We start from the raw sequence: 138,329 nt of genomic DNA, 5'->3' as shown, positions 1-138,329 counted from the left end.
GATCACGAGGCATTAGGAGGAATTGGTAACACCGACGAAAGACATGACTTTGCCTAGCGCTTGACAGCCCTTCTCCTAGATGGGCTGGTTGTACCAATTGGGCTGACTGCAGTCAGGCCAGCGGAGCTTGCTGATAGATTGCGGCTGACTTACTTTCTCTATTGTCTGTTCTTGGCGTTGCACAAGGGAGTCCTATAGACGTGCTACTACCAAGTAGCGGTTAGTGACAGCTCGATCACATTGGCCGGGTTTTGTAGGCTGTTGATGCAGTCCCGATCCCAGCAGATGTAGCTGGTGGTGGCCGAGTCCAGCGGGGTGCCGGTGCGTGGGTATGAAGGGACTTCAATCCCACTCTCACGATATTAATCCTTGGTCTATTGGAAGGTGGCGGACCCTGCTAAAGTTCCATCTGACTTGTTCGTATACTTTGCGAATTATCTTTGGTGACCTAGAAGCACTCTATTCAGCCTTTGAGGAATGGTCCCTGGACGGCTGCACGGATCGCTGTTTCTTCCATCAATGTGCGACCACGTGGGCGCGCTTCTTGCAGGAGTTGCCTTTCTTGGAATCCCTCTGCACCATATTGATGGACGATCCAGGGACCCCTTGTGTAAGTGCACGCAGCCTCTTTCTCCGTACCGTCTGCTCGGTCTCACAAAGGCAGTTCCAAATTGTAGTCAGGTGGACCGAATCTTTGTCTTTCTGGATAGCATATCACACCAAGCGGGTATATTGATAGTGAGATTGCCCTTGATTGGCTATATTTCTCTGATAAGGAGACCAAATCTAAGGCAAAGAACCACTACGTTTTGTCGACAGTCATCCTGCCCATAATACTACAGAGTTTCTTCAATATCGTCTTGATAATGGCATCAAAGCATGGCCTTTCCTTCCAATATGATCCACTTATGCCAGCCTCTTGATCAGAATCCATATCTTGTATCTAAACAGGCTCTCAAGAGGTAGACCTCGAAATGGGGCGGATCCGGATCCAACTTTTGAATCCTGATCCTGATCCGCCGGATTTCCGGATCGAATTCTTTGATCCGGATCCGCACCGCGGTTCTACGCAAGGCGGATTAGGATCAATCCGTTTCGATCCTGATTTGCATAAACTCGCCAAGACTTTCCTGTTTTGGCGGATATAAATGATGACTTATCTAAATAAAATACTGTAATATACACTTGTTCTGGTCAATGCATTCATAACTCCTAAGATTTAGTGATTTTTTGGTTGAAATTTCATGTTTTGAAACCGTATGTAAATCATTTTACCTATGGAATTTGAATAATAGAAGTCGTAACATCATTTCCGACCTTGGTTGTTAGCCAATTATTAAAGTAAAGTTGAGGTGTTGTAATGACATGGGAAATATATATTCTCACCCAAGTATCATGTCACACTTTTTCGGAACTTTCTTGAACTATTTTAAAGCAAAGCCTTCTAAAATCATTATATCCTTATGATTAGTTAGCTGATAAACTAAGGTACTTCATTTCTTCCTTTGTTTTTAATAAGTGATTCCTACCGAAATACCTATCTCTGTAGCCTACATAGCATACTTTGGATTAAAGAGTCAGGCAAATTCAAACATACTAAAAGGTTTTAGGAGGGCGGGGCGGGGCGGATCAGTCAGGATTTTCCCAGGGCGGATCAGGATCAATCCGTTAAGATCCGTTCTATTGTGGGCTCGTTTTGCTCTTAAAGCCAATCATATAGTAGGGCTGTAGGTCGCCTAGCCCATATTAGAATTGATATATCTACAATGTCGTTCAGCTCGCGCTCCTGGTCGCGTCTTTTAATTTCCCTTCTTTCTCGCTTCTTTCCTCCCTGTAAGTCTCCTTCTTTCTCTTTACTAAAGTTAGTAGTGATACTTATTCACTATGTCACAAAGTCAAGCCTCTCAGTTCTCGGATACCTACCCTTCCTCTATCTTTGAGGATAATCCTCTAGATAACCTTTCAGATATTCCTTCTGACGGAGCAATATATTTTACCCCTAGTGCTCTATCTCAGCAGACATCCACCCTTACACCTGACGGCGATTCCGCTCGACCATTAATAGTACCTCCTGTTCCACCGACTCTAGAACGTGTTGGGCCTACGACAAACCAGAAGCACTTTATACTCTGGACTGAGGAGATGAATGATGAATTCTGTGGGTGGTGGTTGATGACAGAGTATGGAAGTCAGATGAAAAGGAATATCTTCGAGAAACGACGCCAAGCGGACTGTTGGAAACACTTCTATCAGGTTGCTATGATTCAAAATGGGTCACCTAAGGTCATGTGCAAAGTATGCAGCCAGGTTATCATCCACCCCGCGGTCGGAAATCGTGGGACATCCTCCCTAAATAAGCATGTCCGGGAGGGTGTTAATTGCCGGAGATCGAAACCCTCACAGGATATTCGAAAGCTTCTTCAATCAGGGGTATGTTAGAACTTATTTTTATTATGCCTACTCCTCCTTGAACCTACAATTAACTTGTTTATCTTAGGTACTTAATGGCCCTCAGCCAGAGAAATTTACCCTCGAGGAGTTTGATGAGTGTGTGATATCTCTAATTACTGAGTTACGACTACCATTTCAGTTTGTTGAACATCCTCGGTTTCATAAACTAGTCAAACTGGCTAGTCTCGCCTCATCTCCGCCTCGGGTTTTGTCTGCATATCTAGTACGACAGAAGATCCAGGCGAAAGTGATAGAACGCCAAAAAGGCCTTCTACAGATGCTTCCGTCAGGTGCGAAGCTTTCTATTGCATTAGACTGCTGGACCTCGCCCTTCCGCCAAGCCTTTATGGCCATTACCGGATATTTTATCGATATAGACTGGCATTACCGTGAGATCTTGCTTGGATTTGAGCCACTTCATGGAAGCCATAAAGGGGCCGACCTTAGTGTTGTCCTCTTGGATCTTTTAAAAAAACATCACATCGAAGATCGGGTTTTAACAATGACCACTGACAATGCATCAAATAACACGACGCTCCATGATAGTATCATGAAAGCTCTTGATTCACTCGTGTTACCAGATGGTACCCCTATTGTTCGAATCCCGTGTATGGCACATGTTATTCAACTCAGTTTAAACGAGCTTCTCGGCAGGATGGAAGCAGCCCCAAAGAATGACCGAGAAGAAATGGAATGGACAGATTCTGAGTCCCGGGGTAAAGCTCATGGAGAGAAGAAAGATATCGTGCTTACCCTTAATAAGGTAAGAAATCCCCCCCCCCTCCTTCTTTCTTAGCTAATATTATACTAATATCAACCTAGGTTCGGCGACTAGCAGTCTGGGTTAATAGAAGCCCTCAGCGTAGAGAGCAATTCCTCGAGCTCCAGTCCAAAGAACCAAAGCTTGTTCTGATGCAGGACGTTAAAACCCGGTGGAATTCTACATTTCTGATGCTCCAGCGTGCCAAAAGACTACAGACTATCTGCGACAAGTATTGCTCTGAGTGTGGCCTCTCTGACCTTGTGCTCACTAAGGACGAATGGAAGCAGATTGACTATCTTCTTTCTATCACACAACCCTTCTTCAACTTCACAAGTGTTCTCTCAAAGACTAAGGATGTCACTATCCATATAGTCTTTAGTATCTACAATCAGCTATTCGATCATCTCGAGAGGTCTAGGGACCAGCTTAGACGAAAGAAAGCAAGATGGCAGATAATAATGCGAACCGCTCTCGAATATGCAACACAGAAGCTAAGAGACTATTATGCCGAGACCGACAAGGCCTATGGTGATCTCTATGCGATTGCGACTATCATGGCACCCCAGAACAAGCTTGAATACTTCTCTGGGAAGGACTGGAATGGGCCTTATCGCAAACAATACCGCGAGAGTCTTGAAAAATACCTTGAGCCATACAAGAAGCGTTACTTTGAAACTCGGCCAGCGTTGCATGGAGTTTCTTCTATAGAGCAGTTCTCTATAGTTGATCAGATAGGTGACAGGCAGAAAGCCCAGGGGTGTGAGATCAACCAAGACGATGAGCTTACACAATATCTTGGAAGTAGTAAGTGAATCATTACTAAATACCTTTTATTATCTCTTACTAATCCTTTACTAGGTACTCGCAAGATTAATCCATGTGTCTTTTGGAAGTGTAATCAGTATGAGTTCCCAGTTCTTGCGAGCCTTGCACGCGATGTTCTTTCTATTCCTGCGACTGGTTCTGGTGTTGAACGACTCTTCAATACTGCTCGTGATATCTGTCATTACCGCCGAGGGTCTCTTAAACCGACAACTATCCAGGATCTTATGATGTATTTATGTACATCGAGGTTTGACATTGAAAGTGATCAGCATACTTTGATAGAGGAGTATCTTACAGCACAGGAGATACAAGCAGTGAAGGAGAAAAGGAAGAGCGAAAGGCTAGATGATGATATGTTTGATCTAATCAGTGATACTGAAGAAGATTTCTCAGCTAAGGCTCAACCATCGCAGGGCCCGAGCAGGGTTGCGCTTGGTAAAAGACCTCTTAGAGATATCAGAGATACACCTCTGATTGAACTCGGAGACGAGGATGAAGAAGTCCAAGAGGATGAGATCCCGCTACCTGATAATTCAAATCTGCAGGATGCAAGTGGTACTCAGAGGCGTACATCAGGGCGGGTTCCAAAGCGTTCAAAGCGGGATGATGGTGAATGGGAGTACTTAAAGCCCTAGATTTAATAGAATTAGAGAGTTCCAAATCAATTTCTATTTCATTAGTATACTTTTTTGATTAATCTGTAAGCCAAATACTTAAAAATACAGCCCAAATCTACATAAAATATGCATATCACAGGGTTTCTTATGTTTGTCCTTTTTGTTAATCCGGCGGATCAATCCGCCCCGTACAGGGCGGATCAAAGATTTATAGAACCGCCCCGCGGATCGAAGAACTAGATCCGGATCCGCCCCAAAGGCGGATCGGGGCGGATCCGGATACAGATCAGAACGGATCCTTTCGAGGTCTACGTGCGTGATTTTTAAGGGCAAAGTCTTTATCGAATCTTGGTTCGACGGCCTTCCGAATAATTGGAGACTCGAGATTAGTCCGAACGGGTGGACGTCCGATGAAATTAGCGTTCGGTGGCTCGAAAAGCTCTTTATTCTGTCTACTTCTTCGCGTACGAAGGGGAAGTATAGACTTTTAATACTCGACGGCCACGGAAGTCATTTAACTCCGAAATTCGACGAAATTTGCGAGAAAAACGATATTGTCGCAATTTGTATGCCTCCGCATTCGTCTCACCTTTTACAGCCTCTTGATATCGGCTGTTTTGCGGTGTTAAAGCGCTCGTATAGCCGGCTTATCGAAAGTAAAATGCGGCTCCGGATCAATCATATCGATAAAATTGATTTCCTCGCGGCCTACCCGTCCGCACGAATTACGGCATTTAAATCGGAGACTATTAAGAATAGCTTCGCCGCCGCCGGTTTAATGCCTTATAACCCCGATCGAGTGATCTCGAAGCTCGATATTCGCCTTCGAACCCCGACACCCCCTTGAGCCGGGAAAGCGAGTGGGAGCTAAAAACGCCTTCGAATTACGTGCAATTACAAAAACAAGCTTCTTCGATAAAAGCCTTACTAAAGCAGCGTTCTAAAAGCCCTCCGAGTCCACTTAATTGTGCGATAAATCAGGTTTTAAAAGCCTGTCAAATCACAATGCAATCGGCAGCTATTCTCGAGAAAGAAGTAAGCGATTTACGCGCTGAGAACGAGACGAAGAAGCGAAAAAGGACTAGATCTACACGGCAAATAGCTTCTAAAGAAGGTCTATCTGTTTTAGAGGCCTCTACCTTAGCAATGCAGCCAGAGCAGGCAATTTTAGCGCAAGTGTCCCGTGAGGCAAGACCGGCTCCCGCACCTTTACAGCCACGTACGAGGGCCTTGCCGAAGTGCAGTATATGTGGAATTCAGGGTCATAAATTGACTACATGTCCTAATAGAACTCGTTTTTAGCTTATTGAATTTAATGGCGTTTTGGTTAAAAAAATTGCATTTTAATTGAATAGATAGGTGGTAGGGTGGCCGCTCGGCCGGGGTGGCCGCTCGACCGGGAATTACGTTAGAGCTTGAACGGACAATTAATTCTCCTTGTGGTGGTAAATCGCTGCTTTGCTCCGTCTGGAGCTGTCAATCGATCCCTGTGTTGTCCCCCTCGATCACAGCCTAGAATGACTTGTCTGTTGGCTGTTGAGCGATGTATAGTGATAATATAGCCATGCCGGATAGCATGTTGACGAACAGAGATGAGCAACTCCTCGCGGCTGTTGAAGATGTCTTCTTTAGGGGGTTCCATGGTCTCCTAGGTTTCTACTGGGAAATTGAAATAAACCGGGAAATTTGTTTTGACCAAGGGAGATGGAATGTGTGGCATTTGCACGAGACAACGATTATATAAGCAGATGAGGGTGTCCGCAGTAAAAGTTGAGGTGTCCCTATCAGTTCCCGTCCGGAACAAAAGTGGGAGTGTCCCTATCAATTCCCCTACATTAAGTATTGATTATATTTGAGGATCACGTGGAATTTTGCTGCGGCAGAATAATGGCAGGAAATAGCGGTGACTGAGGGGGATAATGCCTATTTTGGTCTAGTGGCACTCTCAGCGTGAGTAAGAGATACGCTAACCACATTTTGACATTCCGGTTCTCCAGTTCATATAGTACTACGTCTGTGTGTTTCTCCACCATGACAGGATTCCACAAATTCTTTAACTGAGATGAGGCTGGGAGGTTGCGCTTCTTTCACTGTGTCCAACAAGAAAATGTATGAATGAATCGGTTTATTTATTATTTTCGACCATGCGGTACTCAGATTTCTGACAATCGTTCCCAGAGGACCTATAGGTCCTGGAGTGAAAACATATGCTCCGACGAACGAGAGGTGGTACAGTCATTCTCGAAATCGGCTTGATCGATACACACTGAGTATGTCTTCCCTGGACCCGCCGCCAAGGCTTTAGCGCAGTCGGTTTATTGGGCATGCCGTATCAAAGTGAGGGCCGCAGTTTTATGCCATCTGTATTATACCGCCTCATAGTACCATGACCGTGAAGCTTACAGATCAACGATCAAATAGTAGAATATGCCTACGCATAGCATAATACAGGGCTATAAGGAACCAATTTAACCTTGCCCATCAATTTTTTAAATGCGGCTTGCTCAATAATTTATCGGCACTAAAGTCTTGGCGGTGGGTCTAGGGAAGAGTTATTCAGTGTGTACAGTCAACTCTCGCTTATACCACAGCATACTATCCAAGCCAAATTACGTGGTATAATTGAGTTGTGTTTTGGTGAGAGGATGACATAATATTTGACAAGCTAACTCTAAGCCCTAATACCTATTTAGTCTTCCATCCCATCATCTGATCCAAAGTCACCTGACGTTTCTCATCAATCTGAATCCTGCCAAAGTCGCTGATTAAGCTCTCAATTTGTCTAATATGGTCCGAGGTACCCTTTTCTTTGCTACAAACCCATAGTAGGATATCCTGGAGGCTGTCCAATATAGCAGAATTAGACAGAAGCTCAGGTGGGGGCCCATCAATGTCAATATCCTGAATTTCTGAGGTTGTTGGGGCAATATATATATCTTGCTCATTGGTCTCATCTCGCCCTTCAGTCCCATCTTCTAACATGTCTTCGTCCGAAGGGTTCAAAAACTCGTCAAATGGCACAATATCTTTATCACCAAGCTTATCAATTGCTTGATTATATAGACTTTCAATCTCATCACTCAATCCGGGCTCGGAAAATAGTGCAGACTCAGGTGCGGACTCGGGCGCGGACTCAGGTATAGGTATAGACTTTGGACTAATCAAAGTACTTTGTTTAAAGCAATTGATAATCGTTTGGTCTGATACACTTGTTCTCCAAACTTGCGTTACCCAGGTAACAGTATAATAAATGCTCATTCTTTGTTTTGGGTCTATCCCACGATCAAGAAAAGCAATCATATAGCGCATCCATTTCTTCCGATAATGGTGCTTCAAGTTTTGGATAATACCTTGGTCCAAGGGTTGATAAATTGAAGTTGCGTTTGCTGGCAAAAAAACAACCGTAATCCGGGGTGGTGGTGGCGCTCGCTGGAGTCCAATAACATGTGGTGAAGCATTGTCTAAAAGGAGCAAAGCTTTCTTATCTAAGGGAATACGCCCATAGAAAGATCGCAACCAGTCCTCCATAATGTCATGACGCATCCATGCTGCCTTGTTGTGACGCCAAACACATCCCAGAGCTCGGAAATTAACCCCCGGAGTGCGCGAGGGGTTTTTGCTGTGCCAATCAACCATAAAGGGACTCGATCGGAACCATCCGCATTTGATGCAACAACAATAGTGATTCGTGTTTTATCAAGCTTTTTGCCAGCAATTTTTCCCTTTGAAAGACCACCATTTGGCATACGTCGCCAAAATAGGCCAGTTTCATCCATATTGTAGATTTCGGACGGTTTGAATTGATTGCAAATCGATTTGGTGCTTTTGATCTGATCATGTACCGAGGATGGGACTGAGGCAGCTTCTCCGTGGAAAGTATGATATTGAAGAGAGTGGCGTTGTTTGAAGCGAGTTAACCAACCCTCAGAGAATTGAGGTTTGGTCCGATCTTTGTATTCCGGTATTTGTCTCCAAAGCTCAGCTGCTTTAGTTTGGATCAAAGGGCCATTTATTGGTATTCCATTGCCAATATGGTTATCTGCCCAGTCATATAGCTTTTGGTCCAATAATGGCCAATGAGAGGATGAAGATCGTTTGTTTGCCCCTGCAGGGCCCGTATCAAGATAATTGTATTTGGATGAAAGGATCCTTGATATGGTTGACCGGTCAATCACTTGTTTGAATTGGTCCTCAAACCACTTAGCACATGCAGTCTGCGTGGGCTTTGGGCTAGTATTAGACCAAAATGCCCGTAGTGCCTGTTTCTGCGCGTCTGATATACCCAATTTGGTACGCTTTGGTCCCATTCTGACGCGCTTGGGTGGGGTCGGGAGGGTAGGAGAGCTTGTAGATTGAGGCATTCTGATTGGTTGATTGCGCTGACTAAGCAGATTTGAGAGGAAGAAAGTGTGGTAAAACAAAATGTGTTATATTCTGTCAATTTATATGGAAAAAACTGGAATGAAGGGGCCATCCAAGCAAGGGATGTGTTATTATCAAGAATGTGCAATATCCCACCGTGGTATAAGCGAGAGTTGACTGTATTGGTCAAGCCGATTTCGAGAATGACTGTACCATGGGGGTGACACCAGTTTCGGGAAGTACTGTATCCAGGGAAGCCACCCAGACAGGGACAGATCTTGAGAAAGAGAGAAGATTGCTGTGATATATAACTGTTGTGTGTACCGAGCGGGAACTAACCCCTGACCGATGACGGACCCACCCACGGGAGGGCCCGAGACACCTTCCACAAACACCCAAGGAACTACCACCAGCTTCATTGAGGAGGACCTCGAAACCAGGGCCACCATCGAGAGCCGGAAGCGAACCCGGAGTGGAGATGCCTTCGCCCCGTCGGATCCAGCCGGCCGAATCACGACCAAGGAAGTGTGGAAACTGATCAGCACGCTGAAGGACGTTATCCGCCACCAAACAACGACCATCGCAGCCACCCAAAATGAACTTCAGGAGATCAAACACAACCAGAATGTCCTCCAGGAACAGAACGAGAAACTCCACGAGGAGGTGAAAGCTTTGAGAGCACGGATTGAAAGTGCCCCGACAGTGTCTGCGACCAGGTCTTGGGCCGCAGTCGCAGCCAACGGTAGCAATGGCGCCTTCTCACTGGGAGCCCAACAACCCGAGAAAGAGCAAGACTGCGTCCGAATCAGCACCGAGAGAACACTTGTTGACCCAAGAGATCATAACAACGATGGAAACACGTTCGGGCGCTATCTTCCTACCGAGGCTGCCAACACACACATCCGCACAGCGTTACGGAACGACGCTGCGACGCAAGACGCCCAAGTAGCTGGCATCGGCACCACCAAAACTGGCTACGTCATTCGATTCAAGAACACAGAGTCGGCTGAGACAGCCCGCAACAACACCGAGTGGCTACACAAATTGGGCAACAACACGAAGCTGGTTAAACCACGGTTCGGTATTGTAGTACACCGCACTCCCACCGAGGAATTTGACCTGGAAACAGGAGCCACTCAGGCAGCGGAGAAAATCATCGAAGACAACGACCTAGCGGAACACGGCTTCCACATCGACGAACTGGCCTGGATGAAATCGAAGGACAAGATACTGGGGAAATTTGCTTCGTTGGGAATCTGGTTCGACTCCACAGAAGGAGCGGAACATATGCTGCGGAAAGGTTTCGTGGTCAGCCAGCACTTCATCCCTCACGTTGAACGACGCGAGATCAAGAAAAAGAGATGCTTCCGGTGCCAACGGTTTGGACATCTGGCATGGTCGTGCAAGGAAACGCCACGATGCGGACACTGCGCAGGCCAACACGAGCGGGAGCGATGCCCACCCGGCGTAAGGGCCCGGTGCCTTGATTGTAGCGGCGAACACCCGACCGGCGATCGACAGTGTCCAGGCCCAGCGACCTCCAACCCCGCCAGATGCTAGAGAGAAACCTTCGCATCCTACAGTTGAACATGATGAAATCGGGACCGAGAATGGAGGCACTGATCAATGACCCTCAGAGCCAAGATCTGGATGTTCTTCTGATCCAGGAGCCCTCAATCACCATGTATAAAACGCATGTCAACCACAGCGCCTGGCGACTTTATCGACCCACCACGCAGACCGATGCAGCTCGGTTTCGCAGCCTTATCTACGTCAACAGACGAATCTCCACCTCCTCACACCGTCAAATACCTTGCGACCACCCAGATGTCGCAGCCATTAAGATCTGGACAGCTAACTCTCAAATCCTTCTCTTTTCTATCTACATACCCCCGGTACCGCTTTTTACAGGCGATGATGCGTCAGCAGTGCCAGCGCTCACAGCAGTACGAAACACCATCATGGCCGCAATGCAAAACTAGCAGCGCTCTACAAGCATCATTATCACGGGCGACTTCAACCGACATCATCCGATGTGGGGCGGCAACCACATTCCACCCAGATTTATCGAAGACGCCAGCGATCTGATCAACTTTTTCTAAACCCACAACCTCCACAGCTGCCTCCCTCGAGGTACGGCGACTTTCTGGGCCTTGAACAACCCAGGACAAAACTCGACCATCGACCAGACAGTAACAGACAACCCAGATCTGCTCGTCAAGTGCCATCTGTATCACGAGAACTACGGATCCGACCACCGTGCCACCTACTCGGAATGGAATCTACAACCTCAGAGCAAGCCAAGCACAAAAGCGAGGAAGGCGTACGAGCGCGCGGACTGGGCCAGAATTGGCGAAGAAGTAGCCCGACAGATGAGCCCATGGAAGGAGATCAAGACCCGGCCAACACTCGACCGGGTTGTGGAGAACCTCACATCAGCGACGGCCCAGGCGGTCGACCGGTTCACGCCCGACACGCGCCCAACGCCATACTCCAAGCGATGGTTTACTCCGGACCTCAAGGTCCAACAAGCCGAAGTCAATCAACTACGCAGGCGGTGGCAGGCAAGCTGCGCGGAGCTGGGGCGAGACCATGCTAGCACCACTGCTGCCTTTCAGGCCATGCAACAAAAACGGCGAACGTGGACCCGGACCATCGAGAAAGCCAAAGCCTCACACTGGAGACAGTTCCTGGACGAGGCTGGTGAAGGAAAGCTCTGGAAAGCTGCGACGTACATGAAACCTCGAGAGACATGGGGCTGCGTCCCAGCACTACGAGTTGGCTCGGAAGAGTTCACTCAGAACAAAGACAAAGCGAAGGCTTTCCTCGAAGCATTCTTCCCTACAATGAACACACCTGAACTCAGCCCACCGGCCACGCCAGATACGGAACTTCCGTGGCACCCGATCACCGAGCTCGAAATTGAACGATCACTGAAGACAGCGAAAGGGACGACTGCGCCAGGAGAGGACAATCTGCCGAACGAGTGTGCTTCATCCGCGTATAAGGTGAATTTGAATATATTCTTGAGGAAATACAGGCGATCCAGCGGTGGGATGGTCCCATCCATACTAAACCCAAGGGAGATGGCGTTAGTGGTTACTCGAGACAGATTTGCACCGCAGGCGGGAAGGAAGGTAGCTCACCTGTAAAGACCCTCCACGACCACGATAATATCAGAGTGTTCCCCTTGAGTTGACTCCAGGATGGACTGTAGGTGCGCCATGTCATTATGCCGGAACCTCTTGCGGGCTCCAACTCGGGCCATGTACGACGCCGTGAAAATCGAGTTGTGGCATTTCTCATCCATCACGATGAGCGAATTGTCTCGAGCAATGGCCGGTATCCCGAGGACGTTCGATTGGTAACCGGTCGTCGTTGTGTAGCAACAGTCAGCGTTGAAGAACCTCGCCAGACCGTCGACCATCCTTTGATTGAGCAACGGGACAGCCTCAGCATCCGCGAAGGGCAGATGGCCCAGGCACTTCCGCTGCAGCTGTTCATCCTTTGGCGACAGTTCATACAACCCGGCGTAGTTGTGACTCCCGCCGTTCAACACCGAACGGTTCTCTCCCTGCATGCTCACTCGCCCGAGGGATTGCGAGGCCACGATCCGCTCGTTTCGCCCATGCCAACGGAATAAGGGATCCACGATGTAATGATTGAAACGGCCAACTTTAGTCAAGGGGTCGTAAGGATTCTTGCCCTCTTTGAGCCGCACCTGGAGGTAGCTGGAAGCAAACGCAACGGCTTCTTGCAGCATGGCCAAACTGTAGCCGTGAGAAGGGCTTGAGTGACTTCCCTGGGAGACTGAGGGAGAAGCTGCCTGCGGAAGACTGACGGCTGTGCTGTCTGCAACGTTCATTCTATCGGCTTCAGTCGTTTCTAGGCCATTCAGCAGCTCGGCCTCCTTCGAGACTCGGCAGATGGGTTGTGGGTGGCTCATCTTCAATATACGAGAGGATCCCTTCTCCTTCGGTCACCTGAGATGATGTGCTCTGGCTTCCTTTGTCCTTTCGAATTTGCTTTTCCTCCCACGCAAAATCTGTTCTTAATCAGAACGAGTTCCTTTTCTATCTGGACAGCTAGTCTTGTCGGGGTTGCAGTGGTAGAATCCAAGTGCCACGACAATTTATCACGCCTTCGCGACTGTGCCGTTATATAGACTTGATTTCCCTTCAGGGACAGACGCTAGCTCAATCCCATCTGGATGCGCGATTTCCTTACATCGTGGTCGACATGTCTCCAAGCCCCTATTGTGGTTACGTCGTCCACTGTGTTGCTGTACATCCTATAAGATCCGGGACTAAGGTCGGCTTCGGTTTCAGAATGTTTCCTTCCGTGATAACGGGGCCTCCCTACGGTCCCAGGCTACGGTAGCCTGAGGGATATTCAGGGCATCGTAGCCTGCCAGCCAATAGGTCCTTTGTGGGCGCATCTCGTCCAATTGATACGCAGTAGACATCCGGCGTCCCGCCGGGAGTTGGATGGACACATGTCGCTTAGTACTGGAGGAGGCCTAGTGCCCTCCTGGATACTAATAGCGCCAGTGGGAGGCTTCTATTCGGTTGGAAATCTGTGCTGAGCGTGTGCGGAATTGCAGGCAAGTGAGTGATATATAAAACCAATTAGAAGCATAGGCCTCTTTAGTCTGAGAAGCCAAGTTAGAGATGTGGATATCTTCAGATCAAGTCATTGGCTCGTCCATTGGCGCACGAACTTAGTTTTGTTAGTGCGTAGTTAAAATAACTCACCGGGATAACGGCACAGTATCAGGTAACTGTGTTCGTACTTGTCTACGCAAGCTGGAGTAATCTCCTGCATCAAAGAAAGCCGGCTCCTACGAAATCCCGAGAATTTCCAGGGGTCGGTTCGGGTTAAATCGCTTCGACCTTACGCGATGCGAAAGGAAGTAGTTTTATCCATCTGCCCATCCATTTCGAGGGTGCGACCCGACCCCTTGATGCACAAGTTCGCAGCTTGCGCAAATGCCTCAGTCTGTACGTCACTATGAATCCCTCAGTACGCGGATGCAGCGGAAAATGATTCTACTCCGTATTGTACAGTGACTACGCAAAAGTCTTAAACACCCCTCAAGACCCACTTATCAGATCGCCTATATGAATAATCCATTGCCTCCTTAAAACGCGTAGCGTAGCTAGATATTTGGGTTTTTCCTACTGGCAGAATATTATGTACTTATGGAGGAGTGGGCCCAGGGGGTGTTAAAACTTTTGCGTAGTGACTATCATCCTTGTCGAAAGTTCCGAAATAAAGCCTCACAGAATTATTATGCGACCCGATCTGAAACCAGCGATGCCTTTTAATTTCCCGAGCCGCTCTTCTTGTGGGAGTTATAGTTCTCTTCGCCCATTTTTCTATATAACTTGTTCAAAGTGTCAGAAACTATTGACCTGGTCTGCAGTAACTTTCTCTGCCAGACTGAGCTGTACTCTACAGCCCCAATCTTGTCAACCAGATCAAAAGGGAGAATATCAATTCATCTTTATTCTTTCTTTCTTTCCCCCACTCAATACCCGACAAAATGACCCAAGATTTGGCTCCTCATCTGACGCCTGGAAGGGCGGCTCTAGGCGTCTTGGGCGTACTAGTCCTTTATTATTGGATGCAAAAGTTCCTGATATCTAGAAGAATCGCTGCTCTGGGTTCCAGGGCACCCATGATTCGAACGTGTCTCCCGTTTGGTGAGTTGAACTTGTGCTATAATTGAATTTTACCCTCCCTATCAACCCATATGCCAACCCTACCACACCATCCACGGTGATCATAGAATAGTGCAAGAACGCGCTTTTCTCACACAATCCCACTCCGATACCAAACACAATAAAACACATGAGTACTGACTTGCAAACCAGCAATTGACTTCGTATACGGGTACATACAAACTATTCAAACAGGGCAAGATCTTGACTTCTGGGACACTGCTATGCGAACTGCCCGAGGAGCATCCAGATTCAAAACATCTCCCGCAACAGTGGAGCTCAACTCGGGCTTGTCTCGCAACCTCTTCACAGCGGACCCAGAAAACATCAAGGCTATTATAAGCAGCCAGTTCGCAGACTATGGCAAGGGCAAGCGATTCTACGAAGATTGGAAAGAATTGCTGGGCAATAGTGTTTTCAGCACGGATGGTCAACTATGGGCGCATTCACGACAGCGTCTCCGGCCAATGTTCACGAAAGAGCGCATCACAAACTTGGAGATATTTGAGACATATGCCCAAAAACTCATTACTCTCCTCCATGGAAGTGATTTGCCAAACAGGGTAGTCGATATTGTGCCACTTTTCTTCCGCTATACCTTGGATACCGCCACGCACTACCTACTTGGAAAAGCCGCAAACAGTCTGGAAGATCCAGGGACAAGAATCGTAGAGGCTATCGCGTATATCATGGCCCGCCAGGAAGAATTCTTTAAAATGGAGTAAGTATACTTGAACCCCCTGGAGACAGAGGCATTTAATTATACTGACCTCTCTGCAGTGACTTCGCCCGGCTTCTGTCACGCACAAAGTTCCGCCAAGAACTCAAGGTGATCGATAATTTCCTCCAGCCATATATTGATGAGGTCCTCTCTCGCTCAGCAGAAGAGTTGGATCCAGCCTACTCGAAAACAGATACATTCCTCGATGCTCTGGCACGGTCCACTCGAGACGGCCGTGACATCCGCGATCAATTGCTGGGTATTCTCATCGCTGGACGGGATACTACGGCCGTCACCCTCTCCTTTGCCCTCTTTGAATTATCCCGAAACCCAGACATACTAGCCAAGGTCCGTTCGGAGATAGCCGCTAAGTTTAGCGTTGGACCCAACAGCCGCAAGCCCACCTATAATGGTCTGAAGGACATGAAATGTCTCCGAGCCGTTCTGAACGAAACCATGCGTCTATATCCCGTCGTTCCTTTGAATTATCGCCATGCCCTCCGAGATACCACCCTTCCACGCGGTGGTGGTCCGGATGGACTCTCCCCGATTGGTGTTCTTGGAGACACCCGTATTATCTTCTCAATTGGTCTCATGATGCAGCGTGAGGAGCTGTACCCTCCTCCTGGGTCCGACAACTATTTTGACCCTAAAACATGGTTGCCGCAGCGCTGGTGGTCCGGCTGGCAGCCGAAGCCTTGGGAGTTCCTTCCATTCCATCGTGGTCAAAGGACCTGCATCGGGCAGGAATTTGCATTCGTTGAGATGCAGTACACAGTTATCAGAATTTTGCAGGTGTATAAGGAGATTGTGGCTTTCCCGGCATGCGGGAAGGAGAAGGTGGAAGACCCCACCATCAGATTCGAGGTCACACTTAGACCGGCGTGCGAATTTAATTGTTTATTTCTAAAGGAAGGGGAAGAAACAAGATCTGATCATATACGAATTCTGGCGTTCGACTCACTCGCGGGATAGAAAGCGGGATCTGGTATGGGTAATCAGGAGTTGGACTGCAGATTAAAACGCGGGCATAAGGGCAGAGAGAGGCATGATGTTGATAAATAATAAAATGCAACCAGCGGTTATTGATGATGATGATGATGTATTCATTTGCCCGATGTAGCTCGCTCTATATATATGCTGCTATGCGGGAGTGCTGTCAGGCCTGCCGACAGCTGGAAGGTGGTCGCCAGCCCACTGGGCGACCGTCAGGGAACTCGCCTTGCGAATTTCTGATCAATCGCCCTCGAATCGAAAGACGTAAACTAAACAAAAGAAATGCACGGATGCAAACATGATAAACACAAAGCCAAAATGAACGTCATTTACCCCTGGTCGCGGGTAGGACCAGGGTCCCGCTTCAACACACCATTCCCACGCCCTCTTCTCTCCAACTGTCCAGTCTTGTCGGCTGCCGCTTGCGCGCTCGCTTGGATCAAGGGAGTACAGTGGACCTGGCACTGCACTCCTAATGGGCGCCATCCTTCTTCTTCCGTCACACTGTCTAAGGGATCATTGTCTCCGCTCCTTTGTCGTCCCCTTCCTCGCCCAGAGCCGTAGGGTCGACTGTCTGAAATTGGCCTAGGAGGCCGGTCTTGACCATGAATTCGGCCACAACTGTGCGGGCCTCCGGTCGTGTGAGGAGTTCGTCCCGGTGGAGAGCGACTCCCTGGTATGAGAGAGCGCTTCTCATCCAGTCTCGCTCGTCCTGGTGCAAGGGGCATTCCAGTAGGACGTGTGTTACTGTTTGGCTGCCAAGATCGCAATCACACCGCGCTGTTTCGCGTCGGTTGATACGATTCAGGTAAGCCCCTAGGCCAATTCGCCCAGTTCTAAGCTGCATCAGAATCGATGTCGTCGCTTTGCGCAAGCCCGTCCAGTATTCCAGCGTCTTCTTTGTTGGTGCTTCAATCAAGCGTTTCGTCGGACGACTGGTCGCTTCCTTGGCCCACGTTCTGTCCCACTCCAGCTTCGCTTCTCTGCGAATTCGTCGTCTCGCTGCGGCTGCGAGACATATGTCTCGGTTGAGGGGGTTATGCAGCCCGTCCTGTTCCTGCGCCGCTTCTTTTGCGTGTTGGTCCACGATCTCGTTGCCAATGACTCCTTGGTGCGCAGGAATCCATCTGAGTTCTGTCCGAATGCTTCTGCCCGCAAGTTGTCGGATCAGGTTGAGGCATCCTGCTAGATAGACCTGTCCTGACGGCATCCGCGGTCGTCTCAGCGCCTTCAGCGCTGCTTGGCTGTCTACAAAGATGACTACCCCGTTTTTCGCCTGCTTAGCCCATGGCTCTGTGCTTTCCAGAACCATTTCAAGTGCCATCTCAATGGCTCGAAGCTCTGCCGCATATACGGTGGACGTATTATCATCTCCCATCTGGCTATGAGCATGTTGATCCTCAAGGTCCACGACCGCTGCCGCTCCTATCCTTCCATCAATTCCGCTCCCGTCGGTGTACAGAATCAAGGGTCTTTCTCTTGGGTCTTTCATCAGGATCTGGTTGTGATTGTTCACCGCAGCTTCTCTTTCCTCGATGATTACCTCTGGTGGCGCTTGCCATGGTGCCAGGACGAATGCCTTTCGACTCTCCCATTTCCTCGTCAAAGTATCCGGGGGAGCCATAAGACATCCGCCCGCCTTCCAAGCTTGCGCCTCCATCGGTGACCATCCAGCCCAGTCTCTCTCATCTGCCGGTCGTCGACGTAACATCGTTGGCGGGACAGCGAACTTTGGTCCTGTCCGTAGTCGAAGGGCCGTTTCTTTCACCAGTCGATTCATGTGAACAGAAATAGGCGGTAGGTGAAGCTCTGCATTCAGTGCCTCTGCTGCCGTAGTTCTGAAAGCTCCACTGATGAGACATGCTGCCTGCTTCTGGATTGCCACGAAAGGCCGACTGATTATGCGTGCCTTGGAATGACTGATGAGCATAGGTTGATACCACGCGGAAACCCCAAAGAGCATCTGCGGGATTATCACCGCTTGGTAGATCTTTCGCATTGCATAGAGTGAGGCTCCCCACGTTGATCCTGCCAGGCTTCGTAGTGCGTGGAGAGAGACACCGGCCTTGGCCACCGCTTTCTCGCGGTGATGGTGGAATTCCAGACCCGGATCCAGCCAATAGCCTAGGTACCGCTCAGCCGTCCTCGTCGCTGTCACCGTGTGTCCTCGTAGAGAAAGCGATGTGTGTTGTGGGTCGACTTCCCTGGTGTTTACAAAATGCACGAGTGCATACTTCTTCGGGTCAAAAACTGATGCATGTTTCTCGGCCCATTGGTCGGCTTTGCGGCATGCCGCTCTGAGTTTCTTGATGGTTTCGCGTTCGCTGTCTCCCTTTGTCATGAAGCAAACATCGTCGACCCACCCGTTGCTAGTCACACCGTTACCGCAGTTCTCAACGAGGTCTGCGTTGTAGATGAGATATAGAATGGGTGAGATCGGTGATCCTTGAGGGATGCCTGTAGGTGTCGGGATTCGATCAGATGTGCCCTCGGGCATGCGGATCCGTGTGCTTCGGTTGGTCAAGAAGGCCCTCACCCAGGGAACGAAGTGTCCCAGACGTCGTTTCTTGAGGTTGTGTAGTAGACGTTCATGGGAGACATTGTCGTACGCTCCGGACACGTCCAGCATCAGCAGAGATACCACTGGCTTGCCCTTTCCCCATGCAGTTTTGATTCGGTCGATGATAATGTGGATAGCATGATCGGTGGATATACCCTTTCGTCCGCCTAGATGGGTTCGTGGGAGTAAACCGTTGGTTTCTGCTGCGTAGCTGATCCGTCGCGCGACAACTGCCTCCAGAAACTTTCCGAGCGTGTTCAGCAACGCGACGGGTCTGTAGGATTTTGCGAGCTGGTAGTCACTTTTGCCTTGCTTCCGGAGCACCACCGTGATTGAGCGCTGGAAATGTGACGGGTTGTATCCCGTGTTTATGCATGCGTTGAATAACTGGACCATTGTTGCTAGAACCACCGGTATCTCGATAAGCTTGTGCCAGAGAGAGTTTGGTATACCGTCTTCTCCGGGTGCTTTCCCTGCTTTCGCTCCTCGCACCGCCTCCTGTATCTCTTGAGCGGTGACTGCTGGAAACTCGATTTGCTGTGGGTACTGGAATGAGTCCGTGTCGGATAGATCGGCTGGCGGCGGTTTGGGGAAGAAGGCAATCCGGAATGCCTCTGCCTTTTGATCAACTGTTTCTGCGAGAGTTCCAGGCATTTGGGGATCCTGTATTTTCAGCGAAGGGGTGATACCCTTCTCGTAGGCCCCATCTCGGTTTCTTGCCCATTTAGCCAATCGCCACATACCCTGTGGGCCATCTTCAATGACCTGCTGGACTCGGCGCCGGTGCGCCCTTGACAAGGTTCTCTTGACGAGTCGTGTTTTTCTGTTGCGTGCTTCAGAGTAGCACATCCAGTCGTAGGGGTCTTGAGTTCTCGTATGTTTGCGACGGAGGCGACGAACCTCTTTGACCGCAACTTTACACTCGTCGTCAAAGTCGGGGTTCGACCACGCGGATGGTTTTGCCCATGGGGTTGATTCCTCGATTGCTGTTTGGATCGCTCCCATCAGCTCCTGGCATTTGGCTTCTATCCTTTGCGGATTTGCCCGGTATAGGCCTCCTGTCCGTAGACCTCCTTCGATCTTCTGGATGAGTTTCTGATCATCGGTTGCGTTCCAGTTTCTTCTCTTCTGTTGTACTGCAATGGGTGTAATAATATCAAGCACAGTCCTGATCGGGAAATGGTCGGATGCGTGTTCGATGTCATCCGCCCTCTCGCAATTGATAAGCCTGTTGACAAGGTTGGATGTGATGAAGGTGAGGTCAATCACCGACGACTGATCGTTTCGAGACCAGGTAGGTCTGCCTTGTTGGGTCGTCAACTCGAGTCCCCATTCGTTGGCGATTTCTAGGAGTTGCTCGGCCTCCTGATCGAGCCTGGTCCCTGTTCCTCCCCATCTCGGGTGATGCGCGTTCATATCTCCAAGGATGATGTGTTCTCCATGAGGTCGTTTTGACAGCTCATTTCTCAGATGTCTAAGAGTATTGCTGCCCGGCCTATTGTATATGTTGTGTATGAAGAGATCTGTCCAGTCTCTGCCCTGATGAGCCTTTCTAAGTTTCAGTAACTGGTAGTCCTGTGAGACGAGTTGACACGACCAAGTGCTCGGGTCAAGCCTTTTAGACACAAACAGGCATACGCCCGGTTGGGAGAGATCCGAGGCTTGGACTTGATTGTCCTGGCCTTGGGTTGTTCCGTCGGCAGCTGCTTTTGGTGGGTAAATTAGCTGGAATGTTGCCGTCGCTGGTTGGTGTGTTGTGTGTTGCATTTTGTTCTTCCATGGCTCCTGCACCGCGACGACGTCCGCCGCGAGGACATTTCTGTCTCTGAGGAACGTTGCCATCACTGGCCACGATTTGTGTACGTTGTATTGAAGAATCTCAAACGATTTCATTGATGAGTTTGTTCGTCATCGCTTCGTTCGCTGGCCTCGTGCCATACTTCATCATTTGGGTCTTCGATTGTTGGTGCATCCGTCGTAAAAATCGGCGGAGAAGATCCGATTGGTATCGCTTGTCGCTGCTTGTATTTCAGAACCACCAATTTGCGGTATTCGGGGCTCTCCGGGTCCAGTTCGTCCTCGTCATCAGGCTCGGACGTGTTACCGGCCATGTTGACAGAGGTGAACTCGTTAATGAATTGGGTAAGTCGGTGTTCCCGGCTATCCTGCGGAGTGTCAGGTTGAGGGAGATCGGCCGGAGTGGGTTGAATGCTGAGCCATTCATTGTCGTCTGGTTGCTCGTCCATGGTGTCGTCCGGCTCGCCTGTGCGGCGCCTTTTCGAGGCCGCTTGGAGCCTTGTTGACCCTTGGCATGCTAGTGGTATCATTGCTGGTTTCGGATTCTTTGGCCTCGTTCTTGAGCCTTTTGGGCGACCAGGACCTCTTTTGAGCTGAGTAGGCTGAATAGGCTCAGTGTTTTCCTCTGGTGATGTTTCTACTTCTATTGCTGCAGCCTCCACGTCGATTACAGCATCCTGGGGGTTCCGCCGGGGCTCTTCCCCCGTTGCTCCTCTGGAGCGTGTATCGACGCTTCGAGTCCATTCGTGGCCATGGGGTCTGCCCTGGTCGAAGTTGCTTCTTTGCCAGTGCTTGCCGTCACTCGGAGGTGCAGAGGAACGCGGTGATATGCAGGGCAGTTGGCCAGCGCTTGCTTGGCTTCGTTCATCGCTGCAACCTTCACCGGACATTCCCGACTTGTAGGGCGATGCCCTTCACCACAGTTGGCGCACTTGACTGGTATCGCTTGCCCCTTCGTCGACGGACACTCCCAGGTCGGGTGTCCGTTGGCGCAGTGACCGCATTTGAATAAGTTGGAACAGTGTGACTGGATATGCCCCGGCTTTTGGCATTTTCTGCATAGCTTTATCCGCCCCTCACGACAGAATCGTGATGCATTGTGAATTTGCTTCCCCCACACGACTCCCGAGATGATCGCGCGATTAGCCACGACTGGGCTGGTGAACTCGATCAGGATGGAGCCCTCCGCCCTCTCACCCGGACGGGTCATCCATCCTAGATACTGAATCTTAGCGCCTTCGCCCCAGTTGTTCTGCCTGAGCAGCTCAGCCGCAACGTCAGCCATCGTCTCCGGAGTAACCTTCATGGACCTCACGGGAATATGGTACGCCACCACTCCCCATGACGGTTCTTGGACCACCGAGCCTGGTCCAAAGGCTCTCAGCCACGCAGCATGTTTGCGGAGGACCTCTGCCCCTGCCGCACTGTTGGCGATCATTGCCACATCCCCCGACGGCAATTTTCGAGCAGCGACAAAGAAAGCCTGTCCGGCCAGTACCCCTGAATTCTTCTGACGGGCATTTGATACCCTCTGTCGTTCAGCCCTCTCGACCAAATCTTTTGGTGTCAATCCACGGATTTGCTCGCGGTTCATTCCGACCTTGACGATGACCTCTCGGTCCTCGCGAAGTTCCATTTCCGGTACTCCTGGTGACGATGTGCCGCCGCTCCGGGTGATAGGAGCCGCAGCCGTAGCCAAGTCGCGCTGCCATTCTTTGGCCCGGAAGTTGCGCCACGCTGCCGCAGAGTTCGCCGCGGGGGTAGATAGTGCCGTCGATAATGTGCTCGTTGTCTTTTCAATGGTATCCATTCGCTGGTTCAGACGTTCGGTGTCGGCGTTGATCTTGGTCAGCGCCTCAAGCACCTTGGCCATCCCCTGGCCGTCTCCCCGTTGGGCGTTGAGTGCGTACTGGCGGACGGCGCGAATATACCCAGTGACATATCGGTCCTCCGTGCCATTGTTTTCGATGTGGTTGAGCACCCTGCGGGCCCCTTCCGCGATGTCGTCCATGGATCGGGGCGGATCCGCGAGGGCCGTGGTTTTTGGTGTTCCTCTCCTGTCAGGGGGCAAAATCTGTGCGTTCGCACCCGTCCCAACCATCGCTGCCATCTCCCCTATAAAAAGGGTATCAGGTCGTAGCGCTTGAGGTTACGATTACGATGAACTAATTCACGAGGCTGTGAGACCTCTGATTGGCTAGATCATTAACACCGGACACCACGAGAAGGTATGAATCCATTGTCCCAGCAGCCTGGCTAGGACTGCTGCCCAGTGCGAGCTCACTGGGGGCAGTTGTCTTCCATATACGGACCGTTTATATTTACGACCAACCGCAGAAAACGCCGTTGGTAGAATAGATAATATCTACTTAGTCGGTTGGTTCGTTGTGAGGGAAGAAATTTCTTTTTGATTTAAACTAAACGAAGTCGCAAACGCCTTCCTCAAAAACACGAAAGTGAGTGTATGGCCAGGTGCCCAGTTCAGAAAAACATGTTCAATATTTAAATTCAGGAAAAAGAAACTTGCTGAGACTACATTCAAACGGTCATTATTCTGTGTACTGTAGAAATTCCGTCCCTTTCGGCCGTTTAATACATATAGGAGTAGGATTTTGGACAAATGCATTATCGATTCAAAGTGGAAACGAAAACTGACCGATCTGACGCAATTAGATCATAAAATCGTAGGGAAACGAAATTGACCATTCACTATTCATGCGACTCAAACGGTCAACGTGAGGAAAAGCAATGGCGGGCGTGAAATTGTGACCAGCGATATAAAGAGCGTGCAAATGTGGTGTGTAGCGTGGTTTGAAGTACAGCAGGACTGAAATGATTGGCTAACTGAGAGCCCTTTCCCACCTAAAGCGTAGGTCCGTGCATTTCATAATACTCTCGTACCCCCCAGGCCTTTGACAAGAAATTATTTCAACCTGCTCGCAAGGACCACCTCCGCTCCATTCCGAGCCCTCGGGCGAGACCGGAGAACTTGAACCTACTATCTTCCTCCTCTGGTGTTGTTCTCTACAGTAGTACTGTATACTACGAACGTATTATCAACGTCAATGTCTGCTTGCTTCCCTCGACATTTTCCTACTGCGAAGATAGGTCCTGGGAACATCATTAAACTTGGTTTGGTAGATGAATGCAACTTCCAGCTTCATCTCAGTTAAAGAATTTGTGGAATCGGGTCATGGTAAAGAACCACACAAACGTAGTATGAGCTAGAGAACTGGATGTCAAATCTGGTTAGCGTATCTCTTACTCTCGCTGAGAGTGCCACTAGATCAAAATAGGCAGCACAGTGTCTGTTATCCTTCTCAGTCACCGCTATTTCTTTCCAATTATTCTGCCACACCAAAAATTCCATTCAATTATTCAATTATTATAACTAATATTCAGTGTACCTACCGTCTATTAGACTCAGTAATAGCCTGCATCCACACTCTCTGATAGACCTTCTCGGATACTGGAGCCCGACCCAATTTCTATAGTATCATTTCTTAAAGGGCATCCGTTTCATATCCCCAGCGAATATGAGCCTAAGGCCTACGGAAATGAGCAGCCCGTCAATCTCTCAGCATCACCCGCCACACATACTTGGGTTTGCTTATCTTGTTCAGGTCTGAACTCAGCTAGCTGTTTTTCTAATCAACACGTGGTATGCTCCAGGAAAACTTCAATGTCTCACGGACTATGTGTCTATTCTCGTTTATTCTACTGAGAAGTGTCGTGGGACAGTATCGTTGATATTGTACTTTCAGTCGATTCCCCAAATAACCGCTGGTTGAGAGGCGGGACAACTCTTTCTTGGCAAAAACGTTTTCTTGAAATATCTAGCCAATCAGAGGTCTCACAGCCTCGTGAATTAGTTCATCGTAATCGTAACCTCAAGCGCTACGACCTGATACCCTTTTTATAGGGGAGATGGCAGCGATGGTTGGGACGGGTGCGAACGCACAGATTTTGCCCCCTGACAGGAGAGGAACACCAAAAACCACGGCCCTCGCGGATCCGCCCCGATCCATGGACGACATCGCGGAAGGGGCCCGCAGGGTGCTCAACCACATCGAAAACAATGGCACGGAGGACCGATATGTCACTGGGTATATTCGCGCCGTCCGCCAGTACGCACTCAACGCCCAACGGGGAGACGGCCAGGGGATGGCCAAGGTGCTTGAGGCGCTGACCAAGATCAACGCCGACACCGAACGTCTGAACCAGCGAATGGATACCATTGAAAAGACAACGAGCACATTATCGACGGCACTATCTACCCCCGCGGCGAACTCTGCGGCAGCGTGGCGCAACTTCCGGGCCAAAGAATGGCAGCGCGACTTGGCTACGGCTGCGGCTCCTATCACCCGGAGCGGCGGCACATCGTCACCAGGAGTACCGGAAATGGAACTTCGCGAGGACCGAGAGGTCATCGTCAAGGTCGGAATGAACCGCGAGCAAATCCGTGGATTGACACCAAAAGATTTGGTCGAGAGGGCTGAACGACAGAGGGTATCAAATGCCCGTCAGAAGAATTCAGGGGTACTGGCCGGACAGGCTTTCTTTGTCGCTGCTCGAAAATTGCCGTCGGGGGATGTGGCAATGATCGCCAACAGTGCGGCAGGGGCAGAGGTCCTCCGCAAACATGCTGCGTGGCTGAGAGCCTTTGGACCAGGCTCGGTGGTCCAAGAACCGTCATGGGGAGTGGTGGCGTACCATATTCCCGTGAGGTCCATGAAGGTTACTCCGGAGACGATGGCTGACGTTGCGGCTGAGCTGCTCAGGCAGAACAACTGGGGCGAAGGCGCTAAGATTCAGTATCTAGGATGGATGACCCGTCCGGGTGAGAGGGCGGAGGGCTCCATCCTGATCGAGTTCACCAGCCCAGTCGTGGCTAATCGCGCGATCATCTCGGGAGTCGTGTGGGGGAAGCAAATTCACAATGCATCACGATTCTGTCGTGAGGGGCGGATAAAGCTATGCAGAAAATGCCAAAAGCCGGGGCATATCCAGTCACACTGTTCCAACTTATTCAAATGCGGTCACTGCGCCAACGGACACCCGACCTGGGAGTGTCCGTCGACGAAGGGGCAAGCGATACCAGTCAAGTGCGCCAACTGTGGTGAAGGGCATCGCCCTACAAGTCGGGAATGTCCGGTGAAGGTTGCAGCGATGAACGAAGCCAAGCAAGCGCTGGCCAACTGCCCTGCATATCACCGCGTTCCTCTGCACCTCCGAGTGACGGCAAGCACTGGCAAAGAAGCAACTTCGACCAGGGCAGACCCCATGGCCACGAATGGACTCGAAGCGTCGATACACGCTCCAGAGGAGCAACGGGGGGAAGAGCCCCGGCGGAACCCCCAGGATGCTGTAATCGACGTGGAGGCTGCAGCAATAGAAGTAGAAACATCACCAGAGGAAAACACTGAGCCTATTCAGCCTACTCAGCTCAAAAGAGGTCCTGGTCGCCCAAAAGGCTCAAGAACGAGGCCAAAGAATCCGAAACCAGCAATGATACCACTAGCATGCCAAGGGTCAACAAGGCTCCAAGCGGCCTCGAAAAGGCGCCGCACAGGCGAGCCGGACGACACCATGGACGAGCAACCAGACGACAATGAATGGCTCAGCATTCAACCCACTCCGGCCGATCTCCCTCAACCTGACACTCCGCAGGATAGCCGGGAACACCGACTTACCCAATTCATTAACGAGTTCACCTCTGTCAACATGGCCGGTAACACGTCCGAGCCTGATGACGAGGACGAACTGGACCCGGAGAGCCCCGAATACCGCAAATTGGTGGTTCTGAAATACAAGCAGCGACAAGCGATACCAATCGGATCTTCTCCGCCGATTTTTACGACGGATGCACCAACAATCGAAGACCCAAATGATGAAGTATGGCACGAGGCCAGCGAACGAAGCGATGACGAACAAACTCATCAATGAAATCGTTTGAGATTCTTCAATACAACGTACACAAATCGTGGCCAGTGATGGCAACGTTCCTCAGAGACAGAAATGTCCTCGCGGCGGACGTCGTCGCGGTGCAGGAGCCATGGAAGAACAAAATGCAACACACAACACACCAACCAGCGACGGCAACATTCCAGCTAATTTACCCACCAAAAGCAGCTGCCGACGGAACAACCCAAGGCCAGGACAATCAAGTCCAAGCCTCGGATCTCTCCCAACCGGGCGTATGCCTGTTTGTGTCTAAAAGGCTTGACCCGAGCACTTGGTCGTGTCAACTCGTCTCACAGGACTACCAGTTACTGAAACTTAGAAAGGCTCATCAGGGCAGAGACTGGACAGATCTCTTCATACACAACATATACAATAGGCCGGGCAGCAATACTCTTAGACATCTGAGAAATGAGCTGTCAAAACGACCTCATGGAGAACACATCATCCTTGGAGATATGAACGCGCATCACCCGAGATGGGGAGGAACAGGGACCAGGCTCGATCAGGAGGCCGAGCAACTCCTAGAAATCGCCAACGAATGGGGACTCGAGTTGACGACCCAACAAGGCAGACCTACCTGGTCTCGAAACGATCAGTCGTCGGTGATTGACCTCACCTTCATCACATCCAACCTTGTCAACAGGCTTATCAATTGCGAGAGGGCGGATGACATCGAACACGCATCCGACCATTTCCCGATCAGGACTGTGCTTGATATTATTACACCCATTGCAGTACAACAGAAGAGAAGAAACTGGAACGCAACCGATGATCAGAAACTCATCCAGAAGATCGAAGGAGGTCTACGGACAGGAGGCCTATACCGGGCAAATCCGCAAAGGATAGAAGCCAAATGCCAGGAGCTGATGGGAGCGATCCAAACAGCAATCGAGGAATCAACCCCATGGGCAAAACCATCCGCGTGGTCGAACCCCGACTTTGACGACGAGTGTAAAGTTGCGGTCAAAGAGGTTCGTCGCCTCCGTCGCAAACATACGAGAACTCAAGACCCCTACGACTGGATGTGCTACTCTGAAGCACGCAACAGAAAAACACGACTCGTCAAGAGAACCTTGTCAAGGGCGCACCGGCGCCGAGTCCAGCAGGTCATTGAAGATGGCCCACAGGGTATGTGGCGATTGGCTAAATGGGCAAGAAACCGAGATGGGGCCTACGAGAAGGGTATCACCCCTTCGCTGAAAATACAGGATCCCCAAATGCCTGGAACTCTCGCAGAAACAGTTGATCAAAAGGCAGAGGCATTCCGGATTGCCTTCTTCCCCAAACCGCCGCCAGCCGATCTATCCGACACGGACTCATTCCAGTACCCACAGCAAATCGAGTTTCCAGCAGTCACCGCTCAAGAGATACAGGAGGCGGTGCGAGGAGCGAAAGCAGGGAAAGCACCCGGAGAAGACGGTATACCAAACTCTCTCTGGCACAAGCTTATCGAGATACCGGTGGTTCTAGCAACAATGGTCCAGTTATTCAACGCATGCATAAACACGGGATACAACCCGTCACATTTCCAGCGCTCAATCACGGTGGTGCTCCGGAAGCAAGGCAAAAGTGACTACCAGCTCGCAAAATCCTACAGACCCGTCGCGTTGCTGAACACGCTCGGAAAGTTTCTGGAGGCAGTTGTCGCGCGACGGATCAGCTACGCAGCAGAAACCAACGGTTTACTCCCACGAACCCATCTAGGCGGACGAAAGGGTATATCCACCGATCATGCTATCCACATTATCATCGACCGAATCAAAACTGCATGGGGAAAGGGCAAGCCAGTGGTATCTCTGCTGATGCTGGACGTGTCCGGAGCGTACGACAATGTCTCCCATGAACGTCTACTACACAACCTCAAGAAACGACGTCTGGGACACTTCGTTCCCTGGGTGAGGGCCTTCTTGACCAACCGAAGCACACGGATCCGCATGCCCGAGGGCACATCTGATCGAATCCCGACACCTACAGGCATCCCTCAAGGATCACCGATCTCACCCATTCTATATCTCATCTACAACGCAGACCTCGTTGAGAACTGCGGTAACGGTGTGACTAGCAACGGGTGGGTCGACGATGTTTGCTTCATGACAAAGGGAGACAGCGAACGCGAAACCATCAAGAAACTCAGAGCGGCATGCCGCAAAGCCGACCAATGGGCCGAGAAACATGCATCAGTTTTTGACCCGAAGAAGTATGCACTCGTGCATTTTGTAAACACCAGGGAAGTCGACCCACAACACACATCGCTTTCTCTACGAGGACACACGGTGACAGCGACGAGGACGGCTGAGCGGTACCTAGGCTATTGGCTGGATCCGGGTCTGGAATTCCACCATCACCGCGAGAAAGCGGTGGCCAAGGCCGGTGTCTCTCTCCACGCACTACGAAGCCTGGCAGGATCAACGTGGGGAGCCTCACTCTATGCAATGCGAAAGATCTACCAAGCGGTGATAATCCCGCAGATGCTCTTTGGGGTTTCCGCGTGGTATCAACCTATGCTCATCAGTCATTCCAAGGCACGCATAATCAGTCGGCCTTTCGTGGCAATCCAGAAGCAGGCAGCATGTCTCATCAGTGGAGCTTTCAGAACTACGGCAGCAGAGGCACTGAATGCAGAGCTTCACCTACCGCCTATTTCTGTTCACATGAATCGACTGGTGAAAGAAACGGCCCTTCGACTACGGACAGGACCAAAGTTCGCTGTCCCGCCAACGATGTTACGTCGACGACCGGCAGATGAGAGAGACTGGGCTGGATGGTCACCGATGGAGGCGCAAGCTTGGAAGGCGGGCGGATGTCTTATGGCTCCCCCGGATACTTTGACGAGGAAATGGGAGAGTCGAAAGGCATTCGTCCTGGCACCATGGCAAGCGCCACCAGAGGTAATCATCGAGGAAAGAGAAGCTGCGGTGAACAATCACAACCAGATCCTGATGAAAGACCCAAGAGAAAGACCCTTGATTCTGTACACCGACGGGAGCGGAATTGATGGAAGGATAGGAGCGGCAGCGGTCGTGGACCTTGAGGATCAACATGCTCATAGCCAGATGGGAGATGATAATACGTCCACCGTATATGCGGCAGAGCTTCGAGCCATTGAGATGGCACTTGAAATGGTTCTGGAAAGCACAGAGCCATGGGCTAAGCAGGCGAAAAACGGGGTAGTCATCTTTGTAGACAGCCAAGCAGCGCTGAAGGCGCTGAGACGACCGCGGATGCCGTCAGGACAGGTCTATCTAGCAGGATGCCTCAACCTGATCCGACAACTTGCGGGCAGAAGCATTCGGACAGAACTCAGATGGATTCCTGCGCACCAAGGAGTCATTGGCAACGAGATCGTGGACCAACACGCAAAAGAAGCGGCGCAGGAACAGGACGGGCTGCATAACCCCCTCAACCGAGACATATGTCTCGCAGCCGCAGCGAGACGACGAATTCGCAGAGAAGCGAAGCTGGAGTGGGACAGAACGTGGGCCAAGGAAGCGACCAGTCGTCCGACGAAACGCTTGATTGAAGCACCAACAAAGAAGACGCTGGAATACTGGACGGGCTTGCGCAAAGCGACGACATCGATTCTGATGCAGCTTAGAACTGGGCGAATTGGCCTAGGGGCTTACCTGAATCGTATCAACCGACGCGAAACAGCGCGGTGTGATTGCGATCTTGGCAGCCAAACAGTAACACACGTCCTACTGGAATGCCCCTTGCACCAGGACGAGCGAGACTGGATGAGAAGCGCTCTCTCATACCAGGGAGTCGCTCTCCACCGGGACGAACTCCTCACACGACCGGAGGCCCGCACAGTTGTGGCCGAATTCATGGTCAAGACCGGCCTCCTAGGCCAATTTCAGACAGTCGACCCTACGGCTCTGGGCGAGGAAGGGGACGACAAAGGAGCGGAGACAATGATCCCTTAGACAGTGTGACGGAAGAAGAAGGATGGCGCCCATTAGGAGTGCAGTGCCAGGTCCACTGTACTCCCTTGATCCAAGCGAGCGCGCAAGCGGCAGCCGACAAGACTGGACAGTTGGAGAGAAGAGGGCGTGGGAATGGTGTGTTGAAGCGGGACCCTGGTCCTACCCGCGACCAGGGGTAAATGACGTTCATTTTGGCTTTGTGTTTATCATGTTTGCATCCGTGCATTTCTTTTGTTTAGTTTACGTCTTTCGATTCGAGGGCGATTGATCAGAAATTCGCAAGGCGAGTTCCCTGACGGTCGCCCAGTGGGCTGGCGACCACCTTCCAGCTGTCGGCAGGCCTGACAGCACTCCCGCATAGCAGCATATATATAGAGCGAGCTACATCGGGCAAATGAATACATCATCATCATCATCATCATCATCATCAACGGTCCGTATATCAAACTGGTGAATTTACTATAACGTAGATCAAGGTGGTCTGAAGACTAAGAGTTGTGAATTCTTGATTTAAGATAAATAATAAGACACATCTATAGATAATAAGACACATAATATAATATTATAATAATAATAATAATAAGACACATATAAGACACATCTATAGATTGTTTCGCACCACGTGATACCGGTTTTCCGTGCTCTCACGTGCTCCGTCGTGCCCTGCACCAGTGCCCTGCGGTACATACGGTTCCCTGCTCTGGTGTTCTCCGCCTGCTCGCCGCCTGTAGGGTTAACCCATGTAACTATGCTGCCCAACATCTCATGCGTGTGTTTGCGCGTCTGGCCCGTCGCCTTCCCTCCTCTTTCTCCAGAGTCTGTGCACCGACGTGCCGCCGCGTCCCTCTCGCTGTGGTGTGGGAGATGTCCACCATGCCTCCCTTCTACCATCACTCTGGCCTTCGATGGCGTCCGTGTCGGAGGATCGCGTGTTGTGCTCTCAATGCGCCCGTCCTTGGCAGTCCAGTCGATATAGAACCTGCTCTCGCTGCCAGGTCCTGGCACGTAACCGCCTTGCCAGATCCAGATTGCTTCCTACCACGGTGCCGCCGTCCCTGCCTGCTGCCCCCGCCCGTTCTTCATCTCTGCCGTTCGCGGGCCTGTCTGGACAGCGTGTGCTCTGTTCACGCTGTGCACGACCTTGGCAGTCGCCTCGGTACAGGGTCTGTGATGACCGCCGCCATAAGGCTCGCATGATGCGGCGGCGACGGCGTCCGGTACCTGTAGCTGCTTCTGTGGACCCGGGCGCGCAAGTGCTGCCCGTTCTTCCTTACATCCGTGGACCGTCTATTATTCCAGTGCAACCTCTATGGTGGACACGCCTTACCCAGGCCGCAGTCCGGCCCTTCTCTCAGGACTGGTCAAAGGACTGCTCCTTCTGCGGTATTCCCCTTCTTTCTACTGAGGCTGATGGCTGGTGCTGTCGGCGAGGCCGCAGACGCCTACCTCACCTACCACCATTCACGCCAGCTGTGCAGTCTCTCCTGGACCGGTATCAAGGCCGTGTGTCTGCCATGAGCCGTCGGCTCCATAACCTGTTTGTCTTCTCCGCCATCGGCACCACTGGCCAATTCGTTCGATTCCAAGGTCAGGCGAACGTGGTCCTAGAAGGCCGGATCTACCACCGTTTGCTGGATGTCGCGGATACGGGTCACAGCATGCACTGGTTTCTTTATGACGAGTCCGAACGAGGTCTACGGGCAAGGCATCATGACATCCCTAATGACATTCTACATGGGATACACGATTTTCTCAGTCTGGTTAATCCCTATGTGCGGACCTTGCGGCACGCCGTCAGCCAGGTCCCGGACCAAACAGTCGCCCTCGCTGTTGAGCTCTCTATCCCGCCTGCGGGTGGTGAGCTCGCTGCAGTTATCACTACAGAAAATCTCCGCCGCGTGGCCCCGCGACAGGTCGTCTTTTACAGAAAAGGTGGCCAGCAGCCACGGTTCGTTCCGACCCTGTCTTGCCAGTACGAGCCGCTGCAATATCCACTTCTCTTTCCACATGGCACGCGAGGTTGGGGCTTTCTCGACGAGTCCCGGAAAAACATACCTTGCACGCTGATCCAATGGTACCGCCACCTGTTCCTGGGCGAGCCACGCATGCGGATCTATGGCCGTTTGGCGTGTGAATATGCTGTGGACATGTTCTCGCGGACGGAGGAGGAGCGCCTGCACTATCTCAAACGGGGCCGACGCATGCAAGCTGCTGCCATGGATGAGGCTCCAAATCCTGACATCCCCGATCTCTTCGAGAACAAAATCCCTGCCGGTTTCATGGGGTCCCGGGCCTGGGCTTCGGACCAGGTGGCTGACTCCCTCGCGATCGCGCGACAGCTGGCCAAGCCGTCACTGTTCCTCACCATGACGACCAACCCTAACTGGCCCGAGATTCAGTCCCAGTTGCTCGCAGGCCAACATTTCACAGACATCCCTGCGGTGGTGTGCCGTGCGTTCCACGGACGACTCTGTGGGCTGAAGGCCTTTATGAGGGAGAAATTTGGAGGCCTCCTGTACGAGATATGCGTTACAGAGTTCCAGAAACGGGGTCTACCACACGCGCATCTGGTCGTTAAGCTCCAACATGAATTACCTTTGAGCCAACTAGATGGCTTCATCTGCGCCGAGTTACCAGATCCGGACGAGGACCCTGCCCTACATGCAGCGATCGGCAGATTCCATATGCACTCACAGAACCACTTGGACCGGTCCACGTCACGCTGTAACCGAGACGGCCGCTGCATTTACGAGTACCCTCAACCTATCAACAACCAGACATGGATGATCTTGGTCGTGTCCATTACCGCCGACGCAAGCAGGAAGATCGATGGGTGACTCCTCCTGTACCCGCCCTAGTGCACCTGCTCGACTGCCATATCTATGCGGACGTGTGCTCTACAGCGACGATCTTCCTTTACCTGTTTAAGTACCTCTTCAAAGGACCCGATCGGGCGCGCTTTGGTATTCGGGCCCTCCACGATGCCCGGGCAGACAATGAGGACGACCAAATAGATGAGTTCAGAGACGATATGAACGCCCGTTACCTCTCTTCGTCCGAGGCTGTCTACCGCATCCTCAACTTCCATACTGTCTCCAAACGTCCTGGTGTCCGCTGCCTCTCTGTCCATCTGGAAGGCAAGAACTTAGGGAGGATGCACGATCGAAACCAACCGGGTTACTCCGAGATGAGCGACCTGTTGTGGTACTTCAAACGCCCATCCACAGAAACCTTCTCAGGCTTGAAGTATACCGAGTTCTTCAGCCTTTTCTACCTAGAGACGGTGCCCCTGGATGTTCCACTACACAGAGGTCAGACCCTCATTGCTACTGTCACCACCGAAAAGGGACCATGCCAAAAGGTGTTGCGCCGTCGAGTCAGCCAGCCTATTGTCACCCGACTTCAGACCGTCCCACTTCGTCTGAAGGAAACGTTTTACCTACGCGCACTGCTCCAGGTGCGGCCAGCGAACAGCTTCGAAGATGTCCGCACTATCCGGGGGCACTGCTATCCCACATACCAGGAGGCTGCCACTGAGTTAGGACTCTTCCAGGATAACCACGAGGCCGTGTACGCGATGAATGAAGCGATCACAGCATACAGCCGCCCGTCCCAGCTCCGCTTTCTCTTTGCCCAGCTTCTGTCTAACCTTCCATTTCCAGCTGTGGAACTATGGTCCCGCTTCCACGGCGATCTCAATGCTGACTATAGACTACGTCACCCTACGGCCCACGCCACAGACCTTGCCTTGCAGGACCTGGCACGCTATCTCTCAGCACAGGGATCGTCCTTGGCACAGTGTGGCCTACCGGAGCCCGTTCAACGTTGTGCGGAGGTGGATTTGGAACTTGCCTTCTTCCAGACCCAACTGGTATCTATCCGCGGGAGGCATAAGGAGGCCTACGGTAGGATGAATTCGGATCAAAAAGGCATCTTCGATCATCTCCTAGACCAATCGGACATTGGCGGCTGCTACTTCATCGACGGCCGTGCGGGTCGCGGGAAGACATTTTTGATGAGCGCCATGTGTGATCGCGTTAGGGCAGACGAGCGCATCGTATGCGTGACTGGAACCACCGCCCTCAGTGTGATCCATTACGAGCGGGGTCGGCCGGCCCACTCGGCCTTTGGCATTCCTGTTCAGGAGTCTGACATGGGCTTGGTGTCTAAGGTCAGCCCCCAGTCAGGTCGTGCAGAGCTCCTACGCCAGGCCTCGCTCCTGATCTGGGAGGAGCTGCCGATGGCGAAGAAGGCGGTCGTGGAGTGTGCAGACCAGCTCCTTCAAGATATCATGAGGAATGACCTGCCATTTGGAGGAAAACTCTTCATTGGACTAGGCGACTTTCGTCAGGTGGCACCAGTCGTCCGCAGAAGTTCTGGGCCTACAGCAACTGTCAACAGCTCTATCCGCACCTCCACGCTCTGGAACCACTTTAAGGTCCTGCGGCTGACTACCCCGGTCCGACAGGCCGGGGATCTGGTATACGCAAGATGGGTGGACCAGGTAGGAGATGGTGTACACCCCTATGAGACAAGTGTGCCACTGCATCACTTGCAGCATCTTGACGACCTTGACGCTGCGGCAGACTTCCTCTTCCCACAAGATTCCGTCTCTACCTCCGCCGCTGCTGTCCAGCACGCATTCCTTAGCCCGTTTAACGCGCGCGTTGATCTGTTTAATAAGCTCATCTTAGAACGGTTACCGGGGCGTGCAGGTATTCCGATTTTTGCTAATGACTATTCCCTGTAACATGATTCTAATCGCTTGACGCAACTCACCCTTCATGCTCCTCTGGCTAACCTTCCACTGCGCCAGAGACCTATTACAGTCATGATACGATTAAAGAACTAGACGATTCCACCTTCAATCTCCCCACGGGTGCAGAGGCGGATCTTCTCTCGGTATTGAACGAGCCCGGAACCCCCCGCATGAGCTCTCACTCAAAATTGGCGCCGTTGCTAGCGTGATGCGGAATCTCTCCATCGAGAAAAACTTGGTCAAAAACGTGAGGGTCCAGGTGGTTAATCTGCTACCAAATGTCGTGCAGGTACGGTTGCTGCGACGAGCATGCACGCCTGGCACTGAGTCGCCGACGTTCTACCTGCCACGGATCACATTCGAGTTTCGGCCTCACCGCGCGAATTGGACGGTGCAACGGCGGCAATTTCCCCTGCGTCTAGCTTATGCCACCACCTTCAACAGCTGCCAGGGACTCACCCTGGACCGGGTTGTGCTAGATCTCACCCTGCCCGTCTTCGCCCATGGCCAACTTTACACTAGCTTATCCCGCGTCCGCTCTGCCGTAGACATCCGTATTCTCCGAGACCCAAATGACATAGAGCAAGACACCATTAATGTCGTTTATCACGAATTGCTACTGCCTCTGTGACAGCAGATAATGGGGCGAAATTCGACCTTTATGCAGCCACCATGGCGACGTTCGAGATTCACATATATAGAACCTACGTTGAGAGCTTTTATTTAGTCCCATAACATCGATATTTCAAGAATGAAACTCCCTACCATCCTACTCGCCGCGCCCAGTAGCAGCGGCCGAAGGCCGCTGCCAACGCGACTCGTATTTGAAAAAGAAGGTTGTCGAAGACTCGATATCTACAACCACGTGAGCGCTGTTGTGTCACGACAGCATCTCCATGAGGCTCTTCAGGCAGGACGAGTAAACGCCGCTGACTTGATGACTGATCAACCGAGTCGCTATCCACACCTCCATTTCCCCACTGGTTCCATACAGTGCCTTCATGGACAACATCGACTAAAGGCTGGAGAACACTGCTTACCACTGATCGACCAATGGTGGACTGTTGACTTGTACTTGGAGGGTAAGCCAGAAATTCACCACTTGCTTTCCCCCAGTTTTGACAGCCCCAAGACATTAGTCCCGGTCTTCAAACAAGTCTCGTTGATGAGTATTCCAACGAGAGAGTCCCAAGCGATGGTGAGATTTACATAAAAGTTCGACAATATCGAAACGAACCAAACGCACACTTCGAGAATCGATGGTTGGCTCGGCTGTCAAACAACAAAGCCAGGCGGCTCCGCGGACTTGAGTCTCATCCGAGCGTCCGAGCTGCTTTTGATTCGATACTCGTCTTGCCCTCCTTGATGATACATGGAATGCAAATCGGATCTCTTCCGCAGGCTCTGGCTATTTGTTGCGACGAGGTAAAATCATCTGTCGGACTCCAACGTAAAGAGATGCTGATTACGATCGTAGGAGATAGTTCACGCGCTAACTAGGCTACTGCAATATTGGTCTTCACTCGTGGAACACAACCGTACTAAGATGCTCAAAGTTGACCCTCATACAGTGGAGATATTGCAACTCCTGGCACCTGGAGTCTCCTCGAAGGATAGAATCACCGTGAAAGGCCTTGTACACAGTGGCGAAGTCTTTTCAAACTTCACACAATCCGAACGTGCCTCGATTTGGAAGCGACTGAAGAAGACTGAAGACATAATTCCATCCCTGTATACGTTCTTCAAAGATCTACGGTACCTAGAATCATGCGCGAACTGCATCAAACGACTTATCACTCCTTCCAGATCTTTCCCAACGATCAAAATCACCATGCGCGCGGCATTCGTGTCCTCCGATCCCACCTACGCGCAGTTCTTGATACAGACATCCGAATCTGAGTTTCGGTCTTATTCGGACTCCCAGGGAGACCCAGCAGAACTTGGATATCGACAACTCTGGCTCTATGCTATGCGACATTACCCAAACTTATTCAAAAAGCCGCCGAGGAAAGACGGGAAAGACCCCATGGCGAAGCCTAATCGTGAAGTGGTGGAGCCTATGATACTGTATGACATGGCTGTGCTCGCAAAGAGACTTGGGTTTCACTCGCCACAGATTGAACAGCTCATCCAGCAGTCGCCAGATCGGCAAATCGCGCAAGATGCTCTTTTGAAAGCCCGGCGACCAGATCGTTATCAGTATAACAAGGAAGAAATCGAGTCACTGATCAACAAAGTCACCGAATGCTTCTTGAGGGCCGTCCCTCACGACCAGAAGCTTCCGGTGCAGTTCGTTGGTGGAGGAGAACTCAAGAAAGAATCTCGATGTGGATATCCGCAAGCCGAAGCCCAATTACGAGATTGTCAATTCCTTTTCATTGATCAGCTCCATGGTGACTCACTACAAAGGGAGCGAAAAGCCACCTCCACTTTGGTGAGGAGGAGTGTCTATTTTACCTCTTTCAGCAAGATGCCAATGCCCCGTGTGAATAACGACACGGCGGGCAGATCTCCAAACCCTGAATTGCCAATGTCTCCGCTTTTCGTTTCGAGCAATCGTTCGCCGCAAAACGAAGGAGGGGAGATTGGGTCTGCGGGTCCAGGAGCCAGACGGGATAGCAGCTTAGAGCGACAACGCTTGAAAGAAGCACGTCGAGAGCGACGTCAGCAGAAGCGAGCGAAGAAGCTACGGAGGCGACAGCAACGACAGCAGCGGAGGCAACGATTCTCACGTGCCGACTGGCATTCGATATCTTCTTCCAGAAACTTGTCACCATTATCTTCCGGATCTGACAAGGAGACCGCACGCATTGATTCGGAAGGCGGCGGGTTAGGAGAGGTATTGGAGCCAACATCCGAGACAGAATTCGTGCTAGTTGAAAGTAGGGGTATAATAGATGGAAATGAGCAGGGTCTTCCTGATAAGGAACCTCCCGTAGCCGATGAACTCGAGCACGGTGAGCCTACAGAGGAGGATCACGGTTTCAGCGAAGGTGAAGAATCAGAAGATAGTCACGCGGAACTGGGATCTGAGGACGAGCAGCCGCGGGGAGGGGCTGAAGAAAGTATAGCTGGAGGAGAATACCTGGAAGATGACAATATGGAAGAGCATGCAAGCGAACAAGACAATGAAGCGGCAGAATCAGCAGTGCAACTTTCTTCGGCGAAAGAAGTTGAAAGAGCACTGGAAATGTTAGAAGGACGTGAGACGTCGGATATCAAATCGGGGCCCTCTAGGACTGTGGGCAGAAAAGGTGCAGCGTTGCGTGAGAAGGCCAAGTTCAGTCCATATGACCGGACACAGCGGCGCCAACAAACCCGCAAGATATCAACACCGCCACAGGAGACTCTGGAGCAGGATATAAACGCACTCTTACAGACGGCTACCCCGGAACAGACAACGAGACGTATTACTGACATCAATTTCCTCGAAGCACAGCATCCTCCTTTATTGGGAGCAAATGAAGAGCAGAGCCCGCGGCCCGTGGCTAGTCAAGTTGACCTGACTCAGGACCACCAACAGGCACCGGAAGAAATATTACGCTCCGTCGAGTTCGAACCGCAGTCAGAAATTCCGAGCTCGATTGATCAGAACTCTAGACGCCATGGACTAATGAATACCCGGTCGGAAGGACAGTGGTCAGAGTCTGTCCCGCCGGACGCTTCGCCGCAGTTTCAAGTCATAGCAGATGCTACGCAGGAAGGCACGGTGAGGGAGCGCCCCTCGTTATCACCACAGCGAGAGTCTTCCACGCAGACCGATGTGAGCACACGCATGAACAGAGTCAGATTAGAGAAGCTGCCCGAGAAACAAGACAAGTCTCGTGGACGAGGAGAAGGAGCAAGCGATGCAGCCAAGCGCTCTGCGGTAACAATCATGTTCCGTGCACGTGATGAACACGGCGACTGGAATCGCTTGGTCCACCACATGGTGGTGGACCTATCCGATCCGACTCCTGTGGAGCGAATGGCGTCCAAGAATGCGCGAGCACACAAGGCAACCTTTTATGACCAGAATCTACGGCAGGTCCCTCCTAGGCAGTGCTTCGATGCGGCGATTGAGGATGGCACGAACACGATCTTTATGACTTTCGGCGACGATCTGGTTGTGAGCGAGGAAACGGTGAATTCGATCACACGGGCACTTCAAGCTGATTGTGATTCCGATCGGCCGGCAAAACGTCGGCAGTAGACTTAAGAGGAATAGATGCAGTTAAGATCTAGATCAAAGTACTTGTGACCAATACAGACTGTAGTTAGAAGATCCAGTCCCTTTGGGGTTCATAAGCCAGGGTGGCCGCCAGTTGACAGTTTGAAAGCCCACCTAGACCGGGAGCTATGGACGTACGTCCAAAGTGGATCCACGTCCACCGCCCTCAATCTGTGGCCTCGAATCAACTGTACTTGTTGAATATCACTGCGGCTAAGCTTATGGATGGGATTAGGGTCGGAGATATAAAGACGGGCTACCCCTCTTCTGTAAATAAGTGAATAAGAATCAACCTTACTATCACTTATCTTAACAGGTTATGAGCCCGGGTTGCTCACACAACACTTGAGAACTTCATTTAAAGGCTAAGTCTCCACTTGAAATGATAGGTCTATCAAGTGAATCGATTGATTAACACCGTCAAGGAACTGCGGACATGCTGAAAGGAGCATGAAGACCCTCGAAGAATGAAATGAATTCCCTCCTTCCGGAAATCACAATATCACATGTGACAGACACTATAGTGTTACAAAGATAACGCTGACAACTGTGATTCGTGATTGTGATCACGGTGTGACGGATACCACGATGTTCGAGAGATAATGCCGACACCTGATTTGTTGCTGTGATCACAGTGTGACAGATATCACGGTTGTCTCAGAGATAATGCCGATATCTGTGATTCGTCACCATAACGAAAAGCGCATTTCAATACGAGGAATTGAATTTAGGCAAGCTATATGGTTCCCGCAGCCAGTTCCAGAATATGCCTCTCAATTGTCGTCTCTACATCAAAAGAGAGCACCACCTCGGTATCAGAAGAGACCATATAGACACAGTTGGACAGACAGAGAACTCAATCTACTTTCACACTTCCGGCAGATTCATCATTGGAGTCCCCAACAAATTCGAAAATCATTTTTCCCATCGCTATCCCTTGGCGCTGTCCGCAAAGCCTACTCCCGTCTATCTGCTGAAGAACGCAAAAATCGAGCGTCAATTGTTTCAAAGCGTCACAGGGCCTCTAACACTAACTTAACGTGCTCCGCCCTTGGATCTTGTCATCTTTATATTCCGATACCCATCGATACTACTGAAAGTTCCACGCATCCTCATCCTGTGCCCCAGCCTAAAGACAACGTTGGAGCTCACGGATCCTCTATGTTAAGGCGTGAGGAGGACGACCGAGTTCTTGCGCCAGTTGACAGGATAAACCGATACAATCTTCGACCAAAAAGGTGTCAAAGCTTCCTCGAGAGTCTGTCACGACACCCTGTCGACCGGCTTCGCTTTCCCCACTTCTTCAAGTCGTATAGAAAACACTTGGATTTGGACGGGGCACCAGACACGGACTACCTTCCTCCAACCCAATCACCTTCGCCAGATCCATCTGACCGAAGTCCTTCCGTCGTCTCAAGTCTGCCCAGTGCCGCATCAAGTTTAGAACTCTTTGGTTTAGAAGCGCGTTCCCTCAGCCCCTCAGACCACGATTCCTCCGTTACTTCCAGTCTGCCCAACGACAGACCAAGTCCAGAATTCTTCAGTTCAGAGGAGCGCCCACTTACACCATGACTGACATCGCGAAATTTGAGCAGTTTGGATTAAATGCATTCTACAATGGCATTCCAATACTTGATGATGCCAGTGACTGGTTTAAGTGGAATCAGAAAGTCAATGAGTTCATTCGGATATCCGCCGTTGCCGACGATGGAACGACTCCACCGATAGAGGAAGAGGAAGCACGGCAATGGACTCATCGCCAAAAGTTCTACTCTGCGATGATCACGGCAAAGCTGACACACAATGCGGCACAAAGGATCAGCGCCTTTGAGATCTCTCGAGTCCACGCACTCTTAAAGGCAGTTAAAGACAACTTCAAACCAGAAGGCACTGGCACATACGTTAACCTCCAGCGACGGTACATGTCCCTCACAAGAGAGAAATGTGGAAGCGCTCAAGCCCTCGGAGCCGAGATCAGGAAGATCCATGCTGAGAAACTTCTCCTTGACCCTGACTGCGTGAGCTCCGAGATTGAGCGAACATTCTTTTTCGTGCACGCATTAGGTCCTGAGTATGAAAGTTTCCGTGATCATATATTTCGGCAAATGGACCTTGTTAACGAAAGAGATGCCAATGGTAACATCACAAAAGCGGCGCCCACGTTCGACTATATCGAGAACAAGGCAATTGAGGAAGAACATAGGAAGGGGCAATTGAGCAAACAACCAACAGAGGCGCAAGGGCTTCCTGCTCTCGCTATAATCCGAGGGCCAGGTGACAAGAAAGTCATACCGTCATCCGACGGAACGACATGTCGAATCGAGATCGATAACGTCCCATATTGCTCTTTCTGCCGGAAACCTTATCACGTGGACTCTGAGTGCTTCAGCAAGAATCCAAGACCGAAGGATCAGAAGAAAGACGGAAAGAGCCACAAGTCAAAGCCAGGCAATTCACATACAGGCGCACGCAAGCCATTGAAGCGGCGGCCCTCCACGGATGACGAAGACGATGATGTCGGTGGCCCAAGGGATCCAAAGAAGCCCACTTTTATGGCCACAAAGGTCTCCGGAGAAGATGTTAATAAAGCATTCGGGAAAGATGTTGAAGGCAACCTCGCCCTGTTTGACCACTTCCCCACAATGATGGCTACAAAAACCCTGTCGATCCGTGACGCGTGGATCGTCGATAGTGGATGTGCTCAGCACGTCTGCAATAACGCCTCGAGATTTGTAAAGATGGACAAGTACCATGGACCACCACTGAGAAGCGTCGATACCTCAACGACTCCCTCGGGAGTGGGGACAGTCAATATTCTTTGCAATGTACGAGGCAGAAGGAAATGGCTTGTGCTTGACAATGTCCTCTACGTCCCATCTGCACATGCAAACCTCATATCGGTGCTCCAGCTTCTCAAACGAGGAGCAAAAGTCGAGTTCTCAAGCCAAAGTGCTAGTATTCGCAACAAGTCAAACGGAAAGAACCTATACACTGCCAGCCAATATCATGGAGTCTACGCACTTGATATATGGACGAATCTCACCTTTCCCTCCTACCATGTCGGTCCACAAATGGCTCTTTGGCATAATCGGCTGGCCCACCTGGGCGATGCGAACCTACATCGGCTTAAGAAGCAGGCCTTCGGCATCCGGGACATGGAACCACGTCAACCATGCAACCCATGCTTCCAGGGACGAATGATTGAAAAGCCCCACAACCGCTCGGGACGAAGCAGACGAGGGGAATATGCAATGGAACTTCTCCATATTGATGTCGCAGGGCCATTTGACGAGGGCCTTGACGGCAGTCGCTATTGGCTCACCGTCGTCGACGACTTCACGGGCTGGATAGAGATTGTCCCTATACCACGACGACAAGAATTTGTCATAGAGTCACTACGTTTCTTCCTCGATCATAACGAACGCCCTGAACGGAAGTGTAGACGAATACGCCTCGACCGGATCCCTGAGCAAGTGGGAGAAGAGATGAAGTTCATACTGTTCTCACGGGCAATCCATGCCGAGGTCACAGGCGTTGATCAACACCAGCAGAATGGGGTTGCCGAGAGAGCCCATAAGACAATTTATGATCGGGTTGGACCCACGCTAGCACATGCGAGGCTGCCACCTAAATTCTGGCCAGAAATTGCTCGAACCGCAGCCTTCCTCTCCAACCGGTCGCCGTCATCAAAGCTCAACATGACTCCGTATCAAGCCTGGTATGGCGACAAGCCGGACCTATCACGACTCAGAGTGATCGGATCCAAAGGGGAATACTTGATCCCACCCAAGCAGAGGAAGAAGCTCACAGAGCCAAGAACCAGGCCATGCATTCTACTAGGCTATGAGGGAAATACCAACTACCGTATCCTGCTACAAGACGGAAGAATTGTTGGGACCCCAAACGCTGAATTTCACGAAGTCCTTACAGCTCCTTCCACACAGACTATAGAAGATGTGGGAGCCAGACGAGACGGCTCACCTGAGGCAACGGCTGCTGCCGCAGGGGGAGTAAGACGGTGGGACTAATAAATCAACCGTCAGTAGGCATACGGCAAGCATCCGTGCCCGCCTCTGGGCGCCAGTTGTCAATGGCACCACCAGAGCGAGCCCTACCTAAGTCGAGGAACGATATCTCGCACATACTGCCTCGGTCGAGTAACGATAACTCACGAGTGCTAACCCAGTCGAGTGACGAGGACTCGCAGACACCAGCGTCGTTTCAATCGAGTGACGATGACTCGCAGCCATTTGTTGCTGTACAGGGAGACAGGACCTTGTCGCCTACACGGAGTGATGATACCTTTGGATCATTTGCAGATGATTTACAAGACATCATCCAGAGGAATGACTCACCACCCGGCGGCGACCAGCAACAAGACGACGCTCAACAAGGTCTAGTTTCAGGAGAATGGCAACGATCTCCAGAACTCCAAATTGACCGCCCAGTTCATGAAGTGCGACAAGAAACACTAGAACACCACCCTGAACTCAAAATTCGCGCTCCGCACGTCACACTAGACACTTTTAGTGACAGCGAAGAAGAGCTTGCGTTAATGAATATACCTGAAGAGAACGTCATCCCAACATTCTTAACAGTAGCTGCAAAGGAAACAGAACCTTTTGAGCCAAAGACTCTGCATCAAGCGAAGAACGATGCAAGCTGGCTCGAATGGGAACGAGCAATGCTTGAAGAAGCGAACTCGCTTAACCAAAACAAGACGTGGGAGCTTGTTGATCCTCCCAAAGATCGGCGGATTCTCAGTGGAAAATGGGTATACAAACTCAAACGAGGACCGCATGGCGAAGTCATCCGCTACAAAAGCAGATGGGTAGTGAGAGGCTTTACACAAGAAGAGGGTATCGACTATGACGAAACTTTTGCCTCTGTTGTCAAGCCAATGAGCTACAAAGCTCTATTCGCAATCGGAGCGGCCCTAGATCTAGAGATCGAGCAAATGGATGTCAAAACGGCTTTCCTGTACGGGTACATAGACCACGAGATCTACGTCGAACAACCTCCCCACATGACCGACGGCACATCGAGGGTCTGCAAACTTCGAAAGGCACTCTATGGCCTAAAACAAGCTCCTCGGATCTGGTACCAGACCCTTACAAATTTCCTACGAAATCTCGGCTTTGAGCCAATCAGCGCTGATCTTGGGATCTTCGTCCGGAGCAATATGTACATCGCGGTGTACGTCGATGACCTCCTGATCGTGGGGCCAAGCATTGCGGAAATAAAGAAGATCAAGCGGAGCCTCAGAAACCGTTTTCAAATGACAGATCTAGGACCATGCAGCTACTATCTCGGGATGTCTGTCCAGCGAGACCGTCAAAACAGGATACTATACCTAAGTCAAGAAGCGTATATTGACAAGGTCGCTCACCAGTTTGGAATCAGCAACGGCGCTCCCGTCAGCACACCGATAGAAACCTCACCACTTCCAGAGAATAACCCAGGATACAGCTGTCCTCCAGATCAAAGAATCATATACCAACGCATTGTCGGATCTCTGATGTACATTATGCTCGGGACTAGGGGGGACGTCGCGTATGCCGTCTCTATGGCAAGCAGGCATCTAGCGAATCCTGGGCCACAACACCAGAAACTTGCTCGACGCATCCTACGGTATCTCAACGGCACAAAAAGCCTCAGGCTCACGTACAAGGGTCAGCCCCAGATGCTGAAAGGCTTTACAGACGCAGATTGGGGTGGATGTCGCGACACTAGACGTTCAACAGCTGGATACCTTTTCAATATCGGGAGTGGAGCAATCAGTTGGCAATCGAAGCGCCAAAGCGTCGTTGCCCTCTCGACCTGTGAAGCTGAATTCCTAGGCCAGACACAAGCAACCAAAGAAGCAATCTGGTTGAGAAGACTCCTCAATGAGTTAAACATGAGCCAAGGAAAAACTGCAACGATCATTTGTGGTGACAACCAAGGAGCCATCGCCCTGTCCTCGAACCCGCAATACCATTCCCGCACGAAGCATATGGAAATCCAACGCAAGTGGCAAGGAGAGGTGCAAGACACTGGAACGGTAGAATTGCAGTATGTTCCAACTACCGAACAAATTGCCGATGGGTTCACCAAACCTCTTGCACGACAACGATTTGAATGGTTTCGGAGAGGACTTGGTATTGAGTGATGACCACACCTTACTGGCCTTGAGCAGAGACTGAGCTGCAAGGGTACCCTTTCCTTCTTTTCCCTAAAAAGGGGTTTTTAAAGGTTTTAATGGGGCCCGCCGCAACCGTGATGAATGGTCATTGGCTCCCTTGGTGACGGTTGCCATCGAGTGGGAGTGTTGAATATCACTGCGGCTAAGCTTATGGATGGGATTAGGGTCGGAGATATAAAGACGGGCTACCCCTCTTCTGTAAATAAGTGAATAAGAATCAACCTTACTATCACTTATCTTAACAGTACTAGGTCACGGGGCCTAAAGCCAAAGCCTTCCCACCACAGCTCCCAAACCACGGACCCACATCTCCAGACTCAAAGCCCGCCTGGACACGGCTCCACAGCTCTATTACATGACTGGCCATAAGGCACTGGGTTTGTGTCTCTGTCAGCCTGGGAACAACACAGGCCAGAAAACGCTCTTCCTAGAGCCATAGAAGCCCCATGTACCCAGACTTGCCGCCCCCTAATGCAGAATACTGCACAAGAAGCGCATGTCCAGCTTGTTAGTTGAATTCATCGTAACGCCCATCAGACAAACTGCCCGGAAGCAAGAAATGGGATGAAGTGATGAGTGGTGGTATTACATGGGCACTGGAAAAGCCTGCAGCTGGTCCATTCGTGATCAATTCAGACTAAGTTTCAGCTTCAGAAGAATCGTAAATCAAGATCCCTGGACATATTCTCGACGATATCTACCAGAGTCGTTATATATCAGTATTCATCTAGCATAAACCTTGACTTGCAATAGAATTAATTATATTCTATATATATAGGCACCGTTCCGAGAAAGCATGGAAAATATAAAGTTCAAATAGCAGCAATAGCCCAATGAGATACTCCATTCGTCTATTCGGAGCTCTATACGGCTATAGACAATGGACCCGAACATATTCACCGCCCGCATTGAGGACCCGCAATCCCGATTGTCCGATTGTCCGTTGAGTCTTCCTATTCAGCTTCATCGTCTTATTGTTCCCGGTTGTGCATGTCTATTGTCTAATGAATGCAATGTAATGCCAACTAGCATGCTGTGACCCCCGCACTGTCATAGAGGGCAGGCCCCTTTTCGCCCCCTTCGTCTTGCCAACCTTCACTCTTCGAACAACCAGGCAATATTTGATTTCTTGCGCAGCTCAGAACTCCAAATCGTCGAAACTTCCAGGCTGTAACCTCCGCGACCAACACCATTTACTCTCGCGCGCTACAGTCACCTAGGCATTTCGCCAACCCGAACCCCACACTCCGCAATGCCCTCCGCCACGAACGGAGCCTCCTCCACCCCGGACGCTCTGGTGTCCAATCTCCTTGTCAAATTGTCAGCCAGTTGCGCCCTCGAAGATCTCCAAGAAACCCTACTTGGTTCTCTCCACCGCGTAGGTTGGACCGACAAAGTCACGACCCTCGCCACTGAACTCCTCCGCGCCGGCCGATGCGAAACCTTCGACGATGTGATGGAGGCAATTCTAGCTTCAGCAGAAGGCAGACCGCACCGCGCGCTAAGCTCAAAAGCCACAAACGGTGAAGCAACAACAAACGGCACGAACGGTACCAAGAAAGGCAGCAAAGAGAATCCCCCCTACGACCCTCTGAAGTACATTGAAGAAGTTGATGTCCGGATACCTGAAGCGGTGGCAGATGAAGGCGTCCGCGGTCTCAAGGATATTCTACGGGATGTTGCCGACGTTGAGGGAGAGAGTGCGCCCAACGGCGACTAGAAGTAATGATACCGGATGGAGGCGGCACGTCAAAGTGCGATCATGTATGGCTGGGTTTTCCTTAGGAGTACAAATGTTTTCGGGCGTGGCTACGGCATTGGACTTTGTTTCTTCTGTTTTCCCATTTACGATTCGCGGGGGTACATGTGAAGTCCACAGGCGCTCTTGCATCTCAATAGACATACTATACCGGGGCCAATTATTCTAAGCAAAGAACCATGCTCGTGGCAATTATTCTAAGCAAAGAACCATGCTCGTGGAAGTCAAGTTTGCAGTGTCAGATAGCCTGGTCCTGGTCAGGTCACCATGTTATTTTCGGCATAAGGCCCACGACATCCATTTTGTTCTGTTGTTACAATTGGGGATACTACGTTTAGTCATCTCCCTGGAAGCCAATCATCGACCCGATATAGAGAGCCTCGCCTATACAAAGGCCACACGGCCCGCTTTCCTTCTGTCCTCGAGCATTACACCCGACTCTTCAGAAAGATTCTAATACGGGCTGAAATCGACCGGTTGAACAATATGGAATTGCTTCCTACCGAAATCCTCTTCGGCATCGTGAAGTACCTCGACAATTGGGAAGTCAAACAGCTTTCCCTTTCCAGTAGGCGAATGAGGGACGTCTGCTTACCCACCCTATTTCGCAAGCTCAGCATTGAATTTTCGAATGAGGGCTTTGACTTGTTGGAAAGCGTTCTGGAATCAAACTTGCATCGGTATATCGTCTCCTTCGAGTACATCGCCCCAATGTTACTAAAGCCTGGTAAGTGTCCCTGAGAGAATCATCCGTGGGAAATGACCTGACGTCAAATTAGAGATATGAAATTATGAGTTATTCAAAACACAAATCCTAAGTCCTCAAGCATATGTCGAAACATGCGAGAGTTATGATGACGTGAACAGTGAGGACTGGGATGAAATGGAATACCTCTCGGGCGATCTTCCTTCATACACGCGTGTCTATAAGACACTACGACGGACATGTGCCGAGGAGCAAGAGATCATAGAAACAGGAAGGGGTTTGACCCTGATGAGCCTTGCTTTCAATCTGCTCTCTAACTTGAAAGAAATGATATTGGTATTTCGCCAAAGACGGGACGACGAGGATTGGGAGACCGATTACCAACAGGTGTATGATATGACACAGCAGAGGTCTTATGAGCACCACATCAAACTGGTCTTGGCTGCTCTCAAGGGTTGCAGCATAACCTTAAAGGCTATTGAGATCACCTGTCTTGACCCTCCCGATGACCCTCCGTCGGGAAGCTGGGACTCGCTAACGATTCCTCTCACTGAGCTTGTGGGACACGCCCCGGGCCTACGGCTTGTCGAAAGTGCCTTGCCTTTGGCATTATTGTGTCGCATAAGTCTGAACGTACGTGAGCTAACATTGTGCTCAATTTACATGAAGCTGCCCTTCATAGAGGGCTTCCTACAATGTAACGCTCAGTCCTTGCGATCTCTCGGTGTTCATAATGTCGAAGTCAGTGACAAGGGAAGGCTTACCCCTTTAACCCCACTACATGTTGGTCACATAATCGGTTTGACAATTGAAAAAGGACAGAGGCTTGATAAACTCTCATGTTCGTGCTCACTCCAAGGAGGGTGGAATTTGTTCTTTAATGACGGCGGCATTGTTTCTGTTCCAAATGCTAGGAAAAGGAAACACAGAGCCTCATAGAAGAGCCTAAAGCCATTGTTACTATGGTTGATTAGGTGATACGTGACTTTACCTGTCCCAATTGCCTTTTCGTCATTTCTAGTGCTTAACCTTGATCGCTATTGGATCCCTATGTTGCTGAGTGTAGCTTGTTCTAAGTAGGGAAACGGAATTTCATTGTTTAGTCAGGGGGATTTTTGAAAGTAGAACGGTATATTGAGACATTCAGCATTGCAACCGAATATACGAACAAAATGACAAGAACACAATTCCACAAATCACCGAGCTCGTAACCGCATTGATCGACGGGAGAAGGTTGGATATTGGATGCTTTCGATTTATCTGGTCGTCTTTTTCCTCTTCGCGAATCACACAGGCCAGGAGACACTGTTTCTATATCTTCAGGGGCCTCAGAACACCCCAGGGTAGGATTACCAAAATTGGAGAGCGTAGTATCGGAGACGTCCAAGAGGACCAAATACTGCGCTGGTAGAGTTGTGTCAACTTTAAATTTATGTCTCATGAAAGAGATGCTCAAGGGTAGGTTTTTATAGTAAGTACTTCAGGTGATACAAGTCCTGCGATACACTTTTGGTTTCGTTAATGCCCACACCGACGCGTCCGATTGAGAACAGCATGATTAGTCATCTCCTTGGAAGCCAATCATCGACCACGATGTACTTACCTATATAAAGGCCACGGAGCCCACTTCGTTTGCATCTCAAGCATCACCTCCTTACCCTCTTAAAATAATCTGGTACGGCTGAGATTCAATAGTATGGAGCTGCTGCCTACCGAAACCCTCTTCGGCATTGTGAAGTGTCTTGACAATCGAGAAATCAAACAGCTTTCACTCACCAGCAGGCGAATGAGGGATGTCTGCTTACCCGTCCTATTTTGCAAAATCAGCATTGAATTTTCGAATAAGGGATTCGACTTGTTGGAAAGTATTCTGGAATCAAACTTGCATCGATATATCGTCTTCTTTGAATACGTCGCCCCAATGTTGCTAATTCCTGGTAAGGATCCCGGTACGAATCATCTATGGAAGTAAAGACTAATCTTGAGCTAGAGATACGAAATTATGATGTTTTCAAAATAGAGATCCTCACTCCTGACGATTATGTCGATGTATGCGAAGGTTACGATGACGTGTACGGTCGTGAGAACTGGGACGAACTGGAATACATTCCAGGCGATCACCCTTCATACACGCGTGTTTATAAGACGATACGACGGACATGTGCTGAGCAACAAGAGATCATAGAAGCAGGAAGAGATTCAACTTTGATGAACCTTGCTTTTAATCTCCTCTTTAACTTGAAAGAATTGGTATTGGTATTTCGTGACACGAAGGGCCACGAGGATTGGGAGAGGTATTACCACAAGATGTTTGGTATGACACAACCGAGATCTTATGAGCACCATATTCAGCTGTTATTGGCTGCCCTCAAGGGCCGCAAATTGACTTTAAAGGTCATTCAGCTCACCTGTCTCGAACCTCGCATTGATTCTCCATGGCAGAGCTTCCATTGGGAGTCTTTGACGACTGCTCTCACTGAGCTGGTTGGATACGCCCCATGCCTGCGGCTTGTCGAAAGTGGGATGGCTTTGGCAATACTGCGCCGCGTAAGTCTGAATTTACGCGAGCTATCACTGTGCTCAATGCATATGGAGCTGGCCTTTCTGGAGAGCTTTCTACGATTTAACGCTACGTCCTTGCGCTCTCTCAGTGTTCATGATGCCAGAGCCTTCGACCAGGGATATGCGACTCATCTAACTCCGGCGCATGTTGGAGACAAGACCGGTTTGATCATTCAAAGAGAAAAGAAGGTGGGTAACCTCTCATGCTCGTGCTCCTTCCGGGAGGGATGGAAGTTGTTCTTTTCTGCCCCGAAGCCAGGAATGAATGGGTAAGGGAGAGCTTCATATGTCAATTCTTGTATTGTGCCCAACCCATTGGAGATATCAATGACTCTGTATTTCAATTACCCCTAGTTCACGCTATTTAACGTAATTCACAAGCGAGCCGCCACCCCAAGCGAGCCGCCACCCCAAGCGAGCCGCCACCCTACCTATATCTATTTATTTTAAATGCATTTTTCTCAACCAAAACGCCATTAAATTCAATAAGCTAAAAACTAGTTCTATTAGGACATGTAGTCAATTTATGACCCTGAATTCCACATATACTGCACTTTGGTAAGGCTCTCTTACGTGGCTGTGAAGGTGCCGGAGCCGATTCTGCCTCACGGGGGGTTTGTGCTAAAACCGCTTGCTCTGGCTGCGCTACTAAGGTAGAGGCCTCTAAAACTGAGAGGCCTTCTTCGGAAGCTATTTGCTTTTTAGACCGAGTCCTTTTTCGCTTCTTCGTCTCGTTTGCAGCGCGTAATTCGCCTACTTCTTTCTCGAGAATAGCTGCCGATTGCATTGTGATTTGACAGGCCTTTAAAACCTGATTTATCGCGGAGTTAAGCGGGCTCGGTGGGCTTTTTGAACGCGCTTTTAGCAAAGCTTTAATTGAGGAAGCTTGCTTTTGTAATTGTACGTAGTTTGAAGGCGTTTTTGGATCCCACTCGCTTCCCTGGCTCCGGGGGTGTCGGGGTTCGAAGGCGAATATTAAGCTTCGAGATCACTCGATCAGGACTATAAGGCACTAAACCGGCGGCGGTAAAGCTATTCTTAATAGTCTCCGATTTAAACGCCTCAATTCGCGCGGACGGGTAGGCTTCGAGGAAGTCTAGCTTATCAATGTGGTTGATTCTAGCACGCGTTTTCGATTCGATAAGCCGAGCGTAACCACGCTTTAACACCGCAAAACAGCCGATATCAAGAGGCTGTAAAAGGTGAGACGAGTGCGGAGGCATACAAATTGCGATAATATTGTTTTTCTCGCAAATTTCGTCGAATTTCGGGGTTAAATGACTTCCGTGGCCGTCGAGTATCAAAAGTCTATACTTCCCCTTCGTACGCGAAGAAGTAGACGGAATAAAGAGCTTTTGAAGCCACCGAAGTCCAATTTCGTCGGAGGTCCATCCGTTAGGACTAACCTCAAGTCTCCAATCGTCTGGAAGGCCGTCGAACCAAGATTCGATAAAGACTTTGCCCTTAAAAATGATACAAGGAGGAAGCGCCCACCCCGACGCATTTATACATTCAATTGTAGTCACCCACGCGCGGTTTCCGGGCTGTAAAACCGATCGCCGACCGTAGTATTCCCTTCTCGTAATAACCTTCGCGGTTGCGATTAAGCCCATAGCAAAACCGGTCTCGTCAAAGTTATAGATATCGTCGGGGTCAATACCATATTGAAGTATAGTCTTTTGGACAAGCGAAAACCAATCTCCAATTATCTTTGGATCTTCACACTTCGCACGCTCGAAATTGTATCGTTTTGAGAACCGAGATGATAGGATTGGGTGCCTTTTTACGAAGTTTGTAACCCAATTATCGCCGACCGAAAGAGGGGAGGTAGATCCACGCGCCGCGAGTAGTAGATCTGCTATTTCTCGTACGGTAGAAGGCCGAGGGGCTGCTCCACGTAAATCCATTGAGATAATCCATTTTTGAAGTGTTTCCTCCTCAATTTCGGTCAATTTATGTGAATTTGCGCGTACAGTAGCTCGTTCTGTACAGCCAGAGAGGCGGTCGTAGAGTTGAACGCGGTACTTCAAAAGTCCGAGCAGCGTGAGCAACAGAGCTTATTTCTTTGTTCTTAATAGCCTGGATAGCTAATAAGATCCTACCCTCTTGCTCTGTACGATTTCGGGGCGATTGGGTACGAATTGGTGGCATGGTAGGTGGTTGAATAAATTAAATGCTAATTTTCGACGCGTTTTTAGGTAGGGTGGCGGCTCGCTTGGGGTGGCGGCTCGCTTGTGAATTACGTTATGCTTCAATTTAGTTACATAATCAGATGCATCGGATCAATACTAGATCCGGTCACTTGCAGTATTCGTAAGGTAATGCCGACATCATAGAAGGGCCTAAGGCCATTGTTACTACGTAACCTGACTCGACCCAATCGCCTTACTATCATTCCGTACAGTAATATGTATCTTTGAACGCCGTCAGAGTGCAAGTTACTGTTCGTAGCTATTCAAAGTAAACGATAGTCTGGCACTAGTATCATTGCTAAGCCAGAAATGCTTCCGAAATAAGGTCTACAATCAACCTCTTGAACTGCATCCAGATATACGAACAAAAAGAATCACCCCAAGGCCACAAATCACTGGGCTCGTAATCGCTTTGACCGACGTGGCGTATATCTAACACTATACGCTTTCGATTTGCCTGGCCGTCCTTTACCCTTCTGCTGCCCCCCAGGCTGCTCTTCTGGGCGCCGAATTTTTCGAGACGAGCGCGTCGCATGCTGTGATGAAGATTCCAGCTTAGGACCAGGTTCTATATTTGCCGCCTTTGCTGTTCCCCTCGTCACTCGCCGTGCAGAAATCTCCGCCGAATTCAAGTCAGTGGTCGTCACTGGGCATCCAGAAGAGGAGGCGGAAATGTCGGTTTTTGACGGGCAGGCTGATGGCTTCACAACGGTGATAGGGCCGGGTCTCATCAATCGAGGATCAATGTTTGTCATATCAAAATCGACAGAGGAGGCGGGAGTTTCAGTGCCTTGCCATTTCTCTGATTCCATAGATGTTTCCCTGGAAGAACCGTCACCCTGGCTGACCCGTGGCCTTTCGGTGAGATGACATAGTTTAATATTGATATCATATTTGTGTTCTTTATTGGCATGGGCTAAAAATTCGGTGATTTTGGCAAACTTGGGAAGAGTGCGACATGCTTCCCAGTTGCAGCTGATCCCGTCGTGTGCATGAAGCAGATGAGAGTCGATGAGATGACGACGAAGTGAGTCCAGTCGCTTTGAAGGAAATTTATGCGGAGGAGGGTTCGACGCCGAGCGACGAGATTCACCAAAGCAGATGATGCAAACATCTGTTGGACATATTTGCGTATCATCATCAGACGCCAGTTGCTCGGCCTGTTCAATAGGTATGTTTGCCTCTTCATCGAGATCCCAATTAACACGGTTTCCTCGCCTGCTCAGCTCGCAAAGCAGCAGAAGCGCAACCATGTCCTTGGTAACCTGAATGCGTCGAGTAAGTAATTTGTCCACATGGAAGTCTTCTGCGTCAGGACCGTAAAAGTTCTCCACAAGCCGAGCTCGTTCAGGAAATACGTCGTCCGGGATAGGGAGCTCCCAGTCTTCTTCAGCGGAACTATCAGCATCGCGTTCCTCAACATCAGATTCGCCGAGAAGCATTTGCTTGATCTGTCGGTCAACTTCAATCACGGGAGCATTATTAAAATAGTCCTTTCTGGCTGTCTCGCGAGTTTCGATCGCCAATGTATTCGGAAGTTTGGCCAGGTCTTTTTTGACAGTCTCATGCCTTTGGAAGAGGTGTGGAAAGGTCTCACGGGCGTTCTTGATTGTGCCAGCCATGGACCGCATCTCCGCCATAAGCTCTCTTTTCTCACGTCTCAGTTGCAGAATTTCAGGGTTTTGGCAAATAGCACGTTTATGAGCTTCGGTAAGATCAGATGGTGCCGATAAATCTCTCTTCCTAAGCATGCTCCCAGCGAAGCGTACCAGACCTTCTTGGGAGGGCCGAAGAAGAACGACATGCTGAAGGTCGCGCGCAATAAATTGTGATTGGTAATGCTTTTCAAACACCGCGTCACCAGACTGCCCGAGCACCCTTTGTCGCTCCTGGCTGGTAAAATTTTCTGCGAGTAGATAGTCAGCTCCGTTGCAAGTGACCCCATCTATCGTACGAAAATGAATTCATCATATCGCGTTCAGCAAGTGACTTACTGTTGACTTCATTTGCCGTCCAGCGGCGGTAGTTGTAATGCCCAATATCGTCTTCAAATCTAGCATCTCGACCCAACTCCTTGAGCGCCTGCCGACTTGAATCATAGGTCATTGGCAAAGACCCATCGAGTCTGTAGCCGTATGGAGTACGTTCAAGACGTCGAAGGAGAGGCACAATAAGAACCTCGGGCTTCCACCGGAGGGGAAGAGATGAACTGCCTCTTGGAACTCGTAGCCGCCAAATGAGCTCTGGTGTGAGGTCGGCATTGGCAAAAGCTCCATCGCGGAAAGCGAACGCAATGATCTGAGATATCGGGCAATATGCCAGTTGATAATCGCCGTGCATGAAGAATTTGGTTCTGTTGGCAAGATCAGTATCGAAGTTGGTTCATGAGAAATTCGAATCAAAATTTCAGCTTACCCGTCAGCGCCTTCCGGTCGACCTTTGAGATTGCGAAACTCGATGATGGCACAGAGGACATCACGTTTACTTTGAAGGTCTTTCAGGTAGAAAAGTTCGATATCGCGATAGCAGACCGAGTCCGGAAGATCTTTCAAGGAAATGTGCTTTGGAAGATCACTCTGGAAGGTGTCATCCCGTTTGCGTTTGCCCAAAACTGGATTGCCAGGCGACAAGGTGTCTTGAGGAAGCAAGACGCCAGGTCGCGTGCCTGTAATGGCGGACCAGAGCTGGACTGTAGCAAACTGAACAATCATGCTCCCGTGACGAAAGAACCTCGAATGGACCCAGTGATGCCGGTAAATCACGCCAAAAGCATCCACATCTAGAGTATTTTTGTCCTTTGTTCGTCGGGGAATTTTGCGCTCGGCTGGGAATACACCTTCGAGAAACTTTTCCAAGGTAAGCATACTCTGTTTAGGAACAGACAGGATATAACTTACTCGTCGCATCTGTTGACGGGCATTCTCACCGACGCGGCGACGGGCGAATAGCTCGAAGTATTGACAAAGGCGTCGCCAGTATTCATCATATGACTGAAGCAGTTTCTTTCGTGATGTTTTAAACATCCAATCAAAAAAGTTCATGTAGATCGTCTGATCCTCCAAAAGAAGAAAGTCCACATAATCCTCATTCGATTGAATGCAATATCTATTCCCGTGTTATTCTCAGTCACAACTTTACCAAGTGAACACTCACTTTCGCCAATAACGTTCGACGACAGCGATGCCTTCTAAGGTCTTTGGCTTAAAGTTTGAGGGAGCCATCCAAGACTGCGAAAATGTTCCAGTCTGGCTCGAGTTTCCTCGCAAAGAATGGGATCGGTCCAGTATTGGTGCTCATCAGTTTGAGCCGGCTGTACAGGCGTAGGTGCCATGGAGGAGGTCAGATACAAAGACCAGGGTGGAAAATTCGTGGTATGGGAAACGACAACGTCAAGATCGGCTTGAGGCGTGGACAATGAGGATGAGAGAATGGGAGGTGCAAGGACACCGGAAGGGAGGGAAGGCGAAGCATCTTATAGGCGCGCAAATAAACTGGGCGAAAAGGGAGGGGACTTAGATTCAGCTGAAGGGGAGCCATTTTCGGCGTCGTCTTGGTCGCCAGTGGAAACGAGGGGACCAACCGTGCAAGTCGAGAGTCAACATCAGGACCGGAGGATGACTAACGGTGTTAGGTGGGTGCAGAATAGTGGTGTTACGGGGCAGTGGGCGGTCAAGGGGCGGCTGGACATCCAAAGTTATGGGTGGAAAGGAAGCCGTTTCTGGCGTCAAAAGTGGTCATTTTCGGCGTCATTTTCACAGGTCCTCATATTCTATATGTAAACTTACTCTAGGGTGATTGAGCAAACAAATTGATTATGGCGAGCTAAGGATGTGTATCTTACAACATAATCCCTACTCCAGGTGGGCATCATTCCCCGCTTTTCACGGCAACCAAAATCGTCAGCCCCTCAGTACTTGGTGGATTTACTCGGTAGGTGCAATGCAAACTGATCAACATATAAGTAAACATCAGAGAAAGGCCGTCTGGTCACAAAGCGCCAATTAATTGCCGATATTCAGCCCCCATTTTCCCATTCAAAGCCGCTGATGGCTCCTCGTATACGAGATGTGACTCCGGCCAAAACTAGTTCAGTTCGAGTGCTCCCTTTCGTGTCTAACCACCTGACTGAACTTTTCTTCTCCTCCCCGCCCGAGTCACATCAAGACAATGGGGTGTCCGAATCTCCCCTTCGAGATCATCATGATAGTCTCAACGTATCTGAACAAAGGAACCCCCAATTCGATAGTCCAAACCAGCAGAACAGTAGCTAGGGCGTTGACACCCCGACTATGTGATCTCGCTCTCTCGCCGGATAACCTATTGACAACCCGCTATGCCACAGTTGATTGGATTAAACCCCTCCGCACGATACCAGCTGCTGTATTCAATCACCGAGTCTGGTCCTGTGCGGCGAAATGGAAACCCGACCCGATCATTCATTACATGCTCACAAGATTCAAATACGACTCACTATGTCTAAGACTGCTCTCCGAAGATACACTAGACAGACTAATTGCGAGGTATTACCCACTGCTGCACCTTGTGGCCGCCACCGGGAATCTGGCGATTACTCGAGCACTGATCGATGCTGGCGCACCAGTCGAGGCAAGGTTTGAAGGGCTGGGCACCCCACTACAGATCGCTTGGTCGCAAGGCCACGAGCATATTGCCGAGTACCTGCTCGACTGCGGCACGGGTATCCTGGTGTCGGATTCGCGAGGGCAATCAGCGGTTATGTCTGCATCAGGACGCGGATAGAAATCATTGCTTCAGCGCCTTATTCATGCTACTCGATCGGCCGGAGGAGATCCCTTCCACCCTGATGACACCGGCTCCACACCGTTATCGAGCGCCGCTTACTGCGGTAATATGGGCGCGGTGGAAGTATTCCTAGAAATGGGCGCTGATCCTACGATTCCTGATCCGCGCAGACATTATCCTGTCCACAGCGCGCTTTGGGGCCGCCATGGGGCCATCGCCAAGCTTTTGATCGATCGAATGCTCGAAATGGGAGGGGACATATCATTACCTGCATTGAATGGTAGCACGTTACTACACGAGGCCGTCCAGCATGAGAACGAAAATTTTATCCGTTACCTTCTGAAGTCTGGTGCAAATGTTATGGCAGCTGATATTTTCGGTCAAACACCACTGCACAACGCCATCCAATAGATGGCCGAGCCGTCTTTCGTCGACCTATTGATAAAGGCGGGACTGGATCCTGCTGCAAGGGATCACTGGGGAGACAGTCCGCTCGGGATGGCACTCTCTGTGGAGAGGAAACATCTATATCCCGTACCTTCTCGAGGGAATTCCGCACGGCTGGCCGGAGGAGCACATCAAGATGAAACTGTGGAAAGCCGCCCGGGGAAGCGAAGGCACTGATGAAACCCCGCTGAAAATTTTTTGTTCTGATCATCGAGAGTGATCGGTCTCCAACTGGAGCGCTGGACAGCAATGGTAACACGGCCCTCCATGATCTATGTTCCGTCCGCATCACCGAGTCCGATACTGTGTGTTGTGAGATGGTGCGCATTCTCGTGGAGGCCGGTGCGGATCCCGCGCAGAAGAACCATGACGGCGTGACTGCGTTCCATGTGGCGCTCTGCGCTCTGGATGTTATGCATTCAGACACGGAGATAGTTCGGTTTCTGTTAGAGTCTCCGAGTGTACATGGGCAGAGAGTTGAGGGCTCCTCCGGCGACAAACTAAATTATGATCGCGCTATTGCTCTACTGCGGCAGCAAGTCTGGGACTACGGATGTCTGATGGCTGATCATGGAAGTGCGGCTATTAATATGCTTATCGAGCGTCTCAATGACAACGAGTTAGCCAAGCGCATTAAACGGTTGCTGGCTATATAAGAACGATGCTGCGGACAATTACCTGGCTCAAATGCCTTCTACTAGATGTATGCGAGCAAACCTTGATCGTATGCTAGGGAATCAATGCGAGGTAAGTAAATGATGAGGATGGGAATGTCGCCATGTCCACCTTAACATACTTCACCTGTAATCCGCGTGTCCATAGTGATTCGCGGCCTATGCATCCTATACAAAATTATCTTTCAATATCTCAGCAAACAAGCCTTTATATAGTCTGGATCTAGGTATTTGGCCTTGTAATATAGAGGTATCTCGCATTCCAAGTAAGCATAGGGTTTTTCTCTGCTCTTGAAATTTTGTTGGTTGGGGAGTAGACGCACAGATATATGCAAGACAACATTTTTCACAGATGAAGGTGGTTATTACATTACGATAGTGCCTTAGAGGAAAAATTGCTATTAAGATTTACGTATGATGCAGAATGTGCCGTGTGAGCTGGCCGGAAAATGGCCTATCAGGCTAAAAAAAAGATATTAGTATTTACCCGTACTAAATATAAGTGCTAAAAATTCTATTCCCAATCTAAATGTATTTTTATATTATAGATATACTTATTTTAAGACCTTCTTCAAACCTACTGGTCCAGATTCTGGTCGTAATAAACCCCAACAAAGTCTCTGCCGATGAAGAGTGGCATATACGTAGTTACATATCTGATCCAACTCACAGTCTGTTCAATGGTGGTGGAATTTATATGGGCTGCCTGCGCCACACGCCAAGTCGCGCCTCATGAATTAGTTCGTAACGCCTGAAAGTTTTGATAAATTCTATTTGACCTTCCTAGAACTCAAGCTTGGAATTGAAACCATGATTATACAAAACCGCGAACAGTCCTACCCGTGAGCACACGCCTTCAACTCAAAAAGATCCTGCCCTCCGTAACCACTGTTGCCTGACCTGCAAGCCTTAACTGAGACAACTGACGTCCTTCTTCATCCAAATAAACATCAACAACGATTTGACTATCCCTCCCCATCTCTGAGCCCTGGCTAATGTTGAATCGATGCTTTCGGCTTTGATCTCCCTTTGACAGCGCGAGGTAAGAACTCAGAGAGCATCCCCCACTCCCACAAGCAGGATCTTCCAAATTGATTGCAACCATACGGACACGAAGGTTCCAATGCATCATACCACTGGCGGCTTCCAAGTGCGAATCCAGTAGGCGATAATACATGACACCCGTGAAGGACGGCGACCATCCTTCGTCAAGGTTCAGGGTAGGGCTCGCTCCAGGAACAATTCCGGCGAATATATCATGTCTTCTCGTAAGATCCACCAGAGCGTATGTTACCCCGCTTACCATGGATACCACAGGATGTGTGTGTTTCACAGCAAATAAATCCGAGGCCGCATCCATACCCGCCTGCACGGCACGGATCTGATCCAGAGTAGCTTCTTGTTGATGAACGTGAAAGTTCTGTGGTACAGTGGCATGCACAAGCAGGTTTGCTCGGTCGTAAGCAAGTGCAACAGGCCCAGCCTTGGTCGTAATCGTCAAGTTCGACACTTGCGTAGCCGGATCAGCCGCCGATCCCTGGAAAAGTAGGTGGCCTGTGCCGATAATTGGGTGGCCGGCGAATGCCATCTCGTCGATAGGGGTGAATATTTCCACTCGAGGGTTCTCGCCCCGCGCATACAAGTAAACCGTTTCTGTGTAGTTGAACTCTTTTGCGATCCTCTGCTTCTGGTCGTGGGAGAGTTGGCAATCGTTGTTGATTGTGACTACGGCAACTGGATTGCCTTGAAATCTAACCTTCGATCAGTAGCTTTGCGGAAAGGAACACCACGTAACCCATCTCTGTTTCGAAAACACATCAAGGGTTGCTATGAGTCAGTCAGTGTCATTGTCAATGATCTTGATATTCTGAAATGCGGCTTACCATGTGTTGCTTGCTGCGCAGACATTTTTGTATTTTTTTCTTTCTTGATTGTAAGTTGCGCTAAGATGGCTATGGGAATACCCGCAGATGGTATTGTGAAGTGGTGGTGTGGTTGAAGAGAAAAGAGAAGGGACCTCTTGGGGCTGTGGGATGGTCCGAGTATCATCGGGCCAATGCCAAGGCATTTGACTCCATGAGAGCTTCGGAACTTTGCCGACCTTCTTGAGTCGGGGAGGTTTGTCTCCTCTCCGGGATTGAATCTGAGCCGCGGGGCAGAACTGCGATCGGACTCGAAACAACTCACGAGCGCTACAGAAGACTACTGCTTGTTTCCGATTCAGAACGCTTATGTATCAGGTTTTGGTATTCTCGAGGCTTAATAGTCTATGTAGGTTTGGGGCAACAGGCGGTAGAATAGCTCAGACCATGGCCAAACTTGAACACCGGGTCCCGAGTATCAAACGGCACGTCCTCCATGCTCGCTTTCACAGCCTCCATCGATCGGGGTAGGTCAAACGGAAGTTTGCCCCCGGGTGAGGCAATGCCAAGGACAATATCTAGGAACGCATCGGGGCTGCTGCCATAGCTGCCGAGAAGCGCCGAGGCACCTTCGACGACTTCAGGTATAATGGCGGGTCGGTCAAGGAGCATGTCAACAATGGTTGGGACGCTTTCGTAAATCGCTGCCTGACGCTTCTGCTCGCTTGGAGGGTACGCCAGGGACCCCGCGTGGAAATTCCTCTCGACCGTGCCGTTTCGCGGCTCATAGGGAGCTTCAAGACGGAGAAGAGCGTAGTCGGCTTCTTCAGGTGTCTCCACAACGGTAAGATGACGCTTATCCATATATGTAACGTTGAAACCCTCAATGAAAAACTTGGTCTCGGGGCCAGGTTGAAGTGGTAAGATCGAGCCTTTGTTGGTGAGTAAAGTACACGCTCGGCGCTGGGCCTCTTCGCCTAATTTTTTGAAGTAGGCATTGCCGACCATTTTCTCCGACATGTCAACATCGAGGAAGGGGTTTTCAAAAAGGCCGAGGAGGAACTTCTCTCGAAGTAAACGGCGGACAGACTGATCAATGCGCTTTTCTGGCACAATACCACGCCTAACAAGCTCGATGATGATATCAGGGCGCTCTTCACCTCCAATCTGATCACAACCTGCATCGAGGACCAAGGCAGCGCGTTCAAGTTCAGTCAGGTTCTCGACACCCCACGCCCTTGGGGGTATAAGCTCACCGGTGGCACTCGAGCCAGTAATGATGCTCCAGTCGGTGAGTACAATACCATCAAAACCTAGTTCTTCCCGAAGAAGCTCAGTAACGACTTGTCGTTGAAAGGCCCATCCAACGGAGTCGTATTGAGTACCCTGAGGTCTTGAGTAATAAGGCATGATCTGTCGAGTACCCGCTGCAATCGCGGCTTTGAATGGGATCAGATGATACTCAAAGTTGTTACCGGGATAGGATGAGTTCTTTCCGTAACTGAAGTGCGAATCTTCCCCGCTTTCTGCTGGACCGCCGCCCGGAAAATGCTTTGTGACAGTGCTAACCGAGTGAGCTCCGAAGTTGCCACGGCCCTGGAAGCCCTGGATGTAAGCTTCTACAAGCTCCGCAGTTAAATGGGCATCCTCACCAAAGCCGTGGTTGGTACGGGACCATCGTGGCTCTGTCGTCACGTCAACCTGTGGGTGTAGCGCAACTCGAATACCCATAGCAATGTACTCCTCACGGGCAATTTCCCCAAATTTCCGAACCAAGTCCACATCTCTTATGGCTGCAAGTCCGATGGGCTCCGGCCACTGCGAAAAAGTGCCGGCGGAGAAGCCAGCAGCCACATTCTCTTGAAACGCGTGGCGAGGGTCGGTTGAAAGCGTGACTGGAATTCCAAGACGCGTCTCCATTGCTAGTTCCTGAAGACGATTGACAAACTCTGCGTTGGCTTTCGTTTCCTCAGTGGCGAAGGCCACGTTGAAATGGGTCATAAACTTCTTGGTAACCCTGTCAACGGTGCTGCCTCGTCGTCGAGAAGGGTCACCAGGGTCAAATGTACCATTAGGACCCATGAAGATTTGCAGCTGGAACATTTGCCCAGCTTTCTCCTCGAGAGTCATTCGACTCAGGAGGTCTTCGACCCTCTCTTTAACACACAAGGATGCATTCCGGTACGGAGGAAGTGCCTCACTCAGGTTCGTAGCGTGGTTAGAGACCGAGCTCTGGGGTGACGCCGTCGATGAAAATGCTCCAAGCGGCAATAGCGTCGAGCAGAGAGCAAGTTTATAGAGGCCCTTGGTGCCGGGGATGATGCGCATGTTGGGCCTGGATCGGCTGCACTTCCGTATTGTCTTTCAGGAGCTTGGGATCTTGCGGTGCTAGCCAGTGTGGTAATTTCGCAAGCTGAGGTGCAATGGATGTGAGGGAGTGTCATCACAGGCTTGGAGGTCCGTATTTATACAGGCCATTGTGGGCACCTGGTGGCTAGGTATTACGACGGCCGCGATAGCATTGCCGATGTAACCTTGTGTACGGCTTGGTTTGATCATGTAATAATTGATCCTAGGTTGCAGCCAAGAATGTGTCTACTTCCTTGTTCAAGTGGCCAAACCTGCCAAGCTCGCAGTATCGGACGATGTTACTGTTTAAAGAGGAGCGTCAGGGCACGCCCTCGCCCAATACAACCATGCCACCCACGATGAAGTTCATGATTACTCGCTTTCATGCTGAAACCATCGGCACGAAGGCGGGTCAGTCAATTCGTGGCGTAATCCGCCCGTGGGATCCTGTCAGTGGTTGAAAGCGGCATGGGTGTCGCTTCCTGCTCAAGATTCTGTGCCATCAGAAGCGTCCACAGTACACTCCCAAGTGGCTAGTATCCAATATGCAATATCACTATTCATCCCCGACGGCTCCTGTTGCGAAAAGCAAATACTCTCCGTGGTAACCCCTCCTAGAGTGGAAAACTATCTACATCCTGGGGACTCGCGGGGAAGGTAGTTACTACCCCGCTTCGCCGTCATACCGGTTGTATCCTTTTGGTTTAACCCGACGACTTCCAGGGGCCGTATGTGGCTATGCAAACGAGTACGATTCCTGGCGTCCTGGCGCGCCGCGGAGTCAGCTAACCGGGCTTCATACTAAAACATAGGAGGACTACGTGATCTCAAACACTTGGTGTTATGAGATTCAAGAATAGCCCCTTACACATTAGCTAGTAACGCTCCTTGTGAGTAACTCAAAAGAGCAACCAGAAATCCTTTTGAGGGTCACGGCACAATGTGACAACATAGCAGCTAGCCTATGTAAACAGCTGAGGGATCGGCCCCGCAATATATATAACCGAGCATCAAGCGGGAGGGGAATAGTGAACCAGCCAGCGGAAGCATCTGGCCCAGGCTACGTGTGTGTGGATGATACAGCTGCCGGCTTTTAGAAGTCGCTAGAAGTCAGTAAGTAGTCAACAGTCCCTTTGTTTGATCTCTTTTTACCGGATAGTAGCTTCCAGCCATATAGTTTCTATGTATTGAAGCTAGATCTAGGCTCTAGAGAATCTTTCCTTTTTCATGCAATCTGAACCATTCTAACCTCCACTTGCGGTTCGTTGAAACTTTCCGACAACAGCTTCATTCTGCCTTCCTTAAGTAATTTCCCCATACACCACACAAAGTATCTAGCTCAGAGCCGGCGCTAGCTGTGGAGAAGGTTTAGAGATAGCCTGTAAGGCTCCGTAATATCGCATAGCAGAGAATAACGATAGCACTAGGTTGCAGGCTAGAATATTGTATCGTACCATACTCCGCGCTACCTTGAATAACATCCTCCTAATTGTTTGCCACCCCAATCGTCCTCACCTGCGGGGTACGATGTTTCGCAAGAAATCTGGAGTTATTTGTGTTTATACAATTCGCTTGCTGCGTCTATGAGCCCACCACATTACCGCAGCTTAACGTTCAAGTCCGACAAAAAGGATAACAAGCTTGCAAGCATTGTTGACGAGCTATTTCTATTTCTCCAATGCCCTTGTATAACTATGAATGATGTCACTAGTAACCAATTCCGTACTCTATATCCCACGATACTACAGAACTATGCTCTAATAATCTGTCTATCAGCCAGGGCATTGGGGCGATGGTAATAGTAAAGGGATAGTAAAAAGTGCGTAGAAATCTGCAATTGGATTTACTTCGGTGCGGTGGTAAGGGCGACCGTTTGCATGTTCTCTGGACATAGGTCAAGACTACCACATTGCCTATGATGGCTTAAGAACGTTTGAACTAATCTGCTACATGTGCGGAACAGTCGGTAAAATGCATAAACTTATGTAGATAAGATTATTATTTAGTCAACTGAAGCATGCCTGAATAGTGCGGTTAGTCTTCTAAACACTGACACTACTCCATGTGGTACAAAATCTAGTCTGCCTTTTGCAAAGAGCCGTGTGTTTTACCCGTCTACCCTGCATGCTCGCCTAGACACCGCTAGGATATTTCGCCGCTTCTCCTGGCAGTGTCCCATGTTGCTTGAAATAACGCCGCTCACACATGCATATGAAGGTGAAAAAGGCAACCATTGGGCTGTACAAACAAGCGGTTAGCTCAAAACACATTACGATTTTTAGAACACTTACCACAAAACAATAGTCAGAAGAATAACAATCACCCCCAACACACGGCTTGAGGTACTGCGTGAGGCCGCAGCACCGAGAATCGAGATGATGAAAAGCGCAAACCAGAAAACCGTATCTATCACATTCAAAACAACATTGACTTTTGTGCTGTGCCATTTTTTAAGACGGTCAACATGGCCGGTACAAATCTGGTACGCCATGAAAACGGCTGATTTTACGCACTAGTACGAATTATATCAGTTTAAGAATCGGCAATGCGGTCTCATCTCGTATTTTGGGCAGGCTTACCACTGCAATACCCCAAGTATTGGTTCGGGCACGTGGTGTTCCGCTGTCGGCCACTCGGGCAATGATCAGGATGAATGTTAATGCGACCAATGAGCCTATGGCAATATGAAGCCTGAACTTCGTTCTAGGGATGTCGTCTGTGGCGACGTTGAGTTTTCGCAACATAGTGGTTTCGATAAATTTGGAATTTGGTGAACGACTTGAAGGTCAGGTTCTGATCTGATTGTAGACACTTGCTGTGCTAGACACTCTCCTGTACAAATCGGAGTCCATTCGATCCTGAGGGAGGAGGAAATCATGCCGTTTATATTCTGAGAGTAACAAAATCTCTACCTGATATGAGGTTGGAGGCCCGGGGGCGACAAACTACCAGTCGCATTCGTACCGTTACCCCAATATAGACATCAATACTATAGCCGGAAGGCATGTAGATCATGGGCAGATGGATGCTGGGCTATTTTCGATAATGCTAAATAAAACTGGAAACGTTGCTGCCTCTCTGCTAGGTTTCGTAAACGTTCCATGAAGGGGTACGCCAATGGATCTTGATCACCAAAAATTTTCGTCAAGGGGTCAGGAACCAGCCGAGTGCGGCGCGATCAGCAGTCTTCTCACTAGTGTTTCGTTTCAATGGCTCAAAAACTATAAGGGGCGGCTGGACCCACCTACGAGATTGGGTTATTGATACGATTACGGGCAGGTCGGGTTAACCTCGGTGATGAGGCCTTGCGAGTAGGCAGCACCAGACCCAAGGTCCCCCGCGCCACGTTTTCCATCAAAAATCCAAAGTAAGAAGTTGTTTTTGTTGGCATCACTGCTCAAGCTCCCAAAACTATTTCAGATGGAGTGGCTCATTACATCATCAAAATCCCGTCCCGTGAAACAGAAGCGATTTTCCTTACAGCACGGTGCCACTGGCGCTGATCGTCATCATTGTAGGCCCATTCCCCACAGACATGTTTCCCGATGTAAACGTATATAGGTGTTGAAATAGGTAGTTGTAGTGTTCTTGTTGAGTGTACTATCAAAAGTGGGAACCCCGTCTATTTAAATGTCCATCGCTAGTCCTGCCATAAGCTTTGACCACCGTGATACTCAACACTCCCACTCGATGGCCACCATCACTAATGGTGTCAGTGACTATGTGATCGCGGTTGTGACGGGTCCCATTAAAACCTTCAAAAACTTCATTTGAGAAGAAAGGAAGGAAAGGGTACCTGCGCCTTAGTCTTGTTCAATACAAATACGGTGCAGCAATCACTCAACGCCAAGCCCTTTCCGAAACCACTCAAATCTTTCCCGAGCAAGGGGTTTGGTGAACCCATCAGCAATTTGTTCTGTGGTTGGGATATATTTGAGCTTCACTGTTCCGTTGTCTTGGACCTCTCCCTGCCACTTGCGTTGGATTTCCATATGTTTTGTGCGAGAGTGGTATTGTGGGTTCGAGGAGAGCGCAATGGCCCCTTGGTTATCCCCGCAGATGATCGTGGCGTTTAATCCTTGATTCATATTCAATTCGTTGAGAAGCCTTCTCAACCAGACTGCTTCTTTGGTGGCTTGTGTCTGCCCTAGAAATTCGGCTTCGCACGTTGAGAGGGCAACGACGCCCTGGCGTTTCGATTGCCAACTGATGGCCCCACTTCCAATGTTGAAGAGATACCCAACTGTTGATCGTCTCGTGTCACGACATCCTCCCCAATCTGCATCTGTGAAGCCTTTCAGTTTCTGAGGCTGACCCTTGTACGCGAGTCTGAGGCTCTTGGTTCCTTTGAGGTACCGCAGGATGCGTTGAGCGAGTTTTATGTGTTGGGGCCCAGGATTTGCCAGTGACCTACTCGCCACAGAGACTGCATACGCGATGTCCCCCCTGGTTCCAAGCATGATGTACATCAGAGATCCGACCATGCGTTGGTAAGAGGTCCTCTGATCTGGAGGGCACGTGTAGTCTGGACTGTTCTCTGGAAGCGGTGAGGTTTCTATCGGCGTGCCGATGGGAGCGCAGTTGCCGATATCAAATTGATGAGCAACCTTGTCAATGTATGCTTCTTGACTGAGGGACAGTTTCCTGTTTTGGCGGTCTCGCTGGATGGATATCCCAAGGTAGTAGCTGCATGGGCCCAGATCTGTCATCTGAAAACGGTTCCTTAGGCTCCGCTTGATCTTCTTGATCTCTGCGATACTCGGACCCACGATCAGGAGATCATCAACATATACCGCGATGTACATATTGCTCCGAACGAAGATACCAAGATCGGCGGTGATTGGCTCGAAGCCAAGACTGCGCAGGAAGTTCGTGAGGGTCTGGTACCAGATGCGAGGAGCCTGCTTTAATCCATAGAGGGCTTTTCGAAGCTTGCAAACCCTTGGGGTGCCATCCGTCATGTGATGGGGCTGTTCGACGTAGATCTCGTGGTCTATATGTCCGTACAAGAATGCGGTTTTGACATCCATTTGCTCGATCTCGAAGTCCAGGGCCGCTCCGATTGCGAAGAGGGCTTTGTAGCTCATTGGCTTGACAACCGAGGCAAAGGTTTCATCATAGTCAATACCGTCTTCTTGTGTGAAGCCTCTCACCACCCATCTGCTCTTATGGCGGAGTACTTCGCCGTGAGGTCCTCGTTTGAGTTTGAAGACCCATTTTCCACTGAGAACTCGCCGGTCTTTGGGGGGATCAACAAGCTCCCACGTTTTGTTTTGCTTGAGTGAGTTCACTTCTTCAAGCATTGCCCTTTTCCATTCGAGCCAGCTTGTGTCGTTCTTCGCTTGATGCAGGTTCTTTGGCTCAAAGGGTTCTGTTTCCTCTGCAGCTACCGTTAAGAGTGTTGGGATGATGTTCTCTTCGGGTATATTAATTAGTGCAAGCTCTTCTTCGCTCTCATCAGACGTGTCTAGTGTGACTTGTGGAGCACGAATCTTCATTTCAGGGTGATGATCTAGTGCTCCTTGTTGCACTTCATGAACTGGGTTGTCAAGTTCAAGTTGGAGTTCTGGATATCGTTGCCATTCTCCTGAACTTAGCCCTTGTTGAGCGTTGTCTTGTTGCTGGTCGCCACCGGGTGGTGAGTCAATCCCAAGGACAGAATCCTGATAAGCAGGTGATAGGGGTCCGAGGGCATCGTCACTCCGTATGGACGACAAGGTCCTGTCTCCCTGTACAGCAACAGCTGGCTGCGAGTCTTCGTTACTCGATTGAGACGACGTTGGGGTTTGCGAGTTATCGTTACTCCGAGGCAGTATGTGCGAGATATCGTTTCTCGGCTTAGGTAGGGCCCGCTCCGATGGTGCCATTGACAATTGGCGCCCCGAAGCAGGCACGGATGCTTGCCGGATGCCTACCGACGGTTGATTTATTAGTCCCACCGTCTCACTCCCCCTGCGGCAGCAGCCGTTGCCTCAGGTAAGCCTTCTTGTCTGGCTCCCACATCTTCTATAGTCTGTGTGGAGGGAGCTGTAAGGACTTCGTGAAATTCGGCGTTTGGAGTCCCAACGATTCTTCCGTCTTCCAGGAGGATACGGTAGTTGGTATTTCCTTCATAGCCTAGCAAAATGCATGGCCTTGTTCGCGGATCCGTAAGCTTCTTTCTTTGCTTTGGCGGGATCAAGTATTCCCCTTTGGATCCGATCACTCTGAGTCGTGATAGGTCAGGCTTGTCGCCATACCACGCTTGGTACGGAGTCATGTTGAGCTTCGATGACGGCGACCGGTTGGAGAGGAACGCTGCGGTTCGAGCAATTTCCGGCCAGAATGTAGACGGCAACCTCGCATGTGCTAAGGTAGGCCTAACCCGATCATAAATTGTCTTGTGGGCTCTTTCAGCGACCCCGTTCTGCTGGTGTTGATCCACTCCTGTCACCTCGGCTTGAATTGCGCGCGAGAACAACATGAACTTCATCTCGTCTCCCACATGTTCAGATATTCTGTCGAGACGTATTCGCCTGCATTTTCGTTCGGGGCGCTCATTGTGGTCGAGGAAGAACCGTAGTGATTCTATGACGAACTCTTGTCTTCGTGGTATAGGGATAATCTCGATCCAGCCCGTGAAATCGTCAACGATGGTGAGCCAGTAACGACTGCCGTCAAGGCCCTCGTCAAATGGCCCTGCAACGTCAATATGGAGGAGCTCCATTGCGTGTTCTCCTCTCCTGCTATTTCCTGATCTGCGGTGGGGTTTTTCGATCATTCGCCCCTGCAGACACGAATTGCATGGATGACGTGGCTCCATGTCCCGAACACCGTGAGCCTGCTTTTTGAGTCGCCGAAGATTTGCATCACTCATATGAGCAAGTCGATTGTGCCACAGAGACATTTGCGGGCTAACATGGTAAGAGGGAAAAGTCAGACTTGTCCACAGATCGAGTGCGTAGACTCCATGATATTCGTTGGCAGTATATAGATTCTTTTCGTTTGACTTGTTGCGAATGATAGCACTCCGGCTTGGGAATTCGACCTTTGCTCCTCGTTTGAGAAGCTGGAGCACCGATATGAGATTGGCGTGTGCAGATGGAACATAGAGGACGTTATCAAGCACAAGCCATTTCTTTCTGCCGCGTACATTGCAAAGGATATTCACTGTTCCCACTCCTGAGGGAGCCGTTGAGGTGTCAACGCCTGTAAGTGAGGGGCCATGGTACTTGGCCATTTGGACAAACCTCGAGGCACTATTGCAGACGTGCTGAGCGCATCCACTATCCACGATCCACGCGTCGCGAATAGAGAGGGTTTTTATCGCCATCATTATGGGAATATGGTCGGACAGGGCGAAATTGCCCTCGATATCGTTTCCAAATGCTTCGTTGACATCTTTCTCGGAGACTCTCGTCGCCATGAAAGTTGGTTTCTTTGGATCCTTTGGACCACCGGCATCATCATCCTCGTCATCCGTCGAAGGCCGCTTCTTCAACTGTTTGCGTGTGCCCGTATGCATCCTGCCTGGCTTTGGCTTCGGTCCATCTCCGTCTTTCTGTTTCTGTTTCGGATTCTTGGTGAAACATTCGGAGTCAACGTGATAAGGTTTTCGGCAGAAGGAGCAATATGGGACGTTATCGATCTCGATTCGACAAGTAGTTCCGTCCGACGACGGGATGAGTTTCTTGTCACCTGGCCCACGGACTAGAGCAAGAGCAGGAAGTGCTTGCGTCTCCATTGCTTGTTTACCCAATTGCCCCTTCCTATGCTCTTCCTCAATTGCCTTATTCTCGATATAGTCAAACGTGGGCGCCGCTTTCGTGACGGTCCCATTTGCGTCTCTTTCATTGACAAGGTCCATTTGTCGGAAGATATGATCGCGGAAGCTCTCGTACTCCGGACCGAGTGCATGCACGAAGAAAAATGTTCGCTCAATTTCGGAGGTTACGCAATCAGAGTCAAGGAGGAGTTTTTCAGCATGGATCTTCCTGATCTCTGCTCCGAGGGCTTGAGTGCTCCCACACTTGTCTCTTGTAAGGGCCATGTATCGCCGTTGGAGGTTAACATACGTGCCTGAGCCTTCTGGTTTGAAGTTGTCCTTGACTGCCTTAAGCAGTACTTGGACTCGAGGAATCTCAAAGGCATTGATTCTTTGCGCCGCATTGTGTGTCAGCTTTGCCGTGATCATCGCAGAATAGAAATTTTGGTGGTGAATCCATTGCCGTGCTTCTTCCTCTTCTATCGGTGGAGTCGCTCCATCGTCGGCAACCGCAGATATCCGAATGAACTCATTGACCTTCTGATTCCACCGAAACCAGTCGCTGGCATTATCTAATGTTGGGATTCCGTTATAGAACGTATTGATTCCGAATTGCTCAAACTTTGTGATTTCAGTCATGTCGGCAAAGGATGCTCCTCGGAGCTGAAGAATTCAGGGCTAGATATGTCGTTGGGCCGATCAGAGGTAACCGATTCACTATTTGATGACTGAGGCGAGCGCACCTCCAAGCCAAAGAGTTCAAGGCTTGACGCGGCACTGGGAAGACTTGAGACGATGGAAACGCTTCGATCTGATGAACTTGGCGTAGGCATCCGAGATGGAGGAGTATAGTCGCTGTCCGGGACTCCTTGTAGATTGAGAGAGTACTTGTACGATCTAAAGAAGTGGGGGAAACGACGTCGGTCAACAAGATATCCCGGCTTCCTTGGAGGGAAGATTGAGGGTCTGTTTGGCCTGAGTTTGTAACGACTCGAATTGCTGTTGTCGGAAATGAATGGATCCCCTCCACCCGCAGGGCTTGGTGAGGTGAAGGCCAAAGTCTCAATGTTGTTTTCTGACTGAGCAAGAGTGCGATAGCGACTTGTCCCCTGTGCGATACTGGAACATGTGGGTTGAGCTTGGGGGGAACCTGAGAGGTTTTCTCCAGTGTTGCGAGGAGCGATGATTGAGGTGGTGATCCTCGATGCTCGGCGTATGCGGTCTTCGGTGGACAGGCGCCAGTAGGCTCCCAAGAGTGCGTTCGGAGAAAGTAATGGGAAGTAGGATGTTTGGATTTTCTTGAAGCGCCAATGGCGAGTGTATCGGAGGTATGAGAGGATGTTCAGCTCCTCGTCCGTCCAAGAGTGTCTCTTTTGTAGTGTTTTCCGCATTTTTCTTCCGAAATGGCATTGTGGCTGGTGACTCTGAGAAGATGGTTACCGAGCTTGCTGCAAATGGTGACATGTCCCGGCAGTAGGTAACATTTGCGGTACCTCATGCCAGCTTCATAGTGTAACCGTAGCAATAATGGCATACTGTCAATGGCTATTTGCCGGAGAAACTCCCGAGGCTTGCTGCAAACGGTGACATGTCCTGGCTATGGGGACAACCCTGCGATACTCCGTGCCAGTGTGACAGTGTAACAGTAGCATTGATGGCATGCTGTCTGTAAGTCTTCAGTGAATGGAAGTTCATCCAGGTTATTGCTTTGAGAGGGTTCTGAGCAATAGAACTTCATATTGTTCATCAAGTTACTGAGAATATATGGTCAGTTTCTGAAGTTCATGGAGTTAGTTTCTGATAGAGAAGCTTAGCTGTAATGGCAGGGAAAGGATTTTTTTTTCTTGATATGCCTGCGTGCCCAAAGGTAAAGCCACCCGGGCTCATAACCTGTTGAGATAGGTAGTTGTAGTGTTCTTGTTGAGGTTACTATCAAAAGTGGGAACCCCGTCTATTTAAATGTCCATCGCTAGTCCTGCCATAAGCTTTGACCACTGCGATACTCAACAGGCCTTGCGAATACGAATATTCGTAGAGGTCTGTGATCTACGAATGCGAATGCGAATATCTCAAAATGTTACGAATATGTATTCGTGCCGACCCCTACATGTCGCTCCTAGTAGCACACTGGTTATGGGCAAAAGCGTGTCACAAGCTTACTTCCACAGCTCTTCTATCCCAAAGCATGGTGGTGTGTGGGGTCCGTATTTTCATCTTATCTGTCTTTAACATGTCTTGCATTCGCAGGTGTCCAATGTGCTAAAATATATATCATTGTTATCTTACTGCGCATCTTTTCCTAAAATGAACTCCGCAAAGCCTTGTTAGATTGTGGGCTCAACAAACGCTTACAAATAGAGCAGATGACACAGGGAAGTCTCTTTATGAACGAGATCCTAGTTGCCCCCATTAACAATGCGCACGATTTAATCATTATATGCTGCAGCCAGTCGTAGCCAATATATTTGGCCACATTCTGCGCAAATATTTGCATCTAAGCCAGGTTGTATTCCTTGATCAACTTTCCAGCGCAAGTTGCACCAGTGACATAGGCCACTGCCTGGACATGGGCATTGACCAACACCGGCACAACACCCATATCAGCAATCCGCAGATTCTCAATGCCCATTACCTTGAAATCAGGATCGACGACTGCGTCAACGTCGCCCTTTTTGCCCATTTTGACTGTTCCTGTCATATGCCAACTTGACAAGATATTCTGGCGCCAATATTCGAGCAGGTCCTCATCCGATTCGCTTTTGGGCATAGCTAGCTCGGCCACATTGTCCTTTGTATAAGATTCATGTTTGGCAACGCGGAAAGAGTCTCGCAGAGCCTCAATTGCAAGCCGACGGTCGAAGGGGTGGGCAAGGAACTTGGGATTGAAAAGAAGCGGAGCATCGGGGTCCGACGATTGCAGAGTGACTTCTCCACGGGTCTGTGCATTGAACAAGAAAACCAACAAGCAAGAGTAATTCAAGGCCTCGGCTGGGAAGTCCGGGATGAACCAGTGAATAGGGAAATGGGTGATAATCTCGTAGTGTGGCACGGTCTCCTGAAGGAGATATCGCTGTTCGTCTTCCGGGAGAGCCTTAAATTCTGGCGTGGAAGTGAGCTGTTCGGTAAGCTTGAACCAGCCAATACCCAATTCACAAGCAAACTTTGCCCAGGGGCCGCTTCCATGTTCTTCCCATTCCTTTTTAGCGGCATCCATGGCGGCCTGGGAACCATAGAAGGCCTTTCGGTCCGTACTGTTATCGGTGCGAGTGTTCACCATCGGGACGAAGCAATGGTCGCGAAGTCCTTGGCCGACGGCGGGGGCATCGTGAACGACGTCGATGTTGTATTGTTTCAGTTGGGCGGCGGGGCCGATTCCCGAATGCATCAAGATGCGAGGGTCATTGAGTGAACCGGCGGATAGAATAACCTCCTTTGTAGCAAATTCTATGGATGCAGTCATATTAGCCTATCTAGATACGATCATAGGTGTGAGGGTGGGGCCAAATGGGTTGGACTCACATTTCTTTTCGTTCGCTTCCACGCCGACAGCCTTGTTTCCTTCCAGGAGAACACGCTGCACCGGCGAATCCGTAGCGATCGTCAGATTATTCTTCTCTCCGCCAACAATCAGATCCCCTGCCGTTGAGCACAGCCCTTGATAGGCTGAGTTAATCGACACCGATATTCCGATGGGGTTACCCGAGTTATGGTCGGGGTTCAAGGGAAATCCAGCCTGCTCGAAAACATCCAACAGCTCGGGCAAGTCTCTTTCCCACTCGCGTGCAAAGCCTACGTGCAAAGGGCCTTTGCTACCATGATCCTCTGGCTTTGGATTGGCGTATTTCTTGTCCATACCCTCCGGGGTCTCTCCGTGAAAGGTTTCCAGATCCTTCAATCTCCTCTGGATACTCTGCCACCCGTAATAATCATCACCGACGATGCGCGCCCACTCCTGATAATCGTCACGCGCGCCAACACTGTACACACCAAAGTTGATGGCGCTCGATCCGCCCATGCACTGGCCGCGACTGTAGTCAATCTCGCGGTTATTGCAATCTTTCTGCGGGGAGGTCTTGTAGCCCCAGTTCATGGACTGGTTTTGGAAAGTAATCCATCGCTCTCCGTCCACGCGAAGATTACGATCTTCCTTGTTCTCACCTGCTTCCAGAAGCAGGACTCGTGGCTTTGCGGCCGAGTTGGCAAGTTTGGCGGCGAGTGCACTGCCAGCCGGGCCACCTATCAAATATCAGCTAGGGGACACAAGAGTTAGAATATTTGGGAGGGAGTTCGATGTTTGGTCCCTGAGAGCTCTGATCTAACTTTAGGGATACCATGGTAGACCATTTGGGACCCGCGGGAATAAACCGAAACCTTATCCAAAGGCTATTACTCACTTCCGACAATAATAAACTCAAAGGAAGACATGTTCAGCGGAGCGATGCGAGTCAAGGGTAAGGAAAAGAAAAACAATGAGAGAGGGATTCGCAGCAAACTCCAGGGACAAAAGCATATATAACTTGAAACTTTCTCGAACCGACGGGCTAACGGAAAGAAGCCGACTTTGTTTGGCCGTTAGGAATTCTAGTCGTCGGTTTTAACCCCTGAAATGGGGCTTCTGGGATCAGAATTGCTGGTCAGTTCTCTTGGTGGAGTAAGGTTGGCAGTTCCGCTAAAACATCCCCACCTCTGGATAACGCTATAGTGGTGCTTGGCGGGCCAACACGAGCTCCACTGGGGTCAAAATAAAAATCATCCAGTTACACACTGCTGGGTTGACCAATATTGTTTTTGCCCATCATCACCGATCAGAACCAAGTATTTTTTAGTCTCATGGTAGCTAGCTCTATATGGCAAGTGGAGATAGGGGAAATTGCAAACTTTTGAAATGACCTCTGTACTCCGAACTCTGTAGATAATACCTGTTGACAGCGAACACTACGGGGTAATGAACATAGATAAACATGGTCTGTATGATAAGGATGTGACGAGGATTGGCCAATCAAAGCGCCCTGCTTATGACTGGTACGTGAGATGCCGGATTTCTCTCCACATGGCGCTTCGCCGCATGGTTGCCTGAACTTTGTTTGTCAGCTCGGACAAGCTTTTCAAAGCATTTTGGGCCGGGGGCCCATGCACGAGGCATGTTGATATTACATGAATAGTTTAACCGAAGCAGCTTTGGTATCCTATTCATTAGGGGCGTGTACGTTCTACCTGGAATTGACTTTTGTGGCGGGATTTAACTTCTGTCTTCGTGGTAGACACCGAACCTCAGCCGCCGATTTACGGTGGCATGGCTGAGACAACGGAGAGTGAACACTCTGGATTCCGGGGGTCAATAACTGAAAAGTACCCCGTTTCCGAATCAGTTGATGGTCGTGGAAACCTCCAGTCCCCGGGATTTTGGCCCATAATAAAATGGTCAAAAACGTGCACGGCACCATCTCATGCTTTGCCACTCCAATTTGTGCAAAGCTAACATATCGTTGATATTTCCTTGATTAGTATTCCCCGGAGGCCAATCATGAGGCGTGTTTAAGACGATATCGAATCGGCGGATGACAAGTGGGGGATGTTAACTTGGTCCATTCCTGAACTCAATTCTACGTATCTTTTACACCAGCTGTCCAGGGTAGCAATTGGCCGGGCGGTCTCTCCTATTAGAGTGGACTTGGCGGAGCAACGTGCTTGAGAAATCGACGATCTTGCTTATTTTATCCCGTCCTGATCTTTCACATTTTCCGTCATCTGGATTCCTAGCCATCGCACACTCTTGGAAATGGCGGGCAATGTCGAGGCATGGGTATTGCTATCTTTAGCACTGTTCACAATCCTTGTGCGGATCTTTGTACGATGGAAGCTTGTCGGACCTGCCAATTTTCAGCTCGATGACTATCTCATGCCTTTGGCCGGGGTATGCTCTTACGTCTTTCTATGTTTTGTGTATGCGCTAAGATTAACTCGCACAGATTGTATTTGTATTGGAGACAGTAGCAGCATATCTCGTTGTTGCCAATTATCAGGGCTTGACCAACAGCTATATGACAGACGAGGAACGGAAAAGTGTTGACCTAAGCTCTAAGGAGGCGTCTAATCGAGTTGCGGGTTCAAAGATCCAAGTCATTGGATGGTCGCTATACGTCGCAATTCTTTGGCTTGTCAAGATCAGCCTGGCTGTTTTTTATTCTCGATTAACGTGCGCTCCACATACCTCCCCCATTTATTCCAAAAAATATTGAAATGCTGATGAAATTGCAGAACTGGCCTCCAAAGCCTTCCGACCCGTGTACGAATCGCCTATGGTATCCTAGCCGTGACGTGGATTGCAACTCAGTTGTCTCTTCTTTTATCATGCCAGCCTTTCCACGCTTTCTGGCAGATTAGCCCAAATCCCGGCAGTGAGTAACCCCGGTCTTTAACAGGCTTGAGTCTCACGTCTAACTTAATACGCCAGAGTTTTGCCAACCAACAAACTCCCCAGTATACGTTCTCGTCGTGGTGATACTCAACATCATCACTGACATCTACCTACTTTCAATTCCACTACCTCTGCTATGGAAAGTCAATATCAGCTTGAAACGCAAAGTTCCTCTGATGGCCCTCTTTTCCGGTGCTGCATTCGTCATCACAGCGTCAATTATTCGAGCCGTTACCATTATGAGTGTAAGTCCCGTTATAATGGTAACCTTTACGAGTACATTCTTTCTGACAAATCACATGCAGTCGGGCCCCGATGGCGCCGAGGCCGGCTCTAAATGGGCTTGTCGCGAGACATTCGTTTCAATCGTGGTCTCTAATCTGCCCATCATTCAACCACTTCTTCGCAAAAGCTTCAAAAAAATTGGTCTTTCTCAACTCTTTAGCTCCTCTGGCAAACCATCTGGACAGTCTTACCCACTCTCAGGCTTGAAGACTATGACAAATCGCGGTGATCGAGACACAAAGAAGAGTAAAATCAATACCGCAGCGCCGTCGCATATGCAGATTTCTGCGAGGGGAAGTGATGAGCATATTCTTACTGAGCCTGAGCCTTCTTCAAAGGATATTACTGTAGTCTCAGAGACTGTTGTGCAGAGTGAGCCATGGAGCTGGGATGAAGCCAATGGGAAACATTCGACATCATCACCGAAAGAATGGGGGAGTCGACTGGCAGACCGGTGAAGCCATAGAAGTTGAATATGCTGATTTATTGTGCGGTATATCACGTATTTGAAGGTCTGACATCTATCTTCAAAGCCTTTATTAATAGCCTAGTAATGCCTCCATTTTTAATACGTCTTCAGGAACAAAGTGACTGTGAAATATATTATAATTAACGTGTCCAATTTCAGATATCGATCTTTTCTAGTAGAATGTAGGCGGGTGATTTCATCACATTGCGGTTTAGGTCAAAATAGGTAAGTATATCTTATGTATTTAAAGTTATGTTCTCTATATTAACCCGGCTCTATTAGGGGTACAGCCGCATCGGATCATGATAGCGCATTACTCCTGTGCTAAAAGCCACCGCAGAGCAAAGCCACGGCATCATGATCTATATTAAATGGCTTTAGATGATGTCGGGACATATCCTCCCGTCAGAATAAGCAAAGACACTTTGTACGTAATCTTGCTAAGCTGCGGCTCCCGCCGTATGGATTCAGGGGCATTGGACCACGACCTGGAAGACACATCTATCTACATGAATCAATCAACTTTCGCTTTAGGAGCATGGACAATGTTCACTTTACTGTGTACACGGTACCTAGCTGGTGATACCAACAATATCTTTTTATTTTTATCTTTATTTTTCCCCTCGAATCCTGCTATTGCAAGAATGCGATGAACAGATACGGTCATATGATTGTTTATTTTTGACATTTATCACTGTTGGTATCACCAGCTAGGTACTGTGTACACAGTTAAGTGGACAGTGGTTATGCTTCCAAAGCAAAAGTCAATTGATTCATGTAGATAGATGTGTTCGTTCCAGGTCATCTCAGGTTCCAAGATACCCCTTAATCCCATGCACGGATGGACACTCGGCGGTCACAACACCGGAGCCGCAGCTCCGCGCAAGAATGCGTACACCAAGAACGGGACGTTATGTCCCGACAATAAGTGTAAATGTTGGTATCACCAGCTAGGTACCGTGTAAACAGTTAAGTGAACAGTGTTCATGCTTCTAAAGCGAAAGTTGATTGATTCATGTAGATAGATGTGTATATCAGGTCGTGGTCCAATGCCCCTGAATCCATACGGCGGGAGCCGCAGCTTAGCAAAATTACGTACAAAGTGTCTTTGCTTATTCTGACGGGAGGATATGTCCCGACAGTAAATAATATGGTCAAACAGAAGATAAAGTTTTGACTACTTATAGAATGGCCATTTTGAACAGGTTCGAGTTTGACTTAAACAGGTTTGGATTAAACAGCTTAAAGCTCGAGCAACTCAATGAATGTGTAGCCACAAAGTTAGGTGGTCTTATATTTTGCCTATACTGGTTTGGATATTGCATGGGCGAGATTAACTATCCTGTTGCTCTGCGATCATTATTTGCCTCTTTGAGGTAACCTACGCCATTTAAAGGCGGTGTTAATTGGGCGGACATAAGATCTTTGAACAATATTGACAGTTTTACGACTCTAGTTGGTAGATCAAACGATGGAAGCGAATAAAGTGAAGATGGGAGGTGCGAAGTTAATGTAAGTTAGATCCGGTCTCATGCAGTGTTCGTAAGGTAATGGCGACACAACATCCGTAAGTCAGTCAGTGTTCCTCAGAGAACAGGGCTGCGGATACTTCCACATCTCACATGTGGCACCTAAGATGACGCTAAGGAAACATTACAGAAAATCTATGATTAGGCCTCTCATTCAACAGTTGATATTTCTTACGAAAAAAAATAGCAGGAATATTGGAATCGCTAACTCGCTAGTTGTTGTCAACCCAGTTCCCGTGCAGACCAGGTCTAAGTCTCAAAGGAAGCATGATAATAGCCCGGGCCTTGGTGAAATCGCGACAATCGAGAAGATGCAGCTCACTGGACATGTTGCGATAGTTGTTTACCAGTGCCATCAAATATCCATCACCTTCCTCCGTAGAGCACGCACGAGGAATGAAAATGGGTTCTTGCACGAGATGCGTGCTTCCGGGGAAGTAAATTTCCGTTTTGCCCGTGCTTTCGTCATGATGTGCCAGCGAGTTATAAGGAGGATATCCACCGCCCATGACCGGGCCGATAGCTGCAAAGTCCGTTCCCAAGCTGGGGTCCATGAGATCAAAGTAGCAGTGGCTATATTTTCTTCCAAAAAAACGATCATCAATGCGATAAAATTCCGAATTTCCATCGTGCAAAACCTCCGGCTCTGGGAGGTTTTCTTCCTCCGCCTTAGGATCCACAGTAAAGCGTGTTAACTGAGTGTGGATCTTGCTAGGCTCGGGCGAATTGCCCTGAGCATCTGCCCACCAGAAAAAGACATTCTTGTCACTGAGTCCGAGATCGAAGACAATCTTCCCGTCATCTTGCTCATAGGCATTGGCAGTATGGCTGGGGAACGAATTCTTATATGTGAACCACTGCGAATGGCGTGTGAGGACATAGTAAAACATACAACACTGGGTATAGAAATCCGCTTACCTTCACATCCGAAGGCTTAGCTCCGTACCTGGGGATCACGCCGATATATAAGGGGGTCTCAGGGCTCCATTGCCAGTGTTCTCCACCCTGCTTCAATCGTTCAAGATCACTTAACTGGGGAATCACAGGGAAAAGAACCTGACACAGAGGATCATGGTTAGATGCCGACATCGTGCCACAAATGGGTATCAAAGAGCAACACTCACCCAGTTCTCTGTCACCGCGCAGTCATGGATCATTCCACAAACGGGAGCCACTAGCCAAACCGTCTGGGTGAACTTACCGTCAGGACCAATGGTATAATAGCAAATGTCGGGGCTGCCGTCTCCCTTTGCTTCGTAACCGAAACAGACCAATTCTCCAGTCATTGAATCGGTCTTGGGATGGGCAGTGAAGGTCACGCTGGGAAGCTGGCCGTCAAAGGTATACAAGCCCTTTGTTTCCAGGGTCTTTGGATCCATCGCATATGGGGGAGAGTCCTCCTTGAGAGCCAAGAGCTGGCCGTTGAAGCTGACAATATTGGTATTGGCAGTACTTCTAACGTTGAATCCCACGGCATCGGTAAACTTGTTTCGGTATTTTCCTGATTGAAAACAGTTGTTTTAGCCAGCTCTATAATATATCTAAAGCGGGGGGATGGAGGCCACGTGGGCTGGGAAATGCGTACCAATGAGCGCGCGGCCAGCTTCTCTCTCGCGTACGAACTTCTCGGTGCGAACATATTTTTGCTGAAAGGTCACTGAACCGTTCTTGATGCGGAATGCGCTGATATTTCCGTCTCCATTGAACCACTAATTACCTGAGTGTTAGGGCGCCAAGAAGAATGTGGAATAGTAAACTTAGGTGGATACATACGGGATCATTGTCGATAAAAGGAGGCAACTGAGGATCAGGCATGACACGGTAGAAAGTACCGTCGATGTCATTTGGAAGATCTCCATGTACCTCCAGATTTTGAATCTCGCCCTCGAATCGGCATGGCTTCATAAAATCTGAGAATTGAGGGCGGTCGGGAAAATGCTGAGGAGCAGGGGATGCCATTTCCGATTTGATTTAGAGCAATGATCTTAAGTGGCGCGATAGGAGGTTGGTGAGGATTGACGTTGATATACGTTTCGTTTTCACCTCTAGGCGCATGGCATGGCCACAGGCACGAGGAACGGGAAACTCGGAAACTTCCCGGAGAATCCCCGAAGCCACGCTATACCCTCGGGGAGATATCGGGATGGCGGTGATGGCCCTCGGGGGAAGTACGGATCGTTTCCGCTATGTTCTTGTGCCCTGAAACGGACGAAGTGAGAAAAAGGTTCTACCTTCGCGCCCAGGTAGTACAATAGGTATGTAGGAACTACTTTCAAAGTCGTTCTTTTCATTCTTTTCGTTCTTTCCATTCTTTTCGTTCTTTCAAAGAGAAAACAGAAGAAGTTAAGCCGAGTCAATGTTTGGAATCATGAAATAGCACTACTTTCCAACAGAAAAACTTAGTCTGTGCTATGTAGTTATTAGGTTCAACATCAACGCCCCAGTCATAGTGTGGATTTAGGCTTACATAAAAGTAATTGAAATCCCAGTCGACGTCGACATAGACGTTGCATTGGATTCATGGGACAATGCCCTGGCTTGCGATTACGCTGTCCATGTTTTCTTAGATGGAATAGCCATGGAGTTACAATCTGGTGAATCCGATAATTTTCGAGGCCAAAGTGCTTATTTAAGCATACATTAAGCCCTTTTGAGTTTGGCGGTCAAAACTAAACTTCTTTTGGAACGTCAGCGTACTTATCTGCGATATTATGATATATCCGATTCCTACACTGACTGGATTTTTCTGGGCCCGGCCCTTTTTCGTATCACGTTAAAAGGAGGCCTATCCCGTCACAGACTAGCGTTGAACGATATCCGGGCGGAACTCAGCATTACATGGAGTTCTTGGATGAAATTTCCTCCCCGCGCCAGTTATCTCCAATCGTGAAGGTTGGCAAGCGTTCGAACACTACTCCGGAAGGTAGAGATGTGTGGAGCCTTGAATGTCAGTTCCTAACCAAGGGGACAGGAGTTTCCTACATACGTCTCAGGACCCACCGTTTCGCTCATTATCAATGGAGACATCCAAAAATCTGTGCATCGGGCTTCTTTCTTGAGCAAACTTACTCCTATTTATACGGAACCCAGTCACTCGGAGATAGCCAGCCATAGCGATCTTCTCACCAAGACGCGGCTCCCTGTGGCCAGTGTAGCTAATAGGCTACCGCATTCTAATTGTGGCGCATTACTAAAGTAAAACCTTTGATTTCTGACTCACTTATACATCGGTAGCCTTTCCATCCAACCAGTCCTTAGAAAACCAATAAAGTAGATCATGCTTCTCTCCACAAACAGTGCCAACATGCCTTCTGTGCCCAGGCATATCTTTTAGTACAGAAACACCCATAGTGAGCTCCTGACAGTAGGCAAGGCACTTGTATCCCTCAGGATACGAGTTGAGCTTCTCCTCATTGATTCGAGGAATCTTGTTGGGGTTTACAGGTAACAGCTTGTCCTTTTCGTACCAGTGACGCACGAATCTGGCACCCCAGCGGCCGTTCACCTTCTCGAAGAAGAAACAGAATCGGCAGTCGGCCTCGGCGTCAACTTCGCATCCGTCGATCGTGAAGCGCTGAGTGATTGTCGCCTTCATTTTGGTGACGGCTCGAGCGGCATCGGGAGTGATGTCCGTGGTCACCCCTTGGCAGCGGTGCATGATAAAGGCCCCCTTGTCCATGCCGGCCTTGGAAGCGGCAATGAAATCCTTATAGGAGACTCGACCGGACCAGGTGGTGTATACATGGGCATCCTCGTGAAAGATTGACTCGAAGTTCTCCCACTCACAAGCATCACTATGGCGGATTAAGAACTGGAGGCGAAGATATTTGGGATCTTGATTCCTTGAATCGCAGCTTACCGGTAGCAGGGCCAGCCCTCCGCAAGCTCACGCAGCTTTGCGCGCTCTAAAACGAGACTGTCAGAACCATTGTTGCGAATAGCCTGCGCGGGCCAGGTGCCCGGAGGAAGAGTGTGTAGATTAAGCATGGTGTAATCTAAGATCTCGCGCGGAAGTGGCAGAGGATGCTTTAGCGCCCCCGGATGGAAAGACGAATATATACCAGCTTCGGGATATCCGGGAACACGGTTGTTGCCATTGCCGATGTATTCCCATGGCGGGCGGTAAGCCGCTCCGACAAACCAAAGCGTGAGAAGTGGAACAGCGGAATAGATGGTAGCTCAGGGGAATTATTTCCGATGATGCAGCTTAGTTTCTGATCTGTACTAGCCTTATATTCCAATAGTTTTTGTTACCCCTAGACCTGACGCGGAAGGGTTTTAGAAGTTCCGGCCTCCTTCCGATCCGGTGTTTCCCCCACACAACTCCTGGCAATAACGGCATCGTTTGTTGTACAGTCAACTCTCGCTTATACCACGGTGGGATATTGCACATTCTTGATAATAACACATCCCTTGCTTGGATGGCCCCTTCATTCCAGTTTTTTCCATATAAATTGACAGAATATAACACATTTTGTTTTACCACACTTTCTTCCTCTCAAATCTGCTTAGTCAGCGCAATCAACCAATCAGAATGCCTCAATCTACAAGCTCTCCTACCCTCCCGACCCCACCCAAGCGCGTCAGAATGGGACCAAAGCGTACCAAATTGGGTATATCAGACGCGCAGAAACAGGCACTACGGGCATTTTGGTCTAATACTAGCCCAAAGCCCACGCAGACTGCATGTGCTAAGTGGTTTGAGGACCAATTCAAACAAGTGATTGACCGGTCAACCATATCAAGGATCCTTTCATCCAAATACAATTATCTTGATACGGGCCCTGCAGGGGCAAACAAACGATCTTCATCCTCTCATTGGCCATTATTGGACCAAAAGCTATATGACTGGGCAGATAACCATATTGGCAATGGAATACCAATAAATGGCCCTTTGATCCAAACTAAAGCAGCTGAGCTTTGGAGACAAATACCGGAATACAAAGATCGGACCAAACCTCAATTCTCTGAGGGTTGGTTAACTCGCTTCAAACAACGCCACTCTCTTCAATATCATACTTTCCACGGAGAAGCTGCCTCAGTCCCATCCTCGGTACATGATCAGATCAAAAGCACCAAATCGATTTGCAATCAATTCAAACCGTCCGAAATCTACAATATGGATGAAACTGGCCTATTTTGGCGACGTATGCCAAATGGTGGTCTTTCAAAGGGAAAAATTGCTGGCAAAAAGCTTGATAAAACACGAATCACTATTGTTGTTGCATCAAATGCGGATGGTTCCGATCGAGTCCCTTTATGGTTGATTGGCACAGCAAAAACCCCTCGCGCACTCCGGGGGGTTAATTTCCGAGCTCTGGGATGTGTTTGGCGTCACAACAAGGCAGCATGGATGCGTCATGACATTATGGAGGACTGGTTGCGATCTTTCTATGGGCGTATTCCCTTAGATAAGAAAGCTTTGCTCCTTTTAGACAATGCTTCACCACATGTTATTGGACTCCAGCGAGCGCCACCACCACCCCGGATTACGGTTGTTTTTTTGCCAGCAAACGCAACTTCAATTTATCAACCCTTGGACCAAGGTATTATCCAAAACTTGAAGCACCATTATCGGAAGAAATGGATGCGCTATATGATTGCTTTTCTTGATCGTGGGATAGACCCAAAACAAAGAATGAGCATTTATTATACTGTTACCTGGGTAACGCAAGTTTGGAGAACAAGTGTATCAGACCAAACGATTATCAATTGCTTTAAACAAAGTACTTTGATTAGTCCAAAGTCTATACCTATGCCTGAGTCCGCGCCCGAGTCCGCACCTGAGTCTGCACTATTTTCCGAGCCCGGATTGAGTGATGAGATTGAAAGTCTATATAATCAAGCAATTGATAAGCTTGGTGATAAAGATATTGTGCCATTTGACGAGTTTTTGAACCCTTCGGACGAAGACATGTTAGAAGATGGGACTGAAGGGCGAGATGAGACCAATGAGCAAGATATATATATTGCCCCAACAACCTCAGAAATTCAGGATATTGACATTGATGGGCCCCCACCTGAGCTTCTGTCTAATTCTGCTATATTGGACAGCCTCCAGGATATCCTACTATGGGTTTGTAGCAAAGAAAAGGGTACCTCGGACCATATTAGACAAATTGAGAGCTTAATCAGCGACTTTGGCAGGATTCAGATTGATGAGAAACGTCAGGTGACTTTGGATCAGATGATGGGATGGAAGACTAAATAGGTATTAGGGCTTAGAGTTAGCTTGGGGAATTGATAGGGACACTCCCACTTTTGTTCCGGAAACTCCTAATTATGTAATATCCATGATTAGGTAATTGAAAACGTCATGTGATTGTATTGGTATTCATTCTCCGTATTATTTACATGACCTTCGTGTATGCCCAACTTTATCACATGCAGTGCATTTAAAGGGTGCCCTCTTCCGTTTATTCATAGTCTCGCTGTCGTCTTTCTGCTCCAATTGATCCCACTTCCGCTTTTTAGGCTTTGGAAAAGGAATCAAAGGCTCTAAGAGAGGAAGGTATTCTGATTCCATTTCAGAAAGCCCAGTTCGCCAGAATGGGTGGATATCTGTCAATGGGATAGCTTTATTGCTCTCCAATAAACTAGTAATCCGATGGGCACAAGGAAGACCCATTGTCCTTGTGAACGTATTAGTACAAGGGGGTAAAGGAGCAAGATTTGTAGCTCTTCTAGCCTTTGTAACTTGCTCGCCAATCAGTCGTATCGAATAGCGGGAGGTCCTGATCACAATATTAGTATAAAGTTGATGTAAGGTTACTACTGGCCTCTCAATCTGATCTCGTCTAAAATCATATTCAAGCGTAGCATGCTGGGTTTGTAAAGCCTGTGAAATCCTTTCAAATACGATCAACATATCCCCTGTCGAAGCACCGATGTGCTTTTTTAAAAAGGCATGTGAGCCTTCAACTCGAGAGGTCGCAGAATTACCGAGGTGTAGGCATTGTTGTGTCCATGCAACTATGAATTTTTCTTTATGAATTAGCCATGTCTCCTTAACATATCGAAGAGAAGGGGAGGTCTGATATCGCTTCTCGAACTCTGATAGCCTCGAATTGTAGTCGTTCTCTGTAGTAGAATAAATTAGCTGATTCCATGATTTTTGAAATGTTTGATATTCGGCGTTCGTCGTAAAATGCTGCTTCGTATTAGACGTTACGTTCTTGTTAATATGCCAGATGCAAAGAAGATGGGGATAATCTGGACAGACGACCTTGACAGCACCTAATAATGCAAGGTCTCTATCTGTACAAAGAACTGGATAGAAAGAGAGGGGGTCGAGAAATGAGAAAAAAGTCTTTAAAGCCCAAATATAGCTCTCTTCCTGTTCATTCTGCATAAAGCAAAATGCAACGCTAAAGGTTGAATTTGATGGCGAGACACCAATAATATGCAATAGAGGCATACGATATCGGTTTGTCTTATAGGTGCAGTCTAGGACGAATACCCTGTTGTATAGGTTAGCATACTTGATTGACTCTGGGTGTGCAAACATAAAAAAGAGGACATGTCCTTCGCTATCCTGCTTAATAGCATATTTCCAGTGATTTTCCTTCAAAGTCTTCAGTAGAAACTCAAGGGGAGTACTATTACCGAGCTTTTGCCTTCGTAAAGCACTTCGCGCATTGTAGATGTCTCGAGGGGTAACTAAAGCATTAGGATGCTCTCGTTTGATTAGAGCTAGGATGCCACGAGGGTTAGATCCAATTTCCGATAGATGTAGGACCTTTTGAAGCTGCTCCTCTGTGAGCCGACGGGCAGCTGAATGTCCGATCATATTATCATCAGCTGTGTGATTATGATTCCGGTTTTGGACCTGTAACTCCCACTTATCATCAAAAAGCATTTTCCCGTATAGCTTAAATGGACAGCCAATCCGCCGTGTAGTTGTCGTTCTTCGTTTCGCTCCATCAGGAGCATTCACTCGGTCACGATACGTGCCACCACGGTCACAACCAAGATAGATGTACTTATCTGTGATTGATCGTATAGTAGTGACAGCGTAACCTTGCGAGAGAGCATGCTGACGGACAGAGGCAATTAATAAATCTCTGCTATCAAAAATTTGCTCAGTAGGGGGCTCCATTTCTGAAAAATCCGAGAGGCAGAGATTTGAGGAGCTAAGAAAAGAGGGAGGCGAGGGCTGGGGATTTATACTATACTATGGTATGACATTTAGAATGATGTTGCTGTGGTAATTCCAATACAATCACATGACGTTTTCAATTACCTAATCATGGATATTACATAATTAGGAGTGTCCGGAACAAAAGTGGGAGTGTCCCTATCAATTCCCGTTAGCTTGTCAAATATTATGTCATCCTCTCACCAAAACACAACTCAATTATACCACGTAATTTGGCTTGGATAGTATGCTGTGGTATAAGCGAGAGTTGACTGTATATCCGTGTCAGAGATACAGATACTAGTCAAATGTTCCTTCCCACTCCGCCCCACTATATTGGCCCAACAACCAACCCAAGTTTTTTTTTTCACTCCTACACCTCCCCTATTGCTCCGATTGTAATGAAATTAGGACCAAAAAGTAGCAAAACGGCGCAGCTATCTACGTCCCAAAGGTCAGCTATTATCTATGCTCACGAGAATGGCGCTACGCAAGTGCAATTAGCTAATGACTTTGGCTGCTCTCGGCGTACAATCTACAATACGCTAAAACGCTATTCAGAAGGCGAAAAGCTAGAGAATCGCGAAAAAAGCGGCCGTCCCGCTATTATTAGTGAGCGCGCTTGCTCTCATCTCTATTTACAGGCACGTCGGCATCCGTTTTGGACCTATAAACAGCTAAGTGCTGCTACAGCTCAGCATCCGTCACCCTCCACTATACGTCGAATTTTGAAGCGATTCGGACTCGGAAAACGGCGATCGAAACAGAAAATACCAATTAAGCCTCCTCTTGCAAGGAAGAGGCTAAAATTTGCGCGAAAATGGCGACGCGAAAGCTTCCAATCGTGGATCTTCTCGGACGAGTGTTCGGTGCAACGAACCTCGAACTTTGGACCACAATGGTGCTTTCGTACAACCTCGGAGGGCCTTCGTAAGGACCTTGTGAATGCTAAGGCTCACGTTAAAGATATTTCACAAATGGTTTGGGCCGGAATCTGGCTAGGAGGTCGAACAGAATTAATAATTATGGAACGGGACAAAGAATCGCGGTCGGGGAGGGGTTATACTGCGAAGTCGTATATTTCGACGCTCGAAAAAGGTCTGATGCCAATCTACACCCCTAATTTAGTATTTCAGCAAGATAACGCGAGGATTCATCTAGCGAAGGACACGCAAGAGTGGTTTGAAACTCACGGAGTATACGTCGAAGACTGGCCCGCGCACTCACCCGATTTGAACCCAATTGAACCGGTATGGCGCTGGTTAAAAGTGAAGCTTTTTGCATTATTTCCGGAGCTTATTGGCATGGGAAGGTCGGAGGCAGACTGGCATTATTTTAAAAAATGCCTAGTGGAAGCTTGGAAGGCATTAGATCAGGCAAAGATAGATACGCTAATATTGAGCATGGGAAGACGTTTGAAGGCAGTGCGGAAGGCTAAGGGGTATTACACAAAATATTAAGCGAATTTTTGAAAGTGCTATTATTAAGCAACCCTGAAATTTAATTATATTATTATAGACCATAAAATGGTGGTGCTATATACTGTGTAACTGATATATATATTTTGAGAGGGGACCCGAAAAAGTGGAGTGGGAAGGAACATTTGGTAGGGGATGTATATCTCTGTAACGCCATGTACCGGAGATAACCCACTGTCTGCAACAAAATTGGGATGCAGAGGTCTCCCTGGGACCACAGTTTACAAACAGCTTCAGAATAAGAACTTAACTCTATGCCGCTCATTGGCAATCCACACCATCTCCTTTCCACTTAAGATCAGACCTCTGATCTTTTTTAAACCCCTACATAAGCATTGGACTCAATCCGTTTCCGTCCAACTTTCAATATTTTCTGTTAATATTTTCTCCCTCTCCCTTACACCATGACGAACGAAAAGGCGCTCACCCCGCTCATCATTAATAATGAGTCTGTTGAGACCGATATCAAGTTCGAGGTCCACGCCCCTGCGACGGGCAAGCTGAACGGCTACTGTGCTGGGGTCTCCGTCGAGGAGGCCAAGCGCGCAGTCGACAACGCCCAGGCTGCCTTCCCCGCATGGAAGAAGACCAAGTACAATGAGCGCCGCGAGATCCTGCTCAAGGCGGCTAGTATCATGGAGTCGCGCAAACAGGAATTCATCCAGTACCAGTGCGAAGAGACCGGTGCCGCTCGCCCCTTCACTGAGTTCACCTTCGGTCTAGGTGTGGAATTCATCCGGGACTTTGCTGGCCGAATCTCCTCCGTCCAGGGTATTGTGCCTAATATCAACCGCGATGGTGAGGGTGCTATCGTGTACAAGGAGCCATACGGTGTGATCCTGTCAATTGCGCCTTGGTGAGTGTCCAAGTTGATATAGTACTCAGATGACCCTCGGAACAGCTGACTCAGAAGCTTTTTGGTTGCACAGGAATGCACCTTTCATCCTTGGTGTCCGTGCCGTTGCGCAGCCTCTCGGCGCTGGTAACACGGTTGTTCTCAAAGGTTCCGAGCTCTCGCCCAAGTGCTTCTGGGCTATTGGCGACGTCTTCCGGCAAGCTGGTCTTCCCGCTGGATGTCTGAATGTCATCTTCCATCGGGCCTCTGACGCCGCCGCTGTCACCAACGCGTTGATCGGACACCCTGCCGTCCGCAAGGTCAACTTCACCGGTAGCACTAACGTCGGCTCGATCATTGCTTCCACTGCTGGTAAGTACATCAAGCCTGTGCTGCTCGAACTGGGCGGTAAGGCGTCTGCTATTGTCTTGGACGACGCGGACCTGGACAAGGCCGCCATGAACTGCGCCATTGGCTCCTTCATGCATGTATGTACCGTAGCACCCATGACATCAGTGGCCATGGACAAAGTAACTAACCTATACAGTCCGGACAAATCTGCATGTCGACTGAGCGCATTGTCGTGCTGCGCTCGATCGCCGACGAATTCCGCCAGAAGCTTGCTGCGACAGCTGACAAGCTGTTCGGCAAGGACGTGCCCGCCCTGGTGCTGGTCAACTCCGCCGCTGTGGTCAAGAACAAGAAGCTCGTAGGCGACGCCGTGTCCCGCGGTGCGACCCTGCTGTTCGGTGAAGTCAACGCCAACGAGTCAGTCCACACGGCCATGCGCCCGATCATTGTCAACAATGTGACCAAGGAGATGGATATCTACGCGGCCGAGTCGTTCGGACCGACCGTGTCGCTCATGGTGGTGGACACAGAAAAGGACGCTATCGCGCTTGCTAATGACACAGAATACGGCCTCACCGCAGCGGTATACACCCAGAACCTGTTCCGCGGATTACGGGTGGCGAAGGAGATTGACTCGGGGTGAGTGAATTCATCACATCATACCGTATTTCGGAGCCGCTTGAATAAGTGCTAACTATGTTTTCTTAGTGCCGTCCACATCAACTCAGTGACTGTGCACGACGAGTCTGTCCTGCCCCACGGTGGATGGAAGAGCAGCGGCTTCGGTCGCTTCGGAGGAGCCGTAGGCTACGAAGAGTTCCTGCAAAGCAAGTCTGTGACTTGGCACGAATAGGTCCAGACCATGGAAATGCCCGGATTTGGCCCCCAGAAAGAATTGGGGGGCCGGGAGGGGGAGGGGGGTGTGGTCTTCCAAGGACTTCTCACACTTGGGGGGTTGAGCTGAGCCGCATACACCGATAGCGGAGCCTCGTCTCGCCTGGCCCCCTGTAGCTAGAGAAGCAGGCGGCATACCCGGGAGTTGCTGTGAAAATCTCGACGAATTTAGTGGCCCCGTCCTGTGTTATGTGCCGCGTCTCGTACTCCCAGAGTGGGTCCGTATCGCATTCGCTATTTGTGATTCGTATCCTCGGCACCTCTTCCTTAGTGCCCAGTGTATGTTTCCACAGAGGAGTAAAGTTATATCTATAATTAAAGGGAAAGAAGTCTAGTAAATAAAGAAAAATGAGGCGAAAAATCCGAATACCTCTCGAATTAATATACGTGTTCACCAGGCCCACAATTTCAGGAATCCACTGCAATCCCTATTCCCCAGATCGACACTTAACATCACTGAGACCATCGGCGATAGTACCTTGAATACAATCACCCGAGGAGTGAAGACCAGCTGAGCCCGAGCCATGCCCAATAAAGTCTGTAGTGATTTTGGTTGTGTGACCCGAGGTGGTCCACTCACTTTCATCACGCCCAGAATAGCCATTTGAAACCAGAGCACAGTAATATTCGTGACCAAGGCCAGCCAGACAGTAGAGCACTGATAACTGCTTGTATACTAAATCCCCCTGGGCGTGTACGAGTGTAGAAGATACTTACAATGCAAACCTTGACATCAAGCGTGCTTTATTTTAATACCTTGGTTACAGGCAACTCTGCCTCAAATGATCCACAAATGCCCAAGACCGGCACACTTGATTAAGGTGTGGCAAGAATTTTGCTTTGTTCTATCCACTTCGATTAACTCCCTGTAGCCAATAGGGTGGCAGGTTCCCTGATGAGTCTATTACGCCTCACAAATAATCTCACTATGTTACCCCCTTCAACTAAGCCCCCGGCCATGGCCCATGGGAAACAATATAGGGAAGGCAGATGTGAAATAACGAGGTTCCTGCCACTGGGTGAGGAGCGCTGCTTGCCCTCGAACGCCATATTCAATTTGAATGAAAGCTTCTATTTGGTACAATACCAAATTCCTACCTAGAATCTTGTGGTCAGCCCAATTTCTCATGGCTCAATTAAGATAGTGGATTGGACCTATCTAGACAGCCGACGAGTGACAATTCACCACATATACGCTATATGACGTTCCGTTAAACGCAGATAAAAGTGGAGAAGCGGCCAATGTTGGAATCAGACGATGCAAGCGATTGAAGCAAGGAAGACGGGCGGATGAGCAATGTACTCATCATGTAGCGCTACTCGAACAACCTTTCCCTTGCGCTCAACATCGCACTTCTATCCAAATAGCGCAACATTTCAGTTCTACCCGATCGACTGCCGGTTCACCACCCTCCCTATCGCCACTGCTACTTCGGTCCGACGGGCTCGCAGCTGGGTACCGATCTGAAATGGGCTGTGTCAAACAGGGGGAGTGTTGTGCGGTTTCCCTTGTACAACGCTACAAGGCAAATTGAGGTCTTATTTCCCGGTAAACCCCATCTTGTCCAAGAGCCGGTCTTTATCCCGTGGAAGGAACTCGACCACGGGGGAGATGGGGGGATATATTTTAATGCTGTTTAATAATTATGAGATGATATCCAGCAAACTCCATCTGCGGGACAGGCAAAACTTCGCTCACCTGCAGGCCAGAATCCACATGGAAGCTGGGTGGATGGAGAGATGCTGAACCACAGACAGAGTAATACCAGTAAACTGCATTGTAGGTGTAGTCGTTTTGAAGGATCGAAACAATGCTATTCCAGAGCCATCCTTACCCGCTCACGCTTGAGGACTGTAGGCGCGGTCAATAAGGACGTAGGCTGACAACGTCAATAAGTCGATCCGTGTGTGATGTTGGTAAACAATTCCTCCAACATGAATTCCCCACATTCAATGCCAAACGACGCAAAGTTGAAATCTGGGTTCGCACTGCCCACGGCTGCCGGTTCAAGCTGGGTGGGGTCTGTACCAGTCGGATCCTCTGCTGCGCGATCTGATTAGCGTAATCGAGTCCACGTGGTGCCCAGAATGCCTTACGTTGTAAACGTAGGACAGATATCAACTGTTCGAGGTAGTACCTGCAGCGGTCCACCATCCGATTGCCCGTATCTAATTGATGCAAGGTTGCGACGGCGCGATCAGGATATATCAGGATGTCCAGCGTCTGGAGCACTGGGGAATCTCGGGCCGACTGCCTCGTGCGCTGCACCCAAGTCACACCGATAATTACCAGCGCAGCGTTGAAGGCTGTCCCGTCAAACAACAGAGGATCAGACACCTGTAAACTACAACGGAAGTGGAGGAGGGCAAACTTACTGTAGTACAGGGAGTACCACCACGCCCCAAGGAGATCTTGCTGCCACCCAGTCCCAGAAACAAGTTCGTGGACCATGTCAATAATACCCATAGCTGATTCGACGCACTTTTTCATGCTACTGTAGCCGATGTCATTCAGAATCCGCTCTTCGCTGAGCTCCAGACAAGACGCGTGGCTGGCGTCGAGAAACTTCGCCAGGATAGGCCGATGCAACAGGATCTGGATGTGGAGATATCGCAGGGTCAGGATAACCCGAAACTTCAGGGGAAACAGCCGGCCGAGGGCCTGCGACTGCTCAATTCCCTTGCGAAGGCCCTGCAGCGATAATTGACGAAAGCTGTCCGGAAGCGCCATGTTCCACGAGAACAGCTGGTTCTCGATCGCCAGCACCCGGCCCACCGTCTCACTAACAGACAGGCCAGGCCCACAGGCCAAATTTTGACCATAGATCTGGTCAATGATATTACCCATCTGCTTGTACAGGGTTCTGTACACGGTCAGTGCGCGGCCAATTTAACGGGGGAGATGCGGGGTCCACTGACATGGTGCAATTATAGAACTGGATGCTGTGATGTATGGTCTCATTGTCGACGAAAGGTTGGACCTCGGTGGTACTATCTAAGATCGGGAGGTCTAGCTGAACATAACTGTCGGGAATCGCCGGCGGTCGTCCGAAGGTCATGCTCAAAGTTCTACGGAGCGATTAGTTGGAGCCACACTCGCGAAGTACGAAGGGGTGAGTACCGATCCAATACCACACAGCCGAACCATGTTCTCTTTCGTATCTCGCGCTCAAGAGGGGAGAAGGCCTGGGACGCGTCCTTCGAATGGAGCCCGAGCTGCAGGGCGGCCTTGACCGCGAGCCCGTGAACGGTCCACGCCTGGACGGATTTTTGCGTCCCCTGGAGATATTGGCCCATGAGCAGGAGGAACTGCACTAAGGGAAGGTTAATTGGTGCGCTAAGGTTAAAAGAGGTGCGCCAACCCACCAACTTCCAATGTGGTCCCTCGTAGAATCTCGCCTCGGCACAGGTTCAACGCCTGTCGATAGTAGACGGTGGACTCTTCGATCCTTGTTTCCGCAGGCGCGTGGCCGGACACGGCGGTCACCTTTGCCATGGCCAGCATGATGTTCAGCAAGCCTAACCAGGTTCGGCGGACTTTCCTGACATTGTTCTTGAATTGGTGATACACCTCGAGGAAGCCCCGGGGGTGTATGTATGGGAACAGCAATCCCGTATGGTAGAAATACCGGCGAATCAGCTGTAATGTATCGGACGGCAAGGCTAGATTCGTCGCGAGCCCGGGATGCACAGTCGTAGGCGTGCGGCTTGATAACGGCGATGGGTGCCGGGTGGCGCTGACAAAGCCGCCATCGTAGGCAATTTGGTTTATCCGAGGTGAGTGAGTTTCTTTTTGGTTGCTTCCTGTGTATGACACCGCGCGGGATAGGTGCCGCAAGAACGCGATGTTTGATGACGGGCCTGTACCACTTTCCCATTAGTATAACGGCTAGACGGATCGGAGACGGATTGCTGCACCAAAATATCCGCAGTCCTCCTCATCTGCGAAGGTCACCGCGCCCATAGCGTCAATTGGGTCCTCGGTTCCAGCCAGGTCAGCAAGAGGCTCATGTCTAGGCTCCGGACCTTCGCCCACGGGGCTTCTGTTTGTGAGGTGCTCCGCCAGGCCAGACAGGTCCGATCGAATGTTGGTGAGGCTGACCTCAAGCGACTTCACCCGTGACTCCATATCTTGGAGGTAGCTAAGGACTGATAAGCACACGGAAGCAACAAGAACTGGATACGTCGTGACTCACTGTTTCTGGACGATCACGTTAGTGGCAGTGACTGGTGGCATGTAGATACATTCAAATTCCAAGTCTCTGCACATGCCACACTGGGGCCGGACGCCATCACACTAGGGACGCAGAGATCAGTGGGAGGTCTCATTTTTGCTGCGTGACGGTCAAAGGGTGCCTGTCTACCTTAGACTTTCGCGTGCGACATACTTCACAAGCCAAGGCTACGCGGCGACGTTTGCCCGATGGCCCTTGCAGGGTAGGCTTATTGGACGGCGGCTCCATACAGGAGGGCTGGTACTACTTGTGCCTTGCTGTTGCTGCTGCGCTAGTGGGGTTGGAAGTAATGGAGGGAAGAGTGAAGTCGGGGGGAAGTCGGGGGAGGCGCTGGGCAGGGAAAGTCTGGACCCAGTGTTTAGTGTCAACAAAAGAGGGTCGAAATGTTACTAGTGCGCCCGAGGAATATTCAGCACCCCCTCTGCCTGATGATCGTTAAGGCTCTCAACGACCTTACTAAGCTCATCCCCTATTTATTCTGCACTTTCTATAGTATATAAAAAACACACTCTCAAGTACTCAATTGGCTATGCCCGTACTAGTCCGTACTGTAACGACCACGTTCCGACAGTTATGAGCCCGGTTAGCCCGTGGTAAACAACAATATCGACCGATATCTACCACCCTGCAGCTACACATAGCCGAACGTCCCCGTCAACATACAGTCCGTTCAAACCGGACGCGAGATGTCACTTCCATATCAAGACCTCGAGGCCCTGGACACTGGATCCAGCTCCAGCGCCTCAGGAGGCGTCATTCTAGGCTCTTCCGACCAATGGAGGACCTGGTATAGCACCATCAAGGTCACCGCTAAGAGCCTTGGTGTGTGGAAGTATCTGGATCCAGATGCTTCTAATCCAGAGAAGATCCCTGAGGAGCCCCGAGAAACACAGCCTGGCGATGCCCAGGAGGGAGCTCAGGAAATAATAGACCTGACAGATGATAATTACAAGGTTTTTCAGCGCTTGCTCGCCCATCAAGATCGTCAAACCCTTCAGTTCAGGTGGACACAACGAAATTTAGACCGAATTGGCCAGCAAATCCGACGGACTGTTGCTACCAGTCACCAACACTTCATCGCCGATATCGAAAGCCCTCGAACACTCCTACAAGCCCTTAAGGACCGTTTCTCGCCTTCCGAAATAGAACGCATGCTGGAATTGCGGGTGAGGTGGCTCAACAAGGCAAGGTCGTCTCCAAAGGACTCGCAGGTGGATGCATGGCTCACGGAATGGGAAAGTCTATACACAGAAGCCGTCGGGGCTCAAGTCCCTGATACCACCAATCCCCGTGTGGCAGTATATGACTTCCTCTGTGCTGCCCGTCCGCTAGATGAGAATTTCTATTTCTATACTTACCAGACAGTCTTCAAGGAGACAAAGGAGGATAAGGATGTCTCATTCACCAGCGTGATTAACGACTTCCGCCAGCTCCGCGCGACGTCGCAGAAGAAAAGGAGTGGAAAGGGGTCCGCAGTGGGGTTCGCCACCTTGGACGGCCAGAAAGAAGCTGGATCAACACCAGCGCAGTCAGCCCGGCGGAAATCTTCCAAACAGCTCCCAGATTGTGTCTGTGGACAGAAACACTTCTTCCAGTCATGTCCATACCTAGTTGTATCCGCACGGCCATCTGGATGGAGACCGGATCCTGCTATCGAAAGAAAACTCCCAGAAACCATCGAAAAGCTTAGTCCGTTCGCCAAAGCAAAGGCGGAAAAGCTCTACAAAGAGGTGTATTCGAAGAACAGCGTGAACTTTGCCAACATGGATCCAGACGGAGACACCGGACTTGGTTTTTTCACGTACGGTGTTACTCAGCAGTCTGACCGTGCGAGTGAGAATACGCTCAACCAGAAGATTCCTCGGCCAGTCCCCTACGCTTTCTTCACGCATAACGCCGAGAATGCACTCAAAAGCGCCTGGCTAATCGACTCCGCAGCCAACCGTCATGTGACCAATAACCGCGAAGCTTTTATCTCATTCAAAGAGATCAGCGGAAACATCCAGGTTGGAGACACCGAGACAGGCGTTTTACGGAGTAGGAACAGTGAAAATCTGGGGCAAAAGCCCAGAAACGGACCGTAAAGTCCCACTGACGGTCGAAAACGTTCGTTATTCACCGGGATTTCATACCAGTCTTTTATCTGTGGGATTGATGAAGAAGAGAGGTGTAATTTGGGATACAAAGCAGGAGGCTATCGGGACCGTATCCGGAAGGATGGTCGCGAGGGTAAAGGAATGGGATGGGTTGTTCATGCTCGACCAGGCACAATTCTCATCGCCAGCAGCATTTAGCACCCATCCACGCCGTTCAGCCTTACCTCTCACATCCAAAGCCACTCCAAAACGCTGGCACGAGCGTCTGGCCCATATGTACGAGCAGAAGGTCGAAAAACTCGCTGAGATGGCGGACGGTATCGAACTCACTGCGGAAACGCGCACGGAAGAGGATCCCGAGCATTGCGAGACGTGCCAACTGACAAAAGCCACCCGTCAAGTCTCCCGACGAGCCCAAGCACCGGTATATGGGGCCCTCGGACGAGTACATTTCGATCTCATTCAGATCAAGGAAGGATTCAATGGTGATCGGTGGATCACTCACTTCTATCTGGATGCTATTCGCTACCATCATGTGGAGACGCACCCGCAGAAGAATGGTTGCCAGGATGCCGTGCGGAGATTCGTTGCTATCCTTCGCAACTGGTTCAACCTTCCAATCCGAGCTTTCCACTATGATAACGAACGGTCAGCAGGCCGTACCGTACAGCAGTACCTCGAAGACTGCGGATTCGTCATCATACACAGTCTGGTAGGCACACCCGAGATGAATAGCTACGCGGAGCGATCTGGGGGGGTGATCATCTTAGCTTCACGTTCACTGCTTCAAGATTCCCACCTTCCGCGGTCTCTCTGGCCCGAAGCTGTACACGCAGCGGTTTATATATTAAACAGATCGCCCACGAAGCTACCCGATGGACGCTGGATCATTCCGCAGCAGGAGTTCCACCGCCTAGGGACAGGCATCCAGATCCCTATCAACCTCTCTAATCTTCGTATCTATGGTTGCCGTACGTACGTACGCATCCAGGGCATTCCTCAGTCCGATAAAATGTGCCCACGAGCTGAAATTGGCTATCTCACTGGCTATAAAACCACGAATGTCTGGCGTGTGTGGTTCCCTAGGCTTCACATGGTAAAGCTTGTACGGGACGCTAAATTCGATGAGAATGTTAGCTTCAAACATCACGAACACGCCCAACAACCAGCTCCCGAGCTCGTTTCAGAAGCCACAGAAGTCGTACAAGAAGATGAACTAGACATCGAGCTCGAACAGGCTCTTCAACGACTCTCGGCCCAGTCGCAAGACCTTGCGACATCTCAAACCCAGGCTGCACCATCTCCGGTCGTAGACATCCAGCGGGCCGCAACCCCGCAGGAAAGCATCGAGAAGGAGCCGTATTCAGCTGAATCGGAGTTCTCACCAGCTCATTCAGAGCCACCCATTCCGGTGTCACTGCCCTCACCGCCAGCGAGGCAGCTCACACCATCTTCAACACAATCTCAGATACCATCTGAACACATACATCCGCTCCCAGCAACGCCAGAGCAGCCCATTCAAGCCTCGGCGCCGCCAGCGCCAACTCGAGCATTCTCTGATCCGCCACCATATCCGCAGACTACTATCGCCGGCAACTCTTCAGCAGGCACGCCCGTACCTCCAATCGGTTCTCAGCCACCACATCGGCGCCAAGAAGGGATATCAGAAGATAATGTTGTGGAGGGAAAACGGAAGCGAAAGCCACCTACAGACCCATACCTCGCTAGCTATTTTACGTATGACGAGGAAGACCAAGAAGGTGTTTTAGCTGCCTTTGCCACTGCAATTTCTGCACCAAGGCCTGATCAGCACCGAAAGCATCGCGATGATCTGCCACCGGAGCCCCAGAACTGGAAACAAGCTGTCAGCCACACATTCAGCGAAGGCTGGTTGGCTGCAGCAGGCCTCGAGATTGAATCCTTAGGAATACGAGGCACATACACCACTTCCCGAAGGCCCCAAGACCGCAGCGTTCAAGTACTGCCTCTCACCTGGGTCTTCACCTACAAATTTGACAGCAATGGCTTTCTTCAGAAGCTCAAGGCTCGCATCTGTGTCCGTGGAGATCTCCAAGCCATCAATTCAGAAGAGAAACGAGCCGCAACCCTCGCAGCTCGTACAGCGAGATCTATCTTCGCCCTGGTTGCCGCATTCGACCTAGAAACAATGCAGCTCGACGCTGTGAATGCATTCCTGAATAGTACTCTCGATGAAGAGGTCTATACTCAGATGCCCGAAGGATTCACGGATGGAGAAAGCTGCTGGAAGCTGAATAAGGCCCTTTATGGTTTGCGGAAGTCCCCGAGACTCTGGCAACAAGAAGCTACCCGAGTACTCGAGAAGCTTGGCTTCCAGGCCGTTCCAGAAGACCTCTGCCTTTTCACTCGCAGCGGCATCATCATATTCTTCTATGTAGACGACATCATCATCGTCTACCACCATTCGAAGTCTAACGAGGCTATCCAGCTCCGTACGCAGCTCCAGAAGCACTGGGAGCTTCGCGATATGGGAGAAGCCACCTGGTTTCTTGGGATTCGAATCCTGCGCGACCGGCAGCAACATAAGCTTTGGCTCTGTCAGGACTCCTACTTCTCATCAGTAGCTGCTCGCTACCACCTCTCAAGCGGTCGGAAATACCTCTCACCATTACCCGTGGAACGCCTCACATCATTCACTGGCCAAGCTACAGCAGCGCAGATCCACGAATTCCAACAGAAGGTCGGATCTGTCCTCTATGGGACCGTCATTACCCCTCCAGACGCCGCGAAATCTGCAAGTCACCTGGCAGAATTCCTCGTCAACCCGGGACCGCAGCACCTCGAAGCAGCCGACCGGCTCATCCGTTACCTCGACTCCACTCGTTACTTCGCCCTCGAGTACCATCCAATGCATGACCTCGAGCCTGCCCTCCAATTTGCTAGCGACGCATCATTCGGCGACCACAAGAACCGCAAGAGCTCGGAAGGATACCTCTGCAAGCTGTTCGGCGGGGCAGTCGACTGGAAAGCTGGAAAGCAAAAGACCGTGACGACTTCTACCACAGAAGCAGAGCTGCTAGCCCTATCCGAGGCAGCGAAATCAGCTCTTTGGTGGAGACGTCTACTCGCCGCGGTCAACCTCGAATACCAGGACTCAGAAGCGATGGAAATTCAGTGCGATAACGCCCAGACCTTCGGCCTTCTCACCAAGGAGACGCCTAAACTCAGTACTAAGCTTCGCCACGTTGATATTCACCATCACTGGCTTCGGCAGGCCGTCCAAGCCGGAGAAATCGTTATCCGCTGGGTTCCCACCAAAGATATGGCCGCGGACGGACTCACGAAGCTCTTACCTGCTCAGAATCACAGCAGATTCATGCACGCTCTCGGACTCACGAATATACAGCACCTTATCAAGTGAGGTGGAAGTGAGAAAAGAAGATCGCACTCAACGTCGCGTTCTCAGGCATACGGTGGCTGCTGGGGGGTGTGTCAACAAAAGAGGGTCGAAATGTTACTAGTGCGCCCGAGGAATATTCAGCACCCCCTCTGCCTGATGATCGTTAAGGCTCTCAACGACCTTACTAAGCTCATCCCCTATTTATTCTGCACTTTCTATAGTATATAAAAAACACACTCTCAAGTACTCAATTGGCTATGCCCGTACTAGTCCGTACTGTAACGACCACGTTCCGACATTTAGAACTCAGTCAGGACTACGCCTCGCCAAAACCAGCCCAGGCCCAACCCGTGGATAACGGTCAGCTAAACCATGGGCGAATTTTGTTTTGGAAAGCCAAAACCAAATTCGAATTCGCCAATTTCGCACGCTTATGCGGTAGAACTAAAGCTTCGCCACCGTTGTTTGCGTTTACAGCAGAGAGAATTAATTCGGCGCTCTGACGAACAAAGATCGCAGATTGAATCTTGACTTTGCACAGCCGTTACGGTCTATCAAGAATTATTCCGGGATCTCGATCTGGTTATTTTAATATTATTTTAATATTATTTTAATAAAGAATGGGATATATATTATTTTTCATGTAACTTCCAGTGTTCAAGCGAAAACTACGTCATTCCTCAACGTGCCAATCTCTGAGATAAACACATCCATTTGGGTTCCAGGGACCAAGTACTTTGGAGGATTCAAACCGGCACCGACCCCTTGAAATAAAGTAAGTGACAGTTTCTTAATTGGCTCCACTTGCATTTCGTGGACGGAGGGGTTCAGGGTGGATGGCTGCATGCACTTACCGCCAGGTGTACCAGTCATGATCACGCTACCCTTTTGAAGTGTAGTACCTTGAGACAAGAAGGAGACCAAATATTTGCAGTCGAATAATAAATCGGATAGACCTTCTTCTTGGCGCAATTCACCATCAACAAATGTCTTCAACTGTAGTAAACTCGGGTCTTTGATCTCGGAGGCCGCAACCAACACTGGGCCGAGAGGAGCGAAGGTGTCAAAGCCCTTAGAAAAGCCCCACTGGGGAACAACGCCAGCATAGGCAGGATCCCGTTGAAGTTTTCTCGAGGAGATGTCATTCCCAGCAGTATATGCAGCGACATAATCCAGGGCATCCTCCACTGGGACATCCTTAGCGTCCTTCCCGATCACCATGCACTAATATAAGGTTTGTCAGGTTAGAAAATCTTACAAATGCTAGCTAGAAATTTAGGACAAACCAATTCTCCTTCGTAGTCAGCCTGGTTGTTTTGCGCAACCTTGGGGATCACAACAGCTGCACCGTGATCCTGGACAGTGGTGTTGGGCTTAAAGAAAATGAATGGGAACGGGGGGCGCTTGCGTCCTGCTTCCTTGACTTAGATACAAGCTTTCATGTTAGCCTACTTTGACGGTGCTAAAGCAGTGCATGGATAATCAGAGTGTACGAACTGTGCTTGGCATAGTTTAAACCCACACAACGCAAAATAGGCACGTCGCTAGAGGCCAAGGGCGAGAGGATCTTCTTGACCAATACCATCTCCGTTGACAATTTGGTCTCGCCTGTTACGTCAAATATGTCGTCACCGACAAGGATTCTGGCCTGAAGGTGGTCAGCTTCTGTGACAAAACCGAGGTCGATTTGTTTGCTTTCGGGTATTACAGGCTCCCCCGGCAGGATACGGCCGTCGACTGCCTCGAACCGGATCAGGCGTATCCACGGAAGAGACATAGTAGAATGAAAATATAAAATAGTATGGGAAGCGTTAGCGAACCTTCGCCCCCATTAACATTGAAATAGGTAAACTATATAAGAGGAGGGGCTGTCGGAAGATTCGTTGGCAGATTCGGCGGACGGGGATAGATCGGGACCTATTCCGGAGTTACCGGTGAGAGCAAACATACGGAAACAGAGATGGTTCGCTAGGCAAACATAACCGGCTAATTGATCTAGCCAGATTCCACTTTGAGCATAGGCCGATTTCGCGCTGCGCGTAAGCTTCAAACGTTGTCTGTAATAATCGCGATCGGCCCTTCACCCAATATATAATCTGTATCACTTCCGAGGTTGCTGGATTTCACATAGGCCCAGGGTTGCAACAAAGTGGAGTGCCAGCTAAGATGGCATCGAAAAGCTCTGCTAAATTGTAGGAAGACTCCAACATAACAATAGCAATTTTCAAGTGGGAAAAAAGGGAAAAACATAATGTCATAATAAAACAGTTAATTCGAACATCCCAAAAACCATTATGACATCATTCTGGGTCGCGTTGTTTCCAAGCTCAGGATGTGCCCAACCAGCTCTATTTGTTCTTAACGAATTTGCGAATAAGAGGCTGGCTACCTTATAGGCTTAGTTATTGCGCAGAAGCCAAGATATTCAGATAAATCTATGAAGCTAGACAAGCACCAGAATACTGCTTGGTACAAATCCGTACTGTTCTTTTGTGGGAAGCTTCGAGTTAACCAAACTTTTGAAGAGATGGAAGTCCGGTATGGGGGCTTCCGAAGAAAGTACGGATCGTGTCGACTGTCTGCTGGCAAGGATGGGCTGCTAGTTAACACTGGACGTAGAGCAATAGAGTGTATGCCACGCAAGAAAGTATGAAATTACTGGCAGAAACGAGGATGGCGAGAATCTAATTCTACCTATCCTAAAAGTGGCTCTTCTCCCATGCCTCATCAATAGCTTTCTCGGTATCATATCCATAACACCACATCTGAGTTGCAGGGTCGCTCCACTGGTTGGGGCTGTGGCTAAAGGCGATTCCCAACACTTCGGGAGCCATTGCTGAATCTCTTGCCTCTTGCAAAGGGCCATCGGCAAAATGCCAGAGATGACTGTTAAGCAGACTAGCCTCCTGCATCTGACCGGCACGCTTTATCCTGACCTTTTCGAAAACAGAAAGAGCCTCCGCCAGCTGCTCTTTGTTTCCGATCTTGGACAAGGATCGGGAAAGTGCTAGTCCGTCTTCAACGGCCATAGCGGCACCTGCTCACACTTGTCAGTATTTCGGTATTAGGCAAGGGGCGATCTAAAAACCTGCCTTGCGACATATAGGGCAACATTGCGTGTGCAGCATCCCCAAGGATGACGAGTTTGTTTGACACCCATTTGTCGAGAGTCAAGCCGCTAGAGAGGGGCCACTTAAGTGTATTTTCTACCATATCAATAACTTTTGTGAGTCTGTTGAGGGGTGGTAAGCTTCATATTCTTTGGAAAACAAAGTAGAAAACAAATTAAAGCAACAGGATCAATACGTACACTGGATCCCACCCCTCGAATTCGGCCTTCATATCCTCAACGGCCTTGCTGGGGTCCCATGTGGATGGGTCAGTGGCATCTGGATGAGATAGAACCATGTTGAATGCTTTTCCAGCCTTTATAGTATACGTCATGACATGTCTCGAATCGCCAATCCTTAATATAAGTTAGTAGGTGATAGACGGGTGGATAGCATATGCATGTCCTCATGCCCGTACCAAATATTGAGACCCGGCTTCTCAAGAACCCATGAAACATCGGGATCCTTTCGCATCCGTTCCACATCTACCGTGGCGCGGTAGGCTGCAAAACCAGGCTTCTGGAAAGTCACATCTACTCCGCCGAGCACGACGGTGCGAGCAACGGACTTGATCCCTATAGTGATGCAGGTCAGGTAAAAATTTCAAGGCTGTGCGCAAGGGCGGCTAACCATCAGCGGCGATGACCAGATCTCCGGTGTGGGTTATCCCATCAGCAAGCGTGATGCTTCCGGCGACTGGATCATAACTTTCGACGTTGGCCCCCAATTTGATTTCAATTCCCATGTCCTGAACTTTCTGGTATAGCGCGGTATGAAAGTGGGCCCTGTGGATTACGTAGTATGGAGCACTGAAATTCTGCGTGAAATCAGGGACCAGCTTCGTGTTGCCGATGACTTCGCCGCTTTGCCATCTTCTGAATGAAATGGATTCGGGTTCGGCCACGTAAGGCGCCAGATATGACTTTAGGCCCAGCTTGAAGAGTATTCTAGTAGAGTTAGACGGGATTTGAATCCCAGCCCCCACCTCTCCAAGTACGGGGGTCCGCTCGTACACCGTGACTTTGTGGCCACTTTGTGTGAGCGCAATGGCTGTGGCAAGACCACCCAATCCAGCACCGACCAGGAGGATATTCAAAGGCACCTTGGCACTTTGCAGGTAGTCAGGGGAATCAGTTACCGAAGAGAAAAATGGCTTCGCAAATTCCAAGCAATTGCTGGGGTATGTAGGCATCTGCAAGGCAAGAATAAGCACGAACGGCTCCAGATCAATTGGCGTGCGGTGAGACTCACGCTGAGCGCCTTAGAAACCAAGGGGTTGTGTGAGACCTCTTTTAGGTTCATATTTGCTTTCAACTCTACTGTAATTTGGTTAACGAGGCGTCTCCATTCACGGTCCTGGTGTGATTAAGTATATAACTCGAAATAATCAGGCCTCCTTCCCTCTTTCCGGGGTTTCCCCGCCACGGGTGAGCTTTCCCGGTTTATCTCCGGCCTTTCCCACCTTCGAAAGATGCGGTCCAGTTGTGAAAGATATAAAGCCTATCACAGGCCTTGTATGGAAATTCTAGTATACAAAATATCTGGATTGATCAACTTCATTGAGTTCGTTGGCTCACTGTATTTGGCTCTGGAAACGGTAAAAGCTAGCTATTCGACCAGATAATTTATCATGGCTCAACCATCGGAAAAACAGTCTCCCAAAGGGGCTGATTCAACCGCGAGACTTCTCCAAGATCTTGAAAGTAGCAAAACCCTCCCGCTTTGGGCTCAGATGACTCGGCTTAACCCGCCTGCGCCCAATCCAACGGCCGTCCCATATGTCTGGGATTACGGAAGCATTCGCCCAAACTTGCTCAGGGCTGGCAAACTCGTTTCCGAGAAGGAGGCCGAAAGACGAGTGTTGATGTTGATCAATCCCACTAGAGGTATGTGAAATACCTTTATCCTCTAACAGGTCTGATCGTTGGAATCATCTTTCCTAGTGAGCTGATACCCATTGTACAGATGCTCCCTACACAACCGACACACTTTATGCTGGACTGCAGCTTGTTATGCCAAATGAGACTGCTCCAGCTCACAGGCACACTGCCTTTGCCATGCGCTACATCATTGAAGGCAACGGAGGGTTTACTGCCGTTCATGGAAAAAGAATCCAGATGCAAAAGGGAGACGTGATACTCACGCCGACCTGGAATTGGCACGATCACGGAAAGGATGGAAATGGACCTATGATCTGGCTGGATGGTCTCGATTTGCCTAATTTTAGACATTTCCCCGTCCACTTTGTCAACCACTTTGAGCAGCCCCGATATCCTGCCGAAAATGTTGATACTAATGCTTCGCCTATTGTGTTCCCTTGGACTCGCATGAAAAGCATGCTCGATCAGGATCGTGGTACCTGGACAACCCGGCGATATCTGAAGGAAGACGGAAGTGAAGGTACTTATTTCCCTCCCTTTCCTTGTTCATTATGTTGTTGAGGAGTTGTCCGATGGTGCTAATATGTCATTATATAAAGTAAGCCGTACACTTGGTGGCTGCGCAGAAAGATTAGATGCGTCCACATCGTCCCCTTCCCGCCGTGAGACTACATCCGCCGTATATCATGTCATCGCAGGAAGCGGCATTTCCAAGGTTGGCGATGAGACATTGAGATGGAAGTCCGGAGATACATTCTGCATTCCTTCATGGTACAAGTACCAGCACTTTGCCAACCAGGGCGAGTCGGTTTACTTATACCGCTTTGATGATAAGCCAATGATTACAGCTCTTGGATTCTATCGTACGGAGCAAATGGATGTGGAGAGCTTGGTGTCCGATTAAGCATGAAATATTCGGCTTTATAATTATGTTGGTTTCAATTATAGGTCAAAATGTTGTAGGGAAAATAGAAAACCTTCCTACGTTGAGCCACTATGGACTGAAAGCAACCCGCATGTGATGTCGCCCCTGTTGAGAAATCGTAGCACATCAAATAATTTATTCATAAACTGCAAAATAGCAAAGTACGACTTACTAAGAGCAGCGTAATTTATGCCCGTAGCTTGTCTCCCACATTCCATAAGCCGCATGTTCAGTCTCGCAAAAAATCAGCCTGCACGACCTTTCAGTTCTATTTCTAGTCGGAGGGCTCACTGATGTAACCATTGCGGGTGACATATTTCCGTGAACATCAGTTTTGCCTTCGACCTTAAGCTACAGTAGCCTTGGCCACGGGCGCACTGTGCGAACGTTTACACAATATCGACTTATAGATATGCACTCATTATTGTGTTTGATGACTGCCAACAGGAACTGGCGAACAGTACAATGAAGAACCGACGATTCGTATTTACTACTCAATCAAGTGAGAGCTGGCGATGTGTTAAAAAATGTGATACGTCAGTTTCCCAGGGCAATGATGATGATGATGATGATGATGATGTATTCATTTGCCCGATGTAGCTCGCTCTATATATATGCTGCTATGCGGGAGTGCTGTCAGGCCTGCCGACAGCTGGAAGGTGGTCGCCAGCCCACTGGGCGACCGTCAGGGAACTCGCCTTGCGAATTTCTGATCAATCGCCCTCGAATCGAAAGACGTAAACTAAACAAAAGAAATGCACGGATGCAAACATGATAAACACAAAGCCAAAATGAACGTCATTTACCCCTGGTCGCGGGTAGGACCAGGGTCCCGCTTCAACACACCATTCCCACGCCCTCTTCTCTCCAACTGTCCAGTCTTGTCGGCTGCCGCTTGCGCGCTCGCTTGGATCAAGGGAGTACAGTGGACCTGGCACTGCACTCCTAATGGGCGCCATCCTTCTTCTTCCGTCACACTGTCTAAGGGATCATTGTCTCCGCTCCTTTGTCGTCCCCTTCCTCGCCCAGAGCCGTAGGGTCGACTGTCTGAAATTGGCCTAGGAGGCCGGTCTTGACCATGAATTCAGCCACAACTGTGCGGGCCTCCGGTCGTGTGAGGAGTTCGTCCCGGTGGAGAGCGACTCCCTGGTATGAGAGAGCGCTTCTCATCCAGTCTCGCTCGTCCTGGTGCAAGGGGCATTCCAGTAGGACGTGTGTTACTGTTTGGCTGCCAAGATCGCAATCACACCGCGCTGTTTCGCGTCGGTTGATACGATTCAGGTAAGCCCCTAGGCCAATTCGCCCAGTTCTAAGCTGCATCAGAATCGATGTCGTCGCTTTGCGCAAGCCCGTCCAGTATTCCAGCGTCTTCTTTGTTGGTGCTTCAATCAAGCGTTTCGTCGGACGACTGGTCGCTTCCTTGGCCCACGTTCTGTCCCACTCCAGCTTCGCTTCTCTGCGAATTCGTCGTCTCGCTGCGGCTGCGAGACATATGTCTCGGTTGAGGGGGTTATGCAGCCCGTCCTGTTCCTGCGCCGCTTCTTTTGCGTGTTGGTCCACGATCTCGTTGCCAATGACTCCTTGGTGCGCAGGAATCCATCTGAGTTCTGTCCGAATGCTTCTGCCCGCAAGTTGTCGGATCAGGTTGAGGCATCCTGCTAGATAGACCTGTCCTGACGGCATCCGCGGTCGTCTCAGCGCCTTCAGCGCTGCTTGGCTGTCTACAAAGATGACTACCCCGTTTTTCGCCTGCTTAGCCCATGGCTCTGTGCTTTCCAGAACCATTTCAAGTGCCATCTCAATGGCTCGAAGCTCTGCCGCATATACGGTGGACGTATTATCATCTCCCATCTGGCTATGAGCATGTTGATCCTCAAGGTCCACGACCGCTGCCGCTCCTATCCTTCCATCAATTCCGCTCCCGTCGGTGTACAGAATCAAGGGTCTTTCTCTTGGGTCTTTCATCAGGATCTGGTTGTGATTGTTCACCGCAGCTTCTCTTTCCTCGATGATTACCTCTGGTGGCGCTTGCCATGGTGCCAGGACGAATGCCTTTCGACTCTCCCATTTCCTCGTCAAAGTATCCGGGGGAGCCATAAGACATCCGCCCGCCTTCCAAGCTTGCGCCTCCATCGGTGACCATCCAGCCCAGTCTCTCTCATCTGCCGGTCGTCGACGTAACATCGTTGGCGGGACAGCGAACTTTGGTCCTGTCCGTAGTCGAAGGGCCGTTTCTTTCACCAGTCGATTCATGTGAACAGAAATAGGCGGTAGGTGAAGCTCTGCATTCAGTGCCTCTGCTGCCGTAGTTCTGAAAGCTCCACTGATGAGACATGCTGCCTGCTTCTGGATTGCCACGAAAGGCCGACTGATTATGCGTGCCTTGGAATGACTGATGAGCATAGGTTGATACCACGCGGAAACCCCAAAGAGCATCTGCGGGATTATCACCGCTTGGTAGATCTTTCGCATTGCATAGAGTGAGGCTCCCCACGTTGATCCTGCCAGGCTTCGTAGTGCGTGGAGAGAGACACCGGCCTTGGCCACCGCTTTCTCGCGGTGATGGTGGAATTCCAGACCCGGATCCAGCCAATAGCCTAGGTACCGCTCAGCCGTCCTCGTCGCTGTCACCGTGTGTCCTCGTAGAGAAAGCGATGTGTGTTGTGGGTCGACTTCCCTGGTGTTTACAAAATGCACGAGTGCATACTTCTTCGGGTCAAAAACTGATGCATGTTTCTCGGCCCATTGGTCGGCTTTGCGGCATGCCGCTCTGAGTTTCTTGATGGTTTCGCGTTCGCTGTCTCCCTTTGTCATGAAGCAAACATCGTCGACCCACCCGTTGCTAGTCACACCGTTACCGCAGTTCTCAACGAGGTCTGCGTTGTAGATGAGATATAGAATGGGTGAGATCGGTGATCCTTGAGGGATGCCTGTAGGTGTCGGGATTCGATCAGATGTGCCCTCGGGCATGCGGATCCGTGTGCTTCGGTTGGTCAAGAAGGCCCTCACCCAGGGAACGAAGTGTCCCAGACGTCGTTTCTTGAGGTTGTGTAGTAGACGTTCATGGGAGACATTGTCGTACGCTCCGGACACGTCCAGCATCAGCAGAGATACCACTGGCTTGCCCTTTCCCCATGCAGTTTTGATTCGGTCGATGATAATGTGGATAGCATGATCGGTGGATATACCCTTTCGTCCGCCTAGATGGGTTCGTGGGAGTAAACCGTTGGTTTCTGCTGCGTAGCTGATCCGTCGCGCGACAACTGCCTCCAGAAACTTTCCGAGCGTGTTCAGCAACGCCACGGGTCTGTAGGATTTTGCGAGCTGGTAGTCACTTTTGCCTTGCTCCCGGAGCACCACCGTGATTGAGCGCTGGAAATGTGACGGGTTGTATCCCGTGTTTATGCATGCGTTGAATAACTGGACCACTGTTGCTAGAACCACCGGTATCTCGATAAGCTTGTGCCAGAGAGAGTTTGGTATACCGTCTTCTCCGGGTGCTTTCCCTGCTTTCGCTCCTCGCACCGCCTCCTGTATCTCTTGAGCGGTGACTGCTGGAAACTCGATTTGCTGTGGGTACAGGAATGAGTCTGTGTCGGATAGATCGGCCGGCGGTGGTTTTGGGAAGAAGGCAGTCCGGAATGCCTCTGCCTTTTGCTCAACTGTTTCTGCGAGAGTTCCAGGCATTTGGGGATCCTGTATTTTCAGCGAAGGGGTGATACCCTTCTCATATGCCCCGTCTCGGTTTCTTGCCCATTTAGCCAATCGCCACATACCCTGTGGGCCATCTTCAACGACTTGCTGGACTCGGCGCCGGTGCGCTCTTGACAATGTTTTCTTGACGAGTCGCGTTTTCTTGTTGCGTGCTTCCGAGTAGCACATCCAGTCGTAGGGGTCTTTGGTTCTCGTATGTCTGCGACGGAGGCGACGAACTTCTTTGACCGCAACTTTACACTCGTCGTCAAAGTCGGGGTTCGACCACGCGGATGGTTTTGCCCATGGGGTTGATTCCTCGATTGCTGACTGGATCACACCCATTAGCTCCTGGCATTTGGCTTCTATCCTCTGCAGATCTGCCTGGTATAGGCCTCCTGCCTGTAGACCTCCTTCGATCTTCTGGATGAGTTTCTGGTCATCAGTTGCGTTCCAGTTTCTTCTCTTCTGTTGTACAGCAATGGGTGTAATAATATCAAGCACAGTCCTGATCGGGAAATGGTCGGATGCGTGCTCGATGTCATCCGCCCTCTCGCAATTGATAAGCCTGTTGACCAGGTTGAATGTGATGAAGGTGAGGTCAATCACCGACGACTGATCGTTTCGAGACCAGGTAGGTCTGCCTTGTTGGGTCGTCAACTCGAGTCCCCATTCATTGGCAATTTCTAGGAGTTGCTCGGCCTCCTGATCGGCCCTGGTCCCTGTTCCTCCCCATCTCGGGTGATGCGCGTTCATATCTCCAAGGATGATGTGTTCTCCATGAGGTCGTTTTGACAGCTCATTTCTTAGATGTCTAAGGGTATTGCTGCCCGGCCTATTGTATATGTTGTGTATGAAGAGATCTGTCCAGTCTCTGCCCTGATGAGCCTTTCTAAGTTTCAGTAACTGGTAGTCCTGTGAGACGAGTTGACACGACCAATGGCTCGGGTCAAGCCTTTTAGACACAAACAGGCATACTCCCGGTTGGGAGAGATCCGAGGCTTGGACTTGATCATCCTGGCCTTGGGTTGATCCGTCAGCAGCTGTTTTTGGTGGGTAAATTAGCTGGAAAGTTGCCGTCGCTGGTTGGTGCGTTGTGTGTTGCATTTCGTTCTTCCATGGCTCCTGTACCGCGACGACGTCCGCCGCGAGGACATTTCTGTCTCTGAGAAACGTTGCCATCACTGGCCACGATTTGTGTACGTTATATTGAAGAATCTCAAACGATTTCATTGATGAGTTTGTTCGTCATCGCTTCGTTCGCTGGCCTCATGCCATACTTCATCATTTGGGTCTTCGATTGTCGGTGTATCCGTCGGAAAAAGCAGCGGAGATGATCCAATCGGTATCGCTTGCCGCTGCTTGTATTTCAGAATCACCAATTTGCGGTATTCGGGGCTCTCCGGGTCCAGTTCCCCCTCGTCATCAGGCCCGGACGTGCTACCGGCCTCGTTGACAGTGGTGACCTCGTTGATGAATTGGGTAAGTCGGTGTTCTAGGCTATCCTGCTGAGTGTCAGGTTGAGGGAGATTGGCCGGAGTGGGTTGAATGCTGAGCCATTCATTGTCGTCTGGTTGCTCGTCCATGGTGTCGTCCGGCTCGCCTGTGCGGCGCCTTTTCGAGGCCGCTTGGAACCTTGTTGACCCTTGGCATGCCAGCGGTATCACTGTTGGTTTGGGATTCTTTGGCCTCGTTCTTGAGCCCTTTGGGCGGCCAGGGCCTCTTTTGAGCTGAGTAGGCTGAGTCGGTTCAGTGACCTCCTCTGGTAATGTTTCTACTTCTATCGCTGCAGTCTCCACGTCCATTACAGCATCCTGGGGGTTCCGTGGGGGCTCTTCCCCCCGTTGCCCCTCCGGAGCGTGTATCGACGCTTCGAGTCCATTCGAAACCATGGGGTCTGCCCTAGTCGAAGGTGCTTCGTTGCCGGTGCTTGCCGTCACTCGGAGGTGCATAGGAACGCGGTGATATGCAGGGCAGTTGGCCAGCGCTTGCTTGGCTTCGTTCATCGCTTCAGCCTTCACCGGACATTCCCGACTTGTAGGGCGATGCCCTTCACCACAATTGGCGCACTTGACTGGTATCGCTTGCCCCTTCGTCGACGGACACTCCCAGGTCGGGTGTCCGTTGGCGCAGTGACCGCATTTGAAGAAGTTGGAACAGTGTGACTGGATATGCCCCGGCTTTTGGCATTTTCTGCATAGCTTTATCCGCCCCTCACGACAGAATCGCGATGTATTGTGAATTTGCTTCCCCCACACGACTCCCGAGATGATCGCGCGATTAGCCACGACTGGGCTGGTGAACTCGATCAGGATGGAGCCCTCCGCCCTCTCCCCCGGACGGGTCAGCCATCCTAGATACTGGATCTTAGCGCCTTCGCCCCAATTGTTCTGCGCGAGCAGCTCAGCCGCAACGTCGGCCATCGTCTCCGGAGTAACCTTCATCGATTTCACGGGGATATGGTACGCCACCACTCCCCATGACGGTTCTTGGATCACTGAGCCTGGTCCAAAGGCTCTCAGCCACGCAGCATGTTTGCGGAGGACCTCTGCCCCCGCAGCACTGTTGGCGATCATTGCCACATCCCCCGACGGCAATTTTCGAGCAGCGACAAATGAAGCCTGTCCGGCCAGTACCCCTGAATTCTTCTGACAGGCATTTGATACCCTCTGTCGTTCAGCCCTCTCGACCAAATCTTTTGGTGTCAATCCACGGATTTGCTCGCGGTTCATTCCGACCTTGACGATGACCTCTCGTCCTCGCGAAGTTCGATTTCCGGTACTCCTGGAGACGATGTGCCGCCGCTCCGGGTGATGGGAGTCGCAGCCGTAGCCAAGTCGCGCTGCCATTCTTTGGCCCGGAAGTTGCGCCACGCTGCCGCAGAGTTCGCCGCGGGGGTAGATAATGCCGTCGATAATGTGCTCGTTGATTTTTCAATGGTATCCATTCGCTGGTTCAGACGTTCGGTGTCGATGTTGATTTTGGTCAACGCCTCGAGCACCTTGGCCATCCCCTGGCCGTCTCCCCGTTGGGCGTTGAGTGCGTACTGGCGGACGGCGCGAATATACCCAGTGACATATCGGTCCTCCGTGCCATTGTTTTCGATGTGGTTGAGCACCCTGCGGGCCCCTTCCGCGATGTCGTCCATGGATCGGGGCGGATCCGCGAGGGCCGTGGTTTTTGGCGTTCCTCTCCTGTCAGGGGGCAAAATCTGTGCGTTCGCACCCGTCCCAACCATCGCTGCCATCTCCCCTATGAAAAGGGTATCAGGCCGTAGCGCTTGAGGTTACGATTACGATGAACTAATTCAAGAGGCCGTGAGACCTCTGATTGGCTAGATATTTCAAGAAAACGTTTTTGCCAAGAAAGAGTTCCCATTTCGATCTACATCTTCTCGTCACATGCATAATAACGCAGGTACTTGCAAAAACGGTATTTGCAAAAGCGTCCCTTAGGTGCTCTGCTCTTTTCTTCAATTTCAATCATCGAGCTGGGAAAAAAAAAATTTATTTGCAGAGCGTTACAAACTCCATCTACTTATGACCTAGGGTCCCACCTAAAAAGAAAAATAGGGGTATAGCACCGGACACCATTTTTGCAATTTGCTGTAAAACCTGTATCTCCTTTGTCGTACCTGGAATACGACGAGCGGCAGTGGTTTAGCCGTCGGACCACATTTTTGTAAATTTATGCATTGCATTTCAATAGTTTCAATTGGTACAAGCAGACACCAGCGGCTGCTGATCAGAGAAGTGGTTAGCCTGGAGAAGCAATGAATCTGAAACGGTTGCTCGTGTATGGTCTCGCAGAAAGCAGTAATTTTGGATCACATACCGCTGATTATTATGCTGTGACCCAAAACCACATCACTCATAGAAACGAAGTTGATAGACCATGTTTGGTGTCCAATTAAATTCAACAATCTGCATACCACCACGGCCTGGAATACTTGAGGTGCTCTGAACGGGTTGAAAGTTGCCATTTATGACTGTGCCAACTTCGAAACGGCGCGTATTGCGCCCCCAGTTGCGTAAGCCAACGTAGCCGATGTCGGTGTCGAGATCTTGAACAGTATTATAATGGAATGCATAGACTTCGATATTGGGTTCCCCCGTCATTCCAGTATAAAACGCTGATTGACCCGGATTTGGAGGGTCCTCTCCCCGTTGAAGCCAGACTGCATTGTCTCTCGCGAGTAAGTTTTGAATTTCCATTTGGCTTGTCGGTACGGCGTTGTCAATCCTATGACCCGGATATGAGGTGAACAAATGCTCAACCCCACGATTTTCCAAGCAGAGTCCTTCTGCCGGGCACAGCCACGGGAGGGCAGCAATGACACGAGTGAGAGAAAGGCAAGTAAGAAGGCTGAAAATCATCATGACGGTTACTGCGATGGATGGAGCACAATCGGAATGAGAGATGTTAAGAGCTACAATGAGACGGGGAGGAAACTTAACTTTATATGACCAGCAGGAATACGGGAGCTGGATCTTCTCAAGTTCAAGTAGGATACAGAAATAAGCAGTTTGAAGGGAATGTTTTTCGAATAGCCTTATTAGGTATCGCTTAATCCGGCCGCTAATGCATAATAGCGGTATTTTTAGTAATATATTGTCAGGATGAGGAATTAATGTACTGGCTAGTACTGCACATGTCCAATAGAATCTGATGATTGATTGAAGGTGTGTAGATCGGTTCAGCGATCTCTGGAGTCTACTGTCCGTGCTCTGGCGTGTTATGACACCGTATCCGAATTTAGCCCGAATACCATACAAATACTAGGGGAAATTGGGTGAACGATGAACAAGCCTATCCCAAAAGGCCATAGCGGTATTTGACCGCTCCTTTAGTTTGTCACACCCCCCAGCGTTCGCACAATTCCAACCTCTTCTTGTTAATCTAGCAGATTTCCAATATCCTCAATGCCCATCATTTGAACGAATTCTGCATGCTTCTGACGTGGCAATAGCTTGGTGAGTCCGTCCGCAGCCATACCCTTCGTCTCAGTCCATTTGATGAGAATCCTGCCTGCCTGGACCTCCTGACGAAGCCAGAGGTGGTGTATATCAACATGACGTAGCTTCGTCCGCAGCTGAGGAGCTTCCTTGGTGAGAAGCCGAATTGTCTGTTGATTATCACATCGGATAGCAAGCTCGTGCTTTGGATCAAAGCGAACAGCCTCAAAGAGGCGTTTCCACATGCTCATAGTCCTCGCAGCCTCAGAGATCGCTAGCAGCTCCGCTTCGGTTGTGCTAGTAGTCACCGTGCGCTGTTTGCCAGCTCTCCAGTCAACAGGTCCTCCAAAGATCTTGCAGATATATCCCTCCGAGCTCTTCCGGTCAGGGTTATCGGCGAACGAGGCATCACTAAAGAGAGTAACGGCTTCATCCTCCTCGGATTGGCGTGGGCGATAAGTGAGGGCGTGGAAGCGTGTGTGATAGAGGTATGATATCACGCGGTTGATGGCTTCTAGATGGTCCGGACCCGGATTCGTGAGGAATTGAGCTAATGTGGAGGTTGCTTTGGCTGCATCTGGCCGTGTGATGGTGGTTGCATATTGAGCGGAGCCGACCTTCTCCTGATACTCCTTAATCCGTTCACTTGTGGCTTGCCCAGTATACGGCTTTAATGTAGCTGGCGCAAGGGGTGTATCAAAGCGACGATGGGTGGTAAGGTGATATCTGCTTGCCATAGAGGAGATGTATGAGTCCTGACAGAGCCAGAGGGCCATCTGCTGTCTATCACGGACTATACGAATCCCAAGGAACCATGAAGCTTCACCCATGTGTCTCAATTCCCATGCGGTGTTAAGCTTTTCTCTGATCTCAGCCGCGCGCTGGCGCTGAGATGGGTGATTGACGACAATTATGTCGTCTACATAGAAGAACACAATGATACCGTCTGCTGCGAAGAGACAGAGGTCTTCTTGAACGACTTTGAGACCTAGTTGGGTCAAGATCCTTGAGGCCTCGCGCTGCCAGAGCCTCGGAGATTTCCGTAGGCCATAGAGAGCTCTCAGTAGCTTCCAGCAATAGCCAGACTGCCTAAAACCCTCGGGCATCTCTGTTATCACCGTTTCGTCTAGCAAGCTATTTAGGAAGGCGTTGACAGCATCAAATTGATGTGTATCAAGGTCAAACGCAGGGACCAAGGCGAGGACGGCGCGGGCCGTCCGTGCGGCGAGTGTAGCTGAATACTTCTCTTCTGTAGAGAGTTTCTGGAGGTCTCCTCGCACACAGATTCTCGCCTTTAATTTCACGAGATATCCGTCACTATCGAATTTATAGTTGAAGACCCACTTCAATGGGAGGACCTGCACGCCACGGTCGTTCGGACGCCGTATAACCTCAAAAGTGCCCTTCCGTTCGATGGTTTTGACCTCAAGTCCAGCAGCTGCTAGGAAGCCTTCGTTAAACGGGTGATTCAACATCTCTCTCCAAGATTGAGGCTCTGGGGGTAGATCATCGCGGTGTGTTCTCGTGTGTGAGTAGGATCCGTTGAGGCCAGTTGCGAAGGCAGCGAGTACACCCTCTTCGTCGTCGTCCACTGAGAAGGCTAGATTACTAGTGTCTCTGGAACTTCGCCTGCGTGAGCCAGACACAATGTTGCGAGATGAGATATCTCCCACGATGTCTCTAGGTGCCGTACGAGGCTCTGAGGCTTGCGCTGGCTGAACGGGAGGCGTGGGTGACGGTGACATCATTTGTTGAGTCTCCACTAGTTGCGAAGTAGCTTCTTTCTCCTGGGAAGGCGTATCCAAGCTCTGTGGCTCCGTCACCTGCGAGCCCGCGTTGACTGGTTGAGGAATATCCAGGTTTATTCCGGAGGCAAAGGTGCCGTGGTCGATATCCTCATTTTCTTCAACAACCCATGGCATAGACTCTAGGATGTCACTGATAGACTCCTTCTCTAGCTCTCGAGCGTTGAAGAACACATTTTCATCAAAGACAACATCTCGTACTGATCGTACGGATCCTCTACGTGGAAACCATACCCTCCAGATATTCGATGCTTCATAGCCGACGAGGTAGCCTATCTCGGCACGTGGCTCCATCTTCGCGGCGTTCGGAATACCTTGCTTCCGCACATACGCTCGGCAACCGAAGATCCTTAGATTCGCGAGATTCACACGCTGTTGTGGTTGATTAAGGAAAGCCTCTTGATAAGGGACTATCCACTGGCCGTTTGGTAGCTTTGTGGGCGATCTGTTGATGATCCATACAGCGGCTTTGACAGCTTCAGGCCAAAGACTCTTCGGGAGGCCTGCATCGGCTATAAGAGCGCGAGCCATGGTGATTATCACCCCCCAGATCGCTCTGCGAAGCCGTTCTGCTCTGGAGTGCCCACAACACTATGTTCAATGATGAATCCTTCATTCAACAGAAAGTCCTCTACTGTGCGACCAGCAGATCGTTCGTTATCATATCGGAATGCACGTATGGGAAGATTCCACTGCTTCTTAGCTAGTGCAACAAACTGACTAACCGCGTCTTGGCAGCCATTCTTCTTCTCATGTGTATAGGCCGCGTGGAGACGAACACCTTCAAGGTAAAAGTGCGTCAACCAGCGGTCTCCGTTGTAGCCTGGGTCGATTTGAACAAGGTCGAAGTGGATACGTCCGTATTTTCCATACGGCGTGCCTGTTGCCCGCCGAGAGATCTGACGCTTAGCCTTGGTCAATTGACAGACCTCGCATCTCTCAGGGTTATCGTGTTGATTATCCTCGCATATTCCGTCGATTTTGACCCCATCAACCATCTCCGGTAGCTTCTCTAACTTTTGATCAAAGGCGTGGCCCAACCGACGATGCCAGCGCCTCGCTGAAGCCACTGAGAGGTGAGGCTTCTCCGAATGCCGTCCGGCAAAAGCTGATTGGCGGTTCGGGCTGTAGATGACTGTGTAGAGGCCGTGATATCTCTCGACCTCAAGAACAGCTTCATTGCCTTTGAAGACTGCTTTTTCATCAGATTTGAAGCAGAAGCCCTTGTCCTCGATTACAGAGAGTGAGATCAAGTTTGTATGGAAGCCGGGTGAGTACCACACGTCATCTAGGATGACAGGCACCGCAGCACCTGTATGAGGGTGTCTTCCGGTGATTCTGACTTGCCCATAGCCTATCATCGGTGTCTCGGTTTTACCCGTCTTAACAGTGCTTTTTCGCGGCGCATATGTCAAGAATTGCTCGCGATCGTTGCAGATGTGAACAGTGGATCCAGAATCCAGAATCCAGCTATCTTTGAGAAGGTCTTCGTCCATCGCTGATGATGCGATAGCTTGAGTATCATTGGCGAAGAACACTAGGGGCTGACCCTCTTGTGGAGCCGTACCGGCTAGGTGAGCTGATTCGGCCTTCTTCTGCTGTATTTTCACGATTTTCTCTTGATCTTGAGGACTCATCTGCTTGATGTTTTCAGATATCCGTTCAATAGTGCCCTCTTTCGGTTTCCATCCTTCTGGTCGAATAGATTCATTAAGATAGAAGCACTTAGAGAAGTGATGTTGGGGATGAGTGTTACCACACGGACATTTCTTCCGGTAGGTCTTCTCCACAGGCTTAGCCTCAGGTTCACCGTTCAAAGAAGCAAGAGCTATCTTTGGCTGCTTCCGTCCGCTAGAGATCGCTAGATCCCCCCGGCGGCTACGGTAGCTAGCAATAACCTCATGAAACGTGACAGATTTCTCTTGATCTGCGAGCCTTTCGCGCCAGGCTGTGCACCAAGTGTCATCAACTGATTGAATGGCGTCCAAGAAATCTCGAATCGCGAAGTGATCTCCGTTGGAGCAGTCGGGTATGCCTGCGATCTTGCCCTCTTCAAATAGGCTAACCCACTGAGTTAACCAGTGGTTAGTGTCGCCTTGAGGCTTCTGTCTAATCATTTCTCTCCAAGCTCGGCGAAGTTGTTGCTGGCGGCTTTGAGGCTTTGGTTTAAACGTTTCAGATAACTTTATTAGCTTCTTCCGCGGTGAGTCCTCTCCCACAACAAGATAGTGGTGTTCCGTAGCTAACGAGCGGGTGATGAGGTTATTCAACCGTGACATAGTCTTCAATAGCCTCTGCCGGCGCTGGTCGCGGCGATCATACGCTTGAACGGCGAACGTATATCTCTTGAGTTCGGCATCATCTAGCTCCATGATATCTCTCTCCCGTTGGCGGTTATCCCGTGGTATCGAGGGCTCTTCCTGAGCCTTAGGCACCTGCAGGACCTCGTCATCCGCCTTCTCCGGATCAAGGTAGTCCCATACATCTTCTGCAACAGCCGCTGACTTGATATGGCCTATCCAGACCCTCCACTGCGCTTCTGATTGAAGCTTTTGGTCAAGCGGGACCTGCATCAGATCTTCCCTCGTGATATCGGACATCTTCGCACAAGATGTAGCTCAGATACTCAGATTCTCCTCTTATGTCGATTCCAAAGGCGGCTTTTCTTTGGTGCGGATCTTCGTGCGCTGAACGTAAGAGCTCACAAGAGGTGACTGTCGTTCAGGGGTATCCGACCGAGCGCTTCAGGGGGTTCGTAGACTGCAAGATACAGTGCAAGGTCGTCTAATATCTCTCAGACAGTCTGGCAACCGGGCTCATAACTGTCAGGATGAGGAATTAATGTACTGGCTAGTACTGCACATGTCCAATAGAATCTGATGATTGATTGAAGGTGTGTAGATCGGTTCAGCGATCTCTGGAGTCTACTGTCCGTGCTCTGGCGTGTTATGACACCGTATCCGAATTTAGCCCGAATACCATACAAATACTAGGGGAAATTGGGTGAACGATGAACAAGCCTATCCCAAAAGGCCATAGCGGTATTTGACCGCTCCTTTAGTTTGTCATATATCTATCCCGGTCTGTCTGTCATTGGGTTACAAATTCTACCGCCTTATGCCTTGACATACATTTAAGTACTTCTTATCGGTGGCAGATATAAAGAGATACACAGTTTATCACTTCCTATTTAGTTCAATGCTTGGAGACAACTCTCAAACTAAGACAAAAACAAACAGCGTCTCGGCCAGAGAGAAGTAAAGAGGGCACAGTGCCCATTGAAATCCACAGAAGGACCCATAATACGCAACCGACCCCCACCACACCGCGACCCAGACCAGGCCCCAGCAGCCAGGGTCGGCTATTTACTTGAAGCTGTTAAAGTAAGAATATTGCCATGGCACCTAATTATTTCTTGGGCATATCTTATACTATCTATAATTGGAAACGTCGTTATTGGTACAGTAAATCCTCGTCATATCTAGGCCTAGGAAATAGGTGAGTAAATAGACACACAATTTTAAAGAACCTAATCATACCTCATTGTGTGCACTCTACTTCTTCGTGCATACAAAATCCCCTTGGCGTAAGGAGATTTATATGGGGAGCCAGCTAAAATTAACGAGACTCGTTGTATTCAGCGATCCCGTAATTTCTATCGGAGAATAATTCAGACATGTAGAGAATTCAGACATGTAGAGGATCCTGTTATATCAATGCTCGTTACAGCGAGATTTTACTGTAACCCGAAAGAAAGAAAATTCCACAAGAACCCTAAAATCAGAAGGCTAAAGTACTGTTAATCTGAATCTGCGCTATCATTCCTACTTGTTACGCACGACTAACGGGTCGTCGCTATGTTAGAAGTTCACTAGGGTTATACTTGCCTGAATGCTTCCTTGCTTCCAACGTCAACGATCTGTCTCTCAACTGTACCGTCGCCTAACAGGCCTTATACGGGCTAAGTCCTTTTGAGGGTATCGAGGAGCGATGCCAGGTAGAGCGCCGAACTAACCTATACCGGAGTACGGGTCTATTCGTAGTGTTGTCAAGTTATAATCAAGTTGTACGAGTCACCAAAGGTTCTGAACAGTAGACACAAGTAACAATGGATGATTGAACACGAAGAACTAAACTAGATACATGAATGAGTGTCCTTATATATCTTGAGTTCTTCCTACTCTCTGATATACCCCTGGGGTAGATCAGGGAGTCACCGTATACTCCCGTGTATACTCCTGGAGTCGACGCAGGAGTCACGGTCACGTGGTGATTACTTCGCGGTTTGGGTCCAACATGCGAAGGTACACGGGCGGTAAGCCGAAAGTGGCTCCTTTGGCGCGCAGAGGTTTTCCATCACATATAGCCACATATGTACGGGATAAAGTCTGCCGGGTGGGTCCGCTCAGGGTAAATCATGCTCATGCTCACTGAGCATGATCACGTGATCTGACAGATAAATCGGTTGGCTCTCGGTGGCCCATCAGTAAGTTGCGGTCCCCAGACCGGTTGGTGCCTGGTTGGTCCGTAACACTACTATGCTAGACATGGAAATTACGACAACTTCTTAGCTGAGTGGTTTGATGGCTGATAGGTACTGAGAATAAAGGGAGACCACTACTAGGTACCCTGCTGAATACACAGGATTCCGTGATGCTCCGCATGGCCATTTTTTAGGCTTTCACTTATCACGCAAGACTTCAGGGCTTGCGTTCTTAAGACGCTAATGGATGAGACTTGAAGGCCTTAGCCGATGAGGAGTATCAACACCGTCACGGCCATATCTTGTAAGGTCCAAAAATCACGCAAGACTTTAGGGCCGATATATTCTAAGGAAATTCCACGCTTCTAGCCACCTTCCGAGCCGTAAAGTCATTGATGGCTATAGAATACTCTAAATACGGTTTATCATTGGCACTTAGACTATCTGTTACTAAGACCAATTAAAGCTGAGAAGGGCCATTAATTTTTACTAGGCGTTATGCTTCGAGAAACGACTCAAACCGAATCAAACCGAGAGACGTAATATGAATATGGGGGCGTAATCTCCTTCACTAAATCTGCGATCATGTGATGTACTTTAGATTAGTCACCAACGCAACCTTTCCCGTTTTGGTTTCTGTTTACACACGCAATATTTCATGACTAACTAGTTACACTATTGTTGTTGTCATCCTCCTCCACCATGGACCCTCAAGAAAGTGCTGTAAACAAAGTCCTTTGCAGCAAATGCGCAAAATTCTATGCTGCAGATGAATTTGAAGCCACCAAGAAAGGGAAACGGAACAAAACTTGCAGGCGTCATAGCCAGAAACGTTCTCTGGAGTTTGACGATTGGGGCAATTTTGCTCAGCTTCTTCACAATTGGAAAACACGGGCAAGGAAATCCAGAACCAAGGACCGAGAAGTCCGGGTTTATTGACGCGATACTAACCCGTTTGCCTCAGAACCACCCCCCGGTATTGAACGGGAATTACCTGTTCGATTTAGATACTCTGCCAGTCCAGTTTGGCTCTGTACGTGTCACAGAAACTGTAGGAGGGAGTGAACACGATGTCGACCGTGGCACATATCCTAGATCCGAGATGAACGGGGCTATGCGCGATCTCACGGACTTGATTTGGAAACGAGGGGGATTCCGGTTCACCCACATGGGAACGAATTTCCAAAGTTGCACATACCAGTACCACTGCTCTCAGGATCTGATGCGTGCTAAAAGCTATCGACCTATGGTAGAGGTCGGGAAGCAGCGGGATGGCCGCCGTATGACGCGATTTCCATGCCAAAGCAAGCTCACTATACGGCCATGCTTACAAAATCGAACCATGTCCCTTTCGATCCATCACCAATGGCATGCACCTTATGAGGACATCGAACTTTCACCAGTTGTGCAAGACCTTATCAATTCACTTGTATCGACCAAAACTCCATCCGAAATATACCGCGAGATTCGACAGATTCCGGAAAACCAGTGACTAGACATCAAGTCTACTATCTCTGGCAGAACGCGAACGCGGAAATCTGGCAGCGAGACCTAGACCCCTTCATTTCGGCTACCATGCTTCTTTCTGAAAACAGTCACTATCGCGATCACCACGATATCTTCACGGCAGGAAACCTGAGGGCATTGGGGTTTTTCGCGTCCGAACCTATCCAGAAGCTTCGCAATACAGCCCCACAATTGGTGATGGACTCGACATTTGGAACTAACAGTGGCGGGATGGATCTATTCGCGGTATTAGCTGAAGTTGAAGGTACCGGTGTTCCGCTTGCATATTGTCTGGTCGAGCTGCTAAAGCCCCCGCAGGCCAATTTAGCCGAGGGGAAACCCGTCCGTGCGGATCCTGGGGCGATGACATACATTATTCAACAATTTCTGGAGCGACTGAAAATTTTCGGATTCAATCCGAGATGCGTCGCGGTTGATAAGGATCCTTCCGAACTTGCAGCGGTCACCACCGTATGGCCTGGGGTCAAAGTTCAGCTTTGCTACTGGCATGTCAAGCGGGCCGTAGGTACGAAACTCAATTCGTCCAAAAGCACCAACACCCAAAATCATTACCGGCCCGAGGAGGCTCAAAAGCTGATTCCAGACTTGGAGATCTGCTGGGGTTCGCTACCGGTCCGCCGACCGGTGAGCCATAGATTTGGCGATTGCTCATGCCCGTCAAAGGGTGAGAAAATCAGTGAAATGGGGAGACTTGAGCCCGCCACGAAGGAGGACCGTGACACGGTTCTGGAGATTTTCTGCCGATATTTTAACCTCCATCCTCTTATCCCTGATTCTAACGGCACTTACAAGTGCTCGACAACTTTGCATCGTAAATGTGCGGCAGAGATACATACCTGGTGTAAGGCCCGAGGGTATTACCGGCTTTGGGCTTATCTGTATGTCAACTGGTACTGCCCTAACCAGTGGAAGTTGTGGGCACGGGCTGCTGACTCTACTGAGATCCCGGTGGTGAAGACAACAATGATCGTGGAGTCGCATTGGCGAACACTGAAGCACGACTATCTTCATCGATTCAATCGGCCGCGAGTTGACCTGGTGGTGTGGGTCTTGGCATCGCGAGTTCTCCCAGATGCTATCCATCGAATGAAAGCTATTTCCAGTGGGCAGTTCCGCATATTCAAAGCTCGATGGAGAGAGGCATTTAAGAAGCAGTGGCGAAGAGAGGCCTCTAAAACCGTCGACCCCGACAAGTTGAAGGAATACCACACAAGTCCGGTCAACTGGGTTTGTTCATGCAAATCCTTCCTGCACAGTCGCTTCCTTATCTGCAAACACATTGTTCATTGTTTTGAGTCACCTAGTCCGGACTTTTTTGAAACTGTTAGTCGTCAGACGGTCTATCCTTTCTGGAAAGATGAACGATTGGTTCTGCTACCTGAGTTTGCGTCGAGAGAGGGACTCCGCACTCGGAAGTTGCATGGAAACATCGAAATGCAAGACACCACCCTCGCGTCACCATTAGACTCCTCAGGAAGTGAGTCGGAGCAGGATGAGGAGGATGACCAAGAGGCTGTACCTCTGGAAATCCAGGTCGCAGAATTCAGAACAGTGATGCAGGAAGCGATAGAAATTTTTGAGGATCAAGTGGCGAAAGGAAATGAGAAGTTTGTGGAAAGATTCATAGCATCTAACCAGATTAACCGTACTTTGGTGGAGGAAGTTAAGCACCGTCGTAATATGCGCAGTATGCCACGGACTTGGGGAAGATGCAAACACCCAGCGACAATGTACTTCAAATGAATAGTGAAACAAATCATTGTTTAATTGGCGGATATCGATCCTTGGCATTTTTATCATGTGATCGCAGATTTAGTGAAGGAGATTACGCCCCCATGTTTTGAATCTTGCTTTAGCTCCACGGTAGCACTGCAACAGGCTTTTCTTGGATTCCGTCTCCGACCAAGCGTATCCATACCCAGCCGATGGCTGTAGCCAGACTTGGCCGGGAGCGACGACAAGGCCAAGTCAGTCATCTGACGCGAGTTAGTTTCGCTCATCAGGCGGAGACAAGACCATAACATACTAAAATGGGCTGCCAATGCCTCACGGCGCTGTTGTCTGAAGAAGGTGCACTTCTCACTGCTTGTGAGAACCATAATTGTATTTGATCCTTCAGACAAGGCTCAAACCCTTGATACATGTTCAGGCTAGGCGGTAGAGATCCTATGCCACGACGACTTATCGGCTGAAGACGATCTGATTGTCGTTCAAGCATGAACTCCCTGTAGGGCCCACCAGCTACTGATGACCCGCTTCTGCCGTTGTTAGACCAGTCATGCAGCCTTTCCATCCGAACCACGGGTAATGCGGCCGCAGAATTCGGATGCTCTCCCGCGGGCTGATCTTTCCACGAGGTTCCAACCCTAAAAAGGCTTCGAGAAAGCTTGTCAACTTTGCACTAGGAAAAGGCAAGGTCCGCTGCTGGCGTTTCACATCCACTCTCGCTTTGCTTTGGAGGACTGACAATGCTGACAAGTTCAAGCAGAGCCCGTCCCTAAGTACGTTATCCCGAACATCTGCTAACAACCACATTCTTCCCCAAACAGCATTCGAGGCTAGCAACGTCTCTAAGCGTGGCAAGAAGAAGACCAGACTGCTGTGGGTTTTTATTATCTTTCCGTATCTCTCATGCGCTAGACGATGAGAACGCCAAAAGATCGTGCTTATCTCCCGAGAGAGATCATTCTCCTCACGGCGGAGAATCTCAACCCTCGTGACCAATTATCACTCTTACGCGCCGTTCCTGACCTCGCCCGAGTCTTGACGTTCCGACACACTTCTGTTCAGGATGAAAAAGGGAACACAGTCTTACACCTTCTCGCAGAAGAAGCTGAGCGCAGACTGAAAGAGCTGCTACTAGCGAAGAATAGTACTCAAGTGGACCCGAAGAACAAGAATGGTCGAACACCACTATTGTACGCAGCTGGGTGCGGATATGAAGAAGTGGTGAAGCTACTGGTTTAGCGAGATTATGTTAAGGTGGACTTGAAGGATGACGATGGTCGGACCCCACTGTCGCACGCTGCTGAGGGTGGACATGCAAAGGTGGTGAAGCTACTGGTGGAGCGAAATGATGTTAAGGCGGACTCGGAGGATAGTTACGGTCTGACGCCGCTGTCACTGGCAGCCCTTTGCGGTCATGAAGAAGTGGTGAAGCTACTGGTTGAGCGAAATGATGTTAATGCGGACTCGGAGGAAAACGATGGTCGGACGCCACTGTCGCATGCTGCTGAGGGTGGACATAAAGAAGTGGTGAAGCTACTCGTTGAGCAAAATGATGTTAAGGCGGACTCGGAGGACAACGATGGTTGGACGCCGCTGTTACTGGCAGCTGTGTGTGGACATGAAGAAGTGGTGAAGCTACTAGTTGAGCGAAGTGATGTTAGGGCGGACTTAAAGGATGAGTACGGCATCACACCACTATCATTGGTACGGGCAGAAGGGTGCTAGGGCTTCTCAACTCCCTTCGTAAATAGCCAGCGAAAACTCAACCAGATGTACGAGAGGACGTTGCTCATTCACTGAGGTTGCTTACTAGTAAATATATGTTCGGTGCACAGCAACTTTGCAGCATTAGCGACACCAGTGAACAGAACAGCAACTGATTCCGCTTTGTATCTTTGCGCGAGGTGAAAACTGAATTTATAGAATAGCATCATTCCGTGAACAGAAAGTGCAAGAGCTGGGCTAAAATCAAAAGGTACTGACATCTCACAAGAAACAGCTTTTGGCAATAAAGCACCTAATATATTCTTTTATCAGACTGGTCTCCCACTATATAGCCAGAGACGGTACAAAGAGGTAGAGACCATGCTTTGACGAGTTCTTCACGGGGCAAGAGAAAGTACTAGGCCTTAATCATGAAGGGACATTGTACTCCAGAAAGTACATGGACAAGGCCTCTAGGCAGACCTTTTCTTTAGAAGTCTTTCGGATCCTTTAATACTAATTAGTATCAACCGTCCATAGTGGGTTAGTCCATCAGAGTTTCCACACTATCTCCGTGGATCCCATCCGAAGCTTGGCATATTTGAACACTAACCAGCCCCCCGCATTCTATTCGGGCCAAGTCAGCTTCCTTCGGGACTTCGGGAACTGCCACGAACGACGACCGCCTCCTAGTGTTCGGACATCCTATCTTTGCACTCGATGGGAAATTGGTGGCAAGCCTAGACCGGGGACTTATTACCCCAACCCTACTGTATCTCAGCATTGTCAACGCTGGTTGGTCTTTGCCTGACCTGAAGCACTGCGTGAGAGAACAGCTGCCTGCCACGGCGAATTACGGCAGCTTGCCGAGGGGCCTAGATGTCGTGACCTCTAACCCCTCCACGTTAATTTGCCAGCCACCCGGTTCAGATTGGCTCCCGTCGCCGTCAGGTCCAAAAGTTTTTTGACTCGACACGAATCTGTGAGCCCTTGTCGGAGTTTCTCGTTCACAGTCTCCTCCTGCCCATGTCTCAGCAGCGACTTCCGTGGCCGTCGAGTATCAAAAGTCTATACTTCCCTTTCGTCCGTGAAGAAGTAGACGGAATAAAGAGCTTTTCGAGCCAACGAAGCCCAATTCCGTCAGAGGTCCACCCGTTAGGACTAACCTCGAAGCGCCCATCCTCCGGGAGGCCATCGAACCAAGATTCGATATAGACTTTGCCCTTAAAATCACGCACGGAGGAAGCGCCCAGCCCGAAGCATTTATACACTCAATTGTAGTCACCCACGCGGGATTTCCGGACTGTAAAAGTGCTCGCCGACCGTAGTATTCAGCCCTGTAACGATCTTCGCGGTCGCAATTAAGCCCATTGCGAATCCAGTCTCGTCGAAGTTATAGATATCGTCGGGGGTCGATGCCGTATTGAAGTATCGTTTTTTTGGACAAAGTTAAACCATTCGTAAATGATTTTTGGGTCTTCACATTTAGCGCGCTGATAATCATATTGCCTCGAAAAGCGACTCGATAGCTCCGGACGCCTTTTCACGAAATTTGTAACCCAATTGTGACCGACCGAAATAGTCGGGGTAGATCCACGCGCCGCGAGTAGTAAATTTGCCATTCTTTGTACAATAGAAGGCCGAGGGGGTGCTCCGCGAGAGTCCATAGAGAGAATCCATTTTTAAGAGATTCCTCCTCAATTTCAGTCAATTTATGACTATTTGCGCGAGTTTCAGCGCGATTCGTAGAACCCTTAAGGCTCGTACGGAGTGTCGATTCAGGCACATCAAATACACGTGCTGCTGCACGAACAGCGCCAATTTCTTGCTTCTGACTAGCCTGTATAGCTAATAAGATCCTACCCTCCTGCTCTACTAAATTTCGAGAGGATTGAGTATGAATTGGTGGCATGGTAGGTGGTTGAAGAAAGAGAGTCTAATTAATTGACGCGTGTTTTAGGTTGGGTGGCCGGTTCGGTGGTGTGGCCGGCTCGGTAGTGAATTACGTTACGCAAAGGGGTGTTGAATCACCGATCCCCTATAATTAACAGGCTCATAGACGTTGGGTACGGTAGAGTTGACAGTGCCGTTCCAACAGTAGCGGTCGAAACACTGGTTACAGATATCAGGGAGGGTAGTGCCAGTACGCCCGAAGGAGCGGCTGAGAATAGCACAGCCAACACAAGACGTCCAGTTGCCATCGCGAGTGCTATTGGCCATGGTAGCAACCTCATAACCATTGAGAATTATTGCATCACGCTGGTCGTCTTCAGTGCTCAGCTGGAAGGTAGAGACGTTGGATTGAGTGGAGTAAGGGGAGTTCGGGATGTAGACAACAATGGGCGCGGTTCCGGTCAGGTTGGAGCTGTCGCAGCCGAAGAAGGTCGGGCGAGTGTTCAAGCCTAGATTGACGAAGGTGTTCTGGTCGGGGATCGAAGGGAAGGCTGTGCCGTTGCCGATGCCGGTGCTGTTCAGGCTGCGCTCGTAGGTGGCTACGAGAGCGGTACCATTGGGCCAGGAATAGGTTGTGTCGGCGGACGAATCAACGGCGAAGATGACATCGACGTGGCGCTCAGGCTGAATGAGGGGATGGAGGGGGATGTTCTGTAGATCCTCGCCGCCGTCGACCAGGTCCAAGATTTCCTGCTGGGCGTACGGGGAAGTGTCGTTGTTGTACTGGTAGAAGGGGTTGGGGTCGTATGACGCGATATCATTATCGGATTGGTCGAGCTTGGTGAGAATGTCGGTGAAGACGTTCTTCAAGAAGCTGGGGAGCGAGGTAGTGTTAATCTGGAGGATGAACTGGTTGAAGAGAGTAGAGGAGGTTCCAATGATGAAACCGGCGCTGTCGTAGCCGCTAATACAGGTCTCGTTGCTAGGAAGCGAGCCACCCTCGAAACGGGAGCCGAGGTACTTTAGAGGGATGAAACCGAAGACAGTGGGGTCGAATGTACCGAACTCCCACGGGCTGAACTCATAGACGGTGGAGTTGCTTCCAACCACACGCTCACCGGGGTTGCGGCCATCCGCAACAACCAGCGGCATAGGATAGTTTCCATCCTGGAAATCCGTGGTGTCGGCGATGGAAGACCAGGTGTAGTCGATACCTCCGTTGCTCGCATTGAACATCTGATAGGAGAGAGCACGGCCCCTATTTCAAGTTAGAACAGGAACAAAAACAGTGGACACGAAAGACCATACCAGATATCAGTGATAGAAGCATCAAAGCCTGCATCCCTCTTCCCATTAACAGCCTCTGCCAAATCCTTATAATAACTAGCTGAATCCAAAAGCTGAATACCACCAGTATCAGGACCCTCGAGAATGGATTTTCCAAACTGCCAAACAGCACCACTCTCGTGCGTCTGCAGATTAGCAATGGTACTGAAGTTATTAATATAAATCGACCCAAGCAACCAACTACCGCCACTGAGACCAGCAATATAGGTAGAAGACTGCAGCAAACCACCCAGATGACCACTAGTCGAAGCATTCTCAGTGCGGCTATCAAAAGCCTTAACAGCACCGGCGCCGTTCATGAGCGCACGGTAACCACCACCCGAAACGGCAATTCCAACATTAGGCAGGGCCGAAACATTGTTGGCGTGGTTGTTAAGGTACCCGACAACGTCGTAATCGCCGACTGTCACATGTCCGAAGAAATCCTTCATCGCCGACAGCGTCTTATTGCGGCGGCCTTCGAGCCATGATGTCTCGTTCGTTGAGAGATTCGCTGCTCTGCGCATTGTCGGTCGGCTTGCTGGGCAGCTCACTTTGCTAGGGGTGTATCCATCGGGCGCGTCGGGTAGGGCTCGTTGCGCGACTGCAAAGGTGATATCATTGGGGTTGAATCCGCCCGGGGCAGCGATTGCGTCTGCGGAAGAAGCGGATTAGCTATACGATCGCGTATTGTTTTGTTTGAAGTCATATTGAAATTATTGACGCTCATCACGGAGGTCTCCACGCGTGATAAAAGGGAGGACTGGAAAACGCGACCGAGGGAAAGAAAATACTTACTAGGCAAAAAGCCCAGCGCAACCGAACTGATCAGCGCGGAAGTCTTCATGGCTCTCACAAATCGCACAGCGAGAAATCAAGAGGATTGAAGGGATAGGGGGATACTTATGAACCGGGGACGCCGGATGCCCAGCCAAGGGAAGCAGTTCGGCATGTTCAGCATAGCTTATAGTTCAGATTAGATTCCCGGGATCGCGAATCATGGTGCAGCAAGTGGACTGCGAGCTGGTGTTGCAGTGACATCAAATGTCGGAGCCCGAGGCTTCCGTTATGACATTCTTGGTATCCCTAGCGGTGTGCATATCCTGAGGCGCAGGGCTGAGGTGAGATGCACTCTGGACGCTGGGCCCTAGGCTGAAGTTGGAACAGCCACAGCCGTGATCGTCGGTGTGGGAGTCTGATACGAACACGAAGTGCCTGAACAGGACATGCAGTGTAACTAACTAACTATCAGTGGATTCGGCTAAGCCGTGAAGCACAGGCATTCGATACACCCATTGCCAGGCATCTGCATTTTCAATGCTATTATTGGATGAGGCGGCCTCAAATATCGATGTTATGCTGGCATAACAGTAAGCCAGCATAACAGTAGTGCCTAAAAGTGGGCTCAGGCTCATTTCAGTCTGTGTTGGCTGTGCTGTGGCTAGGACAGTGGAGATGTCTGTGCACTAGCTGACTTGTGAAACACAACAGATAAATTTTGGGAACCCCGATCATGTCACTATTGAAGATCCAAACAATATCGACGACGACATTCTAGGCGGCACGAGCGAGATCAACCTGATTCTTCGTACCTACGCTAGTGCCCATACCACTTTAAAGAATCTTATGGAATACCTCGCACTCGTCCAAGGCCCCAACAAGAGCATTCTGGGACCAATCATTGCAACGAACTTTGAAAAATACCCTGAACAGCGCAATCAACTTCGCTGGGTCTTCATGACAGAAAACAGGTTTGCTAGGTACGGAGTGCCTCCAACGCCGCCGGAACCTTATCATATTGGCAGGGTCCATTCCGGTTCCCGCCGCTGCCCGCTCGGCCGCTGCCTATAAGCCCTCCCGCACCCCCGGCGCAAAGGCCCATCAATAATGCGCGATCAAAGTCGAAGGGCACGAGAGCCGAGCCAGAAGACATTTCTGATGAATATTTTAGCGAAACGAAGCTAGTCAACCCCCGCAAGGGCCAGTGGTGGCTGAAGTAAATTGAATTTTGAGCAGCCTGATGACCTTCGTCTAGATCTTGTGAATCAGAGACGGATATCAGCCTCTGAGGCATCTTCATCGGAGTCAGTGGGTTGATGCGATTGTTCCATCTATCTGCTTGCTTCTGCTCTCCCACTGAAGAGGTAGGAACCACCGGAGGTGTCGCAATGCTGCCGAGATTTGGAATAAAATATACGTCATCCACGCCAATTGCTAGGCGAGGCGTGTTAGTCGTGATGCCGAAAATGCGACCGGCGATAAATGTCCGGGACTGCTTAGCAAGAATTGGAAAATTCGTCCAACGGTTTCCATTCCTGAAGTAAACAGAAACTGTAAATACCACAGGTGGCTTGCTGGAGAGATCATAGACATGAGTATCGAGGTTATACAGTAATGCAACAGAGTAGACCCGTTGTTCAACTGGCCCCCTCCACCGCTGACCATTCCTAGCAAGCTAACGGTGGGGAGTGCGGCCTCTGGGCAGTGCATTATGCAGTCAGAAAAGACCCGTAATCTGGAAGATAGCAATGTGATGTGTGTCTTGCGCTTTCCGGTTGATTTTCCGCTAACAAACCGCGTTAGTTTCGCTCAGCCCCTGCGGTATCAAAAAGAGATATTGACTCCGAAGACCTAAAATTTGGTGGAAACGAGGTATTTTTCACTTCCAAGCCTTTGTTTCTACAGCTGATATAGCTTGCCCGAATGGCAGAGCCAACAAAAGAAAGTAAAATTGAGAAAACATGATGTACTTCCTGGAAGAACCTTCTGAGACTGTGGTGAGCATAAATAAGAAGGTTCTCAGTACAGGTATTTATAAGCGCAGGTGGGCAGCCTACCGTGAGGTACCTCAACAAAATGAACTCTTAAGTGCCTGGCAAGGTTATAGTAGCAAGCAAGGAGATGAGCTTTGCCGGAATTTACCTGCTAGCGGAGAATCAGATAACGGCCCCACGGAGATGCGGGTCGGAACGGCCAAAATTATTCGCCATCGCCCCGGGCCAGTATCAAAAGAAAGACTCGGTAGTGGGTCCTAAAGTGAATATTTGGAGGGTCAAATGCGCTTTGAAATAGTAAGCTTGGTTAATAGTCTCGGTGTGTCCGAGTAGTTCCCCATTTCATTTTATTTAATTTCCGCTCTGACATCTCGGCGAGCATGTCTCCGCCATAAATACTCCAAGGCCGCCCATCGGCCATTGGTGGTCAAACTACCAACGTTCTCATATGCGAAACATTCCAAGCTCTTTCGACTCTTTCGCTGGCAAGGATGCTGTTTTGTAAATTTCTCCTTCTTTGTGCAGGGCTTGGCCCTAGCGTCTCCGTTGCTGCTAGCCTGATGCAGCCTCGGGTGGCCGGGCTCGAGGTCACCAGTGTCACGTACAAAGGTTCAGGCTGTCCTCAAGGAAGTTTGACTGGAGTGTTTGAGCCGGCCACTAATTCCTTCAATGTTACGGTCCAAGGGCTAAAGGCTGAGCTTGGTAAATTGACTGACACTATTCATTTTTCCGCATTGCTGATACATGTTGGCTGCCATAGAAAAGGACAAGGGTGGTGATCATGCGCGTTGCCACATTGTAGTTGGTCTCCGCACAAGTGCCTCAAGACAAATCAACGTCCTTCGGTATGCTCACTCACTTGGCAAGCACAAGATTCCCTCGTGGTATGGAGTAGTTAATTGACAATGATATCTTCAGCGGCGACTTCCATGGCCATGTCTATCTTCAGGAGGGCATGACAGCGTACGAGAAGAACACGTATAGTTTTGCCGGCAGCCCGGGTACAACTGAAATGAAGTGGCCATTCACTGGCCCTGTGAATCTGGACACTGTCTTTACCAATACCATGAATACAACACTTTTGTCCCAATGTGGCGGCGACTTCACCCTTCAAATCGACAATGAGCTTATTCTGAGGCGTGGCAATGCAACAAAAGACGCCGAAGGATACATTAAGGTATCTAGTCTTACTGGTAACCTTGGCAACACCATCGTGCTTGAGCAGAAAGAGTGCACCAACTAAATCTGTGCACATGTTTCAACCTGGGTATCTGCGTGAGGTGCTACATCTGTTGAACAGTGAATGGGATAACTTTCGAAATGGCTGATACACGCGGGTGATTCTAGAAGCAAAGGCTTGCGGCTACTAAAGCTTACCTCAGAGAGTGGGGCGCGAAGGAAGTTTGATTGAGGGGCACCAGGCCAGTCTAGGGTTGGGACTTGACTTATTCTCGCTTACACTCATATATTCGGCCGTGTATCTAAATATTTCAATAACATAAACCAAGTTTCTGTGAGCAGATGGTGAAGCTGATTTCGATCCATCCTGTACTTTTACCATGGCTATAGCTCGTGAGTTTTCACTGTTTAGATATTAACCAAGGAAGCTTTACATAGAGCGACAACCAGCTTCATCATTTTACACTCCTTTAAACGACTGTCCTAGCGGAGGGACCTAGAACTAGAAAAGTACAGTACAGTGATAGAGAAAATCTAGTTCTTATACACAGGCAACATAAGAGCTGAGAAATGGTACGCGACGAAGGAATTCAAGCAGACATGTAATCCTTCGCGTAGATGTATTTGTACAGGTTGGTAGGCCCGCCCGCTTATCAGCCCTTTGAAGCCTCGCTGTCATTCTGCCCTCAAAAAGCAAGTAGACCAAAATAAATGTTCTTTCGCCGTGTCCCTTGTATAGTTCGTAGAGCATCTATTCATTTCAATTCCCAAACTACGCGTCTTTTGGTGAACTTATTATCGCCAGTGACTCAGACCGTGGTTTATCATCCAATTGCCCGGCGCGTGTCCGTTGAGAATGCCTCAGGTTACATTCCCCGTATGATAACCACAAAACCTACATTTATTTACAGTACCTGGCTCATGATTTTGTCTTTCCCAGTGCACTGAGAATTTGGACGACAGAGAGGAGGACAGCAGTGCAATTGAGTCAAGTTGGATGGGGTGTTCTGAGAGATTTATGCTGCTTTATAGGTTGTGATTCGGTTCTGCATCTATCATTCCAGTCGGGGAGTAGTAGTAGCCTGTATTGTAGCTATGCTTTATTTTCCAATTTGAGCGCTTCCCTTTAAGACTTCCATCGATATGATAATATTGGAGACCTTGTCCCAATCCGACGAAACAAAAATAAGGGAACTGTCATTTTCGGAGGTTTGGGCCATGGTGATTTAATACGCCCTTTAGAGTTGTTGGTTAGTTTGTGCAATTTATCTTCATCCCAGGGATTGACCTTACTTATAATATGACACCTCTTGGGTTTCTCGACGGTCTTCGAGCTCGACTACAAACAGCTCACCGATCACGGGAGCCCGGGTAATGCAAATACCAATGGCAGGGTCACGAGATATCTTATTACCTTGAGAATCCGCCAAAATAAATTCCGAATTCGCAAACCTTGCTTCAAGCGACTGCCTGCTTGTCCTAGCTCATTTTTCAGTGACAATTTTCTTCATTATCACTTGCACCGAGGAAACGCATACAACAGATTGCCCTGTTGAGAGTAAGAAGCTACGTCGACGGAGAAACCGCGCTTCAGATTTGCAAGTTGAGGTTGGTCTGTATGCAAATCCCTGCAGAGGTATTCAACCTCTAGCACGCGAACGTAAAGTGGTGCTCAGACGGGTGTCGTCCCATTGGAGTGCTGCCTCCAGAGTCAAGCGAAAAATTAGTTCTCTAGTGGTAATTTGGTCTGAAATCATTTCTATATGGCCTTCAACGCCGGCATCAGAAGATGAACCATTCCTTGTTTTATGGACACTTTCTGTCTGTCCGTATAACCAGCAACTAGATATTTATAGCGGTATCCAGATACCTGCATGTCTTCATCGTCACTATCAAGAACCGGTCACGCTCTCGTAGATGGTTTCATTAGTGCTAGGAACTTATCTCTTGACCTTGGGAGTTCCCTTGCTCCCAGAAGCCTCAGAACCGTTTCTGGGAGCAAAGAAGCAGCTTCTAGGAGCCACGTAGCCCCCTGTGACGGTTCATGGATGCTGGGTTTAACCACTACGCCATCTGGCCAAAAAGGCACAATGTTTGGTCAGCGACCAAACACCCAAGCTACTATACAGAGTGTGTGTGTGTGTGTGATATCATTTACACTGACCCCTCGCCAAAGTGATATGCAGTATACGACAACTATATATCCGGGTATATACACATAGAATGATCCACTTCCTGACAGAATCTTTGAGCCTCGTCACGGCCTCTCGTGGCCCATTGCCGCTCCCGTTGTTAGGCTGCCCTCATGGCGCACGACTGCGGAACCGCTGTGACGCCTCGGCAAAGTCCAATACGGCTTGAACCGTCTTCACCCTCGAGACGATGTCTGGTTTACCTTTCTCACCTACGTTTGAGCCTCCCAGCAGGCTCGACACGCCGCTCAGCGCATCTCCAACTTTCCTTTTCAATTCTATTCTCAGCTCTCGGAGCCTCGGGCATTCCATCAATACGTGGGCGACTGTCTCCCGTGTTCCGCATTCACATAGTTCGTCATCGCGGAAGCCGAACTTCTTCGCGTAGGTGGATAGCCAGTTGTGGCCCGTGCATAGCTGCGTCAGCAGATAGGCGCGATTCCTTGGTAAGTTTCCGTAGAGCTTCCTCGTATACCGCGCTGGTAGGCCGCTGTCTATCTTTTGCAGGTAGGCACCTTTGGTGCCTGTCTTCCACTCTTGCTCCCACTGGGCGTAAGTTTTGTTACGGACCAACGCGTTCTCTCTCGATAGTAGCGGTCGGAAGGGATGGGTTTTACCCGGCTGTGCAGCTTCCTTCGCGAGTCGATCCGCTGCATCGTTTCCGGCGTTCTCACAATGTCCTGGCACCCACTGGAGGCGGAGTTTGACATTCGCTGCCTGGACCTCGGAGGCCGCTTGTGTGATTGCGTGAACGATGCGTTGTCCGGATCTGTTACGTGGATTCTGGATTGCTTGTAGCGCTGATCTGCTGTCGCATAGGATTGTTGCTGTTGATCGTTGTCCATCCTCCAGATTGGTGCCCTGATGGACCAGCTTGAAAACCATGTCCACCGCGTAGAAGATACCAATGAGCTCTGCTGCGTGGACCGACCAGCGGTCCATCGGGCCCACCTGCACCTGATGAGGCTACTATACAGAGGATTTCGAAAACAGTTTACCCCCAGACACACACTTTTTCTTTTCCCGGGGACCCACAAGGACGTCTAGTCCGGATCGCTGGGTTTCAGATTTCCCGCAGCCAATAATACGGTGTTACGCCTCAAGGAAGGTACCTCAGCTAGCCAAATTTAGTTTAGCGCATTGTAAGTGGGGCGCTGTGTTGAACAAAAAGGGCGGGGCCCCATATCATAGATACGGTCAAACAGCGGTATGAGGTGCAGGAGTATTCAGGTGCTCCAACAGTGATGTACGTTAGCGAGAAATAGGGGTAATGGAAATACAGTGTCATTGACATCTCCAATTGGCCGGATACAGGACAAATCGCGACATCAGTCAGCGTGAATCCTTCCTCAAAAGAGTATAGTTCAGGGGAAATCTTTCCATTTAAATAGTGTCTCTTTCTCAATGAGAAAGAGACCAGACTTAAAACACCTCTCTGGAATAGACTACTTGCAGGCTTCAATCTTCTTCTATTAGGAGACATCGTAAATCTTAACAAATACTTTTCCTAAATTCGTCCCCTAACAGCGAAACCGCCATCAATTGCACCTCACACAAAACAGCATATATCTACCTACGCACCCAAACCTTCCTCTAGAAGTCAGGCAGCAAGCTGGTGTGGTGACTGCGGTGGCCGTGATGAATGTGATGACCAAGATTCCCATGATGGGCTTTAGGAGCTCCAGCACAGGCAGAGAATGCAGCCTCATCGGATAATTTGTCTGCGGGAATGCCAGTGGGAATGGCAGAGGGAATGGCGGAGTGGACGGCATCTTTAAAGCCAGTATCGGCGCTGCCAGAGGCGGCGGGGACAACAGGAGCAGCGGAAGCGGCAGCAGAAACGACAGCAGAGGCGTTTGAAGCTTCGGACGAGGCAACTGACGAGACTTTGGGTGAAGCATCTGAAGAGGCATGAGATGAATCACCGGAGGCGGCAGGAACAGCAGCAGATGGGGCAGCAGGAGCCGCAGTAGAAGCGACCTCGATAGAGGCGCTAGCTGAGTCGTCAGAGGATGTGCCAGAAGCGATGTTGGAAGAGGCGTCAACGGAGGCAGTAGCAGTAGTGGCAGCAGAAGAAGTATCAACCACCCCAAGACTCAAACAAGCAAGACTAATCTTATTAGTACCCGACGAAGAAG

The 138,329-nt window shown here is 49.8% G+C and overlaps 29 protein-coding genes across 29 annotated transcripts in view; 14 read left to right on the top strand and 15 right to left on the bottom strand.

Moving 5' to 3' along the window:
* N7446_012616 (uncharacterized protein) overlaps window positions 1–57 on the top strand; it is a gene marked incomplete at both ends in the record, with an annotated part of 1,455 nt that extends 1,398 nt beyond the window's left edge. Inside the window, one exon of the mRNA XM_058521358.1 lies at window positions 1–57. This exon is cut by the window's left edge and continues 454 nt beyond it. Within this exon, the coding sequence (XP_058366724.1) occupies window positions 1–57 (57 nt within the window).
* A 12,103-nt stretch (window positions 58–12,160) lies between these two features.
* Window positions 12,161–12,964, bottom strand: N7446_012615 (serine palmitoyltransferase 2; the record flags this gene model as incomplete). Its single annotated transcript, XM_058521357.1, has 1 exon — window positions 12,161–12,964. The coding sequence occupies one exon, from the start codon at window positions 12,962–12,964 to the stop codon at window positions 12,161–12,163; it is 804 nt and encodes a 267-aa protein (XP_058366723.1).
* Window positions 12,965–14,563: 1,599 nt separating this feature from the next.
* On the top strand, window positions 14,564–16,437 carry N7446_012614 (cytochrome P450; the record flags this gene model as incomplete). The annotated part of the gene is made up of 3 exons (XM_058521356.1): window positions 14,564–14,723; window positions 14,895–15,462; window positions 15,522–16,437. 3 exons carry the CDS (start codon window positions 14,564–14,566, stop codon window positions 16,435–16,437), a joined length of 1,644 nt encoding a protein of 547 aa, XP_058366722.1.
* A 15,170-nt stretch (window positions 16,438–31,607) lies between these two features.
* On the top strand, window positions 31,608–35,452 carry N7446_012613 (uncharacterized protein; the record flags this gene model as incomplete). Its single annotated transcript, XM_058521355.1, has 2 exons — window positions 31,608–33,426; window positions 33,480–35,452. The coding sequence occupies 2 exons, from the start codon at window positions 31,608–31,610 to the stop codon at window positions 35,450–35,452; spliced, it is 3,792 nt and encodes a 1,263-aa protein (XP_058366721.1).
* A 217-nt stretch (window positions 35,453–35,669) lies between these two features.
* N7446_012612 (ATP-dependent DNA helicase PIF1) lies at window positions 35,670–36,092 on the top strand (the record flags this gene model as incomplete). Its single annotated transcript, XM_058521354.1, has 1 exon — window positions 35,670–36,092. The coding sequence occupies one exon, from the start codon at window positions 35,670–35,672 to the stop codon at window positions 36,090–36,092; it is 423 nt and encodes a 140-aa protein (XP_058366720.1).
* A 5,147-nt stretch (window positions 36,093–41,239) lies between these two features.
* Window positions 41,240–42,174, top strand: N7446_012611 (uncharacterized protein; the record flags this gene model as incomplete). The annotated part of the gene is made up of 2 exons (XM_058521353.1): window positions 41,240–42,108; window positions 42,135–42,174. The coding sequence occupies 2 exons, from the start codon at window positions 41,240–41,242 to the stop codon at window positions 42,172–42,174; spliced, it is 909 nt and encodes a 302-aa protein (XP_058366719.1).
* A 4,933-nt stretch (window positions 42,175–47,107) lies between these two features.
* On the top strand, window positions 47,108–47,575 carry N7446_012610 (uncharacterized protein; the record flags this gene model as incomplete). Its single annotated transcript, XM_058521352.1, has 1 exon — window positions 47,108–47,575. The coding sequence occupies one exon, from the start codon at window positions 47,108–47,110 to the stop codon at window positions 47,573–47,575; it is 468 nt and encodes a 155-aa protein (XP_058366718.1).
* A 6,250-nt stretch (window positions 47,576–53,825) lies between these two features.
* N7446_012609 (uncharacterized protein) lies at window positions 53,826–56,295 on the bottom strand (the record flags this gene model as incomplete). The annotated part of the gene is made up of 6 exons (XM_058521351.1): window positions 53,826–53,876; window positions 53,923–54,980; window positions 55,069–55,427; window positions 55,490–55,920; window positions 55,972–56,179; window positions 56,228–56,295. The coding sequence occupies 6 exons, from the start codon at window positions 56,293–56,295 to the stop codon at window positions 53,826–53,828; spliced, it is 2,175 nt and encodes a 724-aa protein (XP_058366717.1).
* Window positions 56,296–57,241: 946 nt separating this feature from the next.
* Window positions 57,242–58,246, top strand: N7446_012608 (ankyrin repeat domain-containing protein; the record flags this gene model as incomplete). Its single annotated transcript, XM_058521350.1, has 2 exons — window positions 57,242–57,778; window positions 57,833–58,246. 2 exons carry the CDS (start codon window positions 57,242–57,244, stop codon window positions 58,244–58,246), a joined length of 951 nt encoding a protein of 316 aa, XP_058366716.1.
* A 353-nt stretch (window positions 58,247–58,599) lies between these two features.
* Window positions 58,600–58,938, top strand: N7446_012607 (uncharacterized protein; the record flags this gene model as incomplete). The annotated part of the gene is made up of 1 exon (XM_058521349.1): window positions 58,600–58,938. The coding sequence occupies one exon, from the start codon at window positions 58,600–58,602 to the stop codon at window positions 58,936–58,938; it is 339 nt and encodes a 112-aa protein (XP_058366715.1).
* An 874-nt stretch (window positions 58,939–59,812) lies between these two features.
* Window positions 59,813–60,864, bottom strand: N7446_012606 (PhzF family phenazine biosynthesis protein; the record flags this gene model as incomplete). Its single annotated transcript, XM_058521348.1, has 3 exons — window positions 59,813–60,707; window positions 60,747–60,783; window positions 60,840–60,864. The coding sequence occupies 3 exons, from the start codon at window positions 60,862–60,864 to the stop codon at window positions 59,813–59,815; spliced, it is 957 nt and encodes a 318-aa protein (XP_058366714.1).
* A 359-nt stretch (window positions 60,865–61,223) lies between these two features.
* Window positions 61,224–63,146, bottom strand: N7446_012605 (glycoside hydrolase family 3 protein; the record flags this gene model as incomplete). The annotated part of the gene is made up of 1 exon (XM_058521347.1): window positions 61,224–63,146. One exon carries the CDS (start codon window positions 63,144–63,146, stop codon window positions 61,224–61,226), a length of 1,923 nt encoding a protein of 640 aa, XP_058366713.1.
* A 2,153-nt stretch (window positions 63,147–65,299) lies between these two features.
* N7446_012604 (uncharacterized protein) lies at window positions 65,300–65,911 on the bottom strand (the record flags this gene model as incomplete). Its single annotated transcript, XM_058521346.1, has 3 exons — window positions 65,300–65,405; window positions 65,459–65,679; window positions 65,747–65,911. 3 exons carry the CDS (start codon window positions 65,909–65,911, stop codon window positions 65,300–65,302), a joined length of 492 nt encoding a protein of 163 aa, XP_058366712.1.
* Window positions 65,912–69,096: 3,185 nt separating this feature from the next.
* On the bottom strand, window positions 69,097–72,302 carry N7446_012603 (GAG-pre-integrase domain-containing protein; the record flags this gene model as incomplete). Its single annotated transcript, XM_058521345.1, has 2 exons — window positions 69,097–71,574; window positions 71,655–72,302. The coding sequence occupies 2 exons, from the start codon at window positions 72,300–72,302 to the stop codon at window positions 69,097–69,099; spliced, it is 3,126 nt and encodes a 1,041-aa protein (XP_058366711.1).
* A 1,103-nt stretch (window positions 72,303–73,405) lies between these two features.
* On the bottom strand, window positions 73,406–75,336 carry N7446_012602 (GMC family oxidoreductase; the record flags this gene model as incomplete). The annotated part of the gene is given in 3 exon segments (XM_058521344.1): window positions 73,406–74,377; window positions 74,390–75,147; window positions 75,306–75,336. 3 exon segments carry the CDS (start codon window positions 75,334–75,336, stop codon window positions 73,406–73,408), a joined length of 1,761 nt encoding a protein of 586 aa, XP_058366710.1.
* Window positions 75,337–76,690: 1,354 nt separating this feature from the next.
* On the top strand, window positions 76,691–78,072 carry N7446_012601 (uncharacterized protein; the record flags this gene model as incomplete). Its single annotated transcript, XM_058521343.1, has 5 exons — window positions 76,691–76,825; window positions 76,881–77,107; window positions 77,170–77,309; window positions 77,366–77,574; window positions 77,635–78,072. 5 exons carry the CDS (start codon window positions 76,691–76,693, stop codon window positions 78,070–78,072), a joined length of 1,149 nt encoding a protein of 382 aa, XP_058366709.1.
* A 1,752-nt stretch (window positions 78,073–79,824) lies between these two features.
* N7446_012600 (carotenoid oxygenase family protein) lies at window positions 79,825–81,571 on the bottom strand (the record flags this gene model as incomplete). The annotated part of the gene is made up of 5 exons (XM_058521342.1): window positions 79,825–80,469; window positions 80,531–80,668; window positions 80,737–81,113; window positions 81,198–81,321; window positions 81,386–81,571. 5 exons carry the CDS (start codon window positions 81,569–81,571, stop codon window positions 79,825–79,827), a joined length of 1,470 nt encoding a protein of 489 aa, XP_058366708.1.
* A 1,261-nt stretch (window positions 81,572–82,832) lies between these two features.
* N7446_012599 (uncharacterized protein) lies at window positions 82,833–83,616 on the bottom strand (the record flags this gene model as incomplete). Its single annotated transcript, XM_058521341.1, has 2 exons — window positions 83,472–83,616; window positions 82,833–83,406 (listed from the first exon to the last, which is right to left on the bottom strand). Exons 1-2 carry the CDS (start codon window positions 83,597–83,599, stop codon window positions 82,833–82,835), a joined length of 702 nt encoding a protein of 233 aa, XP_058366707.1. The 5' UTR covers window positions 83,600–83,616.
* Window positions 83,617–89,361: 5,745 nt separating this feature from the next.
* N7446_012598 (aldehyde dehydrogenase) lies at window positions 89,362–91,604 on the top strand. The gene is made up of 5 exons (XM_058521340.1): window positions 89,362–90,083; window positions 90,157–90,550; window positions 90,610–91,052; window positions 91,122–91,320; window positions 91,349–91,604. The coding sequence occupies exons 1-4, from the start codon at window positions 89,632–89,634 to the stop codon at window positions 91,264–91,266; spliced, it is 1,434 nt and encodes a 477-aa protein (XP_058366706.1). The 5' UTR covers window positions 89,362–89,631; the 3' UTR covers window positions 91,267–91,320; window positions 91,349–91,604.
* A 1,076-nt stretch (window positions 91,605–92,680) lies between these two features.
* Window positions 92,681–95,770, bottom strand: N7446_012597 (uncharacterized protein; the record flags this gene model as incomplete). The annotated part of the gene is made up of 9 exons (XM_058521339.1): window positions 92,681–93,351; window positions 93,405–93,614; window positions 93,684–94,171; window positions 94,227–94,376; window positions 94,429–94,621; window positions 94,674–95,168; window positions 95,226–95,449; window positions 95,504–95,604; window positions 95,696–95,770. 9 exons carry the CDS (start codon window positions 95,768–95,770, stop codon window positions 93,197–93,199), a joined length of 2,091 nt encoding a protein of 696 aa, XP_058366705.1. The 3' UTR covers window positions 92,681–93,196.
* A 458-nt stretch (window positions 95,771–96,228) lies between these two features.
* Window positions 96,229–97,626, top strand: N7446_012596 (uncharacterized protein; the record flags this gene model as incomplete). The annotated part of the gene is made up of 1 exon (XM_058521338.1): window positions 96,229–97,626. One exon carries the CDS (start codon window positions 96,229–96,231, stop codon window positions 97,624–97,626), a length of 1,398 nt encoding a protein of 465 aa, XP_058366704.1.
* Window positions 97,627–101,674: 4,048 nt separating this feature from the next.
* N7446_012595 (fumarylacetoacetate hydrolase family protein) lies at window positions 101,675–102,794 on the bottom strand (the record flags this gene model as incomplete). Its single annotated transcript, XM_058521337.1, has 3 exons — window positions 101,675–102,241; window positions 102,304–102,440; window positions 102,515–102,794. 3 exons carry the CDS (start codon window positions 102,792–102,794, stop codon window positions 101,675–101,677), a joined length of 984 nt encoding a protein of 327 aa, XP_058366703.1.
* Window positions 102,795–103,716: 922 nt separating this feature from the next.
* On the bottom strand, window positions 103,717–105,429 carry N7446_012594 (uncharacterized protein; the record flags this gene model as incomplete). The annotated part of the gene is made up of 6 exons (XM_058521336.1): window positions 103,717–104,054; window positions 104,110–104,249; window positions 104,328–104,483; window positions 104,546–104,702; window positions 104,758–105,319; window positions 105,379–105,429. The coding sequence occupies 6 exons, from the start codon at window positions 105,427–105,429 to the stop codon at window positions 103,717–103,719; spliced, it is 1,404 nt and encodes a 467-aa protein (XP_058366702.1).
* Window positions 105,430–105,757: 328 nt separating this feature from the next.
* Window positions 105,758–106,911, top strand: N7446_012593 (cupin domain-containing protein; the record flags this gene model as incomplete). Its single annotated transcript, XM_058521335.1, has 3 exons — window positions 105,758–106,013; window positions 106,093–106,527; window positions 106,607–106,911. 3 exons carry the CDS (start codon window positions 105,758–105,760, stop codon window positions 106,909–106,911), a joined length of 996 nt encoding a protein of 331 aa, XP_058366701.1.
* A 7,580-nt stretch (window positions 106,912–114,491) lies between these two features.
* Window positions 114,492–115,001, bottom strand: N7446_012592 (uncharacterized protein; the record flags this gene model as incomplete). Its single annotated transcript, XM_058521334.1, has 1 exon — window positions 114,492–115,001. One exon carries the CDS (start codon window positions 114,999–115,001, stop codon window positions 114,492–114,494), a length of 510 nt encoding a protein of 169 aa, XP_058366700.1.
* Window positions 115,002–123,443: 8,442 nt separating this feature from the next.
* On the top strand, window positions 123,444–125,138 carry N7446_012591 (ATP-dependent DNA helicase PIF1; the record flags this gene model as incomplete). Its single annotated transcript, XM_058521333.1, has 1 exon — window positions 123,444–125,138. One exon carries the CDS (start codon window positions 123,444–123,446, stop codon window positions 125,136–125,138), a length of 1,695 nt encoding a protein of 564 aa, XP_058366699.1.
* A 2,475-nt stretch (window positions 125,139–127,613) lies between these two features.
* Window positions 127,614–130,893, bottom strand: N7446_012590 (lysophospholipase family protein; the record flags this gene model as incomplete). Its single annotated transcript, XM_058521332.1, has 4 exons — window positions 127,614–127,718; window positions 128,889–129,978; window positions 130,029–130,701; window positions 130,845–130,893. The coding sequence occupies 4 exons, from the start codon at window positions 130,891–130,893 to the stop codon at window positions 127,614–127,616; spliced, it is 1,917 nt and encodes a 638-aa protein (XP_058366698.1).
* Window positions 130,894–131,090: 197 nt separating this feature from the next.
* On the top strand, window positions 131,091–132,046 carry N7446_012589 (PAP/25A-associated; the record flags this gene model as incomplete). Its single annotated transcript, XM_058521331.1, has 3 exons — window positions 131,091–131,138; window positions 131,538–131,806; window positions 131,998–132,046. 3 exons carry the CDS (start codon window positions 131,091–131,093, stop codon window positions 132,044–132,046), a joined length of 366 nt encoding a protein of 121 aa, XP_058366697.1.
* Window positions 132,047–137,784: 5,738 nt separating this feature from the next.
* The window catches only part of N7446_012588 (uncharacterized protein), a gene marked incomplete at both ends in the record, with an annotated part of 1,993 nt that continues 1,448 nt past the window's right edge, over window positions 137,785–138,329 (bottom strand). Inside the window, one exon of the mRNA XM_058521330.1 lies at window positions 137,785–138,329. This exon is cut by the window's right edge and continues 1,086 nt beyond it. Coding sequence (XP_058366696.1) covers window positions 137,785–138,329 — 545 coding nt within the window.

This window comes from Penicillium canescens (genome assembly GCF_028828765.1).
Source record: "Penicillium canescens strain IBT 15451 chromosome Unknown utg000010l_segment0_segment0, whole genome shotgun sequence".
Lineage (NCBI taxonomy): Eukaryota > Fungi > Ascomycota > Eurotiomycetes > Eurotiales > Aspergillaceae > Penicillium > Penicillium canescens.
The sequence above is the reverse complement of the archived record's forward strand: the minus strand, read 5'-3'. Positions and strand labels throughout refer to the sequence as shown.

What these genes read in the sequence shown, in the direction of transcription:
- N7446_012598 (XM_058521340.1), top strand. Translation starts at nt 89,632, where the DNA reads ATGACGAACGAAAAGGCGCTCACCCCGCTCATCATTAATAATGAGTCT. An exon ending in CCATTGGCTCCTTCATGCAT is followed by an intron (nt 90,551 to 90,609) that starts GTATGTACCGTA and finishes TAACCTATACAG; the next exon opens with TCCGGACAAATCTGCATGTC. An exon ending in GCGAAGGAGATTGACTCGGG is followed by an intron (nt 91,053 to 91,121) that starts GTGAGTGAATTC and finishes ATGTTTTCTTAG; the next exon opens with TGCCGTCCACATCAACTCAG.